The sequence below is a fragment of the Mobula birostris genome, chromosome 10 (genome assembly GCF_030028105.1).
Source record: "Mobula birostris isolate sMobBir1 chromosome 10, sMobBir1.hap1, whole genome shotgun sequence".
NCBI lineage: Eukaryota > Metazoa > Chordata > Chondrichthyes > Myliobatiformes > Myliobatidae > Mobula > Mobula birostris.
This window is the reverse complement of record NC_092379.1, coordinates 16,780,371-16,882,787: the sequence shown is the minus strand read 5'-3', so window position 1 is coordinate 16,882,787 and position 102,417 is coordinate 16,780,371. Positions and strand designations below refer to the sequence as shown.

General features: G+C 51.5%; 1 protein-coding gene and 1 non-coding gene across 5 annotated transcripts; both read left to right on the top strand.

Annotated features, from left to right (window-relative positions):
* Nucleotides 1–20,171: 20,171 nt before the first annotated feature.
* chd8 (chromodomain helicase DNA binding protein 8) lies at nt 20,172–97,649 on the top strand. 4 transcript variants are annotated; one of them, XM_072269987.1, is made up of 39 exons: nt 20,172–20,225; nt 39,238–40,307; nt 41,662–42,003; nt 46,372–46,733; nt 48,049–48,166; nt 48,789–48,950; nt 54,090–54,158; nt 55,887–55,942; nt 56,275–56,392; nt 56,489–56,572; nt 58,536–58,673; nt 58,780–58,901; nt 59,342–59,585; nt 59,706–59,882; nt 61,131–61,274; nt 61,383–61,638; nt 63,161–63,371; nt 63,744–63,939; nt 64,947–65,114; nt 66,002–66,181; nt 70,801–70,911; nt 71,620–71,816; nt 74,545–74,744; nt 75,326–75,485; nt 75,708–75,797; nt 76,136–76,239; nt 76,883–77,012; nt 77,375–77,450; nt 78,121–78,196; nt 78,547–78,751; nt 79,373–79,581; nt 81,085–81,543; nt 81,712–81,872; nt 85,472–85,732; nt 86,042–86,437; nt 88,811–89,011; nt 94,573–94,692; nt 94,986–95,090; nt 95,881–97,649. In XM_072269987.1, the coding sequence occupies exons 2-39, from the start codon at nt 39,447–39,449 to the stop codon at nt 96,385–96,387; spliced, it is 7,776 nt and encodes a 2,591-aa protein (XP_072126088.1). In that variant the 5' UTR covers nt 20,172–20,225; nt 39,238–39,446; the 3' UTR covers nt 96,388–97,649. The 4 variants fall into 4 exon arrangements, with proteins under 4 accessions (XP_072126088.1, XP_072126087.1, XP_072126091.1 ...); XM_072269986.1 differs by lacking the exon at nt 20,172–20,225 and adding an exon at nt 33,650–33,755; XM_072269989.1 differs by lacking the exon at nt 20,172–20,225 and adding an exon at nt 33,766–33,784.
* LOC140204616 (small nucleolar RNA U6-53/MBII-28) lies at nt 77,887–78,004 on the top strand. The gene has a single exon (XR_011887688.1). It is a non-coding gene; the product is annotated as a small nucleolar RNA U6-53/MBII-28 (small nucleolar RNA).
* Nucleotides 97,650–102,417: the final 4,768 nt, after the last annotated feature.

The window sequence follows — 102,417 nt, the reverse complement described above, 5'->3', positions numbered from 1 at the left end:
TCCTGGGTGTCAGCATCTCAGAGGATCAATCCTGGGCGCAGCGAAGGCACAGCAGCGGCTATACTTCCTTAGGAGTTTGAGGGGATTTGGTTTGCTATGCCATCAAGGACCCTCGAAAATTTCTACAGATGCCATCTCTCTCTCTCTTTCTCTGTTTCTCTCTCTCACTCCCCCCTCACTCTATCTCTCTCTTGCCACTCTCTCTCTCACTCACTCCCCCTCTCTCTATCTATCTCTCAGTCACTACCCTTCTCTCTCTCCATCCCTCTCTATCTCTTTCACTCCTCCCTCCATCTCTCTCTCTCTATTCTATCTCTGTTTCACTTTACTCTCTTATTCTGTCTCTTTCTCTCCATCTCTCTAGCACTTTCTCCCATATTCTAATTTTCTCTCTTTCTTCTCTCTCCTCCTTCTCTCCCCCTCTCTCCCCTTTCCTCCTCTTGCCCTCTCCCCCTCTTGTTTGTGTCTGTCTCTTTCTACCCTGAGCCCTCAGTGATCTGCGCTCCTTGGTGTGCCTTGCCACAGGTAACAATGAGGTGTACGGGAAGGAGCTGGCAAACCTAGCATCACGCTGCCGTGGTGACAACCTCTCCCTCAATGTCAACAGAACAAACTAGTTGTTCCTTTCTTCACTTCAGGAAGGTGGGGAGGGGTTCATGTATTGAAATCTGTTGAATATTGAAAGGCCTGGACAGCGTGGACATGCAGAGGATGTTTCCTGTAGCGGGTGAGTCTAGAACCAGCGGGCACAGACTCAGAATAGAGGGACGTCATGTCCCTTTAGAACAGAATGAGGAAGACTCTTCTTAGCCAGACAGCGATGAATCTGTGGAATCCATTGCCCCTGATGGCCAAGTAACAGTGGAGTTCTGACGGGTGGTCTGTGGCAGTGGTGCAGTGCTTTCCACACCCGGACTTTGGATCAAGAGGCCCTGAGTTCGAATCCCGCCAGCTCCTTGTACGCTCTCCGTTCACGCCGACTGTCAAGCTTACAACTCAGCCTCGTAAATCAGACAAACGCCAAAGAAATAGCAACGTTTAGATTAGATTAGATTATGCGGACACGCAGTCCTCTTTTATTGTCATTTAGTAATGCATGCATTAAGAAATGATACAATATTCCTCCAGTGTGATATCACAGAAACACAGGACAGACCAAGACTGAAAAACTGACAAAAAACACATAATTATAACATATAGTTACAACAGTGCAACAATACCATAACTTGATGAAGAACAGGCCATGGCACAGTAAAAAGTTCAAAGTCTCTCGAAAGTCCCACATCTCACGTAGATGGGAGAAGGAAGAAAACTCTCCCTGCCATACCTGACCACAGTCCGACTCTGAGTCGTCCGAAAACTTCGAGCTCCGATCAGCCCTCCGACACCAAGTGCCGAGCATCATCTCTGCCGAACGCTTCGACCCCAGCCCCGGTCGCCAGCAGCAGGCAAAGCCGGGGATTTTGGGGCCTTCCATCCGGAGATTCTCGATCGCACAGTAGCAGCGGCAGCGAACCGGGCATTTCAGAAATTTCTCCAGATGTTCCTCTGTGCCTTCTCATCTCTGTCTCCATCAAATCAGAATCGTGCACGGCATCCTACTTACAAATACGATATCATTTCACCAGAGAGCTGCGCGCTCTGCGATGTGCCAAACAAGGCACGGGGAAGAACTTGGTAGGTTTTTGAGAGGTGTCACGGGCTGCCAGGAGAAGGCAGGAAAATGGGGTTGAGAGGGACAACAAATTAGCCATGATGGAATGGTGGAGCAGACTCAATGGGGTGAATGGCCTAATTCTGCTCCCATGGTCCTATGGCATGTCATGCTGCTGTCTGCTTCACTGGTCCAGGGGTCCAGAAGCTTGAAAGTATCTAGGAGTGAACATCACCAATGACCTGAGCTGGCCCAACCGCATTGATGTCACGGCCAATAAAGTTCACAACACTTTCTGTGTGACTGTATCACTTTATTCTGCATTCTGCAGAGTTAAAAAATACACGTGGACTAAGATGTTAACTGTCCTGTGCTATCACCAGGGGATCATCAGTTGATCTGCCACCTGTCTTCAGGAGCTTCAGCCCGCTTATGATCAAGACTCCCTCGAGGTGGTGGGCCAGCAGTGCTAAAGCACCACCTCCCACTGGTGAGCTTAAAAACTTGGCATCTGCCTCTATCAGAGTTGTTGGTCACTTCCATCCAACAGGTAGTCTGCTCTTCAGGTGTCTATGCAACTAATTGAAGGGTTTGCAAAAGATGTACACACTGTCTGACTATCTGCCCCTCTGGACATACTTGGTCCACACCCATGCTGATCCTTTCTCTGCTGCCTCAGCTACAGCCCTGCTGGTTGACTTGATCTCTCTTCTAGCAATTGCTTTTCCCTTGCATTACCTCAATATTCTGTTGTGGTGCATGTAATCTGCGTGACTGGTATGTAAAACAAAGTTTGTCACGGTACCTCAGTTCAATCATTAACCAATTACCAAGTCAAAGTTGAAATGAGCTTATGGTCATGTGTGTGTCGATACATGTGTGTATGTGTGTCGTGTGTTGAGGTACATGTGTATGTGTGTCGTGTGTTAAGGTACACGTGTGTCATGTCTGTACAGGTACAAGTGAATGCTGTTATGTTTTGTAACTTCAAACCATTAAACTAATTCAAAGGAAGACTGATATCAGAGTCCGAAATGTGAGTGTAACTTCTTGTTTACTTTAAGTGAGGGTGGTAGCATCATGACGAATGCGATTCTTGTATTTGTACATATAACTGGTTATGAATTATTTAAACAAACAAGAACACTTAAACAACTCGCTCTATGTATATATATGATTACACAAATATTACTGAAATATTGAATACACAACACTCCTCCCTGCCTAGCTATAAACTCCAGCTCAATAGAGGATACATTTCAACTACATACACAGGATACTGTACTATATAATACATTACTATATACAGACATCCACCACATAGACAATTTTAAATTGCCCCTTTCAGGTCTAAGGATGTAATCACTGTGGAAGATTTTGTACTCTTGTGGGGTAATGTCGCTCCTGCGATGGGGAATCACTGTGCCTGGCTGGAGAGACTTGTGGCTGTGAAACAGGTTCAGGTTCTGGGCCCTCCTCGGTGGTGGTTGTAGGAGATGGCTCTGAGGCTGCAGGAGGTGGTTCTGACAGAAGCAACCACTCTTCTTCTTCTTCCTTTTTCTTCTAATTTGTGCATCTTAATCCTGGGAAGATTCATTTAGTTCTCTGGAGTATTCTCTTATTAATCTGTCTATTGCTCCCTTCAAGATCTGATCTCTGCTCTTGGTTTCCTCACCTACAGCATCCTCTGGTGAATCCCCTGTTTTCCTATCTCCATTGACTCCTTTCCTTTTGGCTGTCCGTTCATCCAGCTGGGCTTTGGTTTTTGTGTCTACTTTTACGAGTGGCTTTTTGTCTCCCATGAAGTTCATGCAATAACCTCAATGCACGCAGACTAGTTGCTGGTTTCTTGTCCTCACAAAAGCCTACGCAAGTGGGCTACGCCGTTGTGAGCATTTATACTTGTGCGTTGGTGTGTCCGCGTCGCTCTGCAATTGGGGCACGTACACGCATGTGCACGTCACGTTATTCGCACGTCGTGCATGTGCACACACCTGCCCGCGCAAGGCTTCACGGTCATGGTAGTCTTTCTCGGGGTAAACAAGTTTAAAACAAGCATCTTTTTTCGTGAAAGCGAAATGTATCCTCCATAATTTCGGAGGTCTGTAAAGCTTTATGGAAAGCATTGCAGCCAGAGTTCCTTCCCTGCCCTTCAGTCGCCCAATGGGAAGCTATTGCAGTGTAGGAGGGAATGCGATGCTACCAAGCGGACCAATCACAGTTGCTGTGGTCTGCGTTGCCACAACGCGTAGTTACATTTTGGGAGAGGTGCGTGTCAGGCTACGGCGTAGGGATCCACGTAGGCTCTGCGTAGGGTTCGCGGATACGCCGTATCTACGGCGTCGGTTTGATGCACAAGTATAAATCAGCCTTTAGGCACCAACAGCCGTTTGTTCTCTGTTGGGGCAACAGTCCATGATGTTCGGCACTGGGGCAGTTGTGGCATCGTCCAGTACCTTCCTCGATTCTCTTTCTAACGGCTCTGTCACAGGGGACGTGGCTTGCAAATGGCAAATGGATCTCCAATCAGGTTGCAGTTGTCTCAGCCAATCACAGCCCCACAGTGCTGGCCCTCCTGTGTTTACTGGTCACAAGCCCAATGTGGCCTGTTGGTCGTCGTACTTCACTGAATGCCATTCCCACAGGAGATACCTTTTCCCCAGCATAAGTTCTCAGTTGGATACCTGCAGGTTCCATTTCAATATCTTTGAAATGCCATTCAAACTCATTTTATGGAATGACTGAAACAGCGGAGCCAATATCCAATTCCATTTTAATTAATTCACTGTTTACTTCTGGTCTAAGCCATATTGCTCATCTCCTGTTAATTTTCACATTGTAAATCCTAAGGCTACCCAATCTTGTCTCACTCTTGTCATTATCTGATTTTTCATCAACAGCGTGCAGATTAAGTGCTCTTTCTGAAACTGCAACCTGACTGTTTAGCTTTTTCTCTTCCCTGTGCAGTCCATTTATTTGTGTCTGCCCAGCATGTTGTTTGTATGTGTCCTACTTTGTTGCATTTTCTGCAAGTTTCACCTTTAACCGTGCATTGGTCCAGTGTATGTGAGCCCCTGCCACAACAGTAAAACAATTTGTTCAGCCCGGCCAGTTTCTGTTTAGACGCTGCAATTTTGTTCCCACTCACTTTCATTCCTGATGACAAATCAATTGTGTCTCTGTCTGCTGTTTCCATTGATACAGCAATTTCAACTGCTCTTTTAAATGTAAGCTGTGCTTTAGTTAGGAATTGTTTTTGAACAGTTTCTTGTAAGATTCCACAAGCTAAATGATCTCTCAGTGCCTTACTAAGCCCATCATTGAACTGACAATGCTCGGAGAAATTCTTCAATTCCGCCACATACACTGAAATGAACCTCCCCCCCTTCCTTTCGATTCCACTTATGAAACCTAAAGCATTCTGCGATCAATAATGGTTTTGGTTCTAAATATTCCTGCATTATTTTCACAATATCAGCAAAGCCCATTTCTGCTGGTTTGGTTGGAGCAGCAGTCAAATCTCAAAGCAAACAGTATGCCTTGAAGCCCAGACTACTCAGCAAAATTTATACCTGTTTCTCATTGGCTATTTCATTTGCTTCAAAACTACTGTTCCAGTAGCTCAGTATACATGAGGGCGTATAAAGTGACGCAGATGGGGGGGGGCTGTTGCTATAGTAGTCTGGCGGACTGACCTCTACCTTTTTGAGGCTAAGCAACAACTCCCATATGCCTCCTCTTGAATAGGACCCCACCAAGGAGCACCAGCTCAGTGTCACCCACACCATCACTGACCTTATTAGCTCTGAGGATCACCCATCCACGGCTAGCAACCTCATAGTTCCCTCACCTCGCACCTCCCGTTTCTACCTCCCACCCCAGATCCATAAACCTGCCTGTCCAGGTAGGCCCATTGTTTTAGTTTGCTCCTGCCCCACCGAACTTATATCTGCACCTCTCGAAACACACACAAAATGCTGGAGGAACTCAGTAGGCCAGGCAGCATCTATGGAAAAGAGTAAATCATCCAGCCCAAAATGTCGCCTTTTTACTATTTTCCATAGATGCTGCCTGGCCTGCTGAGTTCCTCCAGCATTTCGTGTGTGTTGCTTGGATTTCCAGCATCTGTAGATTTTCTCTTGTTTGTGACTGGTCCTGCATCCCTTGGCTCTGCTTTATACCCCTTTCCCCCACCCCCCCACACTCCCCAGTTCAGTCCCCTCCTACCTACATCTGCGACACTTCATGTGCTCTTGATCTTTTCAATGACTTCAAGTTCCCCGGCCCTGGCCGTCTCATTTTCACTGTTGATCTCCATCCCTCATCAAGAAGGCCTCCAAGCCCTCTGCTTCTTTCTGAACACCAGACCCAACCAATTCCCCGCCACTACCGCTCCTCTCCGTCTGGTGGATCTGAGCCTCTCTCACAATAATCTCTCCTTTGGCTCCTCACACTTCCTTCAAATAAAAGGTGTAGCCATGGGCACTTGCATGGGTCCCAGCTATGCCTGCTTGTTTGTTGGCTACGTGGAACAGTCTATGTTCCAAGCCTACAGTGGTATCACTCCCCAACTTTTCCTATGCTACATCGATGACTGCATTGGTACTGCTTCCTGCACGCATGCAGAGCTCGTCAACTGAACAACTTTCCCTCCAACATCCACCCTGCCCTCAAATTTACCCGGTCCATTTTCGACAACTCCCTCCCCTTTCTGTCTATCTCTGGAGACAGTTTATCCACTGTTATACTTTATAAACCCACTGGCTATCACAACTACCTGGACTATGCCTCTTCCCATCCATCCTATCAGCTGTAAAAACACCACCCCCTTCCCCCAATTCCTCCATCATCTGCTCTCAGGATGAGGCTTCTCCTTCCAGAACTAAGGAGATGCCCTCCTTCAAAGAAAGGGTCTTCCCTTCCTCCACCATCAACGCTACCTTCACCCACACCTCTTCCATTTCATGCACGTCTGCTCTCACCCCGTCCTCCCACCACCCTACCAGGGATAGGGTTCCTCTTGTCCTCACCTACCATCCCACCAGCCTCCACACCCAGCACATAATTCTCCCTAAATTCCGCCATCTCCAATGGGATCCCACCACCAGATACATCCTTCCCTCCCCTCACCTCCTGCTTTCCACAAGGATCACTCCCTACACGAATCCCTTGTCCATTTGTCCCTCCCCACCAATCTCCCTCCTGGCACTTATCCTTGCAAGCGGAACAAGTGTTACACCTGCCCCTACACCTCCTCCCTCACTACCATCCAGGGCCCCAAACAGTCCTTCCAGGTGAGGCAACACTTCACCTGTGAGTCTGTTGGGGTCATCTACTGTATCCAGAGCTCCCAGTGTGGCCTCCTGTATATCGGTGAGACCCGACGTAGACTGGGAGACCGCTTCGCCGAGCACCTACACTCCGCCTGCCAGAAAAAGTGGGATCTCCCAGTGGCCACCCATTTCAATTCCACTTCCCATTCCCATTCATTCCCACACATGTCCGTCCTTGGCCTCCTCTACTGCCATGATGAGGCCACACGCAGGTTGGAGGAGCAACACCTCATATTCCGTCTGGGTAGCCTCCAACTTGATGGCATGAATGTGGATTTCTCGAACTTCTGGTAATGCTCCCCCCACCACATTCATCATTCCCCATTCCCATTTCCCTCTCCTACCTTATCTCCTTACCACCCCTTCACCTTCCCTTTCTCCCACGGCCTTCTGTCCCCTCCTATCAGATCCCCCCTTCTCTAGTCCTTTATCTCTTTCACCAATCGACTTCCCAGCTCTTTATTTCACCCCTCCCTCTTTCACAGTTTCACCCCTCACTCGTACATCTTCCTCCCTCCCCACCTTCTTAACCCGACTTCTCTTTTTTTCTCCAGCCCCGATGAAGGGTCTCGGCCCGAAACGTCAACTGTTTACTCTTTTCCATGAATGCTGCCTGGCCTGCTGAGTTCCTCCAGCATTTTGGGTGTGTTGCTCTGGATTTCCAGCATCTGCAAATTTTCTCTTGTCAGTATAGATAAGCTAGTTATCTGTTGTAGAATCGAACAGGCCAGTCTTTCTGATTCAGCCAGCCATTTCTTCTTCTTTTTTTAATGATTATTATCACCCAGTGCTGTCTCTTTATGAGCTTGAGAACTCTTCCGTTTTCTGCGCTGTTTTTTTACTTGCTGTTCCTCGCTGCGCTTCAACGGGCCGCTAGCTGTCTTAGGTTCGTTTTAAAAATACCCCATCGCCACTGTTATGTTTTCTAACTTCAAAACATTAAACTAGTTCAAAAGAAGATACAGAAGTCCAAAATGTGAGCGGAACTTCGTGCTTACTTTAAGCAAAGCGCTCATACATCACATGGTAGCGTCATGACGTATGCAATTTACGTATTTATACATAGAGCTGGTGTTGGCTTACTTACCAAACAAGAGTAAATTTGTATAAAAGGTTACTCAAATATTACTTAAATATTAATTACAGAATGTGCAGGGGGCAATGAAACATTTACAGCACCGTCAGAGGCAATATATCATCAAATACACAACACCCACGAGGAAAATGTAGATTATACAAAGATAGAACATCGAACAGTACAGGCCATTCGGCCCACAATGTTGTACTGACCTTCAAATGTACTCCAAGATCAACCTAATCCTTCCCTCCTATACAATCTCCTAGATTCCTTTTAAAGTTTGAATTTCAAAGTAAAAATTTATATATTATCAGAGTACATACATGTCACCACATACAACCCTGACAAATCTATAGAATAGTAACTGTAAACAGGATCAATGAACAACAATCTGTACAAATGCAGATATAAATAAATAGCATTCAATAACATGATAAAAGAGTCCCTAAATCAGTGTAGCTATCCTTTTGTTCAAGAGCCTGATGGTTGAGGGTAGTAACTGCTTCTGAACCTGGTGGTGTGAGCCCTGAGGCTCCTGTACCTTCTTCCTGATGGCAGCAGCGAGAAAAGAGCACGGCCTGGGTGGTTGGGGTCTCTGATGATGGATGCTGCTTTCCTACGACAGAGCTCCGTGCTGATGTGCTCAATGGTTGGGACGATTTTACCCATGATGGACTGGGCCAAATCCACTACCCCTTGTGGGATTTTCCACTTAAAGGGATTGGTGTTCCCATACCAGGCCGTAATGCAGCCAGTCAGCACACTGTCCAACACACATCTGTAGAAGTTTCCCAAGTTTTTTGATGACATGCCAAATCTCTACAGACTCCTGAGGAAGTAAAGGTGTTGTCGTGCTTTCTTCACAATTCCATCACCCATCATCAAAGATCCCCACCACCCAAGCCGTGCTCTTTTCTCGCTGCTGCCATCAGCAAGGAGGTACAGGAGCCTCAGGACTCGCACCAGCAGGTTCAAGAACAGTTACTACCCCTCAATTATGTGCCTATCTAAGGGTCTCTTGAAAATTCTTAATGTATCTGCCTCTACCACCACACTTGGCGGCACGTTCCACGCACCCACCATGGTTTGTGTAAAATACCTATGTCGGACATGCCCCTATACTCTCCTCCAACCAACTTAAAATTATGCCCTTTCTGACCAGTCATTTCTGCCCTGAGAGAAAGGTGCTGGCCACTCGATCTATGCCTCCTGTCATCTTGTACACCTCTAACCTCCCTCGCTCCAAAGAGAGAAGCTTTAGCTCGCTCAATTATAAGACATGCTCTCTAATCCAGGCAGCATCCTGGTAAGTCTCCTCTGCGCTCTTTCCAAAGCTTCCACGTCCTTCCCATAATGGAGTGCCCAGAACCGTAAACAGTACTCCGAGCGAGGTCGGACCAGAGTTTCACAGAGCTGCAAGATCACCTCAAACTCAATCCCCATGACTAATGAAAACCATCGCACCTTCTTAACCACCCTGTCAACTTATCAACTTACATACAAGTGAAAACCTGCAGACGCTGGAAATCCAGGCAACACACACAACATGCTGGAGGAACTCAGCAGGCCAGGCAGCATCTATGGAAAAGAGCAAACAGTCGACATTTCAGGCTGCCTGGCCTGCTGAGTTCCTCCAGCATTTTGTGTATATTACTTTCTATTTCTTCAACAAGTTTGAGGGATCTTGATGATAACTGGATCTAAACACTCCTCCTCCTGTGATTCATTTGTCAACCTAAAGCCTCTGGAACTGCCTACTTTCCAATACTACCCCTGGTGAAAGACTTGCCTCTATTCTTCCTTTAAACTTCCCTAACCTTCAAAGCCTGTCCTCTGATGTTTGATATTCTGAGGAAAAGATCCTGACTGCGCTAGCCAGGAGTCAGAGAACATTTCAGGAGTGCAGTGTGATGCGTTTTACTGAAACAGGGCTGAGGACATACCCGATCAAAGGTTTTCCATGGATGGCTTCCAGACCGTTCGGGCTGACCGGAAGTGCACTGAGAGCGGTAAGCGTGAAGGAGTTGGGGGCTTGCTGTTCTGGTTAACAATGGATGGTGCAATCCTGGTCATATTACGATCGAAGAACGTGTTTGTAGCCCGGATATTGAACTTTCTGCTGTTGGACTCCAGCCATATTCCACCGAGCTACAACACTGGGTGTCACGGGAGGCTGTTCCTGCCTGTGGCCATCGAACGTGCAGCTCCTCCCGTGAAGGGTCAGGCACCCTGAGCCAATAGACTGGTCCTGGACTTATTTTCCATCTGGCATAGTTTGCATTTTGTTGTTTGATTGTTGGGGTCATTTGTATTGCTATATTTACGCTCTATTCTTGGTTGGTGGGGCTGTAACGAAACCCAATTTCCCTCGGGATCAATAAAGTATATCTATCTATCTATCTATCTAACCTCCAGCATTCTGTGTGTGTTGCTTGGATGGTGGCTGTCACCTTGAGGCAGTGACCCTGTAGATGTCCTCGATGGTGGGGAGGGATGTACAAGTGACGGAACTGGGTCTGTCCACAGGTTTCTGTCCCCCCACCCCCCCGGCATTCCTCTGCATTGGAGTTCCTACGCAGCTGGTTAGAGGTGGTGCAAGGTGTGGAATGAAGTGCATCAATTTACACAGAAAGTGCAAGATCACGAGGAAGGAGAATGTGAGGTCAGGACTCTAATTCATCATATTAAGGAATTGCCTTATCATAGTGGAGAGAAAATCTGTCCTCGAACCCTGGTGGTACGGCCATGGTATCTTCTGCCTGATGGGAGGGGGAGAAGGGAGAGGATCTAGGGTGGATGACGGCTTCACTGAGGCAGGGGGAAGTGTAGGCAGAAACCGAGGAGGGGTGGCCGGTGTCAGTGATGTGCTGAGCCATATCCACAGTTCTCTGCGGTTTCCTTCAGTCACGGGCCGAGCAGTTGCCACGTGCTGAACTGGAGAGGACACTTCCTCTGGCGCATCAGGGAAAACTGCCGAGGGTTGATGGGGACATGCCGAGTTCCCGAGGAAGCAGAGGCAGTGGTGAGCTTTCTTGGCCTTGGCGTCTATGCCGTCGGATCGGGACTGGCCGTTGGTGATGTTCACTCCCAGGAACTTAAAGCTCTCAAACATCTCAAACTCAACACTGTCGATGTAGACAGGAGCACGTGCACTGCCTGCACCCCCAACCATCACCTTCCTGAGGTCCATGACCGTCCCTGTTGTTTTGTTGACTTTGAGGGAGAATTTGTTGCCATGACAACACTGTGTTCTCTATCTCCTTCCTGTATTCCACCTCATCAAGTTTTGGCCCACCGTGGTGGTATAATTTGCAAACGTTGATGGAGTTAGAGAGCAGAATCTAGCTACACAGTCCTAAGTGTACAGGGAGTCGAGTCAAGGCCTGAGGCAGATAAAGTTCGACCTTAGACTGAGGGAAACATCTTCTCCATGTCTGCTCTATCCAGGCCTTTCTGTATCTAGTGGTTTCAAAAAGATCCTACCCCAATCCTTCTGAATACAGGCCCAGAGACACGAAACTATCCTCTTACATTAACCCTTTCATTCCCTTTGAACTTCCTCTAAACCTTCTCAAGGACAGAGTACATCTTTAGAGACAAAAGGCCCTTCGGCCCATCTAGTGCCTGCCAGCCTGATCTAGTCCTATCTACCCGCTGCACCAGGACTATATCTCTCCAAATCCTTTCCATCTACGTACCCTATCCAAACTTCTCTTAAATGTTACAGCTGAACCGGCAGCTGGCACTCCCGCTGGCCGTGCATTCCACGCTCGCACCTCCTCTGAGCGAAGAAGATCCCCCCCCCCGGCCCCCAGATTCCCCTTAAATATTTCACACTTCACCCCTAAACCTGTGACCTCTAGTTCTAGCCTCACCCAACATGAGGGGGGAAAGTCTTCATGTCTTCACCCTATCTACACCCCTCAATATTTTATTTACCTCTATAAGCTCTCTTCCTCAGTCTCCTAAGCTCCAGCAAATAAAATCATTAGGAATTCAACATTTCTGTGTAACTCAAGTCCCTGCAACACCCTCACAAATTTTTGTATGATCTTTCAACGTGAGGTGAAAACTGCCCAGTGGATTATTGGCACCCAGTTGCCCACCATTGAGAACATCCACCATAAATGCTGCCTGGGCAGGGTGAAAAGCATTATCAGGGATGCATCTCAGCCTAACCATGGACTTTTTACTCTCCTCCCATCCGGTAGGCACTACAGGAGCCTCCGCTCCCGCACCAGCAGGCACAGGAAGAGCTTCTTCCCCGAGGCTGTGACCCTGCTGAACCTCAGATCACAGTGCTAAGCAGTATTGCATCCGTATTGTACTGTCTCAGTACTTTTATATTTATGTGCTGTAGCACTGTTTTTATTCGCAGTTATTTTGTAAATAACACTATTCTTTGCATTTCTGGTCAGATGCCAAATGCATTTCATTGGCTTTTTATCTGTACTCGGCACAATGACAATAAAGTTGAATCTAATCTACTCTAATCTAATCTAAAATTCTATTGATATCTTTCCTGTAGATAGGTCACCATAATTGCACGCAATACTTCAGATTCAGCCTTGCCAGCATATTCTAAGTAAATTTATTATCAAAGTGCATACATGTCACCATATACAACCCTGAGATTCATTTTCTTGTGGGCATACTCAGTAAATCCATAATAGACTAATAACTATAATTGAGGACCACATGGATTGGGGGTTCAACCAGTGAGCAAAAGACAACAGACTACGTAAATACAAAAAGAAAGAAATAATGATAATAAATAGACAAGCAATAAATCAGTAAGTTCAATGGGTACATTTATTGTCAGAGAACGGTATACAATATGTTGAAAGATTGGAGCGACTGGGCTTGTATACACTGGAATTTAGAAGGATGAGAGCGGACCTGATTGAAACATATAAGATTATTAAGGGATTGAACACGCTAGAGGCAGGATGCATGTTCCCGATGTTGGGGGAGTCCAGAACCAGAGGCCACAGTTTAAGAATAAAGGGTCGACAATTTAGAATGGAGTTGAGGAAAAACTTTTTCACACAGAGGGTTGTGGTTCTGTGGAATGCTCTGCCTCAGAAGACAGTGGAGGCCAATTCTCTGGATGCTGTTAAGAAAGAGTTAGATAGAGTTCTTAAAGATAGCAGAGTGAAGGGCTATGGGGATAAGGCAGGAACAGGGTACTGATTGTGGATGATCAGTCATGATCACAGTGAATGGCAGTGCTGGCTCACCTAATGTCTATTGTCTATAATATACATCCTGAAATTCTTTTTCTTTGCAACCACCCATGAAAACAGAGGAGTGCCCCAAAGAGTGAATGACAGTTAAATATTAGAACCACAAAGCCCTCTCCCGCTCACAAGCAGCAGCAAGGCAAACACCACCCCCACTAGCAAAAAAGCATCACCCCCCCCGCCCACCACCGAGCACTCGAGAGTGCAGCAAAGCATCAATAAAGACACAGACTCGCAGTACCCCAAAGACTACTCATTCACCCAGTATTCAACATACCACAGGCGCTCTCGCTCTCTCTCTCTCTCTCTCTCTCTCTCTCACTCTCTCTCTCTCTCTCTCTCTCTCTCTCTCTCACTCTCTCTCTCTCTCCCTCCCCCCAATAAGGGAAAAAGAGATGTCCCCATTTCACAGCGAGCGGGGAGATATAACAAACAACTCGCTGATTTTTGGTGTTAAAAGTCCATTGCGTCGTTTTTTCTGGGCTCTGTTCCCAAAGAACTCGGGTCTCTGGGCACACGGCCAGTGGCCAGCTCGCTGCTTTCGATCTTCCATCTCTCACGACACACCGATTCCCTACGGAGGCACCGACCTCGAGTCCACCCGCCTCTGGATCCACAAAATCCCGTAATCCCAAAGGTGTGCTAGTCTCCTAGGCCACGCCCTCGGTATGTCGAATAGCGGCTGGTCGTGAGACCCCGAGAGCAGGTCCCGTTCCCGCAAAGTGCCGAAGTCAACGCATAACTCCAGGTTAGGGTCTTCAAAAGAGCCCTGAAAGGGAAAAACCGAGTGATTAAAGATCGAAATAGAGCTGTTTCCACAGATGCAAGTGAAGGAGTCGCCATCAGGCACCACCGTCCCCTAAGATCCTCCCCTTGAATATCGAGAACATGAGATGAAGAGTCCTTGAAAGTGGGTCTATGGGTTGTGGGAGCATTTGAATGACGGGGTAAGTGAAGTTTAGTGAAGTTACCCCCTTTGGTTCAAGAGCCCGATGGTTGAAGGGTAGTAACTGTTCCTGAGCCAGGTGGTGCGAGTCCTGAGACCGTCTCCCTAATGGCAGCCTCCAGAGGAAAGCCTGACCAGGGTGGTGGGGATCTCTGACGACGGCCGCTGCTTTCCCATGACAGCGTTTCACGTAGATGTGCTCGGTGATGGGAAGAGCTTCACCTGTGATGGGCTGGGCCGTACCCACTGCTCGTTGTGCCGGGCTGAGGCGCTGCCAAGATGAAGTCTGAGCCTATCTGCTTGCTTAGTGCCATGACGTCTGAGCGTGGTACAAAGGTCAAGTGTGCCAAGAGCGGATAGTGAGGTCAGCTGAGAAGATCATCGGGGTCTCTCTTCCCGCTATTACAGACATTTACACCACCCGCAAAGCCAGCAGCATTGTGAAGGTCCCCATGCATTCCTCACACAAACTCTTCTCCCTCCTGCCATCTGGCAAAAGGTACCGAAGCATTCGGGCTCTCACAGCCAGACTGTGTAACAGTTTCCTCCCCCAAGCCATCAGACTCCTCAATACCCAGAGTCTAGACTGACATCTACATCATTATTATATTGTAATTTGTCCTCTACTGTGCCTATAGTCTTGTTTGTTATTTATTGTACTGCCCTGCACTGTTCTGTGCATTTTATGTAGTTCTGTGTAGGTCTGTAGTCTAGTGCAGTTTTTGTGTCGTCTTATGTAGTCTGGTGTAGCCTTGTGCTGTCTCACATAGTCTAGTGTAGTTTTGTGTTGTTTCATGTAGCACCATGGTCCTGGAGGAACGTTGTTTCGTTTTTACTGTGTACTGTACCAGCAGCTTACGGTCAAAATGACAATAAACTTGACTTGACTTGAGCTCTCCTTACGACCCAGGCAACCGACACACCTCCTCAAAGCCGGAGACCAAGGGGTGGGGGAGTCCAAGACAAGAAGTCATGTTTGTGTGGGGAGGGGGTGGATTTCGGGGGATCAGGGGGCGGGCTGGAACCTCGAACACACAGCCTGAGGGTTTGCTACAGGTAGACGTTCTCACGACGCTGGAGAAAGGGAGGATGTGGGAGGAGAAGATGGCGGCGTGAAGCAATGCGTGCAGCCGTTCCGAGTGGTACCGTATGTGTAACTAGGGGCTGTGCACAATCCTGGTTTGATGGAGACAGACGTGAGAAGCACGGAGGAACATCTGGAGAAACTTCTGAAATGCCCGCTTCGCTGCCGCTGCTACTGTGCGATCCAGAATCTCCGGAGGGGAAGGCCCCACATCCTCGGCTTTGCCTATTGCCTGTTGCCGGAGCCGGGGTCGAAGCGCTCAGCAGAGATGGTGCTCGGTGCTCAGTGTCGGAGAGCTGGTTGGAGGCTCGGAGTTTTCGGACGGACTCGGAGTCGGACTGTGGTCGGAAGCTTCCGGGTTGCTGCATCGGCAAGTTTGTGGTGCTGGAGGTTCACCGTCTGCGTGAGATGATGGGACTTTCGAGAGACTTTGAGACTTTTACCGTGCCCATGGTCTGTTCTTTATCAAATTACAGTATTGCTTTGCACTGTTGTAACTATATGATATAATTATGTGGTTTTTGTCAGTTTTTCAGTCGGTTTGTCTTGTGTTTCTGTGATATCATTCTGGAGAAACATCGTATCATTTCTTAATGCATGCATTACTAAATGACAATAAAAGAGGACTGCGTGTCCTCATAATCTAAAAAAAAACAACAAGCAAACTTATTACTGGACCCCAGACCCCGGGAGCCCTTGCCTCTCTCTGCAACTAGATCCTGGACTTCCTGACCGGCTGACCACAATCAGTGTGTCACAGTACGGACCGGACCGCGCCAGCCTCCGGGGTCGGGACACTCCGATTCTCCAGAGTGCGGATAGCTGGTCCGGTCCCTTCAGAGAGCCTGGCCCACTCCGCTAATTGGCAGCCATGTTTTGGAGGCAAGGTTTGGGTATTTAAAGAGCACCCGGATTCAGGTTTGGGGCTCAGTCATCAGCTCGACTCTGCGATTGCGTTTAGGATTTCTGTCTCTGTGAAGTCTCTTCCAGGGATGCCGACCCTGAAGAAGTTTAAATCTTCCCTTCGACGGGAGCTCAGTGAGACTCTCTCTCACTGCTCCCCCTCGCTGTGATCCCTGCTGCTCTCTGACTCGTTGACCTTGTGCTACCACCCGGTGGTTTCCTCTCCCCTCCCCACCTTTTAAACCTACTCCTCAGCTTTTTTCCCCTCCAGTCCTGCCGAAGGGATTCAGCCTCGGAACGTCAATGGCCCTCCTTTCCGTGGACGCTGCCCGGCCGGCTGAGTTCCGCCAGCATTCTGTGTGTACGTGTGTTGCTCGTTTGGATTCTGGTTTAGCCTGCTTCAGGATCTTTGTCCAGCATCTAGTCGGGAGCCCTGTTCTCGTCTCAATCTTGAAATCGTGTCTCGGTTCTCGTCTCAGGTACTCCAGCTCTTGAGTCTTCACCATCATAGACACCATCACCTCCACCACGATTATTCTGAACACTGGTGCCCCAGAAGGTTGAGTCCTCAGCCCCTTGCTCTGCTCCCTGTACGCTCATGACTACGTGGCTGGATTCTGCTCCAGCTGCATCTGCAAAGTTTACAGGTGATACCACGAGCGGCCCGTATCTTTAACAATGAGTCAGAGTACAGGAAGGAGGTAGGGAGTTTACTGATATGATGGTGTCATGACAAACTTCCTTCAATGTCAGCAAAACAGAAGAGATGGACTTTGGGGTGGGGGTGGGGGTAGGGTCAGGCAGAGCAAACGCTCCCGTCCATGTCAACAGTGTTGCTGAGGGAGTTGAGAACTTCAGGTTCCTGGGAGTGGACATCATCGTTGACCTGTCCAACCACATCAAGGCCACAGGCAGGAAAGCTCACCCCCAATGAGCTCAGTCTCCAAAGCTGGCGTGTGGGCCGCCTTCAGCAGGGCGAATCCTTCGGAAAGCACCTGGGCTGGACGGGGTACCTGTCCGCGTACTAAAGACCTGCGCTGTTGCGTTCACTGAGATCTTTAACCTCTGGCTTCGGGAGTGTGTGGTCCCCACCTGCTTCAATTACACCGGTGCCCACGAAGAGTGCTGGTGACCTGCCTCAACGGCTATCACCCGGTAGCACTCATGTCCAGGGTGGTGATGAAACACGTCAGCTCTTGCCCGAGAGGGCATCTGGACCCACTCCACTTTGCCTATCAGGTCCAGAGCAGATGCCGTCTCACTGGCTCTTCACTCAACCCTGGAACAGCCGGACAGCAAAGATGCAAAACATCAGGATGCTCTTTATCGACTACAGCTCAGCATTCAATACCGTCATCCCCTCAAAACTAATCAATAAACTCCAAGGCCTTGCCCTCAATACCTCCGAGTGCATTTGGATCCCGGATTTCCTCACTTGTGGAACACATTCAGTTGGGATTGGCAACAACATCTCCTCCATGGTCTCCACCAGCACAGGCGCACCACAGGGCTGTGTGCTTGGCCCCCTGCTCGACTCGCTTTATAACTATGACTATGGGGCTAATATTTCAATTTGCTGATGACACCACTGTTGTGGGCCGAATCAAAGGTGGTGATAATTCAGCATACAGGAGGGAGATTGAATATTTGGCTGAGTGGTGTCATAATACAACTTGCAGTTGTACAAGGCCTTGGTGAGACCACACCTGGAGTATTGTGTGCACTTTTGGTCCCCTAATCTGAGGAAAGTCATTCTTGCCACAGAGGGAGTACAGAGAAGGTTCACCAGATTGATTCCAGGGATGGCAGGACTTTCATATAAGGAGAGACTGGATCGACTAGGCTTATACTCGTTGGAATTTAAAAGACTGAGGGGGGACCTTATCTCATTATTTATTGCTATTTATTTATATTTGCATTTTCACAGTTTGTTGTCTTCTGCACTCTGGTTGATCTTTCATTGATCCTGTTATAGTTACTGTTCTATAGATTTGCTGAGTATGCCCACAAGAAACTGAATCTCAGGGTTGTACATGGGGACATAGATGTACTTCGATAATAAAATTTACTTTGAACTTTGAGTCTTACTTCCTCAGGAAGCTAAAGAAATTTGACATGTCCCCATTGACCCTCATCAATTTTTACAGCTGCAGCATCGAAAGCATCCTGTCAGGATGTGTTACATCTTGATTTGGCAATTGCTCTGCTGGTGACTGCAAGAAGCTGCAGGGAGTTGTGGACACAGCTCAGCCAGTCACAGGACCCAGCCTCCCCTGCCTGGACTCCATCTACACCTCTCACTGCCTCCACCTTAATCAAAGACCCCACCCACCCTGGACGTCCCCTCTCCCACCAGGCAGAAGATACAGAAATGTAAAACACATAGCACCAGCCTCATGGACGGCTTCTACCCCTGTTGAATGGCTCCCAAACATGACAGGATGGGTTCTTGACCTCCCAATCTACCTTGTTATGTTATTGTCCCTAATTGGTTACCTCACTGCACTTCTCTCTAACTGTTACACTTCATTCTGCATTTTCATTTTGCCTTGTTCTACCTCAATGGTCCAATGTAGGGAATGACTTGTCTGGATGGAATATATATGAGCATTTATCACTGGTGAGATTGCTTCACTACGGAGAGGGGAGACTGCCTCTTTATCGCTGGCGAGATTGCTCCACTATAAAAAGGGAGAATGTTCCCCAGGTTTTCTGTGTTTTGGATGTGGACTTGGACTGTGGGCTCATTTTCAGTCTTGCAGGTTTTATTTGTATTCTGTGTTTTTCACCCAATCTTTCTCGGGGGAGAAGGATTTGTGGTTCAATGTGCCCGTTTTTCAAACGAGAGAAAATCTGCAGATGCTGGAAATCCGAGCAACACACACAAAATGCCAGAGGATCTCAGCAGGCCAGGCAGCATCTATGGAAAAATGTACGGTCGACTTTTCGGGCTGAAACCCTTCGGTAGTTTGGTTTTTCTTTTTTTTTGCACAGGGGTTGTTGATCGTGCTGCCGTTCTTTTCTCTCTCCGTTTCGTGGCTATCTGGAGAAGATTTTCGGAGTTGTATACTTTGTCAATCAATACTGAACAATGACTAATTTATCCACCCACGCGGTGGTGCACATTGTCTGTGGTTGTCTTATTTAATGCACTGTTGCAAGCAGCGTAGGGGTGCAGGGATGTGCAGGGCTGTTGTCTCTTACGTTTATTGCAAATTACAATAGACACAGAAACAAAGTGACTGTGCAATTACAAACACGAATTCAATTAAATAAAGTGTTCCCATTCCAGTCAAATCTGGTATTAGGATTGCACGGGGCTGCTGCGCTTTACACTGTCATCTCTCCGATAGCCGAACTCTTGCCGAACTCTGTCGTTCAAGGGGCGGGACGGTTCTTAAAAAAGGGAACTGACGGCGGTCTCACCCAATCAGACACAAGTATTTGCCGCCGCAGGGAGATTGGCATTTATTCTAACCAATAGTTTTGAGGTACGGGGGAACCTGCCGGCCTGACTGGGGAGGACGAGAGGAAAGGCGGGGCCGGAGTGGAGAGGGTGGTGTCTGTTGGTTGTTTGGCGTGATAGGAGAGCCAATGACATCTTACTACGTCAGAACACGGCAGGGGGAGGAACAGCTTTATGATTGACATCCAAGAGAAACCAATAGGAGCTGAGGACCTCGATTGAGAGCGTCCTAAACAATTAGTAGGTGAGAGGGCGGGAAACGAAACGCGCGAGGGAAAAAGATGGGCATTCAGTTCAGCCAATGGAAACGCGGACCGGCGGGTACCGCCGGCGGAAGGGTGGGAAGTGGACGCCGGCTGCTGATGGACAGGCCACTGGCCAATGGAAGTGTGGGAATGGGGTGCGGTGCCCAATAGCGGGCGGCGCGGGGCGGGTCGGGTTGGTATTGTTGTTGTTGTTGTTGTTGGCGATCTTAAAATGGCGGCGGGCGGAGGGCGGAACGGGAGCGGTGGAGCGCGGTGAGTGAGGGAGGGGATGAGGGAAAGGAGGGAGGGGCTTGCCTCATCACTGCTACTATAATTAAAGGCTCACTTCCGGCTTGCTCCCCCCAATTCCCGCCCCTTTAACTCGAGGGGTGCGATTGGCCAAGTATCCACCCCTTTAATTCAATGGTTGGGGGAGGTGTTTGGATGTCGGCCACAACCTCTGCTCCTTTAATTTCTGCAGGTTGGAGTTTGCCCTGCACATTTTAATTTCAAGATGATAATATCCATCGTGTTTCCTTTCACTGTAATTTCGGGGCGGGGGGTGTTGATGTTGATATTTGCCATGAGGTTTGGCCCTTTAATTCGGGGGAGTGGGGCAGTTGATAGTGTGATGCCTTGCCCCTTTAATTTGGGAGTTGGGTATTTGCCACAAACTTCTGACCCTTTAATTCAGGAGGTTGATATTTGCCCAATATTCACCCCAATTTAAAAGGGGGTGTGTTGACCTTTGCCACAACTCTTGACCCTTTAATTCGGGGTGCAGGTGATGTTTGTCCTGATTTTCTGACCTTTCAATTTGGGGAGTTGATTATTTCCTCAATTTCTGACCCTTTAATTCAAGGGGTTTTATGTTTGTCTTTTTTAACCCTTTTAATTTCAGGGCGTTTTCCACTCCCCACACAGTTTCTGGCTCTTTAATTCAGCGAGTTGCTACTTGTCCCTAATCTGTACCTTTAATTCAGTGGGTTACATTTCAGCTTCAGATTCTTCCCTGTAGGCGTGAAATCTGAGTCAAAAAAATCCAACACCATAAATTAAAAGAATCAGAGATTGTGGTAAATAGTGCCCCACTCTGAATCTTTAATTTAGAGTTGGTTGTTTGCCACACTTCTGCCCCTTTAATTTATGGTGCTGGATGTTTGACTTAGTCTCAGACCCTTTAACTGAAGGGGTTGATATTCACCCTAATTTTTTTTGTCCCTTTAATTTAAGGTCTCATTTTTGCAGCCGAGTATCCCTTTAATTCTGTGCCTGCCCCCTAAAGGAGTTGATATCTGCTATAATTTAGGGGTTTGATATTTGCCCTAATTTCTTGCTCCTCTAATTCAGTCTTTGTGTATTTGCCTCAGTTTCTGCACCTCTAGTTCAGCAGCTTGGAGTTTTGTCCAGTTTGCCCTCCCCTTTAATTAAAGAGATAGTTTTTTCCAAATCCTGATTTTTTTTTAAATTCAAAGGGTTTTGTGGACTGGATTTCCGAGCCTTTAATTCATAGAGTTGTGTATTTGCCTCAATTATTGACTCTTATTTGAAAGAGTGAGTGTGTGCTCTCATTCATGACCCTTTAATTGAAGCTTTAATTGCAACTTTAATTTATTTAAATAGTTACCCTTAATTAAAGGTGTTATTTGCCTTAATTACTGCCCCTTTAATAGAAGAGGATGGGTTTAGCCCCAATTTTCTGACCCTTTAATTGAAGAGAGTGTTATTTCCCCTGATTACTACCCCTTTAATTGTAAGGGGGAGGTGTTATTCCCCTAATTAGTTCACTGTTTTAACGATTCTGTGGTTTGATGTTTCATATTCTGTGTTTTTCACTCATTGCTTGCCGTTTGCGTGATTTGTTCTTTCTGCGCGTCGAGTGCTTGAGGTTTTTCCTTGAACGGCTTCTGAGGTGTTTCTTTGTTTCCTGGCTGTCTGTGGGAAGCCGAGTCTCAGGGTTGTCTACTGTGTACATACTTGGATAGTAAGTGTTCTAAAAAACTTTGCGTTATGAATAAACCCATTGTCCCAATTGGGGTAAAGGCTGCCAACAATAGCTCACCAGATTCCTCCCTCCTGGTGCAATCTTTCAAGTTGTCCCCAAGTGTGGTCCGTCTTTGCAGATCCTTGCTCTCCTAGGGATGTGTTTCTGTAGTGCTGGATTTTAATGGGATGAGATCATTTGCCCCATTAGACCATTGGCCAACCCTCCTCCTTTTGCAGCTATGCTTGGTGGAGTTAATTGCTGTCTCTTTAATTGAAGGGGTCTGGTTGCCTTAATTACTTCCCCTTTAATTGAAGAGTGGTCATTTGCCCAAATTCAGTAAAGGGGAAGGGAGAGGGGAATCATGGTTGGGAAAAGGGGAAGGGAGAGGGGAATCATGGTTGGGAAAAGGGGAAGGGAGAGAGGAATCGTGGTTGGGAAAAGGGGAAGGGAGAGGGGAATCGTGGTTGGAGAAAAGGGGAAGAGAGAGGGGAATCATGGTTGGAGAAAAGGGGAAGGGAGAGGGGAATCATGGTTGGAGAAAAGTGGAAGGGAGAGGGGAATCATTGTTGGGAAAAGGGGAAGGGAGAGGGGAATCATTGGGAAAAGGGGAAGGGAGAAGGGAATCATGGTTGGGAAAAGGGGAAGGGAGAGGGGAATAATGGTTGGGAAAAGGGGAAGGGAGAGGGGAATTGTGGTTGGGAAAAGGGGAAGGGAGAGGGGAATCGTGGTTGGGAAAAGGGGAAGGGAGAGGGGAATCGTGGTTGGGAAAAGGGGAAGGGAGAGGGGAATCGTGGTTGGGAAAAGGGGAAGGGAGAGGGGAATCGTGGTTGGGAAAAGGGGACGGGAGAGGGGAATCGTGGTTGGGAAAAGGGGACGGGAGAGGGGAATCGTGGTTGGGAAAAGGGGAGGGGAGAGGGGAATCGTGGTTGGGAAAAGGGGAAGGGAGAGGGGAATCGTGGTTGGGAAAAGGGGAGGGGAGAGGGGAATCGTGGTTGGGAAAAGGAGAAGGGAGCGGGGAATCGTGGTGGGGAAAAGGGGAGGGGAGAGGGGAATCGTGGTTGGGAAAAGGGGAAGGGAGCGGGGAATCGTGGTTGGGAAAAGGGGAAGGGAGCGGGGAATCGTGGTTGGGAAAAGGGGAAGGGAGCGGGGAATCGTGGTTGGGAAAAGGGGAAGGGAGAGGGGAATCGTGGTTGGAGAAAAGGGGAAGGGAGAGGGGAATCATTGGGAAAAGGGGAAGGGAGAGGGGAATCATGGTTGGGAAAAGGGGAAGGGAGAGGGGAATCCTGGTTAGGAAAAGGGGAAGGGAGAGGGGAATCCTGGTTGGGGAAAGGGGAAGGGAGAGGGGAATCGTGGTTGGGAAAAGGGGAAGGGAGCGGGGAATCGTGGTTGGGAAAAGGGGAAGGGAGCGGGGAATCGTGGTTGGGAAAAGGGGAAGAGAGAGGGGAATCGTGGTTGGGAAAAGGGGAAGGGAGAGGGGAATCGTGGTTGGGAAAAGGGGAAGGGAGAGGGGAATCATGGTTGGGAAAAGGGGAAGGGAGAGGGGAATCGTGGTTGGGAAAAGGGGAAGGGAGAGGGGAATCGTGGTTGGGAAAAGGGGAGGGGAGAGGGGAATCGTGGTTGGGAAAAGGGGAAGGGAGAGGGGAATCGTGGTTGGAGAAAAGGGGAAGGGAGAGGGGAATCATTGGGAAAAGGGGAAGGGAGAGGGGAATCATGGTTGATAAAGGGGAAGGGAGAGGGGAATCATGGTTGGGAAAAGGGGAAGGGAGCGGGGAATCGTGGTTGGGATAAGGGGAAGGGAGAGGGGAATCGTGGTTGGGAAAAGGGGAAGGGAGGGGGAATCATGGGTAAAGGGGAAGGGAGAGGGGAATCATGGTTGGGGAAAGGGGAAGGGAGAGGGGAATCATGGTTGGAGAAAAGGGGAAGGGAGAGGGGAATCATTGGGAAAAGGGGAAGGGAGAAGGGAATCATGGTTGGGAAAAGGGGAAGGGAGAGGGGAATAATGGTTGGGAAAAGGGGAAGGGAGAGGGGAATCGTGGTTGGGAAAAGGGGAAGGGAGAGGGGAATCGTGGTTGGGAAAAGGGGAGGGGAGAGGGGAATCGTGGTTGGGAAAAGGGGAAGGGAGAGGGGAATCGTGGTTGGGAAAAGGGGAAGGGAGAGGGGAATCGTGGTTGGGAAAAGGGGACGGGAGAGGGGAATCGTGGTTGGGAAAAGGGGACGGGAGAGGGGAATCGTGGTTGGGAAAAGGGGAGGGGAGAGGGGAATCGTGGTTGGGAAAAGGGGAAGGGAGAGGGGAATCGTGGTTGGGAAAAGGGGAGGGGAGAGGGGAATCGTGGTTGGGAAAAGGAGAAGGGAGCGGGGAATCGTGGTGGGGAAAAGGGGAGGGGAGAGGGGAATCGTGGTTGGGAAAAGGGGAAGGGAGTGGGGAATCGTGGTTGGGAAAAGGGGAAGGGAGCGGGGAATCGTGGTTGGGAAAAGGGGAAGGGAGCGGGGAATCGTGGTTGGGAAAAGGGGAAGGGAGAGGGGAATCGTGGTTGGAGAAAAGGGGAAGGGAGAGGGGAATCATTGGGAAAAGGGGAAGGGAGAGGGGAATCCTGGTTGGGAAAAGGGGAAGAAAGAGGGGAATCCTGGTTAGGAAAAGGGGAAGGGAGAGGGGAATCCTGGTTGGGGAAAGGGGAAGGGAGAGGGGAATCGTGGTTGGGAAAAGGGGAAGGGAGCGGGGAATCGTGGTTGGGAAAAGGGGAAGGGAGCGGGGAATCGTGGTTGGGAAAAGGGGAAGAGAGAGGGGAATCGTGGTTGGGAAAAGGGGAAGGGAGAGGGGAATCGTGGTTGGGAAAAGGGGAAGGGAGAGGGGAATCGTGGTTGGAGAAAAGGGGAAGGGAGAGGGGAATCATTGGGAAAAGGGGAAGGGAGAGGGGAATCATGGTTGATAAAGGGGAAGGGAGAGGGGAATCATGGTTGGGAAAAGGGGAAGGGAGCGGGGAATCGTGGTTGGGATAAGGGGAAGGGAGAGGGGAATCGTGGTTGGGAAAAGGGGAAGGGAGGGGGAATCATGGGTAAAGGGGAAGGGAGAGGGGAATCATGGTTGGGGAAAGGGGAAGGGAGAGGGGAATCATGGTTGGAGAAAAGGGGAAGGGAGAGGGGAATCATTGGGAAAAGGGGAAGGGAGAGGGGAATCATTGTTGGGGAAAGGGGAAGGGAGAGGGGAATCATGGTTGGGAAAAGGGGAAGGGAGAGGGGAATCATGGTTGGGAAAAGGGGAAGGGAGAGGGGAATCGTGGTTGGGAAAAGGGGAAGGGAGCGAGGAATCGTGGTTGGGAAAAGGGGAAGGGAGAGGGGAATCGTGGTTGGGAAAAGGGGAAGGGAGAGGGGAATAATGGTTGGGAAAAGGGGAAGGGAGAGGGGAATCGTGGTTGGGAAAAGGGGAAGGGAGCAGGGAATCGTGGTTGGGAAAAGGGGAAGGGAGAGGGGAATCGTGGTTGGGAAAAGGGGAAGGGAGAGGGGAATCGTGGTTGGGAAAAGGGGAAGGGAGAGGGGAATCGTGGTTGGGAAAAGGGGAAGGGAGAGGGGAATCGTGGTTGGGAAAAAGGGAAGGGAGAGGGGAATCGTGGTTGGGAAAAGGGGAAGGGAGTGGGGAATCGTAGTTGGGAAAAGGGGAAGGGAGAGGGGAATCGTGGTTGGGAAAAGGGGAAGGGAGCGGGGAATCGTGGTTGGGAAAAGGGGAAGGGAGCGGGGAATCGTGGTTGGGAAAAGGGGAAGGGAGAGGGGAATCGTGGTTGGAGAAAAGGGGAAGGGAGAGGGGAATCATTGGGAAAAGGGGAAGGGAGAGGGGAATCATGGTTGGGAAAAGGGGAAGGGAGAGGGGAATCATGGTTAGGAAAAGGGGAAGGGAGAGGGGAATCATGGTTGGGGAAAGGGGAAGGGAGAGGGGAATCATGGTTGGGATAAGGGGAAGGGAGCGGGGAATCGTGGTTGGGAAAAGGGGAAGGGAGCGGGGAATCGTGGTTGGGAAAAGGGGAAGAGAGAGGGGAATCGTGGTTGGGAAAAGGGGAAGGGAGAGGGGAATCGTGGTTGGGAAAAGGGGAAGGGAGAGGGGAATCGTGGTTGGGAAAAGGGGAAGGGAGAGGGGAATCGTGGTTGGGAAAAGGGGAGGGGAGAGGGAAGCACCAGAGAGAAATTCTGTAATGATCAATAAATCAATTGTTTGGACTCAAATGACCTTGCCTGGTGTCTCAGGGCTGGGTGTGTCTGCACCCACACCACCTCTCCACCCTGGCACAGCTTCGTCGCCACCTGTGCCACACCCCTCCCGTGGCGCTCCACCCTCGCCATTCCCAACATCCAGGTTTACAAACTCGCTCTCTGCTCCACGCTGTCAAATACAGTAGTGTGTGACAGTCTTCGGCACCCCGGCTGTGTGTGTGTGTGTGTGTGTGTTCCTGGGACTTCCACACAGTGCTGGAGGTACAGTCAGATTCTCGAATTGGAGAATCTCGGAATGAAGAGCGACGCGGCAGATTGTAACCGCGCAACAGCCACTACTTGTTGGTCTCCCCTTTCGCTGTGAAAATGGGTGACAGCTCCCTGTCCCTTGTTAGTGAGAGAGAGAGAGGGAGAGAGCCTGAGGCACGTCGAACTGTCGGGTAAACAGGAACTCTTGTTGACTGCAGATCATGGCCACTCTTTGGGGGCTTTACTCTTGCTTGGTGGGGGGTTGGGCTTTCTACTGAAGTGGGTTACCGGCAGGTGTGAGGTGTTTGCACCTGGGGACGATGGTAGGACCCCGAACAGTGCTGCTGTACGGGTGGTGGGGGGCTCTTGGGGTCCGTGTCCTTAGCTCCCTGCACAGGTTGTTAGTGAGCAGGCGAGACGTCAGTTTGAGTGCACCTGGCAGCGAAGGTCAGAGTGTCCGCTCATGGGGGCAGTCGTTTAGGGGTTGGGAGTTCACGTGGTGTTGAAACGCAGGGATGAGGGGTGGTCAGCAGGGATGCTTGGGGCAATGCCAGCCTTTATTTGTGGGGGAAGTGGGTAGAGCAGGGGTTCCTGACCTGGGATTCACAAACCCTTGCTTAATGGTACTGGTCCGTTGGCAGAAAAAGGGTTGGGATCCCCCCCCCCCCCCGGGGTTGAGAGGGTGGTCTGTCTGTAACTGTATGGCAGCTGGGTGGGGCCATCCCTGCCCACGGTTCCGGTCTGAGTGTTTACGGTCAGACATGTTTGCGTTAGAGGTTGTGTGGAGATGGTTTTCCGGAGGGGTTAGCGGAGGGAGGAGTGTGCGGGAGGGAAAACCAAAGGAGATTGGGTAGTTCAGGATGAAACTCACTGGAGCTGTGGGGAAGGGGGGGGGGATGAATTTCTATTGAAGATGGTGAAGTAGGGTTGATGTTGTTGGTGGAAGTAAGAGGGACGGTTTCAGAATAAGGTGGGGCAGCACCCCAATCTCTGGAGGGAGGTGAGGGGATGTCCCTCCCCTCCAAAACTGGGGGAGCGTCTGGAAATCTCTCCCCTAGAGCGAAGGTTGGGTTAGAATCACTGGTTTAGATGTAAAATCTGCTGTTTGCAGCAGCAGTACAGAGCAAAAACGTAAAAATTACTATAAATTGCAACAAAATAAATATATGTGTGAAAGAGGAACAGTGGGGAGGACAATCATGGGTTCAAGAACAGTTCAGAGAGCTGATGGAGGGGAAGAAGCTGTTCCTGAATCATTGAATGTGTGTCTTCAGGCTCCTGTACTCCTTCCTATGTCACCAAAGACCCCCACAAATTTCTCCAGATGTACCTTGGAGAGCATTCTACCTGGCTGCATCTCCGTTTGGTATGGGGGGGGGGTGCTACTGCGCAGGATTGAAAGAAGCTGCAGAAAGTTGTAAAATTAATCATCTTGGGCACCAGCCTCCGTAGTGTCCAGGACATCTTCCAGGAGCAATGCCTCAGAAAGGCGGCGTCCATTATTAAGGACCCCCATCACCCAGGTCATTGTTACCATCAGGAAGGAGTACGGGAGCCTGAAGGCACACACTCAGTGATTCAGGAACAGCTTCTTCCCCTCAGTCATCAGATTTCTGAATGGACATTGAACCCATGAACACTACCTCACTACTTTTAAAAAATTTAATTTAATTAGTTACTATATATACTTACTGTAGTTCACAATTGTTTTTCTATTATTATATATTGAAATGTTATGCTGTTGCAGAGACAACAAATTTCACAACATAGGCAGGTGACATGAAACCGATTCTGATGGTAGTAATGAGAAGAGGGCACGTCCTGGATGAGAGGGAAGGGATTCAAGGTACTGACTGTGTCAGGAAGTTGGACCCCAGTCTCTGCTCCTGGGCCTCTTCCGTCCAAGGGGTGAGAGCGATTGCCCCACTTTCAGTCTCTGAGGCAAAGGCTGGACCCCAGTCTCTGCTCCTGGGCCTCTTCCGTCCAAGGGGTGAGAGCGATTGCCCATGTTTGTTTTGACCTTTCTATTCTACCTCTGGGATAGAATTTTCTGACCTGGGACAAATCAGACAGCACATTGTCATCCAAACTGCACCTTGAGGACATCTTTTAAGAGTCAGTGCTTTTTGAAAGCGGCATCCGTGACATAGGACCCTGACCCTCTGGGACATGCCCTCTTCTGATTACTCTCATCAGGGAGGGGGTCTCCAGAAACAGCTTCTTCTCTTTGCCATCAGTCCATGAACCCAGGAACACTAACTTGCTAACATCAGAGATTCTGGAGATGCTGGAAATCTTGAGCAACACACATGCACACACACAAAATACCGGAAGAACTCAGCGAGTCAGGCAGCATCTGTGGAAGGGGAATAAAAAGTCGGTGTTTTGAGCCGAGACCCTTCATTTTGACTGTTTCTTCCCCTCCATACATGCTGCCTGACTTGCTGAGCTCCTCGAACACTAACTGGCTATTCTGCTTTCTCAGTATTTACTTACTTATTTTTTTTATTGTGGATTAATGTAGCTTTTATCCCTTATATTGCTCTGCTACCACTAAGTATCAAAGTTCACCAAGTACAGCCAGCGGCCACTTTATTAGGTACACCTCGATATTGCAAACATCTAATCAGCCAATCATGTGGCAGCAACTAGATGTATTAAAGCATGCAGATGTGGTCGAGAGGTTGGGTTGTCGTCCAGACCAAACGTCAGAATGGGGAAGAAATGACTGTGGAATGATTGTTGGCACCGGTCAGCGTGGCTTGAAGATCTCACAAGCTACTGATCTCCTGGGGTTTTCATGCACAACAGTCTCTAGAGTTTACCGAGAGTGGTGCGAGGAACAGAAAAACACCCAGTGAACACAGGTTGTGTGGGCGAAAACACCTTGTTAATGAGAGAGCTCAGACTGGTTCAAGCTGACAGTAACTTAAATGACCACGCATTGTAACAGCGCTGTGCGGAAGAGCTCTGAATATGCAACACTTTGAACTTTGGATGGGCTACGGAAGCAGAAGACTACATGGTGTTACACTCCTGTAGGGATCAGGGGGTATGGAGAGAGGGCAGGTACAGGGTTCTGAGTTGGATGATCAGCCATGATCATACTGAATGGCGGTGCAGGCTCGAAGGGCTGAATGGCCTACTCCTGCACCTATTTTCTATGTTTCTACGTTTACCTAATAAAGCCACCACTGAGTGTATGTCAGTGATAACTCTTCTGATTCAATTGAATTAAGCTCACCATTTGGGATCAAAGGCTCAGATTTTGCCCCTCTTCCCCGTCCCAAGTAGCCCTGTGGGTACTGAAGGGTTTGAAGAAGTCTTAACCCTTCCCCCATCCCAATTTTATCAGCCGTGGTGAGCCCCAGTAAACTGAGATGCTGCTCTCTGGGTGGGATTAACAGCCCGAGGTTGGTTGGAGGGTCTCAGTTATTGTCAGGTTGTTGTGCGCCCTGTGAGGCAGCTTTCTCCTGCTATGAGAGGTTTTGGGAAGGGAGTTGTAAGGGCAGGACAGATGGAGAAAAGCTCAGGCCACCCACTTGATAAATGCTTTATTATTGTCTCATGTACGTCCTTGCTGCCCGTACGCCGCTGGTGTTTAGGGCAGCAATGGAAGTCCTCCATCTCTGATGGCGCTCAATCATGTCAGTAGCTTCCTGTCGGTTTTCACTACTGTCCCAGGTGAAGACTCGGGAATACCGTCACGCTCAGATGTAGGAGGGTTCTCCATTGCTGTTTCTGTGACGGTTTTCTTTTACCAGTCAGGGTCGTTAGCCCAGAGCTGAACCCCTGAACCCAGAGGACTGGTAGACCACCCTTACTCTGGCCTGTACCCTTTGACCTGTTCAGCATGGGTAACCCCACCAAGAGCCAAAGCACGAAGCCCTGACTCCAGCTAGCATAGCTCTCCAAGTCATTGAGCCATGCCAGCCTCCAGACCCTACAGCAGGGTTGTGGTCCTCTTGGAGGTGACGTGTGTACTGAGAGTGAAAAGTTTCTTTTTGCATGCCGTCACTTGATCACATCAGTACATCAAGGTACCATGAGGGGAAGCAAGATCGGAACGCAAAATATCGTGTAGTAGTTCCAGGGAACGCCAGAGCTGTCAGACAATAAGGTACAAAAACTAGGACAAGGTAGATTGTGAGGCCAACATCATACAAAAGGTCCACTTAAGCACCTTATAACAGTGGGATAGAAGCTGTCCTCGAGTCTGTTGGTACGTGCTCTCAAACTTTTCTACCTTTTGCCTGATGGAAGGGGGAGAAGAGGGAATGTCTGGGCTGGGTGGGGGTCTTTGGTTATGTTGGCTGCTGTACCACAAGCACCTCCGCATCATCTGCCACAAGTGGGACTTTACAGTGGCCAAGCCCTGATTCCGAACCCCGTTCTGACATGTCAGTCCACGGCCTCCTCTTGTGCCGTGATGGAGGAGCAGCACCTTCCATTCCATCTGGCTACCTTCCAAACTGACGGCGTGAGTGTCAATTTCTCCACCTGGGAAACAAATTCCACCCTCCCCCTCTATCCCCCACTCCGACCTTTCGCTTCCTCTCACCTGCCTATTACCTGGGTCTCCCTCCTCCTTCCCTTTCTCCGATGGTCCACACTCCTCTCCTATCAGATCCCTCCTTCTCCAGCCCGTGACCTTTCCCACCCAACAGACTTCACCAACACCATCCAGCTAGCCTGCTTCCCCTCCCCCCCCCAACTTTTTATGATCTGGCTTCTTTTGCCTGCCTTCTCAGTCCTGAAGAAGGGTCTCAGCCTGAAATGTTGACTTTCAGAGATACTGCATTTTGTGTGTGTTGCTTTGGATTTCCAGCATCTGCGGACATTCTCGTGTGAGAATATAGAGGGGAGGCTAGTTTCTGTAATATGCCCACCCCCCTCTGCAATTTCTTGTGTTGGGCAGAGAAGTTGTCTGATGAAAGTTAGTGGTGCTGAACTTCACGTGAGGAACTGGAGGCACTGGTGAGCTTTCTCGGCCGTGGCATCTGGTCTGCATGGTTGGTCCAGAACAGGCTGTTGTGTGCAGAACAACGCTGTGCTGAGATGGGGAATTGTTGATATTGTCCAACATCCTTGAGGCTTTGATACCCAGTGCGGCTGTACAGTGTCCCTCTGAGACCACACCAGGAAATGCTTCCCACCTAAGAAAGAAGGGGCTTGTCACAGGGGGAGTATACCCACAGACTGCTCTAGTCTGTGGGCCAGAGAGTGTGGAGAGAGTGAGCAGCTCAGTGCTGTATTCTCTAGGGTTGAGAAGAATGAGGAGCGACGACGTAGAAATTCTGACCAGATTTGATTTAGGCAGAATGCTTCCATTCACACATCCCCTCCCACCAATGCTGTGGAATCTAGGACCAGGAAGCTACCCACCCCATCTCAGCTGTGCAGGATGGAGATGGGGAAAGGGGGTGTGGACCTGTGGAATTCTCTCCCCCACAGGCTCGGTCCACGGGTTCAGAGACAGAGAGTTGGCTGGTCGTTGAGGGAGGTGGGCAGAGGACTGGTGTGGTCGATCGGCGTGATGAATGGGGAACAGGATGGAGTGAACGAATGGTGTTTTCATGGAGCATTTCTTGTATTTGTGGGACACAGATATGTCAGGGTAGAATTCCAGAGGTTACACCGCGAGTGAATGGGAAGGGGTACAGTACTTGTGGGGGTTCGTCTGTTACTGGAGTACAGTGTCGGTTGGGATAGGTCTGTCCATTTCTGTATAACACTGGGGTACAGTACTGGTGGGGACAGGTCTGTCACTGTATAACACTGGGACACAGTACTGGTGGGGACGGGTCTGTCACTGTATAACACTGGGGTACAGTACCGATGGGGATGGGTCTGTCACTCTGTAACGCTGGGGTACGGTACTGGTGGGGATGGGTCTGTCACTGTATAACACTGGGGTACAGTACCAGTGGGGACGGATCTGTCACTGTATAACACTGGGGTACAGTACCGGTGGGGATGGGTCTGTCACTGTATAACATCGAGGTACAGTACCGGTGGGGATGGGTCTGTCACTGTGTAACTCTGGGGTACAGTACCAGTGGGGACGGATCTGTCACTGTATAACACTGGGGTACAGTACCGGTGGGGATGGGTCTGTCACTGTATAATATTGAGGTACAGTACCGGTGGGGATGGGTATGTCACTGTATAACATCGGGGTACGGTACCAGTGGGGATGGGTCTGTCACTGTGTAACTCTGGAGTACAGTACTGGTGGGGATGGGTCTGTCGCTGTATAACACCGGGGTACAGTACCAGTGGGGGCAGGTCTGTCACTGTATAACACCGGGGTACGGTACCAGTGGGGACGGATCTGTCACTGTATAACACTGGGGTACAGTACTGGTGTGGACAGGTCTGTCACTGTATAACACTGGGGTACGGTACCGGTGGGGACGGGTCTGTCACTGGGGTATGTTTCTGGTGGGGACGGGTCTGCCACTGGGGTATGGTTCTGGTGGGGCCGGGTCTGCCACTGGGGTATGGTTCTGGTGGGGACGGGTCTGTCACTGGGGTATAGTTCTGGTGGGGACGGGTCTGCCACTGGGGTATGGTTCTGGTGGGGACGGGTCTGTCACTGGGGTATGGTTCTGGTGGGGACGGGTCTGTCACTGGGGTATGGTTCTGGTGGGGACGGGTCTGCCACTGGGGTATGGTTCTGGTGGGGACGGGTCTGTCACTGGGGTATGGTTCTGGTGGGGACGGGTCTGTCACTGGGGTATGGTTCTGGTGGGGACGGGTCTGTCACTGTATAACACCAGAGTACAATTTGCTCCCTCCCTCAGCAGCCTCTCCCCATCATCTCAGTGCATGTCTCTAATGAGGAATGCTACAGCACTTCCTCTCCCTTCCCCCTCCACAATGAATGATTCTCAAACTGGGCAACAAAAAAACCCTAATTGTCCATTTTATCCTCGTGTCAGGCTGGCTCCAGCCTCCGTTCCCTCACTGCCAGACAGCTGGGGTTTGGGGGTTCAATCTGCCCAGTCTTTACTTGACATTTAATGAGAGTTTTATGCACAGAAAGCCCCTCGCCCTGTCGCCCTGTCGCCCTGTCCTCGTCCCCAACAGCGGGGCTGTAACATGGGACCCGGAGCAGCCAGGCCGCAACTACGCCGCGCAAGTCAGTCTGGCTTTGCGTCGCCAACGCCCCGCCTCCCGCCGCTTCCGGGGCGCCTGATTGACGCGACAGCACCGGCCAATGACGGGCGGCTCCGGTCGATCCTCCAGCCAATGGACGGATGCGGCGAGGGCGGGAGCAGCCCGTTCGGTGGATCGCCTTGGCGGTGCGGCCGGGGCCGTCCCCCCAGCCCCCGGCGTGCGGCGGCTCGGCAGTCCCGGAGAGAGTGAGTGAATGGCCGAGGGGTTTGGAGAGGTGGGGAACGGGGATGGGCCACGGCTTGTAGTACACCACCATCACCCCCACCTACCCCGTTCTCCTCTTTCCTCCCGCTCCGCACGGCCGGCTAGGCAGGCGGGCAGGCCTGCGGCCTAGCGCCGGCCACAAACCTGGGGTTCGATTTGAGGGGCGCAGCTGCTGCAGGGAGCGAGGAAGAGACGGAGCTGGAGTGGGAGTGGGTGGGAGGGGAAGTGGGTAGGAGGGAGGAGAGTGAGGACCGAGAAGGGGACAGCGGGATGGGAGGGAGAAGAGGATGGAGGAATGGGGATGGAGGGTTGGGATGGGTTGGCAAAAAGGACAAGGGATGGGGAAGGTGGTGGAAGAGTGGGGGAGAGGGATGAGGGATGGGGAAAGTGGTAAAAGGGTGGAGGCGAGGGATGGTAGGGAGGAAAGGGTTAGTGGGGAGGGATGGGAAATAGTGAGGGAGGAACGGGAGGAAAAAGGGATGGGGCAGTGGATGGGAAGGTGAGAGGCGCTCGGATGGAGAAGAGGTTGAGGAATTGTGGAGTAAGGGGTGGTGGGGAGAGAGGGATGGGGAAAGGGTTTGAAAAGTGGGGATGAGGTATGGAAGGGTGAGTAAAGGTGGAGTAGAAATGTGTAAGTGGGGAGAAGGCTGGGGAATGGGAATAAAGGTAGGGAAGAGAGGGAGGATGGGAAAATGAGTGGGTGGGCAAGGAAGATGGGGTGTGTGAGGGAGGGTAGAGTTGGAAGAAAGGGTAAGAGGGATGGGGAAGTGGGCAGGAAGTTGGGGTGGGGGATGGGGAAAGGGGGCTGGAAGGTGCAGGAGTGGAGAGGAAGAGGGATGACAAGGTGTTTGGGGAAAGGGGATGGGATGAATGGGGAACGGGGTTCAAAAGGATGGGGATTGTGGAGCAGAGAGAGGGATGGAGGTTGGGGAAGTGTTGGAGGGTGTGAAAGAGGGAGGGAAGGAGATAGTGGGAGGGAGGTGTCACAAATGTCTTGACAGGATGGTGTGGTAATGAATGAAGTGAGAGGGTAGGGTGGTGAGGAAAAGATTGGTGGGTGAAGATTACTCATGAAGGGGAGAGGGTGAAGAAGGAACAGATGAGGAGGGGTAGGTGGGTGATGGTGAAAAGGTGTTTTGAGTGGGTGAGCTTTTGAGTGTTGGATGGGTGAGGGAAGGGAGCTGAGCTACTGGAATGGGATTTGGTGGGTTTGGAGGTGATTCTGGGGGGAGGGGAGGATAGAGATGGGTGAGGTGTGAGTGTTGGTGAGGGTTTTATGGCCGTTTGGAGGCAGTGTCGTACAATAGTAGGAGGACAGGAAGATCTGTGTTCCAGGACGAAGCCCCATTGAAGTGGAGAGGAAGTGTGGTGGTGTAAGTGTGTGGGGGTTGGTAGGTGCGGTGGGACATGACCGGCTGCTGGAAGTGATTAAGGGATGAGTTGGAGATAGGGTGGAGTGTGTGGGGTGGGGAAGGTGTGAGAGAGAGAGACAGACGGGTAGGTGGGGTTTGGGGGAGAGGGGACACAGGGTGTGGGGGATTGGGTGGGTGGGTGGGCGGGCTGGCTGCAGGCTCGGAGGACAGGAGAGGTATTGGTGGGGCTGAACTTTTATAATTTGTTCATTGAGCAGTATTGGGAGATTAGGGCACCGTTTCTGAGGTAGGATGTGCTGGTCCTGGAGAGGCTCCAGAGGAGGGTTCTGGGAATGAAAGGCTCGATGTATGTGGAGCTTGATATGGGTATTTAAGGCAGAGGTTGATGGGTTTTTGATTGGGTAAGGGGGATAAGTGGAGAAGACGAGGGAGAATAGGGATTGGGAAAAAAAGTGTTGATTGTTGGTGGGGCAGACTGGATGGGCGAATGGTCTAATTCTGCTACTTATGTTATAGTGGGAGAAGGGTTGTGTGTGTGTGGTCTGTCGGTGAGAGAGAGGAGGTTGAGAGATAGGTGGACGGGGGGTGGGGAACTGCAGAGTGAGTGAAGGAGTGAGAGGTATGGGGGACCATCAAGTGGCATAGGTGGGGGTGGGCTGGAGACTGTAGGAATTGGGGGGAAGGTGGGCTGTACGCTGCTCCCTGGGTGAGTAGGATGGGGGGGGGGTGTGCAGGCTGGTCGTGTGAACGGTGCTGGTGAGGAGGGACAGGGTAAATCGGCTGCAGGGAGGGGTGTGCGGCCGGATGGGTCTGAGTAGGAAGGGCAGCGGTAGGCGGGGTTGGCGAGTGAGGGACCTGAGGGGATGGAATAGGGGGTGGGTTGTGGGTGAGTCATGACTGAGGGTCTGGCAGAAATGGTAAGGGCAACAAGGGAGGTTCGGGCTAGGTCAGGGAGGGCGGTGGGGAGAGGGGGCGAGGGCTAGGTTTTGTTGTTGGGGCAGGGGAGAGTGGAGAGTTGCTGGCACGGAGCAGGGAGGGGAGGGGGAAGAGGGGGGATGGATTAGTTGGAGGGAGAGATGGCAAGAGTGAGGGTGGTGAGGAGGAGAGAGTGTGGTGCTGTGGGAGGAGAGGACAGCAGGATGTGCAGTGCTGTGGGAGGGCAGGGGAGGAGATGATGTATTGTGGGAGGGGGAGGACCGTGCCTTTGGAGGGAGAGGAGGCTATGACGTACTGTGGGAGGGGGAGGAACCTGCGCTGTGTGGGGGCAGGTGGGAATGTTACCGTGTGAGGGAGCGCTGTGCTGTCAGACGGGAGAGGGAGATAACACCATGATGGGGGATGGAGCACTGTGCCATGTGGTGGGAGGGGAGAGGGAGCCCCATGCTTTGGGTGGGGGCGTGGACAAATGATTGTCTGTGTGAGGGGAGGTGTCAGGGAGCGCTGCGATGTTGGGGGGGTGGACAAATGACTTTGTGGGGGGGAGGTGTCGGAGCACTGTGCTGTTGGCGGGATGGACAAATGACTTTCTGTGGGGGGGAGGTGTGAGGGAGCGCTGCAATGTTGGGGGGGGGTGGACAAATGACTTTCTGTGGGAGGGTAGGGGAGGGGTGAGCGATCGCCGTGCAGTTGGAGGCCGTGCCGGGCCGGGAGGGAGCCCGGTGCTGTGGGAGGAGAGGAGAGCAATGATGTGCTGTGGGGGGCAGTGATGGTGGGAAGGGAGACCCTTATCTTAGGAGGGGGAAGGAGCAATACGCCGTGGGAGTGGAAGCTCCCTGTGCCGTGGGAGGTGGGGAGGGATGGATCACCCTGCCTTGTGGTTTAAGGGGAGGGAAGTAACGCTGTGTCGGGGGAGGGAAGGGAGCCCCGTACATCGGAATGGGGGACGAATGATGCGCTGAGGGAGGGGTGGGGTGAGGGAGCCCATGTGCCCTGGAGTTTGTGCCTTGCTGTTGAGAGGGGGCGACATGCTGGGGATGTGGAAAAGGAGTCGCGTGCCGTGGAAGGGGAGTGAGGAGGGAGCTCCATGCTGTAGGAGTGAAAGGGGTGAGGGAGCCCCGTGCCATGGGAGGGGAGCGAGGAGTTTGTGCCGAAGGAAATGAATCGTGCCGTGGAAGGGGAAGGAACAATGTGCTGTGGAGTGGAGGAGGGAAGGAGCCTGTGCCGGGGGAAATGAAACACCCCGCCGTGGGGTTTAAGGGGAGGATGTCATGCTGGGGAGAGGAGCAGGGAACCCTCTACTATGGGAGGGTGTGCCGTCCTCTGGGTTGGAGCCACTTACACGATGAGGAAGGGGAGTGAGAAGTGAGTGCCATGCTGTGGGACGGGAGGGTTGAGGGAATCCCATGGAAGGGGAGTGGGGAGGGAAGGAGCCCATGCCGCGAGAGGCGAGCCAGGAGTTTGTGCCCTGCTGGGGGGTGAGGGAGAGGGAGTTGTGCCATGGGAGGGGTGAAGGAGCCCTGTGCCATGGGAGGGAAGGGGGCTGTTTGCACCGTGCCATGGGAGTGAGTCGTGCTGGGGGATAAGGGACAGGAGTCGTGCCGTGGGAGGGGGTGGAGACCCCTGTCTTAGGAGGGAAGGAAGGATGTGCTGCAGAGTGAAGGGAGGAGGAAGATGTGCCGGGGGAGGTGCAGCACCCTGCCGCGAGGTTTGGGGGGGGGGATTTAGCACTGTTAGGAGGGGTGGAGGGAGCACCGTACCACAGGAGGGGAGTGGGGATGAGTACCATTCTGTGGAATGAGGGAGAGGGAGACATGTGATTTGGGAGAGGAGTGTGGAGGGTTGAGGGCATCCCGTTGGAGGGGAGTGGGGGGGCAGCCCCCGTTCCATGGGTGGGGGGGAGTGGGGAATGAGCCCTATGCTGTGGAGGGAGCCGTGGGTGCGGGGGGAGAAGGGTGCCACGTGCCGTGGGAGGGGAGCGGGGAGTTCACGCCGTGCCGTGGGAGGGAGCAGCGTGCCATGGGACGAGGAAGGAGTCACGTGGGAGGGGAGAGGGGAGGGAGACCCATGCCTTAGGAGGGGAGAGGGGGAGGAATGATGTTGCCATGGGAGGGGAGGGGTGAGGGAGTCGTGAGCCAGGGGTCAGGAGAGGGGGAGCAATATTGTGCTGTTGGGATTGGGGAGGAGACCCTTGGCTGCAGAGGGGAGGGGGGGAAGGAATGACGTGCAATAGGAGGGGGAGGGATGGTCACCCTGCTGTGGGGTTTAAGGGGGGGGAAGTATTGCTGTGTTGGGGGAGGAGGAAGGGAGCCCTGTGCCATGGGAGGGAGCACCATACCATGAGAGGGGAGTGGAGTGTTGAGGGAGTCCCATGGGAGGGTAGGGTGAGGGGTTCATACCGTGGGAGGGGAGTTGTGTGCCATGGGGCAGGAGAGGGGACACAATAATGTACTATGCAGGAGGAGTGGGGAGGAAGACCCTTGTCTTGGGTTTATGAACAACATGCTGAGGGGGTGGGGGTCCTTTGCAGTTGGGGGGGGATGGAGCAGCCTGCTGTGGGGTTTAAGGGGAGAGAGGTAACGCTGTGTCGGGGGAGGGGGCCAGGTGATGTGGGAGGGGAATGAGGGATAGAGTACCGTGCCATGGGAGGGGAGTGAGGAGGGAGGGAGGGTGGGTGCGCCAAGCCATGAGAGGGCTGGGGGTGGGGAGACAGTGCTGTTGCATGGGTTTTAAAGGGAGGGAGGGGGTGGTGGAGTCCTGTGCTCTGGGAGGGCAGCTGGGAGTGACCACCGTGCTATGGGGTATGAGGGAGTGGGGAGGGGGTGATGGAGCCTCATGCCATGAGAGGGGATTGGGGAGGATATCCCATGCTATGCGAGGGCAGGTGGATTCAAGTGCTGTACTTGGGGGGAGGGCTAATGCCTTGTCTGGAGAGGGGAAGGAGGTAACGCCATGAGGGGAGGGGAGAGGAGAGGGAGAGAGCGCAGTGCTGGCTGAGGGGAGAACTGAATGGTGAGAAGAAGAGGAGGAGGGAGCACCATGCCATGGGAGGTGGGGGAGAGAGCATTCTGGCAGGTGCTATGTCGAGGTGGTAGAGATACTGACCTTTTTTCTCACTCCTCTCTTCCCATCTTTCCCCCTCTCTGCCCCACAGGAGTCCCTCCCAGTACTGAGACATCTGTAGACTGTTCACCTTCCTGTTAACTGATCCAGCATTTTGTGCCAAGAGTGAACGGGCGGAGAGGATGTGCGAGTGACCTCCCTTCCATCTGGGGAGAGAGAGAGAGAGAGACACACGAAAACAGAGAGCAGCCCTCCGTTGCCAGCCGGGTGGGAGGAGGAGCTCCCGCCCTTCCCCGAGCCATGGCGGACCCCATCATGGACTTGTTTGACGACCCCGGCCTCTTTGCTGAGGGGCTGGAATCTCTGACGGCTGGCTCCATCGCCGACGAGCTGGACCTGGGCGAGAGTTTTGACGGCCTGGCCCCCTTCCCGGCTGGTACCCCTGAACCGGCCCCGCAGCCTGCTCCCTTCCCAGTGTTCCCCAGCTCCGGCCCCCTCTGGGCCCAACCCCCTACTGGGGGACAGAGCCCGTCGGCACCGCCCGCACCTGAGCCCGAGTACCTGGTCCACCATGACTACGCCTTGCAGCAGAGTGGCACCGGGGAGGCTGCTCCAGCTCCTCCCCCTGTCCCCTCTCCCACCCCGTCCCCTTCCCCGTCCCCTGCCCAGCCAGCCCTCCTCCCCTTCTCCCAGCCCCCCGAGGGCATCAGTCAGGGCAACCCCTTCATGGGGGTCCAGGATTCTCAGCAGGAGATCCCTGCTGCTGTCCCCCCTGCCACCTCCTCACCCGCTGCTTCTGTGCCCACCGAGGTGAAGGAGGTGGCACCAGTCCCAACCGCAGGCCAGGGGCAGCAGCCCGCCTCCTCCTCCGCCACCACTGCTGTCTCGTCCTCCTCTTCCTCCTCGCCCGCCATGCAGTACAACATCCGTTACACCCTTCCCGGGCAGCCCACCCCCAACGGAGGGGTAGTGGTTCCACAGGGGGCCGTGCTGGCCAGCACGCAGACTGTGCCCTACGTTCTTAGCCAGCCCCAGGAGAGCCAGTCCAACGGAGCCCCCCTGGGGCAGGTGGTCCTTCAGCCCGTGGCAGCACAGCAGGGCACGGCCACCCTCGCAAATGTCAAGCCCAACGTCACCATCGCACCCTCGCCGGCCTCGCAGGTAAGGACCAGGGGCAAGCAGATTCTGCACCACTCTCTCACCCACTCCGAGTGGCAGACCCTCCGCCCAGTCACACACTCCCGGGGTCAGACACAGAGTGAATCTCGCTCCATACTGTCCCATCACACACTCCCGGGGTCAGACACAGAGTGAACCTCTCTCCACACCGTCCCATCACACACTCCCGGGGTCAGACACAGAGTGAAACTCTCTCTACACCGTCCCATCACACACTCCCGGGGTCAGACACAGAGTGAAACTCCCTCCACACAGTCCCATCACACTCTTCCCGGAGTCAGACACAGAGTGAAACTCCCTCCACACCGTCCCATCACACACTCCCAGGGTCAGACACAGAGTGAATCTCCCTCCACACCGTCCCATCACACACTCCCGGGGTCAGACACAGAGTGAAACTCCCTCCACACAGTCCCATCACACTCTTCCCGGAGTCAGACACAGAGTGAAACTCCCTCCACACCGTCCCATCACACACTCCCAGGGTCAGACACAGAGTGAATCTCCCTCCACACCGTCCCATCACACACTCTTGGGGACAGACACAGAGTGAACCTCTCTCCACACTGTCCCATCACACACTCCTGGGGTCAGACACAGAGTGAAACTCCCTCCACACCGTCCCATCACACACTCCCGAGGTCAGACACAGAGTGAAACTCCCTCCCCACCGTCCCATCACACACTCCCGGGGTCAGACACAGAGTGAAACTCCCTCCACACAGTCCCATCACACTCTTCCCGGAGTCAGACACAGAGTGAAACTCCCTCCACACCGTCCCATCACACACTCCCAGGGTCAGACACAGAGTGAATCTCCCTCCACACTGTCCCATCACACACTCTTGGGGACAGACACAGAGTGAACCTCTCTCCACACTGTCCCATCACACACTCCTGGGGTCAGACACAGAGTGAAACTCCCTCCACACCGTCCCATCACACACTCCCGAGGTCAGACACAGAGTGAAACTCCCTCCCCACCGTCCCATCACACACTCCCAGGGTCAGACACAAAGTGAAACTCCGTCCGCACCGTCCCATCACACACTCCCGGGGTCAGACACAGAGTGAATCTCCCTCCACACCGTCCCATCACACATTCCTGGGGTCAGACATACAGTGAGGTTTTCTCTGCACTGTCCCATCACACATCCTCCTGGGAGTGGACACACACTCCTGGGATCACACAGTGAAGCTCCATCACTCTGCCCCATCACACATTGCCATAGTCAGACACACAGAGTGAAGCTCCCGTCACATACTCCTGAGTCAGGCGCAGAGTGTGCCAAGTGTCGAACACTCTCACTCCCGCTATAAACTTTCTCTTCCCCAGGGTGACCCGAAGCGGATCACGTTAGTCCTGCAGCAACCGCCTGGATCTTCCCAGCCCGGCCAGCGCCACGTGATGATGCGGACCCTCCCCGGCAAGATCCTGATCCAGGGGCAGCAGCTGACGGCCCTGGCGCAGGGGCAGGGGGCCAAGGGCCAAGCCGGCAAGGTGGTGACCATCCAGCTGCAGCTGCAGAACCCGCAGCAGAAGCTGCAGCCCTGCCAGATGTTCCTGCAGCAGCCGGTGACTGTGGCTGCCACTGCTGCCCCGCAGCAGCCCCAGGGAGTTCGCCAGCAAGCACAGGCTCCGAGGCTGACCGTCCCACTGCAGGTCTCCCTGCAGCAGGTAACTCAGAGTCAGCTTTTCTATCACTGACGTACATCGTGAAATGTGTCCTACTGTGGCAGCAGTAGTGTAGGATATTACTGTAGGTTACAATAAATAGTGCTGCTAAAGAGGAATTGTGAGATAGTGTTCAGAAATCTGATAGTGGAGAGGAAGGAGCTGTTTCTGAAACTCTGAGTATGTGTAACGAGGAGAGCACAAGCCCTGGATGGTATGGGATGTCTGTGAAGAAAAAGAATTTCAGTATGTATACTCTGTACATTTCTCCTACATTAAATGCACCTATTGAAACCTATAAATGATGGGTACTGCCTTCCTGGGGTACTACCTCTCGAAGATGTCCTTGACTGCGAGGGGCGCCCTCTTGCGAACCTGTGCATTGGAGCCTGTACATTGGGTGATGTTGCAGTCGGCTGGAGTCTCCCGTCAGGATGGCCGGTCCCTCGCGCTGGTGGCTGGGGAGGATCTTGGGGATCTTTCAGGTGGATTAGTCTCCAGGGCAAATGGAATACACCCCATGTTATTGAGAGGCGAGAGAGGAGATTGCTGGGGCCTTAATGGAGATGGTTGTCATCTTTAGTCACAGGTGTTTTCCCAGAGGGCCAGAGGAAAGCTCTTCTTCTATTCAAGAAGAGAAATAGCGATAGTCCTGGAAACTATAGACCGGTAGGTCCCAGTCAGTAGTAGGGAAGCTGTTAGAGAGGATCCATAGGGATAGGATTGATGAGCATTTAGGAAACCAGGAGCAGTGAACAGGGCTTTCTGTGGGGCAGGTCATGTCTTACTAACTTGGTTGAGTTTTTCGAGAATAATCAGATCATGCGATATTGAGACCCTGGTAAGAAAAAAAAAGAGCGTAGCAGGTAGGAACAAATGAGGTGCTTATGGAGTCTAAGAAATGCAAGAGAACACTTAAAGAAATCAGGAGGGCTAAAAGAAGGCATGAGGTTGCCCTTCCAAAGGGGAAAGAGATTCTTAAGGGATCCTACAGATACGTTCAGGGGATGGAACTGGACTCTCTGATGGTGGTGTCTGAAAAGAGGATGCTGTCCAAGTTGCATGCCATCTTGGACAATGTCTCCCATCCACTACATAATGTACTGGTTGGCCACAGGAGTACATTCAGCCAGAGACTCATTCCCCCGAGATGCAACACAGAGCGTCATAGGAAGTCATTCCTGCCTGTGGCCATTAAACTTTGTAACTCCTCCCTTGGAGGGCCAGTCACCCTGAGCCAATAGGCTGGTCCTGGACTTATTTCCTGGCATAATTTACATATTACTATTTAACTATTTGTGGTTTTATTATTAGTTATTATTTATGGTGCAACTGTAATGAAAGCCAATTTCCCCCGGGATCAATAAAGTATGACCATGACTAAAGGATTGCAAGTGAGAGAATTGATCCTCTGGAAGATCAGAATGGTAATCCATGTGTGGAGCCAGAAGAAGAGATGAGGGAGATCTTAAATGAATTTTTTGTGTCTGTATTTACTCAGGAGATGGACACAGAGTTTATAGAAGTGAGGCAAAGCAGCATTGACTTAATGCACCATATACAGATTACAGAGGAGGAGGTGTTTGCTGTCTTGAGGTAAATTAGGGTGAATAAATTCCCAGGGCCTGACAAGGTGTTCCCTTGGACACTATGGGAGACAAGTGCAGAAACTGCTGGTGCCATAGCAGAGATATTCAAATCATCCTTAGCAACAGGTAAGGTACCAGAGAATTGGAGAATAGCCAAAGTTCTGCTCTTTAAGAAAGGCTCTAAAATAAACCAGGAAATTATAGGCTTGTAAGCCTGACATCATTTGTTGGGACCATTATTGGAAGATATTCTAAAAGACTGGATATTTGACTATTTGGATGGACGGACTGATTAGAGATAGTCAGCATGGCTTTATGTCATGTCTAACCAATCTTTAGAGGAAGTTACCAGGAAAGTTGATGAAGGCAAGGCAGTAGGTGTCTACATGGAATTTAGCAAGGCATTTCTTGAGGTTGGTCGAGAAGGTTCAGTTGGTCAGCGTTCAAGATGAGGTAAATTGGATTAGACATGGTCTTTGTGGGAGAAGTGGTAGTGGACGGCTGGCTCTCTGACTGGAGACTTGTGACTAGTTGTGTGCTGCAGGGATCGGTGCTGGGTTCGTCGTTGTTTGTCATCTATATCAACGATCTGGATGATAATGTGGTTAACCAGGGTAGGTCTTACACAATGAACGGCAGGACACTGAGGAGTGCAGTAGAACAAAGGGATCTGGGAATACAGGTCCATAATGGTTGAAAATGGTGTCACAGGTAGATAGGGTCATAAAGAAAGATTTTGGCACTTTTGGCACTCAGTGTACTGAGTGCCATTGAGTACATTGTTGTTGTTTGTGAGGCCTAATTTAGAGTAATGTGTGCAGTTTTGGTCACCTACTTACAGGAGAGATGTAAATGAAGTCGAAAGTGTATAGAGAAAACTTACAAGGATGTTGCCAGGACTGGAGGACCTGAGTTATAAGGGAAGATTGAAGCAGCGAGAGCCTTATTCCCTAGGATGTAGAAGACTGAGGGGAGATTTGATAGAGATGTATAAAATTATGAGGGGTAAATGCAAGCAGCGTTTTCCTGCAGAGTTTGGGTGGGACTACAGCTAGAGGTCATAGGTTAAGGGCGAAAGGTGAAAAACTTGAGGAGAACATGAGGGGAAACTTCTCTCGGTGGTGAGAGTGTAGTACGAGCTGCTAGAGCAAGTCGTACACATGAGCTTGATTTCAACATTTAAGAGAAGTTTGGATAGGTACGTGAATGGGAGGGATATGGTCCTGATGCAGTTCGACAGGAGTAAGCATGGACTAGATAGGCTGAAGGGCCTGTTTCTGTGCTGTACTTTTCTGTAACTCTGAGAAGCTGACAAAGGTGATGTAGGTAGAGTTGTGAATGTTGTCTACGTGGACTTTAGTAAAGCGTTTGGTAAGGTCCGTCATGGGAGGCTGGTCCAGAAGATTGAGATGCATGGAATCCTCTGGATTCAGAATTAGCTTGCCCACAGGAGGCAGCGGGTAGCGATCGACGGGACTTATCTTGGCTGGAGGTCTGTGATTGACTGGTGTTCTGCGGGGATGCATACTGGAATTACTGCTCTTTGTGATAGAGTTAAGCAACTGGGATAAAAATGTGGATAGGTAGGTTAGTAAGTTTGCTGATGACACAAGATTGGTGGAGAGTGTAAAAGATTGCCAAATGATACAGTTGAATGTAGATCAGTTGCCAATATGAGGGAAGAAATGGTAGATAGAGCTTTTGGGAGATCAAGTGTAGAGGGACAGTGAGGCTGGATCCTTTACAGTTTTGACGTACAGAGGGGTCTAGGGGTCTGAGTGTGCAGCTCCCTGCAAATGGCTACACGGGTGATAAAGTGGAAGAGAAGGTGGTTAGCAAGCTTGCCTTGATTAGTCAAGGAATCGAGTTCAAGAATTGGGAATTTATGTTGCAGCTTTAAAACTGGTTGGGTCACGTATAGAGCATTGCATTCAGTTCTGGTTGCCCCATTACAGGAAGGGCATAGAGCAGGGGTTCCCAACCTTCCTTATGCCAAGTGGACTACTATCATTAAGGAGTCTCTGGACCCTAGTTTGGGAATCCCACACGTAGAGGCTGTGGATAAAGTGCAGAAAGAGGTTCACCAGACTGCTGCCTGGACTAGAAGGTGTGAGCTGTGTTAGGAGACGTTGGACAGCTTAAAGCTCCTCATCCCTACTGGGGCATAGGCTGCCAGAGTCCTTCACACTGTCCCTTGGTGCAGCCCATTGAAGGTCACTCCGCTCCAAGGAATGTCGTCTCTGGACCTTCCATTGGCATTTCTGTGGCTCTTGGCTTTTTGCGGGATGAACTTGTTAGCCCGACGTCCAACCCTTCTCCTTTTGCAGTCGGGCAGTCAGGCTCAGGACCGTCAATGGCAGAGTTAGGTTGGACAATCTTGGTTTTGTTTTCTCTTGCGCGGCAGAGGCTGAGGGGAGATGCGATAGGTTATGAGAGGCACAGATAGAGTAGACAGCCAGTGTCCTATTCCCAAGGGTAGAAATGCCTAATACTAGAGGGGGAAAGTTCAAAGGAGATGTGTGGGGCAAGTTTTTTCTTTAATACAGAGTGGTGGGTGTCTGGAATGTGCTGCTGGGGGTGATGGTAGAGGCAGATACGATACTAAAGGAGGCTGGTGGAGAAAGTTTGTGAGAGGCAGCTGGTCAGAATCTTTCTCCTTTGGAGGCATTGAAAATAAAGGGGTGTGGGTTGAAGGAGGGAGGGGGAAGTTTAAAGGGGATTGCAGAAGTAAAGATATAATGAGATAGTCCTCACTCCCCACACTCTCGCCCTGTGTTTGCAGCCGGTGCAGCCCCAGGTCTCAGTGCCCACGGTGTCGGTGGTGACGGCCCAGGTGAGCGGGGCGGTGAACGAGCAGCAGCGGAAATTGGAGCATCAGAAGAAGCAGGAGAAAGCCAACCGCATCGTGGCGGAAGCCATTGCCCGGGCCAAGGCGCGCGGCGAGCAGAACATCCCCCGGGTGCTGGCCCACGGCGAGCTCAGCGGCAGGGCCCTGGGCACCGACAGCGAGGACAAGCGCCGGAAGAAGAAGACGGCCTCCCGCTCCAAGGACGCTGATGGGAAGAAGTCCAGGTCCTCCTCCGCCGCCGCCACCAAAGCTGGCTCCTCCTCGTCCGCCAAGGGCAAGGGCAAGTCGAAACTCAGGTGAGGGCGCTCCCCACCCCTCGCCCACAGCTGGTCACCTCCCTACATCGAGACTTGGTTGCCCTGGTGTAGTAAAGAAGCCTTTGAGCTGGAAAGGGTGCAGAGGAGATTTATAAGGATGTTGCCAGGAGTCTGAGGGGTGACTGTATAGAGGTCTATAAAATCATGAGGGGCACAGATAGGGTGACGGCCCACAGATTTTTCTCAGGGTACAGAGCATAGGCTTGAAGTGAGGAGGAGAGATTTAGTAGGAACCCAGGGGGAAGCTTTTTCACGTAGAGGGTGGTACCTAAGTGTAATGACCGCACTTAGTGGTTAAATATAAAAAAATTTTTAGAAACCTGTTGGACTGGTACATGGATCGGAAAAGTTGAGAGGGATATGGGCCAAAGGCTGGCAGATAGGTCAGCATGGATGAGTGGGGCCGAAGGGTCTGTTTCTGCGCGGTATGATTCTGTGACAAGTTAGGCTAGCCGGCTTCTTCGTGTTGCTGTCTTACCATAGAAACTACAGCACAGAAACAGGCCTTTTGGCCCTTCTTGGCTGTGCCGAACCATTTTCTGCCTAGTCCCACTGACCTGCAAACGGATCATATCCCTCCATACACCTCCCATCCATGTATCTGTCCAATTTATTCTTAAATGTTAAAAAAGAACCCGCATTTACCACCTTGTCTGGCAGCTCATTCCATACTCCCACCACTCTCTGTGTGAAGAAGCCCCCCCTAATGTTCCCTTTAAACTTTTCCCCCCTCACCCTTAACCCATGTCCTCTGGTTTTTTTCTCCCCTTGCCTCAGTGGAAAAAGCCTGCTTGCATTCACTCTATCTATACCCATCATAATTTTATATACCTCTATCAAATCTCCCCTCATTCTTCTACGCTCCAGGGAATAAAGTCCTAACCTATTCAACCTTTCTCTGTAACTGAGTTTCTCAAGTCCTGGTAACATTCTTGTAAACCTTCTCTGCACTCTTTCAACCTTATTTATATCCTTCCTGTAATTTGGTACCAAAACTGAACACAATAATCCAGATTCGGCCTCACCAATGCCTTATACAACCTTATCATAACATTCCAGCTCTTATGCTCAATACTTCGATTAATAAAGGCCAATGTACCAAAAGCTCTCTTTACGACCCTATCTACCTGTGATGACACTCTTAGGGAATTTTGTATCTGTATTCCCAGATCCCTCTGTTCTACTGCACTCCTCAGTGCCTTACCATCCTGCCCACCGTTGAGGTTTGATGTCAGTGGGTGGTTTTGGTCCGGGTGGCACTCACCCATGCGAATCCCATTTTCCCCCCCTGCAGCACCATCACCCCAGTGATCGGCAAGAAGCGGAAAAAAACCGGATCATCGGAGGAGAACTCGGATGTGGAAAGGTCACCAGCGCATTCCTCCAAGGACGACGAGGAGTCTGCCACTCAGGTAGGCAGAGCGAGGGCATGGCAGGAGTTTGCTGTCATTGAGTGGGACATGGCTTGGGGCTGGACCAGTTCTCTCCAGGCTAATGGGATCTCACTGACGCGCTATACAACCCTCAAACCCCATGTCATATCCCAGCCTGTAACCCACTCCCGTGGATCTATTATTCTATATATAAACCCTCAAACCCCCAGGTCAGACCTCAGCCTGTAACCCACTCCTGGGGATCTATTATTCTTTATATAAACCCTCAAACTCCCAGGTCAGATCTCAGCCTGTAACCCACTCCCAACCCTCAAACCCCCATTATTATTCTATATAAACCTCTGAACCCCTGGATCAGATCCCAGCCTGTAACCCATTCCTGGAAATCTGTTATTCGACAGATAAACTCCCTGAATACATGGAACCCACTCCCGGGATCCATTTAAGTTTGCTGTGAATGAGAACAGTAAATGGCCGGATTTCTCAGCAGGTCAGGCACGTCTCTGGACTGTGGACCTCTTTACTGTTCTCTGGGTCAGCGCTGGCATTCTCTGGGCTTTGCCTCCCCCACCTGATTCACCCCCCCCCCCCACAGCCCACCATGGTCAGCCACTCCCACTTCTCTGTGTGTGGATTCCAGAAGCGGCGCTCCAACCGGCAGGTGAAGAGGAAGAAGTACACGGAAGACCTGGACCTGAAGATCACGGACGATGAGGATGAGGAGGTGGACGTGATGGGCCCGGTGAAGATGCCGCCGATGGTAGACGTGGATACCAGCCTGCAAACCATGCAGCTGTTCGTGGTGAGTCCGAGTGAATGCGGTGTGACTTGGTGCCTCAATCTTGGCTTGTGTTACTAAGTCGCTGGGGTTTGGGGAGGAGGGGCGACTAAAAGTTGTGCATAGTTCGAGGGAGTATTGTGGAACCGGGGCTGTGGGATCCCTGAAGTTGAACACTTTGGAAGGTTGAACTTGAAGGCAGAGTACAGGGTTAAGACAGAAATCTATGCAGTGCATCAGAACAAGGAGTCTTGTAGCAACGTCCATAGATTCCCTCTGAGTTGCCGCGCAAGTTGATGGGGTGGTTAAGAAGGAGTATGGTGTGTTGGACTTCATTAGTTAGGGTATTCAGTCCAAAATCTGCAAGGTAATGTTGCAGTTCTTTAAACGTCCGCTTGGACCACACCAGCGGTTTCGTCTTCAGTTCTGGTCGCCTCGTTACAGGAAAGATGTGGAAGCTTCAGAGAGGGTGAGGAGGAGATTTACCAAGATGCTGCCTGGATTAGAAACGTACAGCATTCCTGAGGGAAGGTTGAGTGAGCTAGGGCTTTTCTCTTTGGAGCAAAGGAAGGCAGGAGGTGACTTGTTAGAGGTGTACAAGATGAGAGGCTTAGATCAAGCGGACAGCCGACATCCTTTTCCCAGGGTGGAAATGGCTGGTGTGAGGGAGCATCATTTTAAGGTGATTGGTGGACAGACACATGAACGTTCAGGGAATGGAGTGATATGGACCATGTGCAGGCTGAAGGGATTTAAGTTAATTTGGCATTGTGTTTGACACACCATGGGTTCCTATGTTGGACTGTTCTGTGTTCTATGAATGAGTTAGAGAGGGTGCAGACAATGTTCACAAGAACGTTGCTGGGACTGGAGGGCTCAGTTACAAGGAGAGACTGGACAGGTGTAAGGAGGTTGAGGAGCTGACCTGAGAGAAGTTTGTAAAATCTGGAGGAACATAGTCTGGGTCAATAGTTCTGGCTTACTGCCTGTTATGCTGCTGGTGTTTAGGGCATCAGTGAAGGTCCTCCATCTCTAGTGGTGTTCAGGGATTCCTTCATGTGTCAGAGGTTTCCTTTTGGTTTTCACTACTCTCAGTCATGCAAGTCCCAGGTGGATACTCAGGAATACAGTCACACTCAGATGTAAAAGGATTCTTCACTGCTGTTTCCGTAACAGTTTTGTTTGACTGGTCAGGGTTGTTAGCCCTGAGCTGAACCCCCGAACCTGGAGGACTGGTGGACCACTCTTAGTCTGGCCTTTACCCTTTGACCTATTTGACATGGGTGACCTTACCAAGAGCCAAAGCATGAAGTCCTGACTCCACCCAACATAGCTCTCCGGGTCATTGAGGCACGCAAGCCTCCAAACCCTACGACAAGGAGGATAGTCATTGCAGAAGAGTTCAAAACTGGATGACACAGGCTTATGGTAAGAAGGAAGAGGTTTGGGGACCTGAAGGGCAACTTTTCACCTGAAGGCAGGGGTTGCCAGAAGATGTGGCTGAGGCGATGTTTGACCTCAGTCTTTTCCAATAAACCTTTCCAATTCACGTACCTGTGGAACTGCACTTTGAGGGGCAAATGAAATTGGCTTAGATAGGAATCATGGTTTGCATGGACCTATTGGCTGAAAGGCCTACTTGCGTGCTGTGTGACTCTGTTGCCTGGTGTTGAGGATCATAGTTATCAGGAGAGCCCAGGCAGACTGAGTTTATTCTTACTGGGGCGTAGGTTTATAAAATTATGGGGTAGGGGGTCTTTCTCCCAGAGCAGGGGGGTGTAACACTGGAATGCACCGGTTAAGGTGAGGGGGGGAGATGTTAAATACAATGTGAACTGTTGGTGGATCATACAGAAGGTGATGCTTATCTGGAGTGAGCTGCCAGGGGTGGTGGTGGTGGAGGCAGGTACAGTTACAATGCTTGTAAAGAATTGGGCGTTTTAGCTCAAAGGTGAGGTTGGACAAACTTTCTTTCATAATCTTTTTATCGATTTTCAAATGTACAGACATAACAACAGTATTAATACAGAGAGATTGGGATTACATTGTTAATAATTGACATAGACAATTAAAAACTACAGATAATACAAGTATATTCGACCTCCCAAACTCTTAGTATGATTGAACATGGTAGAGAAAAAAAAAAGAAAAAAGAATATTAAAAAACCCCAAAAAAAAACTAAACTGAACCAAAAAAAAAGATCTAATCTAAACAAAACAATTCAAGGCTAGGCTGATATGTTACATCGAATACATCGTTAATGTCGTTAACTCCTCTCCTCCATCCATATATCCTAGGTTAATAAAAAGGATTCGGAAAAGGTCAGACTACATCATATGAAAATATTGAATAAATGGCTTCCAAGTTTCTTCGAATTTAACCGAAGGATCAAGAGTAGCACTTCTGATTTTTTCTAGATTCAAACATGATATAGTTTGGGAAAATCATTGAAATGTAGTAGGGGGATTTTTCTCTTTCCAATTCAATAAAATGGATCTTCTAGCCATTAATGTAACAAATGCAATCATCCAATGGGCTGAAGAGGATAGAGAACTATGTTCCATCGTTGGTAAAGCAAAAATTGCAGTAATAGGATGAGGTTGCAAATCAATATGCAAAACTGTTGAAATGATATCAAAAATATCTTTCCAATATTTTTTCAAAAGAGGGCAAGACCAGAACACATGAGTCAAAGAAGCTACTTCAGAATTGACATCTGTCACAAACAGGATTTATATGAGAGTAAAAGCGAGCTAGTTTATCCTTAGACATATGGGCCCTATGTACCACCTTAAATTGTATCAACATATGTTTAGCACATACAGAAGAAAAACTCACCAATTGAAAAATTTTCTCCCATTTCTCTATAGATAATTGAAGTTGAAGTTCCCTTTCCCATTCATTCTTAATCTTAGCTGATATGCTTGGTTGTATTTTCATAATTATGTCATAAATAATTGCTATTAAATCCTTCTGATAAGGATTTAAACCTAAAATTTTTTCCGTGATATCAGTTGAATGTGAAGTCGGAAAGGTTGGGGAGGTTGGATAAACTTGGTTTGTTTTCTCTGGAGACTGTTGTGTATTTAATATTTCAATAATATTTGAGCAATCTTATGTGTATGTAGTTTAATTATTTGAACGAACAAGTATGCTTAATTACAGGTTACACTTAAAAGTACATGAATTGCGTACATCATCACGCTGCCACTTGAGATGTGCGCCTCGCTTAAAGTAAACTCAAAGTTAGACCTGCATTTTGGACTCCCACGTCCTCCTTTGAATTAGTTTAATGTTTTGAAGTTACAAGACATAACAGAGATCTGTTAGAGGTTTATAAAATTTTGAGAGGAATTGGTTTATTATTGTCACAAGTACTGAGATACCGTGAAAAGTCTGTCTTGTGTACTGTTCATACAGATCAAATCATTACACGCTGCACTGAGGTAGTACAAGGTAAGACAATATCGATGCAGAATAAATTGCTGTGGAGAAAGTGCAGGGAAACCATAGTGCAATATTCTAATGACTGCAATGTCAGGAGTCTATCTTACTGTTCAAGAGATCTGATTACAGTGATGACAGTATTGTCCTTGAGCTTGGTGGTAAATGCTTACAAGGTTTTGTATCTCCTGCCTGATGGCGGGGCGGAAAAGAGAGACTATCCGCGGTGGGTGGGGTCTTTGATTCTGCTGGCTGCTTCACCGAGGCAACGGGAAGTGTCCATGGAGGGGAGGCTGGTTTCTGTGATGTGCTGAGCTTTGTCTGCACTGTGCAGTGTCCTGCGGTCACGGGGAAGGCGGTTGCCGTACCAGTCCAGATAGGCAACGCTAAAAATTGGTGAGGGTCGGCGGGGACGTGCCTAATTTCTTTTAGCCTTTTGAGGAAGTAATGGTGTTGGTGAGCTTCCCTGTCCATGATTTCAATGTAGTTGGACCAAGACTGAGGTTCACTCATTAGAATTTGAAGTTCTCAACCCTCTTGACCCTCAGCACCATCAGTATGGACAAGAGTGTGTGGACACCACTCAACGCTCTGAAGTCAATGACCTGCTCTGACTCTATTATAAAGCACACTGCCAGTCCTTTTCTCCCAGAGTGGAAAGTGTTAAATACTGGAGGGCGAGTATTTTTCCCACACAGTGGGTGTCTGGTAAACATTTCCGAGGGAGTTGGAGGCAGAGGTTCTGGGCGTGTGGCTAGCGGAGGCAGTGATTGATAGTGTGTCTGGAACACGCTCCAGGGAGTGGAGGAGGTGCAGGTTTTCACAATTTCTAGTAAACATCTGGCTAAGCACTTGCCCCCCCAGGGCCGAGAAGTGTTCGGCCTGAATGCTGGGAAATGGGACTGATGCAGATAGGGACTCGAGTAAGCGCAGTGTCGCTTGGCTGTAGGGTCTGATCCTGCACTGTCAGACTGTACAATATGATTTATGCAGTCCCCCATCACCCACATCGCCCATTTTCCTGTCCCATCCCTTCTACCCCAGCTGGTTCCATCTGCCCTTCACTCTTCCCAAATGGTTCCCATTCTCACCTCTGCTTGCTTGTCAAAACCTGGTCTTGTGGCCTTGGTGTTCCTGTTGACCTCCCTCTGGTCTCCACCATCATCGTCCATCACCCCCAGCTGCCTCCACCTACCTGTTTGGTTTTGACTCACTCCATCTATCATCAGCCTGCCTTCCTATCCAAGTAGGAAATGAGCAGAGCAGGGGTTCCCAACCCTTTTTATGCCATGTACCCCTACCATTAACCGTGAGCTCTGTAGACCACAAATTTGGAAACATTGTCGAGATGCCGGAAGCACTGTATGCATTTCTGGTATCCCATTTCAGGAAGGCTGTGGACATGGTGCAGAAGATATGTGTAGATGGAGCGAATGGAGGGATATGGATGATGCAGAGGTGGAGAACGTCGTGTAAATGGGCATCAAGATCAGCACAGCATTGTGGGGCCGAATGGCCTGTCTAGTACTGTCTGTTCTACTCGTACGGGCATGATTGGGTCAAATGGGAATGACTGGCATCAGTGCCAGCAAGGATGAGGACCAAAGGGCCTGTACGATTCTGCGAGCCGACCCTTGACAGACCCTCCTGTGGGTGGGGGAGTGAGCTTGCTCTGTGCCACTGATTTTGCACGTAACTGCCATCTCGTTTCTCCTCAGGAAAACCCCAGTGAAGAGGATGCTGCTATCGTGGATAAGATCCTCTCGTTCAGGGTGGCGAAGAAGGAGGTAGGTGCTCCAAGTCGCCGAGTTTGACACAGGGTCAGGGTGTAGAAATAGGATACCATGCGGTCACAAGGAAAGGCCTGATTAGACAACCTTCGACTTGGGTCTTTTCCTGTTGGGCTTTTTACTGACTCATTCATTTGTTATGAGCTGTGTCATATGACGTGGGCCATCATGGCCTTTCCATGACCATGATTGTTCTTGGCAAATATTTTTACAGAAGTAGGTTGCCTTTGCCTTCTGGGCAGTGGCTTTACAAGTTAGGTGACCTCTCCTCCAGCCATGATCAATACTCTGCCTGTTGTCAGTGGTCACATAACCAGGGCTTGTGATATGCACCAGCCGCTCATACGACCATCCACTTCCTGCCCCCGTGGCTTCACGTGACCCTGGTCGTGGGGCTAAGCAGGTGCGACACCTTGCCCAAGGGTGAACTACAGGCTAATGCAGGGAAGGAGCGGCTTACTCCTTCTTTGCTAGAGACGTATCTCCATCCTGTGAGCCTGCTGCTCCTAAATCGTTCACTGCCCCTTCCAGCAGAGAAACCGCGGAGCGTTCTGCCAACAATAGCAGAACAAATCCCCCCATCTTGTGCCCCTGCAGACAGCTGCAGGCAGTTTTCCCAGCTTGTGCCCCAAATGGCCGAATCGTCTGCTGACAACAGTAGGGCAATTCCCATTTCAGTGGGTGGGAGCGATTCCAGCATCTCTTGAGAAGCCTGGTGGAGTAGAGAGCAGGGGGTCCTCTCACACCGTGGTCATGTGGATATGGAGTACATGGATTAACCCTACCACTCAATAGGGAATGTTTCTCCCCCCCCCCCCACCCCTACGGTTTGTTTGTAGACGTGAGGGCAGGGTAATATAAACATAGAGCAAACTGCTAGTTCAGCACTCTAGTTGCCCCTCCCCTGAAACATAAGAGGCCATTCCTTCATCGCAGCCGAGTCTGGAAGTCTGGAGGGCTTCTGGAAGGGTGAACATGAATCCATCCCCCCCCCCCCCCCCCCCCCCGGCTTCCATCCCATAGGATGATGATGGTTCCTTTCACTCAGTTAGTGAGGTGGTACCCCACTCCTCAGAAAGGAACAGCATGTGCGTGAGTGGATTTTAGGTGAGTAGGGGGTTGCACAGGTCCGGACCCACCCTCTCGACATCCCCTTCCGGATCCAGCGGCATGGTGGTGTCCAAGACAGCTGGGGGAGGTTCTGTTGCAGTGAATGGCCAGACCAAGCTTCGATGCAAGGGATGCCCTTTCCGCGCTTCACGGCACGTGTTTGCTAGATGGCCGTTGACCGTACGAGAGGGTTCATCTGCCCTTTGACAGGTTTTTTGTCCTGCAGGGTGTCTAGCCACCCTCCTCACTGGGCAAGCCTGGTGGGGGAGCCGGTTTAGTTGCCGACCACCCGACCATGCGACAGGTAGTACTGGGTTACATGGTACCAGTAGCACTCAGATGAGTGACCATTCATGTCCCCCCCTCCCCCCCCCCCCCATAGCACCACCTTCAGGACTGGATGTACCTTAGCAGGCAGCCTTCAGGTGCAGGAGTACTGCGCTCTGCAGTCAGTGACGAATGTTCATCCAACTTGCGTTTGTTGGCAGACTCTCGAGGGTGTTGGGAGTGGGGGTGGGGGGGTTGAACTGTCGTGGGAGGTGCTCCCTCCCTCCCTGCTCCCCAACAAGGCTCTGGGAGACTGCGACTTACTTCCATTCCCTCTGTCTCCTGCAGGTGTACCAAGGACAGTACATGGAGGTGGAGGAGTTCTACGTCAAGTACAAGAACTAGTGAGTTGCCGCCCTCTCCCGGTGGGGCAGGGCGTGGGCGCTGAGCCCATCGATCCGGGGGCTCTGTGTCCGTGGGGAGGGGTCTGCCGATGCCGGGGCAGCCTCCGGGCAGGGTGTTTCCGCCTCCAGAGCGAAAAACCGCTCCCTCGTTCCAAAGGAGGATTTGTATACACTCTGTGGTGTAGCGCTCCCTCCGCGCCGATCCACCCATGCTGTGGCGCTGCTTCCTCGCTGCCCCTCCGTCCACACCGCTGCCTTCCTCCCTTCCCTCACACAGCAAGGTGCTCCCCCCCCCCCACTGTACCTTTCTCAGGTGGGTTCCTGTGTTACAGTTCCTACCTGCACTGCGAGTGGGCCACCCTGCAGCAGCTGGAGAAGGACAAGCGTATTCACCAGAAGATCAAGCGCTTCAAGGCCAAGATGGCGCAGATGAGGCACATTTTCCACGAGGTGGGTACCACTGGCCGGCCACTTCCTGCTTCTTGCCCCCCTCCACTCCACTTCTCCCTCCACCGTCTCTTAACTCCTCCTATCCTCTCTCCCCAGGATGAAGACCCCTTCAACCCAGACTACATCGAGGTCGACCGACTGCTGGAGGAGTCTCACAGTGTGGACAAGGATAATGGCGAGGTGAAGAGAGGCAGGGAGGGTGTCACAGGAAGCAGGGGAGGAGATGGAGTCTACTGTTGGAAACAAAAGCAGTTCAGTGCTTCCTCTAGGCCAGGGGTTCCCAACTTTTGTGTTATGCAGTGGATTGGGGTCTGTGGGCCCCAGGTTGGAAACTCCTGCTCTAGACTGTGGGTAAGCTGCTGGGGAGAGAGTGCCGAGTTGCAGGATGGCGTGTATATGTGTGAGAAAGTCTGCAGGTACTGGAAATCCAGAGCAACACAACACACACACACACACACACACGCACACACACGTGCGCACACACACACACACACACACACACACACAAAAAATGCTGGAAGAACTCAGCAGGTCAGACAGCATCTACAGAAATAAGCAGTTGATGTTTCGGGCTGAGACCCTTCTTCAGGACTGAGAAGGAAGTTGGGAAGATTCCAGAATAAAAAGGTGGGAGGGGGGGTGAGGAAGAGGCTAGCTGGAGGGTGATAGGCGAAGCCAGGTGGGTGGGAAAGGTAAAGGGCTGGAGGAGAAGGAATGGGATAAGAGAGAAGAGGGTGGACCATAGGAGAAAGGGAAGGAGGAGGGGACCGGGGTAAAGTGACAGGCAGACAGTAGGAGAAATCGATATTCATGCCATCAGGTTGGAGGTTACCCAGACAGAATGTAAGGTGTTGCTCCTTCACCCCGAGGGTAGCCTCATCGTGGCACAAGAGGAGGCCATGGACTGTAAGTGGTGTCACAGGTAGACAGGGTGGTGAAGAAGGCCTTTGGCCTGCTGGCTTCCTCAGTCATGGGGGTTATTTTGTTGTCATAGAAGATGTTGATGAGTCCACGGCCAGTGTATTGTGTTCAGTTTTGGTCGCCATGCTAGAGGAAAGCTGGAAAGAGTACAGAGGAGACTTCTGAGGGTGTTGCCAGGGCTCGTCTGAGTTACTGAGAGAGGTTGGACAGGTTGAGTCTTTATTCCTTGGGGCTCCCTACTCTAGTCGAGGGGTGACCTTACACTGTAATATGTAAGGGGCATAGTTAGTGTGAAATTTCCTCAGGGTTGGGTGGGTGCAGGCTTAAGGTTAGAGGGGAGAGATTTACTAGGAACTTGAGGGGCAACTTTATCACCCGGGTAGTGCATATATGGAGCAAGCTGCTGAAGAAAGTGAATGAGGCAGGTACTTTACATTAACAACATTTATAAGGTAGTTGGTCAAGTACATGGATAGGAAAGGTTTAGAACAGGCCTCCCAACCTGGGGTTCATTGACGCCTTAATGGCATTAGTCTATGGCGTAAACAAAGTTGGGAACCCCTTCGGAGGGATACAGGCCAAATGAGAACAGATGGCACCAGCTTGAATGGGCTGTCTTCGTCAGCTTGGACCAGTTGAGCCAACGGACTTGTTTCTGTGCTGTTTAACTGAATCTATGAGCGAGGGTTGGAAGGGCAACCTAAGACATTGATTGTGGGTCTTCATGCCCCACTGGTGGTAATGAGAAGAGGGCATGTCCTAAATGGAGAGGGCCCTTAGTGATCGATGTGCCCCCCCCCCCCACCCCGAGACAGTCACTGTCTTTTGGAGATCTCATCGATGGCTGACCAAGTCTGCAACCCTCTGCAGCCTCTTGTGATCCTGCGAATTGGAGCCTCTGTTACGGGTGATGATGCAACCAGACAGAGGCTCCTCTTGGTACACGTGTAGAAATTTGCTCCTGTCTTCGGTGATATACTAAATTTTTTCAATCTCCTAATGAAGTAGAGCCACTGGCGTGCTTTCGTTACTAATGCCTGAAGCCCAGGGCAGATCCTTGGTGATGTCGATGCAACAACTAATTTTGCATTATACATGGGTGGTGTCTGATTGTGAGTTGAGTCAAGATAAGAATTGATTGCAATGGAGGGACAGAGTACACTTCCCCCTCTCCCTCCCTCCTTCCCTCTGTTTCACCCTGTCTCTCTCTCTCTTTTCTCAGCCGGTGGTCTATTACCTGGTGAAGTGGTGCTCCCTGCCCTATGAGGACAGCACTTGGGAGCTGAAGGAGGATGTGGACGAGGCGAAGATCGAGGAGTTTGAGCGGCTCCAGGCCAGGAAGCCCAAGCTGACCCACGTGGTGAGCAGTCCACACCTTCCCCTTTCCCCTCCTGTCTCCTCTCCCGTCCTGTGGGGCCTGATCATCCCCCTCCTCTCACCCTCCCCTCTCCTCCTTCGCCCTGCAGGAGCGCCCGCCGGCCAAAGCCTGGAAGAAGCTGGACCAGTTCCGGGAGTACAAGAATGACAACCAGCTGCGCGAGTACCAGCTTGAGGGCGTCAACTGGCTGCTCTTCAACTGGTACAACAGGTGGGTAGGTGGGGGGCTGCTCCCTGCGCTCCCTGTGGGCCCTCAGAAGGCAGGGGTGGAGGGGAGGCAGGGGTTCCCAGAGGTGGATAGGGGTGAAGAGGATAGAGCGGATCATGGACAGGAGGGAAGGGGGTGGAATGCATCGCGGAGATGGGGAGCAAGTCATGATGTGGAAGGGCAGAGGGGAGGGTTTAGGGCAGGGAGCGGCATGGGGGAGAGACTGGATCACGGAGGCTGGTGGAGATTATAAAGGGGCAGGATGGCGTAGGGTAGGGAAGGGTCATGGAGCCAGGGTGGGTCTTTGGGCGGGGGGGTGGTTGGTTACAGAGACGGAGGGGCAAGGGATGATGTTATGGAGGCAGAAATAAGGAGGGGAGTAGTGGTGGAGGAGAGACTGATGCTGACGATCCCACCCTCCTCTCCCCACCCCCCAACCACAGACAGAACTGCATCCTGGCTGACGAGATGGGCTTGGGGAAGACCATTCAGTCCATCACCTTCCTGGAGGAGGTGTACTCTGCCGGTATTCAGGGCCCCTTCCTCGTCATCGCCCCGCTCTCCACCATCACCAACTGGGAGAGGGAGTTCAGCACCTGGACTGACATGAACGCCATCGTCTACCACGGCAGTCTGGCCAGCCGGCAGATGATCCAGCAGTACGAGATGTACTTCAGGGATCCCAAGGTATCTAGTGCACCGCGGCCCTGTTCCCCCATTCCCTGTGCCCACTCTCCGTCCGCCCTCCCCTCCCAACCCTGCCCCCCCGCCCACCTTGGTAACTCTGCCCCCTTCCCTCCCGAGCAGGGTCACTTCATCCCAGGAGCCTACCGCTTCGACGCGCTGATCACCACCTTCGAGATGATCCTGTCGGACTGCCCGGAGCTGAGGGAGATCGCCTGGCGCTGTGTCATCATCGATGAGGCTCACCGCCTCAAGAACCGCAACTGCAAGCTGCTGGAGGGCCTGAAGCTGATGGAGCTGGTAGGGGCCGCCAGCCGCCGCCACCGCGGGGCAGGGTGGCGTGAGCGCTCCATCATCCCCGGGCTCCTGACCCCGTCCGAACCAGGAGCAGAATCCTGCCCTGCTCCTTAGATTGTGCCCCTACTAACCCACCACACGGATACCCTCTGGGCGAAAAAGTTCTTCCTCATTAAATGTCTCCCTCTCACCTTAAACCTGTGCCTTTTAGTTTTAGATTCCCCTACCCCGGGGAAAAGTCTGTGACCGTCCACCTTACCTACACCCCTACACGAGGAAATCTGCAGATGCTGGAATTTCAAGCAACACACGTAAAAGTTGCTGGTGAACGCAGCAGGCCAGGCAGCATCTCTAGGAAGAGGTACAGTCGACGTTTTGGGCCCAGACCCTTAGTCCTGATGAAGGGTCTGGGCCCAAAATGTCGACTGTACCGCTTCCTATAGATCCTGCCTAGCCTGCTGCATTCACCAGCAACTTTTACGTGTGTTACCTAACCCTTTGTGACTTTTATAAACCTCCCAACAGGTCACCTCTCAGCCTCCTCCACTTCAGGGGAAACCGTTCAGTCTCTCCTTATTACTCGAGACCTGCAGTCCCAGTAATGTCCTGTGGGTCCTTTGTGCACCCTCTCTGGCTTAATCACACCCGTGTAAGTGGGTGACAGGAACAGCACGCAGTACTCTAATTGCAGTCTGACATACAACCTTGTACGGCTGCAACACAATATCCCAACCCCTGTTATCGGTGCCCTGACTGATGAAAGCTAACACCTTGACCACCCTGCCTGCCCGCGACTCTACTTCTAGGGAACCATGCACCTGTACCCCTGGCTTCCCTCTGTTCTGCTCACTCCTGCAAGGTGTTCCTACAGTGTTGCTGTACAGTGATCAGGGTTGTGCTGGTTGGTTCAAGAACGGAATGATTGAAGGGAATTTGCTGTTCCTGAACCTGGTGGTGTGCGACTTGGGGCTTCTGTGCCTGCTGCTTGATGAGGAAATGGCCGGGTCTAGTGCCTTCTGTAGATACTCCCGCTGGTGGGAAGGGATGTACACATAATGCTGGAGGAACTCAGCAAGCTGGGCAGCATCCATGGAGGGGAATAAAAAGCTGAAACCCTTCAATGGGTCTGACTTGCTGAGGGATGTGCCCCCAAAGTATTGGGCAGTCCTCTGCTTCCTGCCTTCCTGCGTGTTCAGGTTGCTGTCCCAGATTGTGATGGTGCCTCTGACGGGTTGCTGGTCTCGCCCACAGGAGCACAAGGTCCTTCTGACCGGGACCCCCCTGCAGAACACGGTGGAGGAGCTGTTCAGCCTGCTGAACTTCCTGGAGCCCTCGCAGTTCCCCCTGGAGTCGGCCTTCCTGCAGGAGTTTGGGGACCTGAAGACGGAGGAGCAGGTAGGGACGGTACAGGGAGGCGGGGAGGCGCACGGTGGGCGTACCCGGCTCGCGGCTCCCCCTGCCACGCTCACCTCACCGCTCTGCCTTTTTCCTTCCCGGAGACAGGTGCAGAAGCTGCAGGCCCTGCTCAAGCCCATGATGCTGCGGCGTCTCAAGGAGGACGTGGAGAAGAACTTGGCCCCCAAGGAGGAGACGATCATCGAGGTGGAGCTGACCAACATCCAGAAGAAGTACTACCGTGCCATCCTGGAGCGCAACTTCACCTTTCTGGCCAAGGGGGCGGGCCAGGCCAACGTCCCCAACCTGCTCAACACCATGATGGAACTGCGTAAATGCTGCAACCACCCCTACCTCATCAACGGTGGGTGGCCGGGGGTCCCAGCCACTGGTTGGGCGGAGGGATGATCAAAAATAGAATAGCAGATCCCCATCATCTCCCTCAAATCCAGGGATTCAGGGGGTTTCTGTACTGAATAACAGATCCCCGGGAGTCATTTACAGGCTAGTATCTGATCTCAGGGTTCAGCGGGGGTCTGTATAGAATAACAGATTCCCAAGTGGGTTAGAGGCTGGGATCTTATCCAGAGATTCAGGGGGGTTCTATATAGAATAACAGATTCCCAGGTGGGTTAGAGGCTGGAATCTTATCCAGAGATTCAGGGGGGTTCTATATAGAATAACAGATTCCCAAGTGGGTTAGAGGCTGGGATCTTATCCAGAGATTCAGGGGGGTTCTATATAGAATAACAGATTCCCAGGTGGGTTAGAGGCTGGGATCTTATCCAGAGATTCAGGGGGGTTCTATATAGAATAACAGATTCCCAGGTGGGTTAGAGGCTGGGATCTTATCCAGAGATTCAGGGGGGTTCTATATAGAATAACAGATTCCCAGGTGGGTTAGAGGCTGGGATCTTATCCAGAGATTCAGGGGGGTTCTATATAGAATAACAGATTCCCAGGTGGGTTAGAGGCTGGGATCTTATCCAGAGATTCAGGGGGGTTCTATATAGAATAACAGATTCCCAGGTGGGTTAGAGGCTGGGATCTTATCCAGAGATTCAGGGGGGTTCTATATAGAATAACAGATTCCCAGGTGGGTTAGAGGCTGGGATCTTATCCAGAGATTCAGGGGGGTTCTATATAGAATAACAGATTCCCAGGTGGGTTAGAGGCTGGGATCTTATCCAGAGATTCAGGGGGGTTCTATATAGAATAACAGATTCCCAGGTGGGTTAGAGGCTGGGATCTTATCCAAGGGTTTAGGTGATTTATATATAATATAGCAGATTCCCAAGAATGGGCTTCCAGCTGGGACCTGATCTATGGGTTTGTGGGAGGATCTTATATATAGAATAATAGATCCACAGGAACGGCTTACAGGCTGGGATTTGATCTATGGGTTTCGGGGTGGTGGGTTTACAGGCTGGGATTTGATCTGTGGGTTTCGGGGTGGTGGGTTTACAGGCTGGGATTTGATCTGTGGGTTGGTGGGGGTGGTATATGCAGAATAACAGATCCTAGGGTTTCAGGGTTTATTTATAGAATAACAAAAAAAAAACACAAACAAAGAAATCCATGGGACTGGGCTGTAGCTGGGATCTGATCTCAGGGTTCAGGAGGTTTATATATAGAATAACAGATCCCTGGATGTAGGTTACAGGCTGGGATCTGGTCCTGGAGTTATGTAGGTTTATATATGGAATAACAGATCCCTGGGAGTGGGTTACAGGCTTGGATCTGATCCAGAAATTCAATGTTGAATAACAGATCTCCAGGAATGGGTTGCAGGATGCGATCTGATCCCGTGGGGGTGGGAGAGTACAGATTCCCGGAGCAGTGGGCAAGCTGGTGTCTGACCGAGCTCCCCTCGTTCTCTCCCGCAGGAGCAGAGGAGAAGATCCTGGGTGAGTTCCGGGAGACGCACGACCCGACAGCGCTGGACTTCCACCTGCAGGCCATGATCCAGTCGGCGGGCAAACTGGTGCTGATCGACAAGCTGCTGCCCAAGCTGAAGGCGGGCGGGCACAAGGTGCTCATCTTCTCGCAGATGGTCCGCTGCCTGGATATCCTCGAGGACTACCTCATCCAGAAGAGGTGAGGGGGCTGCCCCGCCAGCACACCCTCCAGCCCCTTCCCTATCCTTTCTCCCTGCCCAGACCAGGGTAGTTGCTTCTTGCCCTCATTAGTCCCTCCACCCCACCCTCCACAGCTGGGTTAGGGACGGGACGGAGAGTGTGTGAGGTTTATGAGGAAGAGCACAGGGGAGGGAGGTGGTTATAGGGATGAGGTGTATCTGGTCTGCCCTGTTACGCCTAGTCTATGACCCTCAGTGTTTTTCGCCACCCCTCAACGCTTCCTCCCACTGCATCCATCATCTCCCTCAACCCCCTCAGAGTCCAACTCCACCATGTCCCCCTCACTATCTGCCCTCTTCTCCACCCTCACCATCTCTCCATGCCTCCCCAGGTACCTGTACGAACGGATTGATGGGCGGGTGCGGGGGAACCTGCGGCAGGCTGCCATCGACCGCTTCAGCAAACCGGACTCGGACCGCTTTGTGTTCCTGTTGTGTACGCGGGCCGGGGGGCTGGGCATCAACCTCACTGCCGCAGACACCTGTATCATCTTCGACTCCGACTGGAACCCCCAGAACGACCTGCAGGTAGGGCAGCGGGGAGGGGAGGGGGTTGCGGGGAGGATGGGGCTGCGTACTCCATCTCCCTGCCTCCGCCTCTCACTGTCCTCTCCCTCTCTCTCTCTCCCGCCTTCCTGTCTCTCATTGTCCTTTCCCTCCCTCCACTCATTGTATCCCTACCATCCCTGTCTCTCACAATTCTTACCTTCTCCCTCATTCATCCTCCCCTCTTCCTTCGTCCTCCCCTCTTCCTTCGTCCTCCCCTCTTCCTTCGTCCTCCCCTCTTCCTTCGTCCTCCCCTCTTCCTTCGTCCTCCCCTCTTCCTTCGTCCTCCCCTCTTCCTTCGTCCTCCCCTCTTCCTTCGTCCTCCCCTCTTCCTTCGTCCTCCCCTCTTCCTTCGTCCTCCCCTCTTCCTTCGTCCTCCCCTCTTCCTTCGTCCTCCCCTCTTCCTTCGTCCTCCCCTCTTCCTTCGTCCTCCCCTCTTCCTTCGTCCTCCCCTCTTCCTTCGTCCTCCCCTCTTCCTTCGTCCTCCCCTCTTCCTTCGTCCTCCCCTCTTCCTTCGTCCTCCCCCTCTTCCTTCGTCCTCCCCTCTTCCTTCGTCCTCCCCTCTTCCTTCGTCCTCCCCTCTTCCTTCGTCCTCCCCTCTTCCTTCGTCCTCCCCTCTTCCTTCATCCTCCCCCCTTCCTTCATCCTCCCCCCTTCCTTCACCCTCCCCCTTCCTTCACCCTCCCCCCTTCCTTCACCCTCCCCCCTTCCTTCACCCTCCCCCTCCCTCCTTCACCCTCCCCCTCCCTCCTCCACCCTCCCCCTCCCTCCTCCACCCTCCCCCTCCCTCCCTCATCCTCCCCTCCCTCCTCCACCCTTACCCCTCCCTCCCTCCCTCATCCCACCTCTCCCACCCTCCCTCCTTCCCTCATCCCACCTCTCCCTCCCTCTCTCCCTCCCTCTCCTCCCACTCCCTCTCCACTGCTCCTTCCCTTCTGCTTCTCACCCTGTCCCACGCCTGCCTCCCCCTCTTCCCCTCCCTGCTTCAGGCCCAGGCTCGCTGCCATCGGATCGGCCAGAGTAAGGCAGTGAAGGTGTACCGGCTGATCACCCGCAACTCGTACGAGAGGGAGATGTTCGACAAGGCCAGTCTCAAGCTGGGCTTGGACAAGGCTGTGCTGCAGTCCATGAGTAGCCGAGAGAACAACATCAACGGGGTGAGTGCCGCTCGCTGCAGGTGCCCGGTGCTCAGAGATCTGACCCTGGGCTGGATGGGTGTTGTGTTCCATGGGATACGACATTGATCTGTATACAGGACCCTGGAGTGGGGGAATGGGTTGTCCCATTGGCAAGGGTCCACTCTTTGTGGGGAGAAAAAGGGATGATGATGCTTTGGAAACAGTACACAGAATGCTATTTGGAGATTTGAATTAAGTTCTGGTAGTCTCATTTTAGGAAGGGTGTAGGGGGCTTCAGAGAGGGTGTAGAAGAGGGTTACCAGGATGCTGCCTGCATTAGAATAAGCTATAATACTTTCTGGACAATCTTAGGTGTTGTCTCTGGAGCAGTGGAGGCTGAGGAGAAACCTGGTTGAGGGTTGTTAAAAAAAAATGTTTTATTTACCAAATACATCCCAGGAAATGGTGGGTTGTCTCGTGGCGAAGGGTCAACTTTTTGTGTAAGGAAGGATGTTCATCTGCCTGGTTCCCTGAACACACCCTGCGTACGAGTGGGTTCTCCCTCGAGGGATATCTGACTGAGGGGGCTTGCATTAGAAGAGGCAAAAGGGATTGGGTTGGTAAGGGGGTCTCCCTCAGAGGAGAGGATGTGGGAGAATCTAGAAGGGGGTGGAGGAGATGCTTTTTGAAAGGTATTTGGAGCCCCCTCAAGGATGTGGGGCAGGATCCGTAGGTTACCGGGGGGAACAGAGGAAGGTGGATTGTCAATAAGAAAAGGGAGGGCTGGTTCATGGGGGTGCTGGGGTTGCAGACGGCTGGGCCCTGGGTGGGGAAGCTGGGTTTCTGAGTGCCTGTGGGGGTGTAAGGCTGGAAGAGGGGCTTCCTCTCCCCACCGTCAGCCTCCTCTCGCGCTCCCTCCCCCACAGATCCAGCAGTTCTCCAAGAAGGAGATCGAGGATCTGCTGCGCAAGGGTGCCTACGGCGCCATCATGGACGAGGAGGACGAGGGCTCCAAGTTCTGCGAGGAGGACATCGACCAGATCCTGTCGCGCAGGACCACCACCATCACCATCGAGACAGAGGGCAAGGGCTCCACGTTCGCCAAGGTGAGCATCAACCTCGGGGTGTGTTTGTAGCCTGCCAGTCACCCCCCCCCTCAGCACAGTCTTCATTTCTATCGACGTTCAAAGTGAATTTATTATCCTGTACTACTTTGAGATAGAGTCTCTTACAAGTATTTAGATAGAAGAAAGAAATACAATCAAATTCTACGGTGGTCTATAGGTAAAGACTGACAAACATCCAATGTGCAAAAGAAAAAAATGTGAAAATAAAAAATACTGAACCTGAATTGTAAAGATCATAAGAAACAGGAGCAGAAGTAGGCCATTGGGCCCATCAAGCCTGTTCCGCCATTCAATAAGGTCATGGCTGATTGGGCCATGGACTCATCTCCACCTACCTGCCTTTTCCCCGTAACCCTTAATTCCCCTACAATGCAAAAATCTATCCAACTTTGTCTTAAATACATTTACTGAAGTAGCCTCCACTGCTTCATTAGGCAGAGAATTCCACAGATTCACCACTCTCTGGGAAAAGCAGTTCTTCCTCATCTCCGTCCTAAATCTACTCCCCTGAATCTTGAGGCTATGTCACCTGGTTCCAGTCTCACCTACCAGTGGAAACAGCTTTCCTACCTCTATCTATCCCTTTCATAATTATATGTTTCTATAAGATCTCTCATTCTTCTGAATTCTAGTGAGTATAGTCAATCTCTCCTCAAAGTCTAATCCCTGCTCCCTGCCCCCCCAATCTCTGGAATCAACCTGGTGAACCTCCTCTGCACCACCTCCAAAGAAAGACAGTATATCCTTCTTTAAGTAAGGAGACCAGAACTGCACACACTACTCCAGGTGCATCCTCACCAATACCCTGTACAGTTGCAGGATAACGTCTCTGCTCTTAAATTCAATCCCACGAGCAATGAAGGCCAACATTCCATTTGCTGCCTTGATAGCTTACTGCATCTACAAACCAAAGAGTCCTTGGAAATGAGTCTATAGGTCGTAGAATCAGTTCAGAGTAGTGGTGAGTCAAGTTATCCACGCCAGTTCAGAGCTTGATGGTTGTGGGGTAATAACTGTTCCTGAACCTAATGGCTTCCAGGCCTCTTGCTCGATGGTAGTAGCGAGAAGAGAGCATGGCCTGGATGTTGGGGTTTCTTGATAATGGATGCTGCTCTCTTATGACAGTGCTCTATGTAAGTGTACTCAATGGTGGGGAGGGCTTTGCCTGTGATGGGCTGAGTTGTAGCTATCACTTGTAACTTTTTTGTTCCCGAGCATTTTTGTTTCCATGCCAGGCTGTGATGCAACCAATTAGGGCACTTTTCCCTGTGCATCTCTACAAGATTTTTGGTGGGGTGCCAAATCTATGCAAACTTCTCAGAAAGTAGAGAGACTGTTGTGCTTTTTGCGATGGCATTCATGTGCTGGTTGCAGGACTGATCTTCTGACAATGTTAACGCCAAGAACTTTAAAACTACCGATCCTCTTCACCACTGATCCCAAAATGAGGACTGTGGACCACCTGCTTCTTCCTCTCGTCAGTAATCAGTTCTTGGGGGCGTCACGTGATGACGTGGGATTGAGACGTGTAAATCCAGCTCTCCCGTAAAAAATTAGCAAAGTACCGTTTAAACAAAGCAAAGTTAATAAGTACTCTCCGAAAACTACTTATAACTTTGCAAGACTACTTTACGATATGCCTCCTAAACTGCAACAGAAGAAGTCTGTTGTTGCGAAGCCGCCGCGAGATGGGAAGAAAAAAGGGCCTACTGCAGCGATGGAGCCTCGGACTCAGGTTAGATCTCTTTTGGAGATGTGTTCTATCTCCGCCGTAGAACAGGGAGCAATGGCGGCGGTAGTGGTCTCTCGGAAGAAGATGCCAGAAATGCGCACGCGCAAAGAAGAACGCATGCGCAAATCAATACAACTCAAACTACAAGAACCGACAGCCACTGCAACTGAAAGTGACTCAGAGTCAGAATTGGACTCTGCAGAGAACACAGATGAAGAAGAGGAGGAAGAATTGGAAGAGATTGGAACTAAAGGAGATGATGGAGACATAAGAGAGGCTTTATTGCAATTAACGGCTGAAGTAAGAAAAGTAAGAGCAGAGCTTAAAGGCATGAAGATGTGCTATAATAAAGCTATGGAAAGACAGGATAAAGTGGATAAGAAGCTTCAGAAGATGGAAAGAAAAATGGAGCATATTAATGATAGAGTGGAAAAAACAGAAAATGATCTGCTTGTCTGGAACATGGAAAGAAATCGACTCTTGGAGAAAGTGGACATGTTGGAAAATTTTAGTAGACGTAATAATATTAAAATTGTTGGTATGGAGGGAGGAAATTCAATAAAATTTTTTCAAAGATGGATCCCGGAAGTTTTGCAAATGAAAGAGGAGGACCGATTAATTGAAATTGAGCGGGCACATAGAGCTCTAAGACCAAAACCACAAGATGACCAATATCCACGTGCAATTTTAATAAAGTTCTTAAGATTTCAAGACAAGGAAAGGATTCTACAGGCAGCTGCCCAAGCTGCCAAGAATAGAAAGGGGCCATTGATGATTCAAGGGAACAAAATTTTTTTCTACCCTGACATAAGTTATGAACTTTTGAAGAGAAGGAAGAAATTTAATCCAGTGAAAAAAATCCTATGGGATCAGGGTTATCATTTTATATTGCGTTACCCTGCAACCTTGAAGATTTTTTTGACTGGTGGAGAAAAAAGATTTTTTGATGATTACCGGAAAGTGGAGCAGTTTGTGCAAGACTCTCTGAATATTCACCAGGTACAAGAACAAAACCAGGGGAGCGAGATGGATTGAGGAAGAAGACTGGGTCAAAGAATGGACTTGTTGGATTTTTGAAGGCGGATGAATATATAAATATATTACTAATTATATGGGGGAGGGGAAGTAAGGTTAAAATTTGAGGAATACTAGTTGGGAATAGTAACGTTAATTTTTTTATATAATTTTTTTTGTTGCGGGGGAGCTGGAAGAAGCGCTGATCGATTGCTACGCTAATCATGTGTGCAAGCGTGGCTCCAGCCACAACCCGCAAAATGGAGTGGGGTAGTGTTGTGTATCCTTTCATTCACAACATTAGTGGGGGGGTATTTTGTTTTTTCTTTTTTTATATCTCATCTATCTTTTTTTTTCTTTTTGCCTGGATGATTGGGAGGGGAACACATAGCAACATGGTGAAGTTCAAAGAGATTCCCCAAGGAACTATGAGAGTTGAGAAGCTAAGTAATGTTTTAGATTGGAGTAATTTTGTTAAAAATAATGACTAATTTATTGAATTTTTTGAGTTTTAATGTTAATGGGCTTAATGGACCAGTGAAAAGAAAAAAGAATCTTAACACATATTAAGAAAATGAAGATAGATTCAGCCTTTTTACAGGAAACGCATTTAACAGAAACAGAATATCAGAAACTAAAGAGAGATTGGGTGGGTAGTATTGTTGTAGTGGGGAGTAGCAATTTTTAAGTCAAAACAAGAATGGGAAACAGATCTGAATATTAATATTGATGAAACAAATTGGTTAAGACTGTGCCTTGACAGTATGACAAATACAATAAATGTTCGATTTAGATTAGTATAATATAACTTTTTACACCAATTATATATTACACCACAAAAAATAAATAGATTAAATTCAAACCTATCTGATAAATGCTTTCGGTGTAATCAAGAAATTGGTACTTTCTTACATTCTACTTGATCTTGTTTTAAAATTCAACCCTTTTGGATAAATTTAAGAGTCTTATTGGGACAAATTACTGGAACTCAACTTCCACATAACCCTGTATTATTTCTGTTAGGTGATATTGAAGGGATAAAGCCAAAACTTAAATGGAATAAGTATCAGAAAGGATTTATGAAAATTGCATTGGCAGTAGCTAAGAAGACTATAGTTGTTACTTGGAAATCTGATTCGTATTTAAGTATGAATCGTTGGAACAATGAAATGGCTAGTTCTATTCCACTCGAAAAAATCACTTATAATTTAAGAGATAAATATGGAACATTTTTGAATATCTGGTGTCCTTATTTACAAAAGATAGGATGGCATATTTAATTGCTCCGATAAAGATCTTGGTCCCTTGAGGAAACTAACGAATAAGTATATTAAATTTATTTTGAATCCCATGGAGCATGTGAAAACCTTCCAATACCCAGGCGGTTCCTTTTTTTTTCCTTTCTTTTCTTTTTAGGTAGGACTATATACGGGGGGGGGGGGGATAGATTTTATTTTCTATGTATTCATTTTGAAAATTTAATAAAAATTATTTAAAAAAAAAAAAATCAGTTCTTTGGTTTTGCTGACATTGAGTGAGATGTTCTTGTGGCACCACCCAGTCAGGTTTTCAATCTCCTTTCGATGTGCTGATCCATCACCATCTTTGGTCAGCAAACGTAAAACATCCAGTCTCACAGAGGTGTACTGAGACCTGTGTCTTGGAGCTCAGTGATGAGTTTCAAAGGGATGATAGTGTTGAATGCTAAGCTGCAGTCAAGGAAGAGCATGCTGATGAATGCATCTTCAGTGCACTCTAGGTATCCCAGAGCTGAGCGAAGAGACAATTAAAAAGGCGTCTGCTGTTGACCCATTTGTTACGCTCTGACCTGTCTTCCCCCATTCTGTTGCAGGCCAGCTTCGTGGCCACTGGGAACCGGACGGACATCTCCTTGGACGACCCCAACTTCTGGCAGAAGTGGGCCAAGAAAGCCGACATCGACCTGGACATGGTGAACCGCAGGGTGAGGGCTCTGGTCTTGGTTGTCCCCTGTCAGGGGTCCCTGCTGCCCAGTGCTCTGCCGTGTACTCAGGATTCCCTCCGTCCCTCCTCTCTGCCTCTCTGCAGTCGGTTACCCAAGCTTTGCTGAGGAGTCTCCCGTACCCCAGGCTTGTGCAGATGCTGAGCAGGAGAAGCACTTCCCAATGCCTGCTGCGCTCTCTCAAGTGAATCCCTGCTCCCTGGTAATCTTCCTCCCCTCTTTTTCCAGAATCCATCTCACGCTACCATATCATAGACTCACACAGCAAGGAAACTGACCTTTCAGCCCAACCCATACATGCTAGCCATAGTGGCCATCTACCCTAGTCCCATATCTCCCCCAAGTACAATTTTAAATTTTATTAACGATCCTACCTCAACCATTTCCCCTGGAGGTCATTCTATAAACAGACCACACTCTGGGTGAAAAGGTTCCCATCAGGTACTTTGTACACCTCTCCCCTCTCACCTTAAACCTGTGCCCTCGAGTTCCTGATTCTCCAACCCTGGAGTAAAATGCTGTGCGCATTAACCCTATCCTCATGGTTTTCTACACCTCTGTAAAGTCACCCCTCCTGTCTCCAAGAAATAAAACCCCTAGTTCAGTCCCTCAGGTTGCAGCAATATCCTCATAAACCCCACCAAAAGTTCCATCTGTCGATGTTTCTCTTCTCCCCCGCCACCTCTGCAGAACAACCTGGTCATCGACACCCCGCGAGTCCGCAAGCAGACCCGGCCCTTCAACACCACCAAGGACGACGATGTGGACTTCTCCGAGATGGACAGTGACAGCGATGAGCGCCCCAAGTCTCGCAGGTCCCATGAGCGTCGACATGGTTATGGGAGGACCGAGTGCTTCAGGGTGGAGAAGAACCTGTTGGTCTACGGGTGAGACGGCAACATGGTCCTGGCTCGATGGGGTGGAGGGGTGATACAGGAGGATGCTGGGGGGAGGGATGTTTAGAGCAATGGAGGAGGGAAGCCAGAGGGTGTTTGCAGAAGGGTGGTGAGACAATAGATAATAGGTGCAGGAGTAGGCCATTCGGCCCTTCGAGCCAGCACTGCCATTCACTGTGATCATGGCTGATCATCCACAATCAGTACTCCGTTCCTGCCTTCTCCCCATATCCCTTGACTCCGCTATCTTTAAGAGCTCTATCTAACTCTCTCTTGAAAGCATCCAGAGAATTGGCCTCCACTGCCTTCTGAGGCGGAGCATTCCACAGATCCACAACCCTCTGTGTGAAAAAGTTTTTCCTCAACTCCGTTCTAAATGGCCTACCCCTTATTCTTAAACTGTGGCCTCTGGTTCTGGACTCCCCCAACATCGGGAACATGTTTCCTGCCTCCAGCGTGTCCAATCCCTTAATAATCTTATACGTTTCAATCAGATCCCCTTTCATCCTTCTAAATTCCAGAGTATACAAGCCCAGTCACTCCAATCTTTCAACATATGACAGTCCCACCATCCCGGGAATTAACCTCGTGAACCTATGCTGCACTCTTCCAATAGCAAGAATGTCCTTCCTCAAATTTGGAGTCCAAAACTGCACACAATACTCCAGGTGTGGTCTCACCAGGGCATTGTACAACTGCAGAAGGACCTCTTTGCTCCTATACTCAACTCCCCTTGTTATGAAGGCCAACATGCCATTAGCTTTCTTCACTGCCTGATGTACCTGCATGCCTACTTTCAGTGACTGATGAACAAAGACACCTGGATCTCGTTGCATTTCCCCTTTTCCTAACTTGACACCATTCAGATAGTAATCTGCCTTCCTGTTCTTGCCACCAAAGTGGATAACCTCACATTTATCCACATTAAACTGCATCTGCCATGCATCTGCCCACTCACCCAACCTGTCCAAGTCACCCTGCATTCTCATAACATCCTCCTCACATTTCACACTGCCACCCAGCTTTGTGTCATCTGCAAATTTGCTAACGTTACTTTTAATCCCTTCATCTAAATCATTAATGTATATTAATGAGGGAGGAGCAACGGAGGAAGGAGGACCGTGTTTCAGATTACCTCACAAAACTAAGTCCTTTATTTCTTTGTTCAGGAATAATCCCGCCAAATATGTCAGTGATCGTACGACATAGGAACAGAATTTAACCATTCAACTCTTTGAGACTGGTCTGCCATTCCATCAGGGCTGATTTATTTTCCCCCTCAACCCCATTCTCCTACCTACTCCTGCAACCTTAGACACCCTTACTAATCAAGAACCTACTGACCTCCACTTTAAATATACCCCAGCGGTCTGTGGCAATGAATTCCATGGATTCACCACCCTTTGCGGAAAGAAATTACTCCTTATCTCTGTTTTAAAGGGATGTATTCTGAGGCTGTGCCCTCTGATCCTGGACTCCCCCACTATAGGAAAAACCCTCTCCACACCCACTCTATCTAGGCCTTTCCATATTCACTAGGTTTCAATGAGGTGCCCTACCCCGCCACCCTTTTAAACGCCAGTGAGTATAGAGCCATCAAATGTCTCTCATATGTTAACTCTTTCTTTCCTGTCATTATTCTAGTAAATCTCTGCACCCCCTCCAAATCCAGTACATCCTTTCTTAGATCCAGGGCCTTGTGATGCATTGGTTGGCAACCTTTGCCGATTCCGTAGCATTTGTCTGTTTTTTGTGAGACCGAGTTGCTTGCTTGACGCTCACCCGAGCGCGGATGTACAGCGTACAAGGAGCCGGACGGGTCCGAACCTGGGTCCACTCGCTTCGAGGTATGGTGCAATGCCCCTGTACCACCGGCCGGCCATACAGTTATTGGCAGGATCTTAAACAGAGTTTTCGTACACATGGATCTGACTGAAAATGGCGAGGGTGATGAAGAAGCAAACAGCATGCTTGCCTTTCTTTTTAATCGAGTCACTGAGTTCAAGAGTTGGAAAGTCATGTTGTAGGTTCACAAAACTCTGTTCAGGCCGCATCTGCAGTATTGCATTCAGTTCTGATCGCTCCATTACAGGGGCAGAGATAGATTATAGGCAGCTGGTACCTTTCTCTCTAGGGTGGAAATGTCTAATACCAGGGGGAATGCATTAAAGTGAGGGGGGGGAATGTTCAAAGACAATGTGAAAAGCAAGTTTTTTTCAATACAGAATGGTGGGTGCCTGAAACATGTTGCCAGAGATGGTGGTGAGGTAGAGTTGTTTAAAAGCCTCTTCATGCAGGGAAATGAGGGATGTGGATGTGACATCAGCAGAAGGGATTAGTTCAGTTGAGTCTCATTAGGCTAAGAGCACAGCACAGTGTGTTGTAGGCCTGTTCTTCTCCTGATGAAGGGTCCTGGCCCAAAGTGTCGACTTTATTCATTTCTGTAGATGCCTGACTTGCTGACTTCCTCCAGCGTTTTGTGTGTGTTGCTCAAGCTTTCCAGCAGCTACAGAATCTCTTGTGTTTACACCGTACTGCACTGTGCTGTGTTCCTCCAGGGAGCAGAGAATGGTGCAGCCGGGACACCATGTGCTTAGCTGGGAACTTGTGGAATGCACTTTCCTCAGTCTTGGTGGTCTGGCTCCTTTGTTAGTGCTGGAGGCAGCGGGGAGCTCTGGCGGGCCGTGCTGACTCTGTTCCCTCCCCCTTTCCCCTCCAGCTGGGGTCGGTGGAAGGATATCCTGGCCCACGGGCGGTTCAAGCGGCGGATGTCGGAGCGAGACGTGGAGGTGATCTGCCGCACCATTCTGGTCTACTGCCTGCTCCACTACCGAGGTGATGAGAAGATCAAGGGCTTCATCTGGGACCTCATCACGCCCACCGAGAACGGGCAGACCAAGGAGCTGCAGAACCACTCAGGTACCTGTTCAGACTGCACCAGGAGAGGTACACAGTTCCCCTCTCGGTGTCCCTGGAGGACCCACACGAAGAGCACAGTGCACAGTTCCCATCTCCATATCCCTGTGTCAGACCCACACGAAGAGCACAGTGCACAGTTCCAGTCTCTGTATCCCTGGCTCAGACTCCTACTGGGAGCATCGTACATGGTTCCTGTCTCTGTGTTACCCTAGATCAGACCCACACTAAGAGCTCTATGCACAGTTCCTGTCTCCGTATCCCTGGGTCAGACCCACACCGGGAGCACTGTGAACAGTTCCCGTCTCCGTATCCCTGGGTCAGACCCACACCGGGAGCACTGTGAACAGTTCCCGTCTCCGTATCCCTGGGTCAGACCCACACCGGGAGCAACATACACAGTTCCCGTTTCCGTATCCCTGGGTCAGACCCACACCGGGAGCACCGTGCACAGTTCCCATCTCTGTATCCTTGGGTCAGACCCACACCGGGAGCACCATCCAGATTTTGACTGGGAGCAACAGCTTTGTTTACTGGGAATGGTGAGTGATGCATTAACCCTGGATACGACTCTCCCCACCCAGGGTTGTCGGCCCCAGTTCCCCGGGGCCGGAAGGGGAAGAAGATCAAGAGTCAGAGCAGTTCATTCGACGTGCAGAAGGCTGACTGGATCCGCAAGTGTAACCCCGATGTCCTCCTCCAGGACGACAGCTACAAGAAACATCTCAAACACCACTGCAACAAGTAGGCCAGGGGCAGAGAGCCCCTCTCGTTGCTACCGGACCCCCCCTTCCCTGCCGCCCACCCCCCCCTTCCCTGCCGCCCGCCCCCCCCCGTCCCTGCCGACCCCCGCTGCTCTCTGTGCTGCTGTCGGCTTCCTCTGCCTCTCTGCTGCTGTGTTTTTCTTAGCCCTCGTATCACACTCTGACACCAGGCTTACCTCTCTCCCCCTTCCTGTTTCCCCAGGGTGCTCCTCAGGGTTCGAATGCTTTACTACCTGAAGCAGGAGGTGATTGGAGACCAATCGGACCGGGTGCTGGACGGAGCCGACACCAAGTGAGTGCCACCCCATTCCTCCTCCCCTCTTCTTTTTTCATTCTCCCTCCCAGCCAACAGTCCCCCACCCCCCTCCCTGACCTATCTGTGTGAATGTGCCTCTCCCTTCCACTGCTGAGGTATCCTGCCCCGCTGAGGAGCTCTGTTCCCCCCCCCCCCCCCCGGCTGTACTGAGGCGCCGCATCTCACCCCACCCACCCCACTCCGCCGAGGCGTACCGTCTTCCTTTTGACTGGCATTCCCTCCTTCTTTGCTGAGAGTGTCTACCCCCCCCCCACCCAGAACTGCACTCTCGATCTCACAGCCCCTAACCTCCCCCCTCCCCGTCTGTGCCACAGTGACATCGACGTGTGGATCCCAGAGGTGGACGGGATGGAGGTTCCGGCTGAGTGGTGGGACATGGAGGCTGACAAATCACTGCTGATCGGGGTCTTCAAACACGGTGAGTGACTGCGCCCGCACACACTCCCCCCTAACCCCCGCCCATCTCATCGCCCCCACGTTTCCTCCCTCGAGCTGTGTCCTCCTTTCCACTGCCCCTCTCCGTCTGTGAAACCCTCCCTCCCCGAAGTTCATCTGTCTTAGACTCCCCATCAGCCATCTCTGTGGACCCCCATCCATCTCTGACTTCCTTTGTGTGTTTCTGTGACTCTTCAGTCCCTGTGGCTTTTTCTCGCCATTATTCCTGAGGTCTGACCCACTGCTCCATCAGTTCAGGTTGTTCCCTCAGCTGGTGGGCCCCAGCTCTGAAATTCCCTTCCGCTTCTCACCTATTCCTCTTTCAGTAAGATCATCCTGTCATGCTCACCTTGCCGTAGAGGGGGCGGGGGCTAGTAGGAAGAGAGTGATGTAGCTTTGAGGGGAGGGGGAGTAGAAGTGAGAGAAATAGGGAGCATGGTTCAGTGGGGAATTCTACTTACCATTTCCCCTTTTCTCTCTCCTCCCTCCTCGCTCTGCCTCACCCCTCACCCCCTCCCCCTCGCTCTGCCTCACCCCTCACCCCCTCCCCCCACCTCACCCCTCCCCCCTCGCTCTGCCTCTCTCTGCCCCCCACCCCCACACACCGGCTCTCTCCCTCTCTCTAGGCTACGAGAAGTACAACACCATGCGTGCTGACCCTGCCCTCTGCTTCCTGGAGCAGGTCGGGCGGCCGGATGAGAAGGCCATTGCGGCAGAGCAGAGGGGAACGGACATGTTCGGTGACCTCGGTGACGGGTAGGGACCCCCTGAGAACAGAATATCATTTCTCCCCACCCTCTTTATCCCTCACTCCCCCATTCCTGCCCTACCCTCTCTGCACCCTCACTCCCCACCACAACCTGGCCCATTCCTCCCCCACCCTCCCTGCCCCCTCACTCCCCACCACAACCTGGCCCATTCCTCCCCCACCCTCTCTGCCCTCTCACTCCCCACCACACCCTGGCCCCTACCACTCCCCCATTCCCCAGTTCTCTCCTAACCCTCTCTCCCCCTCCCTCCTCCCCCTCCCCCATCTCCTCAGATGCCATGAGGCAGTCTGCTCAGTAACCTCAGAGGTGGGCTCCCGGCCTGGCTCACACCGCTATTGTTTTTTCCAGCGGAGACTTCGAGAGGGACTTAGAAGATCCGGAGTACAAGCCCCTCATTCTGGGCAGGGAACATCGCGACGATGATGTGAGTTCCTGCCTCCATGGTGGTAGCTGGGTGTGGGACAGGGCTTGCTGGGAGGGGCCGACAGCTGGGGTGTGCTCCGGGACACCAGTCAGTGTACAGATCTCCCCAGAGAGAAAGAGACGAGAGAGAGACCCTGGTCAGTGTACAGATCTCCCCCCTGAGAGACATCGGTCAGTGTACAGATCTCCCCTGAGAGCCACTAGTCAGTGTACAGATATCCCCCTGAGGAAGAGGGACTGACAGACAATGGTCAGTGTGCAGATCTCCCCCTGAGGGAAGGACTGAGAGACACTGATCAGTGTACAGATCTCCCCTGAGAGAGAGAGAGACTGAGAGACACTGATCAGTGTACAGATCTCCCCCTGACAGACCTGCAGAAGAAGGTCTTTCAGAGGAAGGTTTCAGTGAATGGGGACTCTCTGTCCCCTGTGTGGTCTGCCAATGATGATTCGCCATGCTAATACTGATACACCAGGCCGGCTCCTTCCAGTCAGCCCTGGGTGTATTTGAGTTCAACACTCCTTCTCGCCACGATGTGTGGAGAGCTGAGGCAGACACAACTGGTTAGTTATTGGGGGTGGGGGGGGGGTGTAGGAGGAGAGGGACCGCGGACCCTGCTGGTGACCCCGTCAAGGGTGGACCCTGGCTAGCATGTGCTTTCTGTGCTCAGGGTGATGGAATGGCGTTGGATGAAGATATCTCAGTGGATGGGGACGATGGGGAGGCACGCAAAGACGTCTTAATGGGTGAGTATGTCCGTGATTCACTGTCCTTTCCCACTGCCGCTCTCTCTCCCCACAGTCCTGCTTCAATGCCACAACGAATCCTACCACCCAGCTCTCCCTGTAGTCCTGTATCAGTCCCATACTGGTCTGACTGCTCCACTCTCTCCCCTCAGTCCTGTGTCAGTCCCCAGACTAATCCCTCTGACCCGCTCTCCCCAGAGCCCTCCATCAGTCGCACGCTGATCCCACTGCCCCGCACCCTCCCGCCTAATCCTCGCACCTCATTTCACTTCCCGTGCACTCTGTGCCAACGCCAGATCACTGCAGCCACTCCCTCACCCTGCATCTCTGCTTTCACCCCCTCCCTCCAGGAGCAGGGCTACCCAGCCAGTGCCGGTACTGGCCCATGCCTTCGGTGCTGACGGCCCGTCTGAGGCGGCTGGTCACCGCCTACCAGCGCAGCTACAAGCAAGAGCAGCAGAAGATGGAGGCAGCGGAGAGGGGGGACCGCAAGCGGCGGCGGTGCGAGGCTGCCTTCAAGCTGAAGGAGATCGCGAGGCGCGAGAAGCAGCAGAAGTAAGCGGGGAGGGGAGGGTGGGACTGGGCTCGCGGACATACCCTCCTCCCCGTCCCTCGAGTGAGGGGGGGGACTGAGTGGATGATGGGAAGGGTGGGGGTGGGAGGGGAAACATTGGGGAGGAGAGTGGTAATGTAGCAGGAAGGAGGTGGAGAGGGGAACAGAGGGGAGGGCCAGGTGATGGGATGGCGAGGGAGAGGTGGGAGATTAAGGTAGGGTGGCTGGACGAATGGGAGGGTGTGAGGGAGAGGGGAGTATATGAAAATAAGGAGCGAGGTTGAGGGAGGAAAGAGACTCAGGTGAGGTTGGGGGCATTTAAAGAGGGGGGAAGGAAGAGGGCCCGGTGAGCTGGGAATGAGGATGAGCAGGTAGACGGGGATTGGTGTTGGGGCGAAACAGTGTGTGTTGGGATTGATCAGACTGTCAGTAGTCTGAGTTGTCTTGCCCCTCTCTCCCCACCCACCCCAAACGGTTCATGGGCTGAGGGTCAATTGTCCCCTCCCTGCTTGAGGGCTCGCAGACTAGACAGCCCTCCAGCACAGGCAGCGTCTGATCCCTGCTCACTCTGGTCTGCCAGTCAGGAAGGGTCTTGGTTACTCACCCTCTCCCCCTTCTCACAGGTGGACGGGCCGGGAGGAGTCGGACTTCTACCGGGCAGTGTCCACCTTCGGCGTGGAATTTGAGCCCCACACACGGCGGTACCGGTGGGATCGGTTCCGAGACATCGCCCGACTCGAGAGGAAGACAGACGAGACGCTCACCCGCTATCTGCAGATGTTCATGGCCATGTGTCGCCGGGTGTGTGGGCTGCCCCTCGAGGAGGGGGAAGGTAGGGAGGGGAAGGGCAGTGTCGAGCAGAAGGGACTGATTGTTGGATTGTGTCTGTGAGTGTGTGTCTGTACGGGTCTGTGTGTGTGTGTGTACAAGTCTGAGTGTGAGTGTGTGTACGGGTCTGCGAGTGTGTGTGTGCCTGTACGGGTCTGCGAGAGTGTGTGTGTGTACAGGTCTGTGAGTGTGTGTGTGTGTCTGTACGGGTCTGCGAGTCTGTGTGTGTGTCTGAACGGGTCTGCGAGTCTGTGTGTGTGTGCGCGCGCGCGCCTGTACGGGTCTGCAAGTGTGTGTGTGTACGGGTCTGCGAGTGTGTGTGTGTTTGTATCGGTCTGCGAGTGTGTGTGTGTGTCTGTCTGTACGGGTCTGAGTGTGTGTGTGTGTATATACAAGTCTGCGAGTGTGTCTATACGGGTCTGCAAGTGTGTGTGTGTGGCTGTACGGCTCTGCGAGTGTGTGTGTGTGTCTGTCTGTACGGGTCTGAGAGTGTGTGTGTATACGGGTCTGTGTGTGTGTGTGTGTGTGTGTGTCTGGGTCTGCGAGTGGTGTGTGTGTGTGTCTGGGTCTGTGAGTGGTGTGTGTGTGTCTGTACGGGTCTGCGAGTGTGTGCGTGTATGGGTCTGAGTGGGTGTGTGTCTGTACGGGTCTGCGAGTGTGTGTGTGTCTGTACGGGTCTGTGAATGTGTATATATGTCAATCTGTACGGATCTGAGTGTTGTGTGCCTGTCTGTACAGGTCTGTGTGTGTGTGTACGGGTCTGCGAGTGTGTGTGTGTCTGTACGGGTCTGCGAGTGTGTGTGTGTCTGTACGGGTCTGCGAGTGTGTGTGTGTGTCTGTACGGGTCTGCGAGTGTGTGTGTGTGTCTGTACGGGTCTGCGAGTGTGTGTGTGTGTGTACGGGTCTGCGAGTGTGTGTGTGTGTACGGGTCTGCGAGTGTGTGTGTGTGTCTGTACGGATCTGAGTGTGTGTGTGTGTGTGTATACAAGTCTGCGAGTGTGTCTGTACGGTTCTGCGAGTGTGTGTGTGTGTCTGTACGGGTCTGTGAGTGTGTGTGTGTGGCTGTACGGGTCTACGAGTGTGTGTGTCTCTGTATGGGTCTGCGAGTGGTGTGTGTGTGTCTGTACGGGTCTGCGAGTGTGTGTGTGTGTCTGTACGGGTCTGTGTGTGTGTGCGTATACAAGTCTGCGAGTGTGTGTATGTGTCCGGGTCTGCGAGTGTGTGTGTGTATGGGTAAGTGTACGTGTGTGTGTGTATGGGTCGGAGTGAGTGTGTATGTGTATGGGTCTGCGAGTGTGTATGTGTGTGCGGGTCTGAGTGTGTGCGCTGTATGTGTCTGTACGAGTGTGTGTGTATGTGTGCGCGCGCGCACACGGGTAAGTGTACGTGTGCACTGGTGCCAGTGGAATGGTAAACAGCAACTCTCGGTTCACACTGTTAGACGTGCAGAGGTTGAAACGTGGGAGGCTGAGCTTGCTGCACTAACAGGTCTCTCTCCTCTACACAGAGTACCCAGAGCCGAGCCTGCTGGTGAGGCAGCTGACGGAGGAGCGGGCCACCCGGGCTCTCTACCGCATCGAGCTGCTGCGGCGGGTGCGCGAGCAGGTCCTGTGTCACCCGCTGCTGGGGGAGCGCCTGCGGCTGTGCCAGCCCTCAGCGGAGCTGCCCGGCTGGTGGGAGAGCGGCCGCCATGACCTGGAGCTGCTGCAGGGGGCTGCCAGGCACGGCCTGCGCCGGGCCCACGCTCACCTCCTCTGCGACCCCTGCTTCTCCTTCCGCGCCTGCCGCCTGGCCCACCTGCAGAGGCATCCCCCCTCACCTGCCTGCTGTTCGGTCAGGGGCACTGGAGGCTGCAGCCCCCCTCCCGGCGACTGGGAGCGTGAGACGGACTCCGATCTGGATCGCTCCTCCCTCGCCGACTCCTGTCCCAGCTCCTCAGAGGAAAGCGACGGGGAGGGAGCCTGCGGTGAGTATGCACTCAACTCCCTTCATCTGCTGTGCCCCCCCCTCCCCCTGGCCCCACTTCATCTTGTCTCCATTGCCCAGGCCTTACCCCTGTCTGTCCATTCCTGAGTCCTCTCTGTCAGCTCCCCACTTCCCCCCTCGCCCCTGTTAACCCTGCTCTCTCCTCCAGCTGAGGCTCGGTCACTCTCGAAGAACTACGACGAGGAGAGCACGATATCCCTCAACACCTCCCGGGATGAGACGCAGGACGGCTTCCCCAATGATGAGCTGGAGCCCAGCCTGGGCAATCTCTTGCACGACAAGCAGCTCCCGGTACCCAGCTGGCCCAAGGTAGGCATTATGCTATGCACTCCCCGTGCTCTCATAGGCTGTGGATTTTCCAGGGTACAAGGTGGATGCTATTTCTGGGTAATGGAGTGAGCACCAGGGTCTGTTACTCAAGGGGACATGTGGGGAAGAGTGATCATAATATCGGAGGAGAGAGGGTGATCATAATATCCAGGAAGAATGATCACCAAGGTGCTGGTGGAAAAGTCAATCAGCACGCTTGGCTATCTTTAGTCAAGGGACTAACTACAGGAATTGGGATGTTGAGTTATAGTTGTACAGGTCATTGACAAGGCCGCACTTAGAGTATTGTGTTCAGTTTCTGTCACCCTGTCAAGATGTTGTTGAACTGGAAAGAGTGCAGAGCAAATTTACTAAAGTGTTGCTGATACCGAAGGGCCTGAGTTGTAGGTAGAATTTGGCCAGGCTAGGTTGCTACTCAAAATGGAGGAGAATGAAGGCTGGCCTTGAAGAAGTATTTAAAATGATGAGGTTTCAATGGGTACATTTAATGGCAGAGAAATGTATACAATATACATCCTGAAATTCTTTTTCTTCACAAACATCCACGAAAACAGAGGAGTGCCCCAAAGAGTGAATGACAGTTAAACATTAGAACCCCAAAGCAACCCCCTCAGCTCCCCCCTCTCATGCACAGGCATCAGCAAGGCAACGAGCCCCCTTCCCACCAGCAGTAAAGTATCTGCGCCCTCCGCCAAGCACTCAAGCATGCAGCAATGCATCAATAAAGGCACAGACTGGCAGTACCCCAACAACTACTCATTCACCCAGTAATTCGACACACCACAGTGTCTCTCTTTCTCTCTCCCCCCTCCACTTATCCTCCCTGCTCCCCCCCTTATAAGGGAAAAGGAGGTGTCCCCATTTCACAGCGAGAGGGGAGACATAACAAACAACTCGCTGATTTATGAGGTTAAAAGTCTTTTGTGTCGCTTTTTCTGAGCTCTGCACCCAGAGACTCAGCACCAGAAAGGCTCACACCTCTGGACACGCAGCCCACGGCAGCTAACACACTGCTCCCGATGTTCCGTGTTCTCCCGTGACGCTTCAGTCAGGGACACCGGCCTAGAATCAACCTGTCTCCAGAGCCAGGAAAATCCGGCACTCTGAAGGCGTGAGGCCCTGACGGGGGCCCGTGAGGTCCCATTCCTGCAAAGAGCCGCAGTCAGAGTGTAACTCCAGGTCAAAAGAAGCTGGAAAAGGAAAATTAGAAATATTAATGATAGAAATAGAGCTGTTTCCGAAGATGCAAGCAGAGGAGTTGCCGTTAAGCGCCATCTTGACTTTGCTCCGTCCCTTCGTTGTTTAAAATGGTGATAGTTGTAGTCTTTTCTCCAGGGTAGTGGGGCCCAAAACTAGTGGACACAGCTTTACAATGAGATCTTAAAAGGACCTGAGGGTCAACTTTTTCACGGAGGGTGGTGAGTGAATGAGGAGGTGGTTAGAGCATCATTTAAGAACCGCTTGCATAGGTACGTGGAGAGTCAGGGCAGTAGGATTTGGGGTGAATGCAGGAAACTGGCACCAGCTGGGTGGCCACCATGATTGGCATGGCTGGTTGGACTGAAGGGCTGGAATTTGTGCTGTAATGTTCCATGACTCTTCTCAGCACCACCAACGCAAAGGATGCCATGGGGTGTTGGAGAGGGCAGGGCCCAGGGGTTGGGAGAGTGAAGGTTCGTTGGGTGAGACCTTGCCTTTCTGTAAGGCTGGAATCACTCTCCTGACTGCCTCCATACCTCCCCCTCAGACGAGCCTCTTATCCTCCTGACTGCTTTCCCATCTTCCCCTCAGACGGAACCCTTCTCCTGACTGCCTCCTCATCTCCCCCTGAGATAGGGATCCCCTTTATCTGAAACCACCCTTTACCTTCATCTTCAACCTTTGCCACCTTCTCTTTTTTAAAAAAAAATGAGGTAATTTAATGGAGCGGTGAGGAAGAACTGCAGATGTTGTCAACGTGGATTTCAATAACGTGCTTGGTGAGGTCACTCGTAGGCTCACACAGACGAAGGTGCACGGGGTTCGTTTGGAATCAGATGTGGTTTGCCCGCAGAAGACAGATTCGTGGGCGATTGTGTTTATTCTGGCTGGAGCTCCCCGACTAGAGGCCTCTGCTCTTTGCGATATATATAAATGACCTGGGTGAGCATGTGGGTGGGAGGTTGGTAAGTGGATAGGTGGAGTTGTGGGCTCTGCAGAAGCTTGCTGAAGGATATAGCAGTTACATTTATGGGCATAGAAGTGGCAGATGGAGTTTAACCCAGGCCAGTGTGAGGTGTTGCCTTTTGGGAGGTCAAATATAAAGGGAAAGTACACGGTTAACGACAGGACCCTTAACAGTGTTGCTGTTAGGATTCACAGCTCTCTGAAAGTGGCTGCACAGGTCGATGGGGTCGTAAAGAAGTGTATGTATGGCATGCTTGCATTTATTAGCTGAGGAACAGAGTTAGAGAGTTGGCAAGTCATGTTGCAGTTTATAAAATTCTAGTCAGGCTGCATCAGAACTGTGTGCAGTTCTGGTTACCCCATTACAGAAAGGTTGCTGGAGGCTTTGGTGAGGCTGCAGAAAAGTGTATGAACTATATGGAGAGGGTGGACAAATTGGGGTTGTTTACTCTGCAGTGGTGGAAACTGAGGGAAGACCAGATAGAGGTTTATAAGTAGGAAGGCTGGCTCTGTTACCAGAGTCAAACAGGACACACTGGAGGCTGTGGTAGAATTAAAGCCCCTCTGGAAGATCCTGGCCATTCATGGACACTGCTTCTCACCCCCTGCATGCCACCTTGGCTGAACAGAGGAGCACCTTCAGTACTAGACCAGCGCTGCTCCAAACAGCGCTGTATGAGGTCATTCTTACCCTCAGCCGTTAGGCTTGATAATGAGTCGATCTATAACTGGGGAAGTGATGACCCCCTGCTGTTAGACTGTTACTAACCTCTGTTTAGCTCTGTTTACCACACCTTGCTATCGTAGACGCCCTGTGCAACACTAAACACAAAACACACTGCAGATGCTGGGGTCAAAGCAACACGCTGGAGGAACTCAGCAGGTCAGGCAGCATCCGTGGAAACGAATGGTCAACGTTGACTGTTCGTTTCCACAGATGCTGTGCAGTACTGCCTTGGCTGCTTATTTGCACCGTGTGAATGTGCACCCATTACTGTATAATGTTACAGTAATTCTCACACCACCATCTTTCATGTTCCATATGAATATGGCAATCTTGTATCTTTTAGGGTAACTTTTTTTTATTCTTCTCTTATATTTGTGTACCTGTGCTCTTGTAATGCTACTGTGACACAGTAAGTTTCTTTACGATCAGTAAAGTGTCTGTCTATAAGATTGAGCAGACAGCCAGTATCTTTCCCCAGGATGGAAATGACTAATACCAGAGGACACGCATTTAAAATAGTGGAGGTGGGGAGGAGGAGTGGCAGGTAAGTTCAAAGGGCATGTGTGGGGCAATTTTTTTCCAGAGTGGTGAGAGTATGCTCGTAGATAGACTGGCCCCCTCCACTGCCCTTCCCCTCCTCCCCTCCCTTCACTCTCTTTCTCTGAAGTGCTTTCCTCTCCTGCAGGACCGAGTGCTGATCAACCGCATTGACGTGGTGTGCCACACGGTGCTGAATGGCTGCTGGCCCACTCCCCGGAGGGCACAGTGCGACCCCGCCAGATGCCCGCAGGCCTGCCCTGGCACCCCATCACTGGCAGAGAGCCCTGAGGAGACCCCGGTGCCCACGCCGGGAAGCCTGACCATTGACGAGGACACCCCTTCCGCCTCCTTCACCAAGGTGAAGAAACACGCCCGCGAGAAGGAGTTCACCGTCAAGATCAACAATGTACGTACCGCCCGCCCGCCCTCGCTCTCTCTCCTGCCCGTCAGCTCGCCTCTCTCCCTCTCCCTCTCGCAGTCTGCAAGTTTGGCAATGTTGCCGAGTGTGGGCTGGGGTGGGGGTGAGCTCGGTTGCTCAGCGTTCTCAACCAGACTGTTTGCTAATCTCTCTGCATCTTCCCAAACTAACTCTACCTCCCCCATCCTCCACTCCCCACCCTTCTCCCCTCTCTCCCACACCCCTCCTCATCCCTTCCTATACATTTCTTCCCCATCTCTCTCCGCACACCCTCCCCTTCTGCCCCCCACCCCCCAGGAGGACGGGTTGAAGCTGACTTTCCACAAGCAGCGCCGCCGCCCCCGTAAGCCGGAGGACGAGGAGGGCGAGGGGTCCCGAGGGCCAGAGTTCACCCCCAGCCAGTCTGCCTCAGACAGCGGCCCTGAGACAGAGTGCCCCCGCACCGCCCTCCTCACCCCCTCTGCCCTGCTGGATCACAGCTTCCCCCTGCGGGAGGGGGGCAGCCCCAACCCCCACACTGTCCGCTGCCAGCTGGACGCCGTGCTCAGCGCCGGATCCAGCCCACTTTGGAGGCACTCGGTCAACGGGCAGCTAGCCGGCGCGCAGAGTCTGGGCAAGAAAAGGCGCGGTCGGAGGAGGAACGTGGAGAGGGGAGAGCTGCTGCAGCCCAGCCCGAGCCAGGGGCTCTGTACCGTGAGTGTGTGTGTGGGGGGGCCTCTGTACCGTGAGTGTGGGGGGGAGACGGGGTGGGGCTCTGTACCGTGAGTGTTGGGGGGGGGCCTCTGTACCGTGAGTGTGGAGGAGAGACGGGGTGGGGGCTGTGTACCGTGAGTGTGGGGGGGGGGTCCTCTGTACCGTGAGTGTGGGGGAGAGACGGGGTGGGGCTCTGTACCGTGAGTGTGGGGGGGGCGGGGGGGTTCTGTACCGTGAGTGTGTGGGGGGGGTGTATCTGGGATGACGGAGACGGGGTGGGGGCTCTGTACCGTGAGTGTGGGGGGAGATGGGGCGGGGGCTCTGTACTGTGAGTGTGGGGGGGGGCCTCTGTACCGTAGTGTGGGGGGAGACAGGGTGGGGCTCTGTACCGTGAGTGTGGGGGTGAGATGGGGTGGGGACTCTGTACTGTGAGTGTGGGGGGGGCCTCTGTACCGTGAGTGTGGGGGGGAGACGGGGTGGGGCTCTGTACCATGAGTGTGGGGGGTGGGGGAGACGGGGTGGGGCTCTGTACCGTGAGTGTGGGGGGGAGACGGGGTGGGGGCACTGTACCGTGAGTGTGGGGGGGAGACGGGGTGGGGCTCTGTACCATGAGTGTGGGGGGGGAGATGGGGTGGGGCTCTATACCGTGAGTGTGGAGGGAGACGGGGTGGGGGTTCTGTACTGGGAGTGTGGGGGGTGTATCTGGGATGAGGGAGATGGGGTGGGGGCTCTGTACTGGGAGTGTGGGGGTTGTACTTGGATGAGGGAGACGGGGTGGGGGCTCTGTACCTTGCGTTTGAGGAGGTGTATCTGGGATAAGGGAGACAGGGTGGGGCTCTGTACCGTGAGTGTGGGGGTTGTACTTGGATGAGGGAGACGGGGTGGGGGCTCTGTACCTTGAGTGTGAGGAGGTGTATCTGGGTGGAGGGAGACGGGTGGGGCTCTGTACTGGGAGTGTGGGGGTTGTATCTGGGATGAGGGACACGGGGTGGGGCTGTGTACTGGGATGAGGGAGATGGGGTGGGGGCTCTGTACTGGGAGTTTGGGGTTGTATATGGAATGAGGGAGATGGGGTGGGGGCTCTGTACTGGGAGTGTGGGGGGTGTATCTGGGATGAGGGAGACGGGGTGGGGCTCTGTACTGGGAGTGTAGGAGTTGTACTGGGATGAGGGAGACAGGGTGGGGCTCTGTACTGGGAGTGTGGGGGTTGTATCTGGGATGAGGGAGACAGGGTGGGGGCTCTGTACCTTGAGTGTGAGGAGGTGTATCTGGGTTGAGGGAGACGGGTGGGGCTCTGTACCGTGAGTGTGGGGGTTGTATCTGGGATGAGGGAGACGGGGTGGGGGCTCTGTACCTTCAGTGTGAGGTGTATCTGGGTTGAGGGAGACGGGTGGGGCTCTGTACTGGGAGTGTGGGGGTTGTACTTGGATGAGGGAGACGGGGTGGAAGCTCTGTACCTTGAGTGTGAGGGGGTGTATCTGGGTTGAGGGAGATGGGTGGGGCTCTGTACTGGGAGTGTGGGGGTTGTATCTGGGATGAAGGAGACTGAGTGGGGGCTGTGTACTGGGAGTGTGGGGGTTGTATCTGGGATAAGGGAGACAGGGTGGGGCTCTGTACCATGAGTGTGGGGGTTGTATCTGGGATGAGGGAGACGGGTGGGGCTCTGTACCGTGATTGTGGGGGGGTGTATCTGGGATGAAGGGGACTGGGTGGGGGCTCTGTACTGGGAGTGTTGGTGAGGGGAGAGGGAGATGGGCAGGGGCTGTGTAAGATGAGTGTGGGATTCTGGAGAGAGAGGTGGGTGAGGACGATGTTCTGTGAGTGTGCGGGGTTCTGAGGGTGAGTGATGGGAAGGTGGAGGAGAGAGGGGTTGGGTGAGGTGTTTGGAGGGAGGAAGGAGAGAGGGATGGGTCTGGGAGGTGGAGGGGTTGGGTGGGGTGTTTGGAGGGAGGGAAGTGGTCTGTGAGGAGGGAGAGAGTGATGGGTCTGAGAGGTGGAGGGGAAAGGGAGGGAGGGGTTGGGTGGGGTGTTTGGAGGGAGGGAAGGGGTCTGTGAGGAGGGAGAGAGCGATGGGTCTGGGAGGTGGAGGAGAAAGCGAGAGAGGGGTTGGGTGGGGTGTTTGGAGGGAGGGAAGGGGTCTGTGAGGAGGGAGAGAAGGATGGGTCTGAGAGGTGGAGGGGAAAGGGAGGGAGGGAAGGGGTGAGGTGTTTGGAGGGAGGGAAGTGGTCTGTGAGGAGGGAGAGAGCGATGGGTCTGGGAGGTGGAGGGGAAAGGGAGGGAGGGAAGGGGTCTGTGAGGAGGGAGAGAGTGATGGGTCTGGGAGGTGGGTGCCTGCTGAGTAATGGTGGTGATGTTACTCTGCCCCACCCCCAGGCGAATGGCGAGGTGGAGCGAACCATAGAAGAGCCTCAGAGCCAGCCACGGCGGCCGGAGCCCGACATGGAAACCCGTATCCCTGTGGTCAGCAAGCTGGACGGCACGGTGCTGGCGGGGGACGAAGCCCCCCGGCGCCGAGAGCTCGACCAGTGGCTCAAGCTGAACCCCGACTTCGCCGTCGATCCCAGCTGCCTAGCGGTGAGCTCGAGGTGGGGGGGTGGGACAGCGGACAGGGGGGGACAGGTTGTGTACCCAGGGCAAGAGGAAGCCCCTGGCAAACGTTCTGCGAGACTGTAGAATCTGACCAAGTTCCATCTCCTTGTGTTTGGCCCATATTCCTTTAACTCTTTCCTGTCCATGTATCTGTCCAAACGCCCTTTAAATCTTGTTAATGTACCTGCGTCAACCACTTTCTCTGGCAGCTAGTCCCACATACAGACCACCCTCTGGGTGAAAAGGGTATCCCTCAGGATCCTAATAAATCTCTCCCGTCTCACCTTAAACTTGACTTAGACGAGGGAATTAAATGCAGCATCTCCAAGTTTGCGGATGACACGAAGCTGGGCGGCAGTGTTAACTGTGAGGAGGATGCAGGGTGACTTGGATAGGTTGGGTGAGTGGGCAAATTCATGGCAGATGCAATTTAATGTGAGTAAGTGTGAGGTTATCCACTTTCGTGGCAAGAACAGGAAAACAGATTATTATCTGAATGGTGGCCGATTAGGAAAAGGGGAGGTGCAACGAGACCTGGGTGTCATTATACATTAGTCATTGAAAGTGGACATGCAGGTACAGCAGGCGGTGAAAAAGGCGAATGGTATGCTGGCATTCATAGCAAGAGGATTCAAGTACAGGAGCAGGGAGGTAATACTGCAGTTGTACAAGGCCTTGGTGAGACCACACCTGGAGTATTGTGTGCAGTTTTGGTCCCCTAATCTGAGGAAAGACATTCCTGCCATAGAGGGAGTACAAAGATGGTTCACCAGATTGACTCCTGGGATGGCAGGACTTTCATATGATGAAAGACTGGATCGACTAGGCTTATACTCTCTGGAATTTAGAAGATTGAGGGGGAATCTTATTGAAACGTATAAAATCCTAAAGGGATTGGACAGGCAAGATGGAGGAAGATTGTTCCCGATGTTGGGCAAGTCCAGAACGAGGGGTCACAGTTTGAGGATAAAGGGGAAGTCTTTTAGGACCGAGATTAGGAAAAGCTTCTTCACACAGAGAGTGGTTAATCTGTGGAATTCTCTGCCACAGGAAACAGTTGAGGCCAGTTCATTGGCTATATTTAAGAGGGAGTTAGATATGGCCCTTGTGGCTAAAGGGATCGGTGGGTATGGAGGGAAGGCTGGTACAGGGTTCTGAGTTGGGCGATCAACCATGATCATACTGAATGGCAGTGCAGGCTCGAAGGGCTGAATGGCCTGCAGGTATTTTCTATGTTTCTAACCTTTCCCAACCTGGAGAGAAAAAGACTCTGCATTCACTCTGTCTCTTCCCCTTGTGGTTTATACGCCTGTACAGATAGGGTCACCCCTCAGTCTCCACTCCAAGGGATAAAGTCCCAAACTGCTCGATTCCTCCCTCAAGAACCCCATCCCCTCAGGACCTGGCAAAATCCTCGTAGATCTCCTCTGCTTTCTCTGTTCCTCCCACTTCCCTTTTGCAGTGTGGCAACGGAGCTACCTCCCAAACGCAGCCTGAGCTCTGCAACATTGTACATCTGCAACATCACCTCCCGACGTTGAAGGCAGGCGTGCCAGTTGTCGACTTCTATCCTGGCCTGTGGACGCATCCCACAAAGCATCTACCTCAGTGCTCCTAAGGTCCCTGTCTAGATGTCCTACCAAAGCATGTCACCTCACATCTGGATTCGTCATTCAGGTTTACGACCAGTGACACATGTCATGAAGTTCGGTTGTTTTGCGGCAGCAGAACAGTGCAATGCCAAAAATATTGTGTGTTACAATAAAAGTGCAAGGCAAGGAGGGGCTCAGTGCCATCTATCAGCCTCTGGCTTGCTGCTGGAGGAGGGGTTCTGTGTGCGACTGTCCCCCCTTCCCCCCACCTCCGCCGCCCCGGTGCTGTCAGACAGAGTTCTGGGTCTCCAGTTTACTCGATTTCGTGGCTGTCTGGAGGAGATGAATCTCAGCTGTATATTGCATGCATACTTTGTTAATAAATGTACCTTAAACCTTGAAAAGTAACAAGTAGGTAGGCACTTAGTGGAGGGGAAGAAGTTGTTGCTGAAGTTTTGAGTGGAGAGTGAGGGTCGATGCCACCTTCTTGAGGCATGGCCTTTTGAAGATGTCCTCGGCGTTGGGGAGGGTTGTGCCCGTGCCAGTCAGAATGTTCTCCACCGTACATCTGTAGAAATTGATAATGTACCAAATCTCCTCAGACTTCAAACAAAGTAGAGCCTCTGACGTGCTTTCTTTATGTTTGCGTCAGTACGTTGGGCCGAGGGTGGTGGAATTGGGAATGTGAGTTCTCTTAAGAGAAGTTTGGACTTCTCTTAAGAAGAGAAGTTTGTAAAGGTCTGTGCAAAAATCTTAGGCACTTGTAAAAAAAAATTCTGCAAAGTGAAGATGCTTTCAAAAAAGTTCTTAAATACCAAAACATTTACTATAAAGAGCAGTAAACAAAATCAAATCAATATTTGGTGTGACCAACTTTTGCCTTTAAAACTGCATCAGTTCTCTTAGGTACACTGTCGTGCAGTTTTATAAGAAAATCAGCTGGTAGCTTGTTCCAAGCATCTTGGAGAACTTGTTGCAGTTCTGCAGACTTTGCCTGTCTTGCCTCCTTTTGTCTCTCCAGGTAATCTCAGACAGGCTCAAAGATGTTGGCATCAGGGCTCAGTGGAGGCCATACCATCTGAAACATTAAAAAAAGCTAGGCTGCCTAAGACTTTTGCACAGTACTGTAGGTGGATGGGAGGGATATGGATGAATATGGTTAGGGTGCAGGTAGTTGGAACTAAGCAAACCATGGACTAGATGGGCCAAAGGGCCTATTTCTGTGTGATGACGTTCTATGACTCTGCCAAGTGGTCCGAGAAGCAAAGGCAGGTTGGCCTTCCTGTGAAGGGCGTGAAGGACAAAGTGTTGGGAAGTAATGGAGCAGTTGCACAGGGCATTGGTGAGGCACCACCTGTAGTGATGACTGCTGCAGTCAGGAGAGGACCTGTTGAGATTGGAGGCCATAGTGGTGACCAGGATGTACAGCATGCTTTCCTTCATTGGTTGGGGAGTTGCCAATAAGTCACAAAGTCATGTTCGTTGAGGATAAGTCAGGAAATCACATTGTAGCTAAATAAAACCTTCAGCAAGCTGTACTTGGAGTATTGTGTGCCGTTCTGGTCGTACCATTATGGAAAGGATGTGGCAGCTTTAAAGAGGGTGCAGAGGTTGTTCACCAGGATGCTTCCTGGATTAAGAGTGCAGGGAACTATAAGGAGAGATTGGACAAGCTGAGATTGTTTTCTGTGCAGCGACAGAGGCTGAGATGAGACCTGATAGACATTTATCTATATACTACTAAAACTCTCATGCTCTGTGACCTCCAATTAGCGCAAACGGTGCATTACAGCGGCACTTTTTTTGGCTAAATCAAATTAAAATGCGCTTACTTACAGAATGCAGGCAAAGTTCAGGGTTATATATTCCTATCAAATTGCTCATTCACAAAAGCAACAGGCTCCCTTTTAACCTGAGAGCCAATCTGCCATCATGGAAATCGGGACGCAACAGCCCGACGCATGTGCACGGCCAGTCTCAGCAGCAACACCTCCCGGAGCGAAAGGGCAGGGCAGCTCTATTTTGAGTGGTTACATTCTGCTAATCACCATCAGCATGTGCAGGATTGGGACAGATCTAACTGCCACCCATCAATCAGAGATAATTAAATCTTATTGTAATGACGTACTTTGAGACACCCATAAAACCCTTTGCTGCAGTCAAAAGACAGCGGTGACTATATCACATCCATTTAGGAGAGCGCCAACCACATCATCAAGAATAATCAGTATCCTTTGGTGTTACTGCTTCGTATCTTCTATCCAGCATTAGGGTAAAAAAATGGTCAAGCTAATTATGCTGCGTGGAGAGGGAAGGGGGACATTATGGTCAAGAGATGACGCCAAACGTCGTTGGGAAGCGGCAAGGAAAGGGAGAGAACAAGAATCAGATGAGGCCAGGGCTGCACGACTCCAGGATCAAAGAGTCGGGACAAAAAAGATGAGAGAAGACGAGACAGAGGAGGTCAGGCATGCACGTTTCCAAAATGACAACAGTAAGCACAGACGGAGGAGAGAGCAAGAATCCGATCAGGCCAGGACTGCAGAACTCCAGGATCAGAGAGAAAGAATAAATTATAGAAGAGATGAAGAGACGAAGGATGAAAGGGTTGCGCGTCTCCAGAATGACAAAAACAGGCAGAGAAGGAGGAGAGAGGAAGAGACAGAAGGGAAAAAGAAAGATCAACTTGAGAATATGCGGCACAGAGTAATTATTGCGAGAGTTGCTGAAGATGACAATGGCCGCTTTCGACGACAATGCCTCGACAGAGAAAGAGCAAGGCAAAATGCACGACTCGCATGCCGTCACATTTCTGCTGATGTTGGTTCGATGACGAGAGTATGCCTTCACTGTCGTGCCTTCCTATTCACTGGAGAAACCGCACATTTCTGCTGTATGAAGAGAAAGGTCAGGATAGGCGATTTGCAGCCTCTACCTAATGAACTCCTCAATTTATACAGTAATAATGAACCTATTGCAAAAGAGTTCAGGAAGAATATCAGACAATACAATTGCCTCTTCCAAATGACATCCTTTGGTGCCAATGAAGTCATTCCAACTAGGAATCGATGGAATCCTTCCGTGATTATTCAAGGCCAAATCCATCATTATATCGGACATTTAATTCCAGACCCAACCCAGCAAGCCTGATTCCTTCAAATTTACTACTTCATGGATAATTAATGTTCATTCTGGTCATGTATTTGTCTTGCTATGCGTCTTTCCTCTTGAATAAGCTGAGTTTTTCTTCTTTAATTTCCAAATCAAAGAGATAGCAATAGCATTCAGGAAAATGTAATGTTCATTCTGGTCACATCAGACTGCATTACCCTTCTGTCAGAGGGTGCCCCAACGGGTCACCCCGTTGTCTAGTAAGATTACAAAAGGCATCAATAGATAACCAATCTTCCTCCGCACAATGTCTAATACTAGAGGGCAGGGAATTAAGGTGGGAGTTGGGGGTTGAAGTTAAAAGGAGATATATGGGCCATGTTCTGTTTTAACGCAGAGTGATGCTGGAACGTACTGTCAAGAGTGATGGCAGCTACGATAGAGGCATTTAAGAAGCTATCAGACGGACACACGGACGGGGATGGAAGGGAGTGATATAGACATTGTGCAGACAGACTGGGATCAGGGTCAGCACAGATATTGTGGGCCAAATAGCCCATTCTTTTGCTGTGCTATTCCAGGCTCTAAGTAATTCAAAAGAGGTTGACCAGCATGAAGAGGCTGTTCAATAGGCAGCAGCTGAAGAACTTTGAAATGAGGATGGAAAAGTTTGGGTGATCTGAACGTAGGGAGAGTGTACAGTGGTAGTGGGGGGAGACCGTTGGTGTCTGAGGGTGAATCACTGGATGAAGGGGGGAGACTGCGGAGGATGCCATGGTGGGGGGGGGGGTCAGGGGTAGGGGACAGCGACTGAGGTGGGTTCTGTTTTCTCCTCCTGTGCAGTTTGTCGAGGACCGGCCGAAACAGAAGCGGCACCGGTGCCGGAATCCCCACAAGCTGGACGTCAACACGCTGACCGGAGAGGAGAGGGTCCCTGTCATCAACCGCCGCAATGGCAAGAAGGTGAGTTCCCTGCAGGAGAGCGGAGAAACCAGCACGGACTCTGTGCGAGATGCCCGATTCCTTCACAAGGATTTGGAGGATGTGAGGGGCAACGATTTAGCCCCATTCCCTGGGATCTGAGAGGGAGATTTGTTTCCCCTCCCCCCTAAATGTTAGGGTGGCTGATTTAACCACTGCAGTGTGTGATACGCAGTGATTTAGCCTCCCCAGTGAAATGAGGGAGAATGTGTTTAACCCCTTCTCTCCCCCCCCCCCCCCCAGTCAGTGGGCTGATATTCTGCCTTGTGTTTCAGCTGGGAGGGGGATTTGCTCCACCGATCAAAGACCTCCAGAAGTGGCTTCAAGACAACTCTGAATACGGAGTTGCTCAGGAGTGGGCCGACGTTATCAAGCAGTCGGTAGGTTTGGTGGGAGAATCCAACCCCCCTCTTCCTGGGAGTGTGTGATGGGACGGTGTGGAGGGAGTTTCACTCTGTGTCTGACCCCAGGAGTGTGTGATGGGACGGTGAGGAGGGAGCTTCACTCTGTGCCTGACCCCGGGAGTGTGTGATGGGACGGTGTGGAGGGAGCTTCACTCTGTGCCTGACCCCGGGAGTGTGTGATGGGACGGTGTGGAGGGAGATTCACTCTGTGTCTGACCCCGGGAGTGTGTGATGGGACGGTGTGGAGGGAGCTTCACTCTGTGTCTGACCCCGGGAGTATGTGATGGGACGGTGCGGAGGGAGATCCACTGTGTGTCTGACCCCGGGAGTGTGTGATGGGACGGTGTGGAGGGAGTTTCACTCTGTGTCTGACCCCGGGAGTGTCTGATGGGACAGTGTGGAGGGAGTTTCACTCTGTGTCTGACCCCGGGAGTGTGTGATGGGACGGTGTGGATGGAGATTCACTCTGGGTCTGACTCCGGGAGTGTGTGATGGAGGGAATTCCCCTCTGTATCTGAGTATGGGATGGGACGGTGTGGAGGGAACTCCCCTCTGTATCTGAGTGTGGGATGGGACGGTGTGGAGGGAGTTTCGCTCTGTTAGACCCCAGGAGTGTGTGATGGGATGTTGCTGCAGAGGGAGCGTCGCTGTGTGTCTGACCCCGGGAATGTGGAGGCAGCTTCCCCTGTGTCTGTTTGAGTATGTAGGGTGGGAGTATAGACTGGCTGTTCTCTGACCTCCTCTCCTTGTCTCTCCCCCGGCGTAGGGATTCCTCGCTGAAGACATGTACGATCGGATCCTCAGTGGCCCGGTGGTACCTGAGGAGGGCAGGAAGAGGGGCCGGCGCCCCAAACACCTCTCAGCTGCCCTGCAGGTGAACTCGCTGCTGGAAGGGGGAGGCCTGCGGACCCTCCAACAGGAGCTGCCACCCTTGCAGCTACCCGGCCTGGTGGGTTACCCGCAGGCCCCGGCCCCCACCCAGAGCCAGACTGGACTCTCAGAACCTCCGCCCGGACCCTCGCTGCCCCTCAGTCCCCTGCTGCTGCCTGCCGTGTACGGAAGTGGTGTCTACCTGGGACCAGGTGCCGCCGAGCTGTCCCTTGGGGCGCTGGATGGCGCCAGGGGACTGGGGGCTGTGCGCGGGGAGGGTGGGGCAGCCGATGACCATCTCTCTCAGGGTTACGACAGTGGCGAAGAGGGGGGCGGCTACTGTCACTCCCTCATCGGTGACCCCATGATGCCCACCAACTCCGACCTGAGTGGGGAGGACTGAGGTGTGGGCGGAAAACCCCTCTTTCCCCACCCCCCATCTCCCTTCCCCCTCTGACCGTCACCCCCATCCAACCTCCACGACCCCTCCATGCGGGGTTTCCGAGTACAGGGAGCTGTGCCCCGCCACCGATCCGCCACAGGAGGGCAGGAGCAGGGATCTGTGTTCCAGGAACCGGGTAGGGGAATGCCAGAGCGTGTCCCCTCCCACTACCCCCCACTCGAACCATGGTTAGGTTCCACGGACCCTCGCTTGCAATGGCAACTGTTGTCTACTCTCTGGGGCCTGGTCTTTTTTCTCTTGTCTCTCTCCCTCTCTGTCTCTGTATGTCTCGCTGTCTGTCTCCTCAGTGTGTTCTCTTTCCTTCTGTGTGTGTGTGTGTGTGTGTGTGTCTCTCTCTCTCCCCCCCCCTGGTGTGAGTACGTCTCTCTCCCAGTCCCATGTGTGTGTCCTCTTCCCCATGTGTGTGTCTCTCTCTATCTATGCTCTCTCGTATGTGAATGTGTCTCTTTATATCCTCTCCTCTGTTCTCTCTCTCTCTCTCCCCCCACCATCCCATCTTTCTGCTCTCCCCTCCCTTCCCACCCTTTCCCTCTGAATTTTCTTCACGCACCATTGACCAGTCCCTATGTGTTCCCCTGCACTCTGGCTTGGGTAGCCGAGGCTGCTGCTGGCGAGACCCCTACCACTCCCCGCTCCAATCCGGGGCAGTGACCTTCCGAGACACAGAGAGGACCGATCCGATCCTGTCCGGTGGGAGCCTGCAAGCCCGGTCAGGCTCGGGGTGAGGGGGCGAGGATCTGGCGATCGGAGATCCCCATCCCACCAGGCTGCCTCCCCGAGATGTCGGAATCTGCACCACTGGAGCCAAGAAAGAGGAACTTTAGTAATAAAATTCCAGGGAAAAACGGAGAGACAAAAAAAAACATTGGGGTGGGAGGGAGGAATGACTTGTTTTTGAGAAAAAGCAATGTGTTGGGACTGAAAAAGCAGAAGCGCTTGCGTGCGTGTGACATCGACGTGCGCTCGCGCGTGTGCACACACACACACACGCACACGCACACACACACACACACACACACACACACAGAGTAAGGAGACGAGGTTTAAATTATTTCATGAATTTGTGACAGGGCAAGGTGTATATTTAACTGCAGTGGATGTGTGGACAATGTGTCCAGTTCCAGTGTATCTACAGATCCCTATTGTTTTCACTGGAGACATGTAAATAAACAGACGAAAGATCCAGGGTTTTTTTTCCTGTAGTACCGTTTCTGGCTGTCACTTTTGTCTGCCCACTCTCACACCCGGGATTCACGCCTGGCAGCAGTGGCTGCAGACCAGACACAGATTCACCTACTTAATTCTGCTGTCCTATTTCGCCTTCCCTGCCCCTCCTGCTCACTCCAACCCTCCCTCCCCCTCCTCCGACCTCTCATTCACTGCAATTGCAGGAGGTGTAACTCCTGTTCCCGCGCCTCTTCCCTCATCACCATCCCAGCAGTGTAGCAGACATTCACCTGAAAGCCTTCTCACCTCCTCTATTGCATCCAGTGCCCAAAATGCCTCCGTTCTGGGAGAACGGCTGCAGCCACCTTCTCTCCATCCACTGCTGCTGCCTGTATCTCTTGGTAACTTAAGTGTTTTAATTCCCCTCTCCACCTCCCACGCCAACCTGTATGTCCAGACTCCTATTGCCAATGTGAAGCCCAACACGGACCTGAGGATCAACACCTTGTACTCCTCCCGAATGAACTGCATCCCTTGTCACTCTCCTGTTCCTCCTACATCCACCTCAGACCCCTCCATATCACCCTTTCTCCTCCCACTCCACCTCCCTCCCTTGTTTCCATGCTCCTTCCTCTCCTATCACATTCCCTAATTACCCCTTCACCTTATGCCATCTCTGCTCTCTCATCTGATCCACCAATCTCCTGCCAGTTCCGTCTACCTCTTCATACTGACCATCTCCCCCTTCCAGTCAACATGAAAGGTCTCAACCTGAGACTGTGGCCATCTCTCTACTTCCACAGAGGTTGTGTAAACCCACTGAGTTCCTTAAGTGTTTTGTGTGTCAGTGACTTTCTAGTCAGCCTCTTCTGAACCCTCTCCAAATCCCCTACACCCTTCTGTAATGGGGCAACTCAGACTTCAATGCGATACACCAGATGCAACTGAACTGGAGTTTTCTGCAGCTGCAACATAGTACCCAGGCTCTTGGGAACTTGGTGCTTCAACTAATAAAGGCAAGTATGTCATCCAACACCCTATCATCTGCAGACACTTTTAGGGAGCTGTGTTGCCTTGTCTTGCACAAAGTAATGCTGATTGTCCCCAGTAACATCATGCTTTTCTATTTGTGAGTAGATCCTATCCTAAAAAATCCCCTCCATTAATTCACTTGCCATTGTTGGGAGGCTCACTGGCATTTAATTACTTGGGGTAGGTACCATCTTTTTGCCCTTAGCAGACCACCTGGCCCTTCAACTCTCATGCACATCAGATGTGGACCCAGCTCCTGTCCAATGCTGTTGTAATTAACCTCCCAATTTACTTTCCCTGGAGGCCCAGTCTTTGTCCATGACTGAAAAATTAGTTATGATCACTATTACCAAAATGCTCCCCACTGAAAGCAGGCTCATTTTCCAATATAAGGACCAGTACAGTTCCTTGGCTGGATGGTCCACACATTGTGTCAGGAAACCCTCCAGGATGCGCCCAGCAAGTTATGCCCCATACTACCCTGTGGTTCTAAGGAAGGTCCCACTCAGTATTGGGGAAGTTAACGTCTCCCTGCCACTTTTGCAAATTGCCATAATCTGCCAATGTATCTGAGCCACTGGCTATTTGGACACTTGCAAGCTCTTATTCCCAAGCTCTGCCCAGGTTGCCTCTGTGGATGAACCCTCCTGTACATCTGCTGCAGTGCCACTATGCATCTCTATCTAAGCAACAGAGCTCCACAGCTCTTCAATGCCCCTCTCTATCCGGTCTGGAAGATTTCAATTCTGGACGTTCGAGCTGCTGGTCCTTCCCATGATGAAAACATTGTTGTACCATGTAGTAATCCAGAATCAACCCATGATACTTAACTGCATTGGAGTAAATTCATTTTGCTCCCATTAATCCCACTATGCTAATAACCTGACAGGGATGGAGAGTGAGAGTGGTAACCATTCACGTCTCAGATGATTGGGGCGTGGGGTGAGTCATTGGAATGTGCCCCCTGGTGGGACACAGTTGAAGGGTAAGGAGGCTGGTCCCTGAACATAGTCATAGTCGTAGTCGTACTTTATTGATCCCGGGGGAAATTGATTGAACAGTGAGGTGGGCAGAAATGGTTTCCCTCGGGCGGGGGGTGGGGGGTAGAATCCCCTGGGATTCTGCTCCCTGAGCAGCGGGGTGTGGTGAAGGCAGAGATTCTTCCAATATTCAAGCTCAAAGTAAGCCAGTGCAGGTACAGCCCTTCGGCCCAACATGTCTGTACTCACCAGTCCCATCTGCCAGTGTTTGGTCAATATCCACCTAAAACTTCCCTATTCATCTACCTGTCCAAGTGTCTTTTAAAGGTTAATGTACCAGCCTCAGCCACTTCCTCTGTCTGCTTGTTGCACGTACAGACCATCCCCTGGGTGCAAAAGTTGCCGCTCGGGTCGCTATTAAGCCTTTGCCCTTTCACTTTAAACCTGTGCCGTGTGGTTCTTAACTCCCCAACCCTGGGAGAGAGAGATTGTGCTCATTCACCGTCTATACACTTCATGATTTTATACACCTCAGTAAGGTTATCGATTAGTCACGTCCAGGGTCCTCACATGTCCAACCTTTTCCGGTATTTTAGGCCTCCACGTTTAGGAAACATCCTGGTAAATTTTTTCTACACTGTTTCTAGTTTAATATTCCTACAGCAGGGGAATCACAACTGAATACAATACTCCCAAGTGCAGCTTCCCAATGTAGATGTACCAGCCTCCCCACCTGTCTTCATGGAATTACAGTTAAGTGAAGATAAATTACAAAGCATGAGGGGGGAGCAAGCCAGAATGGGTGGGAAGGGGAACAGACTGCTGGAGGAACTCGGCGGGTCAGGCAGCATTTGTGGAATGAACAGTGTGCATTTTACGGAGGCTCTTCATCAAGACTGGAAAGGAATGGGGCCTGCTCTACTGGCATGCTGAGACCCAGCACAGGTTGGAGAAGCAAAACCTCATTCTGTTTGGATAGCCTCCAACCTGATGGCATGACCATAGACTTCTCTAACTTCTGGTCATTTCTCTTCCCCCCACCTTTCCATTCCCCATTCTGGTTAGTCTCTCACCCCTTCTCTTGTCCCCTGCATATCAACTCCCTCTGGTTCCCCTCTTCCTTCCCTTTCTCCCATGGTCCACTGTCCTCTATTAGATTCCTTCAGCCCATAACCTCTTCCACTTCTTACATTATCCTCTTGCCCAGCCACACATCTTCCTCTCATCTATAACCTGCCAGCTTGTACTCTTCCTCTCTTCCCCCCCACCCCCACCCATCAACATTCTTATTCTGTCGTCTGCCCCCTCTCCAGACCTGTTTGAGCATCTTGGCCCAAAACAGTGACTTCATTCTCCTCCATAGCTAGTGCTCGACCTGTTGAGTTATTACAGCATTTTGTGTGGTGTTCAAGATCTCCAGCATCTGCAGGATCTCTTGCATGGATGGGAAGGCGATCCTGGTGGAGATGGTGCTAGACATGCAGTGACAGTAGTTTCTGGGACAAATTAGGAAACACTAGAAGAGAAAATGCTCAGGGGAGGGTGAGGCATCAGTTACTGATGAAGGAAGTCAGTGACAGCATAAAGGCAATAGAAGGCATGTACTGTGGCAGATGTTAGTGAGAAACTGGAGGATTGGGAAGCTTTTAAAAACCAACAGAAGACAACTAAAAAAGCCTAAGAAAGAAGAAGATGAAATACAAGGCAAAGTAGACATTAGTATAGAAGACGTTACCAAAAATTCTCTCTGGACACAAAGGGCAAGAGAGACAAGAGTGGACACCAGACCACTGGAAAGTGAGGCTGGAGAAGCAGAAATGGTGGACCTAAAGAAGCACCTTGCTTCCATGGAAGCCATCAGCAACATGCAATAAATTCAAGAGGGTCGGACAAGGTGGTCTTTCCTAAGAAGGTGCTGGGGAAGCTGTGGGCACTTCTAAAGTTTTGAAAAGAGATTGTCAGTGATCTTTCAAGAATCATTGGTGTTGCGGGGCAGTACAGGAGGATTGAAGAGCTGCAAATGTGACACCCTTGTTTAAGGGAGGGAAGTAAAAGACAAGAAATTGTAGACTTGATAGCGTGGCCTTAATGTCTGGTAAGATTTGAGAGTTCATGATGAAGGATAAAATTTTGGGGTACTTTGAAGTATGTGATTATAAAAAATGCAAAATCAGTGCAGTGCTGTTAAGGGGAGACCTTACCTGATAGATCTGTTGAACGTAACAAGCAGCATAGACATAGGGGAGGGGGTATATGGTAGAGGTTGTTTACTTAGATTTTCAGACGGTCTTTTACAATATGTATATTGGACTGCTAGAGCCTCTGGTGTTATAAGTGGATAGAAGATTGGCTGACTGGCAGAAGGGAGTCCATTTCAGGATAGTTGCTGGTGTTACCCAGAGGTTCAAAGTATAAAGTAAATTTATTATCAACGACATATAAAACCCTGCGATTAATTTTCTTGTGGACATTCACAGTAAACAATGAAACAATAGAATCGATGAACAACTACAACGAGGGTTGGTGTTGGGACTACGACTTCACTTTATTGGTTAATGATTTGGAAGATAGAATTGATGGATTTGTGGCCAAGTTTGCAGATGACAGCAAAATGGGTGGAGGGACATAATGGTGCAGAGGCAGGAAGTTTGCTGAAGTCTTGGAAAGGATGGGAGAGTGGGAACAGTGGCAGATGGAGTACGCTGTAGGAAAATATATGGTCATGCACTTTGGCAGGAAGCATAAAGACATGGACTACTTCCCAAAAAGGAGCGAGGATGCAGGAATCAGA

Coding starts and splice junctions, on each gene's coding strand:
- chd8 (XM_072269987.1), top strand. CDS start 39,447: ATGGCGGACCCCATCATGGACTTGTTTGACGACCCCGGCCTCTTTGCT. Junction 59,586..59,705: donor TGTACTTCAGGGATCCCAAG/GTATCTAGTGCA, acceptor CCTCCCGAGCAG/GGTCACTTCATCCCAGGAGC. Junction 89,012..94,572: donor TCGATCCCAGCTGCCTAGCG/GTGAGCTCGAGG, acceptor CCTCCTGTGCAG/TTTGTCGAGGACCGGCCGAA.